Source organism: Zingiber officinale, chromosome 9B (genome assembly GCF_018446385.1).
Source record: "Zingiber officinale cultivar Zhangliang chromosome 9B, Zo_v1.1, whole genome shotgun sequence".
Taxonomy (NCBI): Eukaryota; Viridiplantae; Streptophyta; class Magnoliopsida; order Zingiberales; family Zingiberaceae; genus Zingiber; species Zingiber officinale.
The window spans coordinates 3,511,370-3,654,241 of record NC_056003.1 but is presented as its reverse complement, the minus strand read 5'-3'; the positions used below and the strand labels follow the sequence as shown (position 1 = coordinate 3,654,241).

Genomic DNA, 142,872 nt, shown 5'->3' with positions numbered 1-142,872 from the left:
AAGCTAAGTGTAGTTGTTCAATTAATTTATATTGAAGATAGCATGGTGTGTGATCTCACACAGAAGATAATGTTATCAATTCCTTATAAATTATAAACAGTAGCTCATGACTAAGATGGAAAGGAACAAACCATTGGAATAGTTGTAGTGTAGTTTGATATTAGTTTATCTTAACTATAAAATTACACTAGTACACTCTGAATGTATTGAGCAGGACCATTTAAGATAAGTTCTTTTTGTACTGACTACATAAAAGAACAAAACCTTTGTTATTATGGAAGTGTGTGCTTTTAATCCTGATATAATAACAAGCACATATATCTAGTATTTATTTCTTTGACTTATCAAATGGTGCGATTTAGTTCGATAAATCAATAGGCCCGATAAGTTGGGAAATGATATTATTTATAGTGTGTGTTGTTGATTATAGAAGGAAATTGTGTCCTAGTAATCTTGGTTGATGATGTCCCCAAGAGAAGCTCATAAGGATTATCATGTAAACCCTGCAAGTGGACTTAGTCCAACATGACGATAAGGTTGAGTGGTACTACTCTTGGAGCTAGATATTAATTAAGTGAGTTGTCAGTAACTCATTTAATTAGTGGACATTCTATATCTTAAACACAGGGAGACTAACACACTCATGAAAAGAAGGAGCCCAAAATGTAATTTGAGATTGGTACGGTAGTTCAATAATAATTATTTAGTGGTATGAATTATTATTGATGAAATTAAGTTGGGTGTTTGGGACGAACATGGGAAGCTTAATTTCATTGGGAGACCAAAACCAATTCCTCCTCTCGGTCTCTATCATAGCCTCTTATTTATAAAGTATTGATCCTGTCCGAGCGCTGAGTTGACGGACGCTGGGGACGTGACACGCTCCGCTGTCTCCGACTGGTGGTGTGGATCTCCGGCGAACCTGCAAAGAAGCCGAGCCAGGAGGGGTTTCCCGGCAACGGCCCTCCGACGCTCAAGTCAGGCAACAAGAGAGGCAGGGTAATGTGGCTACAGTAGAGATTTGCGCATACCTTCGTCGACGTCTGGGGGTCCTTATATAGGACCCCGGGGAGGTGCAGACATGCTTCTCTATGCGTGCACGCTTCCCCAAACATACCTTGACAAGCCTCTGTCAGAAAAGTACCTTTGGCGCCATTCCGCAATCGTCCGAGCATATCCCGGATGTGACGGTGGAAGTTTCCACCGTATGATCCTGTGTACGGCTCGGCCGCCAACTCTGCTGCTTGTCGGCGGCAGGTGCCTCGAGGATGATGTTATCCCCTGTCTCCTTTGTCCTCTTGCGTTCCCTGTCTGTTCTAGGGCCGAGCGGGTAAGCCGCTCGGCAGGCATATAACTTCTGCATCGGTCGTATGCTCGGATGAGACTGCTCTCGCCTGTGTTGCCTTGTGCACCGGCCGAACGGATAGCCCGCTCGGCCCTTGAAACATTTTTACCCTGAGCATCAGAAACCCGACCCCTAGTCGGGTTGTCTTTCATTCGGCTCGGGGGGATTCACAATCGGTCGGCTCAATTCATCCGGTCGGTCGGCCTCCTTCGCCCGGTCGGCCGGGTCTCAGGGTTGAATCTCTTGACCTTTGACCTCCACGTGTCGTTGACCTTCCGCCAACGAGGGTCCTCCGCCCTTACCACCAGATCACATGTCTCCCCCTCAAGTCTAGTCGAAGGAGGCGCTAAGTCCGACTGACTGGACAGCCGGTCGGCCTGAGTGATACTGCCCTGCCACTCGGGAATGTTCCTCCAAACGGCCGCTCGGCCTCTTCCGAGCGCTGGGTTTGCTGTCGTGTCGACGGTCCTCGCTGACGCCCTTCGGATCTCCTCGGGATTCGTGTAAATCTTCTCCATTAAGACCGAGCACGTGCGTTGTGCGCCGTAATGACGCTCATTAAATGCATCCCTATGACATGGTGCCACGTGGCACCTCCGTTGGCGTCATCGTACGGCTCGGTGATGGGTCCGATAGGACATCGGCAGTTTGAAATGAACGGCCCGATGGGGGCCTCGATTCCTGTGACCTGCATCTGACGGTCGAGGCCGATCGGGCCCGACCTTATAAAGTCGTCACCTTCTTCCTCCGCCGCACCTTTGCTTTCGCGTGTTCCGCAGCCTTCTTCGGTGCTTCAGCGTTCCGGCGACTCCGATTCTCCGTTTTCCGACTATCCCCCGCCGCCTTCCTTCGATCCCCAGCTTCTTTGTAAGGTTCTTCCTCTTTGTTTCCCTCGTGTTTTTTGTCAAGTTCTTGTCTTCTAGTCGCTGTTTTCTTTATCATCTTCTTCCTTCTGCCGTGTGTCTTTTTCTTGCCTTTTGCTTTCTTTCCCGGTCGGACAATGGCCAGTTCTTCCCGACTCGCAGACCTCACTTTAGGCCCCTGGTATACCACCATGGAGTCTCGCTTCGATCGGCGCGACGCAGAGGCTTTGCTTGACGGCTATGATATTCCGTCCGACTTTGAACTCATTCTACCCTCGGAATCCACTCGGCCTCATAAACCGTCGAGTTGAGCTATCTGTTTCTTTCGCGACTAATTCACAGCCGGTCTGCGGTTTCCTCTTCATCCCTTCTTCGCCGACGTTTGCAACTTCTTTGGTCTTCCGCTCGCCCAATTAGTTCCCAATACTTTTCGACTTTTGTGTGGAGTGGTGGTACTATTCAAGATACACCGCATCCCTCTCCGACCGGAAATTTTTTACTATTTTTATTATCCCAAGCAGTCCGAGCTGGGCACCTATCTATTCCAGGCTCGGCCCGGTCTAGTCTTTTTTTATAAACTCCCCTCCTCCAATAAACACTGGAATGAGTACTACTTTTATCTTCGTCTCCCCGAGCGGGCTCCCTTCCGAACCAAATGGCAGGTCGGACCACCTACTTCTCCTGAGCTGAAAAGATTTAAGACCCAACCGGACTATCTCCAGGCCGCGAACATGCTTGCCGGTCTGAAGCTCGATATCAACAAGCTTCTGCCTGAAAGCGTGCTGTATATATTCGGCCTGAGTCCGAGCCGTACTCCACTCCCGAGCAACTTCGGTAAGAATTTCACTTGCTTATGTACTTTAAGTGCTAACTGATTTTCTTCTTTTTCCTTTGCAGCAAATATCGTCATGGAGTCCGTGATGCTCGGGATTTTGAAGAGGAAAGCTGAGGCGCTTGAGGCGGCAGCCGCCAAGGAGATGGAGAAACTGGGCATCACTCCGGTCGGCTCTCACGAGGGTGAGAGCGAGACAAACGCGGAGGAGTCGGCCACTCAATGAAGGGGCCCCTCGGCGAGATGTGGGCCGATGCTCGGGCCCGTGTCGCGATGATTCCACTCGGCAAACTAACCAACAGCCATATGCAGCAGGCCACTGGGGTAAGTGTGTTTTCTTCAAGTCCTTTACGCCCTATTTCCGATCGGCTATCAATACTCCTGCTTATGTCAGAGATGGGTGGAGGAGATTGCTGTCTCCAATCGGCTGGCCATGGTGGATGAAGAGCTGAAGAGGCTAAAGAGCTCGGGTGGCCCGTCCTCCCAGGGCCCCTCATATGCTGAGTTGCATAAAGAGCTCAAGAAGACCCAAGATTTGTTGGAGGCTGAGCAAAAGAAGACGGTCGACCAGGCCCATACTCTGGCCGAACTCGAACGACAGATCAAGACATTTGATCGGAAAATAAGCCTAGCCACCGATCGGAAGAAAACTGCCATCGCCGATCTGGAGAAGAAAAACGTCGAGGCGCGGGGCCTGGAACAACGAGTTAAGGAGTTGATGGAGCAGCTGGACGGCGAGAAGGCGAGCCGCTCGGGTGAAGCGATCAAACATAAGGACGAACTGAAGAACTTGCAGGAGGCTCTTGAAGCTTCCCAAGCTACCTTCAAGGAGTATCAAGAGGTCGAGCCAGGCCGGGTCGCAGCCCTGAAGCAGCAGCACATCCGCTCGAACGAATTTTCTGAGAAGGTCTACGAGCGGATGTATACTGCCTTTGAGCTGGCCATTGCTGCCACGACGGACTATCTGAAGTCCAAGGGTCAGCTTCCCGACTCCACAACCATCCCGGCTGAAGACTACGTGGCGCTCCTTTCTTCCATCCCGAAGACCGTTTATGCTTTCCTTGAGTAGTATTTTTTGTAATCCTTCCGACCGGCTCTAAGGGCCTGAATTTTAATGAAGATATGCCTTCTTTCTGTTAGCTCATTCTCTTTCTTTTTTCGTTAAATCGCCAATACCTGTGTCTTCTGATCAGATCGCGAACTACCGCCGTTTGCATCCCCTACCTTTCCTTCTAGTTAATCGTCTCTCGTCCTGCTCTCCAAAGGAATATCTCGCGAAGTATTTTTGATAATCGGGCCGCTCGTCTGAACACACCCACTTCTTTAAATGGAATTCCCGTTAGATGTTCGCGAAGTACCTTTGGTAACTTGGCCGATCGGCCGCTCGACTCACAGGTCGACCTTTTTATTATCTTCTTCCGGCCGGGGGGTTTATAGTCGCCGGTTCGACTCTAAGGTTTAACGTCGCTGCTCGACGGTCGTCAAGCCGGGAGGTTTATAGTCGCCGGTCCGACTCTAGAGTTTAACGTCGGAGCTGGACAGTCTTCAAGCCGGGGGGTTTATAGTCGCCGATTCAACTCTATGGTTTAACGTCGGAGCTCGACGGTCTTCCGACCGGGGGGTTTATAGTCGCCAGCTCGACTCTAAGATTTAACGTCGCTGCTCGACGGACTTCAGGCCAGAGGGTTTATAGTCGTCGTTTCGACTCTAAGATTTAACGTCGCTGCTCGACGGTCTTCAGGCCGGAGGGTTTATAGTCACCGGTTCGACTCTAAGATTTAACGTTGCTGCTCGACGATCTTTAGGCCGGAGGGTTTATAGTCGCCGGTTCGACTCTAAGAATTAACGTCGCTGCTCGACGGTCTTCAAGCCGGGGGGGTTTATAGTCGCCGATTCGACTCTAGGGTTTAACGTCGGAGCTCGACGGTCTTCAAGCTGGGGGGTTTATAGTCGCCGGTTCGACTCTAGGGTTTAACGTCCGAGCTCGACGGTCTTCCAACCGGGGGGTTTATAGTCGGTGGTTCGACTCTAAGATTTAACATCGCTGCTCGACGGTCTTCAGGTCGGAGGGTTTATAGTCGCCGGTTCGACTCTAAGATTTAACGTCGCTGCTCGACGGTCTTCAGGCTGGAGGGTTTATAGTCGTCGGTTCGACTCTAAGATTTAATGTCGCTGCTCGACGATCTTCAGGCCGGAGGGTTTATAGTCACTGGTTCGACTCTAAGATTTAACGTCGGAGCTCGACGGTCTTCAAGCCGGGGGGTTTATAGTCGCCGGTTCGACTCTAGGGTTTAACGTCGGAGCTCGACGGTCTTCAAGCCGGGGGGTTTATAGTCATCGGTTCGACTCTAGGGTTTAACGTCGGAGCTCGACGATCTTCAAGCCGGGGGGTTTATAGTCATCGGTTCGACTCTAGGGTTTAACGTCGGAGCTCGACGGTGTTCCAACCGGGGGGTTTATAGTCGCTGGTTCGACTCTAAGATTTAACGTCGCTGCTCGACGGTCTTCAGGCCGGAGGGTTTATAGTCGCCGGTTCGACTCTAAGATTTAACGTCGCTGCTCAACGGTCTTCAAGCCGGGGGGTTTATAGTCGCCGGTTCGACTCTAGGGTTTAACGTCGGAGCTCGACGGTCTTCCGACCGGGGGGTTTATAGTCGTCGGTTCGACTCTAAGATTTAACGCCGTTGCTCGACGGTCTTCAATAATGAGCCTATGGCTCGGATAATCTACGCCCGGCCGAACGACACGGGGTCTTCACCATCGAGCATTTGGCTCGGATAATATACGCCCGGTCGAACGGCACGGGGTCTTTGACATGGAGCATGTGGCTCGGATATTATATGTCCGGCCGAACAGCACGGGGTCTTCGACATCGAGCATGTGGCTCGGATATTATATGCCCGGCCGAACGGCATGGGGTCTTTGACATCGAGCATGTGGCTCGGATATTATATGCCCGGCCGAACGGCACGGGGTCTTCGACATCGAGCATGTGGCTCGGATATTATATGCTCGGCCGAACGGCACGGGGTCTTTGACATCGCATCATGCTGCTACCCGTTGGGTGCACCATAATCATGCCTTTGCTTTGTTCTTATAGCTTTCATTCCTGCAACCAAATGATACATCCGAATGGAATATTCATGAAATATATTACATCAGCGCACCTTTCATCCGGCCCGATAGGGCTGGAGGTGGTTTGCACTTCATGGTCTATCTAGCCGTCGTCCATCCTCATCCTCCAAGTAGTAGGCTCCCGATCGGAGCTTCTCGATGACTTTGAAGGGTCCTGCCCAGGGCGCCTCCAGCTTGCCTACGTCCCCGACCGGCTTCACTTTCTTCCAGACCAAGTCACCCACCTGGAAGGCTCAGGGAATCACGCGGCGGTTGTAGTTCTGCTGCATCCTCTGCTTGTAGGCCATCAGCCGGAATGACGCTTTGGCTCGCTCCTCGTCGATCAAGTCCAATTCTAGCTGCCTCCGTTCGGAATTATCTTCGTCGTAGTTCTGGATGTGGACGGACTCTACGCCGACTTCAACTGGGACGACCACCTCGCCTCCATACACCAGGTGGAACGGTGTTACTCCCGTTCCCTCCTTAGGGGTCGTACGGATGGCCCATAGGACTCCCGACAGCTCGTCCACCCAGCTTCCTCCTGTTAGAGTGTATACTGAAAGCCTAAGCTTTTGTAAACATTTATTATGAATAAAGAATCACATTTGGTCAAATTATCTACATTTGTTTGTAGTTGTTCAATTAATTTATATTGTAGATAACATAGTATGTGGTGTCACATATAGAAGATGATATTATCAGTACCTTATAAATTATAAACAATAGCTCACGACCAAAATGGAAAGGAACAAACCATTAGAAGGTCGTAGTGTAATTAAGGATTAGTTTATCTTAACTATATAATTACACTAGTACACTTAGAGTGTATTGAGTAGGACCATTAGAGGTCATTTCTTTTATACTGACTTTATAAAGGAACAAAGACCTCAGTTATTATGGAATTGTGTGCTCTTAATCCTAATATAATAACAAGCACATATATTTGATATTTATTTCTTTAAATTATCAATGGGTGAGATTTAGTTCGATAAATCAATAAGCCCGATAAGTTGGGAAATGATATCACTTATAGTGTGTGTTGTTGATTATAGAAGGAAACTGTGTCCTAGTGATCTAGGTTGATAATGTCCCCAAGAAGAGCTCATAAGGATTGTCATGTTAAACCCTGTAGGTGGACTTAGTCCGACATGACAATAAGGTTGAGTGGTACTATTCTTGGACTAAGATATTAATTAAATAAGTTGTCAGTAACTCACTTAATTAGTGGACATTCGACATCTTAAACACAGGGAGACTAACACATTCATAATAAGAAGGAGCCCAAAAATGTAATTTGGGATTGGTGCGGTAGTTCAATAATAGTTCTCTAGTGGAATGAATTATTATTGATAAAATTAAGTTGTGTGTTCGGGGCGAACATGGGATGCTTAATTTTATCGGGAGACCAAAACCAATTTAGCCTCTCGGTCCCTATCGTAGCCTCTTATTTATAGAGTACTATACCCACCTATACCCACCTTCATACCCATGGTGTAGGGACCGGCCAAGCTAGCTTGTGGATCAAGCTAGGGCCGGCCAAACCATTGGTTCATGGGTGGTCGGCCCTAGCTTGAACCCAAGCTTAGGTGGCCGGCCCTATTTAATTAAAAAAGAATTTTAATTTTAAAATTTTCTTATGTGAAAGATATAATTTATTGGAGAGATTAAAAATTAAAATATCTCTTTTATAAGGTTCTACAAAAGATTAAAGAAAGAGATTAAATCTCTTTCATTATTTGTAGATTGGAAAGATATTTTATTTTTCTTCTTTATAAATTATTCACATGTTGAAAAATTAAAAAAAAATCTTTTTATCAACCATGAAGGGATTTTAAAAGGGAAATTTTATTTTTTAAAATTTCCGAAGACAAATAAGGAATTTTTAATTGTTGATTGAAAATTGTCTTGTTTGCTCTCCATGAGGTGGCTGGCCATGACATGAGGGATTAGGAAATTTTGTTTAATTTTTCTTAATTAATTCATGTCAAGGAAAGTTAAGGAAATTTTATTGTAATTAAATTTCCTTATTTGCCAAAGCTAAGGATTATAAAAGAGGGGGTTTTGGGAGCCTTGAAGGTGAACAACCTCTATTATTTTCTCCCTCTTTTCTTCTTTGGTGTGGCCGGCTCATCCCTTTCTCTTCTCTCCATCCTTGTGGCCGAAACTTCCTTTCCTCTTGGAGATCAAGTGGTGGCCGGATTCTAGCTTGGAGAAGAAGGAGAGAAAGCTTGCATCCCTTGGAGCATTGGTGGTGTTTTCTCTTCATCCTTGGAGGTGCTCTTGTTTTTGGCCGAACCTTGCAAGGAGGAGAAGAAGGTGCTTTGGTGGTTTCTCATCTCGGAAGATCGTTGCCCACACAACGTCCGAGGTTAGAAGAGGAATACGGTAGAAGACCTAGAGGTTTTTGCTTGCAAAAGAAAAGGTATACTAGTATTTAATTTCCGCATCATACTAGTTTTATTTCTTTGTAAAAATACCAAATACAAGAGGCATGCGATTCTACTATTTCGAATTTGTTTTCGATGTTGTGTTCTTTTGTTTTACTTTTCCTTGTGATTTGATTGTTCTTTTCGGTTGACCTAAAGTTATTTAAGGAAATTAAATATTAGCTTTCTTTAAAAGGCTTTGTCTGGCGGTGGTGGTTGTTCCCATATCCAAGAAGGTCATGTGCCTCGCCATGCAGTCCTGGAAGTCAATTTTGAAAATTAATATTTAATGAAATTAATAACCTAGGTGATTTGGATCGAACGTGTTAAGTTCCGCAGGAGATCCAAGTCTAAACCTAAAAGAACAAATAGATTAAACTTTGGATCAAACGTGTTAAGTTCCGCAGGCGATCCAAGTTTAATTTAAAAGAACACATGGTAGCTAGGAAAAGGTTCAGACCTTTGTACAAAATTTTTGTACAGTGGAACCATTAGGTTTTCCGAGTAGCAACCAACACCTCCCATGTGGTCGAGCCGAGCCCTAAGAATTCGGAGTATCTCCCGGTTGGCTACTTCGGCTTGACTATTGCTTTGGTGATACGCCACAGACGTGAAGTGCTGCTCAATGCCATATCCCTTGCACCATTTCTCGAGCTGCTTTCCGACGAACTGGCGCCCGTTGTCCAACACGAGCCGACGCGGGATGCCGAACCGACAGATGATGTGTTGCCAGATGAATTTCTTGACCATCTGCTCGGTTATCTTGGCCAATGGCTCAGCCTCCACCCACTTGGAGAAGTAATCGACGGCCACCAGTAGAAACTTTCGTTGTCCGGTCGCCATAGGGAAAGGTCCTACGATGTCCATGCCCCACAGGTCGAACAGGCAAGATACTGTGGACTCTTTCATTTACTCCGTCGGCTTATGCGAGAAGTTGTGGTACTTCTGACAGGAAAGACATGTTGCGACGGTTCGAACGACGTCCTCGTGGAGAGTGGGCCAGAAGTATCCGGCCAGCAGGATCTTCCTAGCCAAGGATCGGCCGCCCGGATGACCTCCGCAAGATCCTTGGTGTACCTCCTGGAGAATGTACTCGGCGTCTTCCGAACGGACACACTTCAGCAGAGGTCGGGAGAACGCCTTTTTGTAAAGTTGATCTCCGATGAGCGTGAACCGGCTGGCTCTCCTCCTTAGGAGCTGAGCTTCGTCCCGATCAGACGGCGTGGTCCCTGAGCGCAGAAACTCCATGATGGCTGTTCTCCAATCGTTCGGGAATGTGAGGCCTTTCATCCGGTCTATGTGCGCTACCAAGGATACTTGCTCGATTGGTTGCTGGATGACAACCGGCGATATCGAGCTTGCGAACTTGGCTAATTCATCTGCCGCCTGGTTCTCCGCTCAGGGTATCTTCTGGACCGTCACCTCGGTGAAGCTAGTCTTGAGTTTTTCAAAAGCCTCCGCGTACAACCTGAGTCTTGCATTGTTTATCTCGAAGGCACCCATGAGTTGTTGAGCGGCTAATTGGGAATCTGAGTGAATCATCACCCGGCTGGCTCCAACATGCCGTGCGGCCTGCAGTCCGACTATGAGGGCTTCGTACTCTGCCTCATTATTTGTTGCCCGATAGTCCAGCCGGAAGGACAAATGCATTCGCTCTCCCTGATGCGAAAGTAGCAGGATCCTAATTCTGCTTTGGAGCCGAGTGGACGATCCGTCCACATATATTTTCCATGTAGCTTTGGGCTCGGGCTTTTGTACCTCGGTTACGAAATCTGCCAAGGACTGTGCCTTGATCGCCGAGCGGGGTTGATATTGGATGTCGAATTCGCTAAGTTCCGTTGTCCACTTGATGAGCCGTCCGGATACTTCAGGGTTCAGAAGTACCCTTGCCAACGGGCTGTTCGTCATCACAATAATGGTGTGCGCCAAAAAGTAAGGGCGCAACCTCCGAGCGGCAAGGACCAAGGCGAAAGCCAACTTCTCGAGACCGGTGTAGCGAGACTCAGCATCCTTTAAGATATGGCTTAAAAAGTACACTGGTTGTTCTTCGCCGCTCGGCCTTACTAATGCTGAGCCCACAGCATGCTCAGTTGAAGATAAATAAATGCGGAGTGGATCACCTACGACCGGCTTCGCCAATACGGGCAAGGAATTCAGGTAAGTATTCAGTTCCTCGAATGTCCGATCGCACTCCTCGTCCCATTGAAACTTGGTAGCTTTACGGAGAATCTTGAAGAATGGAAGGCTCCGGTCGGCGGTCTTAGAGATAAACCTTGACAGCGCCGTTATCCGACCGATGAGACGCTATACCTCTCGAAGATTTCTGGGAGGTGGCATGTCTTGTAATGCCTTTATCTTGCTGGGGTTCGCCTCTATGCCCCGCTCAGTCACAATGTAACCTAGGAAGCGCCCGCCTTTTGCTCCGAACAGGCACTTCTGAGGATTAAGCTTGACTCCGTATCTTCTTAATGTTTGGAAGGTCTCCTCCATATCCGCATAGAGATCGGCCGTCCGGAAGGACTTGATAAGTATGTCGTCCACGTACACTTCCAAGTTGCGTCCGATCTGCTCCCTGAATACCTTGTTCATTAGACGTTGGTAGGTGGCTCCTGCATTCTTCAGCCCGAACGACATTACATTGTAGCAATAGGTGTCGTCCGCCGTGACGAAGCTGACCTTCTCCTGATCTTCTCGGACGAGCGGCACTTGATGGTAGCCTTGGTATGCATCCAGCATGCATATCAGCTCGCACCCGGCCGTGGAGTCCACCAGTTGATCGATCCGGGGCAGGGGGTAGAAGTCTTTCGGGGATGCCTTATTCAAGTCCCGGAAATCGATGCAGACTCTCCACTTGTTGCCCGACTTGGAGACCAGAACCACATTTGCAAGCCAACTCGGGAATTGTACTTCCCTTATGTGGCCGGCCTCCAGAAGCTTTTCTACCTCCGCCCGGATGATTACATTCTGCTCCGCGCTGAAGTCCCTCTTCCTTTGCTTCACCGGCCGAGCGTCCGTCCGGACGTGAAGTTCATGCCGCGTTACGCATGGCGAGACCCCTGGCAGCTCATGGGTCGACCAAGCGAAGACGTCGCAATTTCGCCGTAGGCATTTGATCAACTTCTCCTTCTACTTCTCCTCCAGATCGGATGCTATGAAGGTGGTGGCCTCCGGTCGGGAAGAGTCAATCTTCACCTCCTCTTTTTCTTCATAAACCAAAGAAGGTGGTTTTTCAGTAATAGCATTTACCTCGACTCGCGGCACTTTCCGAGCGGACTTGGATTCGGCTCGGACCATCTCCACATAGCACCTCCGAGCCGCCAGTTGGTCTCCCCGCACCTCCCCTACTTGATCTTCTACCAGAAATTTGATCTTCTGGCAGAAGGTAAAGACGACCGCCCAGAACTCGTTGAGAGCCGGTCGCCCCAAGATGACGTTGAACGCAGAAGGAGCATCAACCACGATGAAGCTGGTGGTCCTTGTCCTTCTGAGTGGCTCTTCTCCCAATGAGATAGCCAGCCGGACTTGGCGGACCGGCAAGACTTCATTCCCAGTGAACCCGTAGAGGGGGGTCGTCATTGGCAGTAGTTCAGCTCGGTCTATTTGCAGTTGGTCAAAGGCCTTCTTGAATATTATATTGACCGAGCTGCCTGTGTTAATGAAAATGCGATGAATAGTATAGTTGGCTATTACCGCTCGAATGATCAGGGCGTCATCATGTGGGACTTCAACTCCTTCGAGGTCCCTAGGCCCGAAGCTGATCTCGGGTCCGCTCACCCTTTCCTGGCTACAACCGACCGCGTGGATCCTCAGCTGCCTTGCAGTGCCTTTCTGGCTCTATTGGAATCTCCGCCGGTCGGACCTCCGGCAATGATGTTGATCTCGCCTCGAGATGCGTTGCCCCTATTTTCCTCCTCCCGAGCGGAAGGTCGAGGTCGTTCATGCGAAGCCCGATGGTGGGCTCCGGGCTGCTGAAGATTCTTCCGCTCGGGGGATCTCCTTTCTATCCTTTAAACGGGGCTTCGTTGTCGATATTGTCAGTCGGCTGAAGGTGACCGGCGGCGGTAGCTCCTTGGCGCGGGATGAGCGATGGGGGGGAGGCTCCGACAGTCGCGGGTGTTGTGAGTAGCCGACTGATGGAGTGAACAAAACATCGAGGTCCATACCTTTCCCCTGGGCTTGGGCCGATCAGCCGCGACTTACTGGACGGCGTGCAGTCGAGTATGCTGATGAGGACGGGCGTCTTCGGCTCTCGGTCCTCTGGGGGGTTGGTGGCTGACAGGCTGTTTCCGCTCGGCGGAAGCTAGTTGGTCATTCAGGGCTTCCTTTCTTCTCGCCGCCTGGCCATCCTCCACATTGATGTATTTGTTGGCCTTATGCAGCATGTGGTCGTAGTCCCGAGGCGGCTTCCGGATGAGCAAGCGGAAGAAGTCACCGTCCACGAGCCCTTGCGTGAACGCATTCATCATTGTTTCCGAGGTGACCGTTAGAATGTCCATGGCCACCTGGTTGAAGCGCTGAATGTACGCTTGGAGCGGCTCCCTCGCGCCTTGCTTGATGGCAAACAGGTTGACGCTTGTCTTCTGGTGGCGCCTGCTGCTTGCAAAATGATGGAGGAACGTCGTTCTAAATTCCCTGAAACTTATGATAGATCCGTCCGGCAGTCTCCGGAACCACCGATGCGCCGATCCCGAAAGTGTGGTGAGGAACACTCGGTATTTCACACCATCTGTGTATTGATGCAGAGTGGCAGTGCTGTCGAACTTACCCAGATGGTCGTCTGGGTCGGTTGTTCCATTGTATTCCCCAATCGCAAGGGGCGCATAATGCTTCGGCAGTGGATCACGAAGGATGGCATCTGAAAACTGCCGGTTGATCCGCTCGAGTGACGCGTCCGTTCGGGGCGCTTTTCCTTTTCTGACGTCCCGGACGGGTGCTTCGTCCGATGAAGATCCCTTGTCCTGATTAGCTTGCGCTACTTCCGAGGGCGTCTGGAACAGAGCCCGATGAAAATGTATCGGGGTGGGCGGCGCCCCTATCTGGGTGCCGGTCGGCCCCTTATTTTGCCCCCATATTGAGAGCTACTCCTGCCTGTCTTCGGGTGGCACTCGGCCCCCCCAAGGCTGATGTCGCCTGCTGCGCTGCCCGCTCGGCCTGAGCTTTCTGCTGCTGCTCCACGATTTTTGCTGCTCGCATTTGGATGAGTGCGTCGAGTTCCTCTGGGGAGAGCATCACCGTGAGTTGGCATCCAGCTTCTTCCATCGTCTCCACTCGGATTCAGGTGCGTTCCCACAGACGGCGCTAATTTGATCCTGTCCGAGCGCTGAGTCGACGGACGCTGGGGACGTGACACGCTCCGCTGTCTCCGACTGGTGGTGTGGATCTCCGGCGAACCTGCAAAGAAGTCGAGCCGGGAGGGGTTTCCCGGCGACGGCCCTCCGACGCTCAAGTCAGGCAATGAGAGAGGCAGCGTAATGTGGCTACAGTAGAGATTTGCGCATACCTTCGTCGACGTCTAGGGGTCCTTATATAGGACCCCGGGGAGGCGCGGGCACGCTTCTCTATGCGCGCACGCTTCCCCAAACATACCTTAACAAGCCTCTGTCAGAAAAGTACCTTTGGCGTCATTCTGCAATCGTCCGAGCATATCCCGGATGTGACGGTGGAAGCTTCCACCGTATGATCCTGTGTACGCTCGGCCGCCAACTCTGCTGCTTGTCGGCGGCAGGTGTCTCGAGAATGATGTTATCCCCTGTCTCCTTTGTCCTCTTGTGTTCCCTGTCTGTTCCAGGGCCGAGCGGGTAGGTCGCTCGGCAGGCATATAACTTCTACATCGGTCGTATGCTCGGATGAGACTGCTCTCACCTGTGTTGCCTTGTGCACCGGCCGAACGGACAGCCCGCTCGGCCCTTGAAACCTTTTTACCTTGAGCATCGAAAACCCGACCCCTAGTCGGGTTGTCTTTCATTCGGCTCGGGGGGATTCACAGCCGGTCGGCTCGATTCATCCGGTCGGTCGGCCTGCTTCGCCCGGTCGGTCGGGTCTCAGGGTTGAATCTTTTGACCTTTGACATCCACGTGTCGTTGACCTTCCGCCAACGAGGGTCCTCCGCCCTTACCACCGGATCAAGTATTATACCCACTCATGCCCACCTTCTTACCCATCCTTATGTGGCCGGCCAAGCCAAGCTTAGAGCGCAAGCAAGGGCCGGCCAAGACATGGCTTGAATGGGATGAAGTGTGGTCGGCCCTAGCTTGAGTCCAAGCTTAGGTGGTCGGCCACAATAAAATTAAAATGATTTTATTTTTTAAAATTTTTCTTAAGTGGATTCCATGGTTTTAAAAGAGAGTTTAAAATTTAAATCTTTCCTTATAGCTTTCTACAAAAGATTAAGTGAAAGTTTTAAAATCTTTCCTTATTTGTAGTTAAAAGGAAGATTTTAATTTTTGATAAAACTTTCCCCTTTTAACCATCCTCATGATTTAAAAGAGTGTTTTAAAATTAAATATTTCCTTTTATAGTTTCTACAAAAGATTAAGAAAAGATTTGATATTTTTCCTTATTTGTATATTGAGAGGAAGTTTTTAATTTTAAAGATAACTTTCCTTTTTGAAAATCATCCACATGTTTTAATAGAGAGATTTTAATTTATAAATTTTCCTTTTATAACCAACCATGAAGGAAAAATTAATAGAGAAATTTTTATTTTAAAAATTTCCGGAAACAAATTAGGAAGTTTTAATTTTGTGTTTAAAACTTTCCTTGCTTGGATGATTGAGAGGTGGTCGGCCACATTAAGTTTGAAAGAGAAATTTTTTATTAAACTTTCTTTTCATTGGCTAAGAGAATAAGGAAGTTTTTATAAAACTTTCCTTATTTGCCAAGACCAAGGAATATAAAAGAGAGGGTAGAGGTGCCTCACCTCACAACTTATGTTCTAGTTTTCCTCTCTTCTATTTCTTTGGTTGGTGGCCGGCCCTTCTCATCCTCTTCCTCTCCTCCTTTTCTTCTTCATTGGTGGCCGGCGGCATCAACTCTCAAGGAGCTTGTTGGTGGCCGGATTTTGCTTGGAGAATGAGAGAAAGGAGGTTTTGTTTCTAGCATCCCTTGGAGCTTGGTGGTGTGGCCGAACCTCATCTATTCTTGGAATTCTTGTGGTGGCCAAAACTCACAAGAAGAAGAAGGAAGCTTGGGTGGCTCTCGTCTCGGTAGATCGTCGCTCACACGACGTCCGAGATAAGAAGAGGAATACGGTAGAAGATCAAGAGGTTGTTGTTTACAAAAAAAGGTATAACTAGTAATTTCTATTCCGCATCATACTAGTTTTCTTTGTATAGTTTTTGAAATACCAAACACAAGAGGCATATAATTCTAGTTTTCGAATTTGTGATTCGAGTTTGTGTTTTTTTTTTTGAATTTGTGATTCAATTGTTCCTTTTGGTTAAACCTAGGGTTATATAAGGAAATTAAATATTAGATTTCATTGAAAGGCTTTGTCTAGGAAGTGGTGGATGCTCCCATACGCAAGAAGGCTTAGTGCCTCGCCATGTTTAACCTGGAAGCCGATTTCTAAAATTAATATTTAATTGAATTTGTAACATGGGTGGATTTAGATCAATAATGTTAAGTATCGTTTGTGATCCAAGTCTAAACCTCTAAGAGCAGATAAGTTAAATTTGGAATCAATAATGTTAAGTTCCGTTTGCGATTCCTAATTTAATTTCTAAAGAACACAATAGGTTGTTAGTAAAGGTTCAGAACTTGTACAAAATTTTTGTACAGGGGAACCAGTATGATATTCCGCATAGCAACTAACACGTGCTGCATCTAACAGCATGTATTTTCAGTCGTCGGGCGTGCGACTTCCGGGCCTGATTAGAATCTCTGTCAGTCGGGCCTCCCGTGATCAAATCAATGTCACCCCTAGAGGCGTTGCTTTGGTCCTCTTCTTCCCGAGCTGATGGGCATGACTGCTCGGCAGATGACCTTGCAGGCCTCTCGTATTCTCACCGCGAGGGCTACTGTCAGAGGTGCTCATCTCACAGCATGACTTCCTCTTGTTGTCTCCCCGATCGGCTATGATGGCGGCGATCGAGTGTCGGAGACCAAAGGTGAAATCTTGAAAGTGTCGGTCGGCGTGGCTTTGGTTTGAGCAGATAGAAGTTTCTGGTGTTGTGCGTTAGTGACCGATGATAAGAACAGAAGAGCGACATCCATGGTCTAGGCTTGGCAATCTTCGTCTACTCAGTCTTCACCGCATGGGTTCGAGGCTATGAATGTTACTGCGTGGTACCCGTTCGGGGCCCCTAGGGCGGCAGGTGTGTGTGAGCCACTCGGCGCTCTGGTACAATGGAAGGCTTAGGGATCACTTCCTTCTTCCGAGCCGCCCGGGTCTCTTCGACGTTGATGTACTTAGTAACCCACCCGAGTAGATGGTCGAAGTCTCTTGAAGGTTCCAGATGAGTGATCGAAAGAACTCGCCCTCTACCAGTCTTTGGGAGAAAGCACTTATTAAAATTTCTAGAGTGGGCGATGAAACTTCCATGACCACCTGGTTAAACTTTTTAATGTAGGTCTGTAATGCTTCTTTGGGCCTTTGCTTGACCATGAACAGGTTGACTTTAGTCTTCTGATAGCAGCGGCTGCTCGCGAAGTGTTGGAGGAACGTCGTTCGGAAGTTCTTGAAGTTGCGGATGGATCTGATCGGCAATCACTTGAACCACCTCTGCGCTGATCTGGAGAGTGTAATGAGGAATATCCGGCATTTGACTCCATCTGTAAACTGGTGAAGTGTGGTCATGTTGTCGAATTTGATTAGGTGATCTTCTGGGTTGGTTGCTCCCATATATTCTCCGATCGTTAATAGCCTATAGTGTCATGGCAATTGGTCATCCAGGATCTCCTGGGAGAACTATCGGTCGATATACTCGAATGAGTCGTCGAGTAGGGGCGCTTTCCCTTTCCGTCCGCCCCGGATAGGTGCATCCTCTAACGAGGAACTTTGTGGCTTGTTCGCTCGGCCTTGCTCTTCTGATGGCGTGCGGAAAACCCAGCCGTTCGCAAACTAAACAACAAGCCAACCAGCGCCTTCGAAGAAGCGCCAAATGCGTCAATTCCTTACCACTGAACGCGCCATATAACATGCTAATAATGTAACTTAAGCACATCTATTATTTTCCTTACTATATAACGTAGCTCTAAGTCGATCCCCCTAACCCTACTATACGCTCATGCCGATTCTTTCTTCTTTGCTCTCGCCGTCGCCGCTCCTCTCACCCATGCTCATCCATCCCTATCGTTGCTCCTCTCCCTTTCTCCTTCCTAACCCGCTCTCTCCATCCCACTCCTCTCAGCCACACTCACGCATCTCTATCACCGTCGTTGCTAGCCATGCACTGGCCTCCATCGCACGTCTCCACAACGATTCCTCCATAGCACTGCGCCCACTATGATTCCTTAGGCTTACGATAAACTTTTGAATCCTTAAATTAACCAAGTCATTCTCCTTATCATTGATCGACAAGAATTAGGGAATTCTGAAAATCTTAAAACCTCCTTAATTGCAGGAACAGAAGGAAGCATACGGTGGATGTTTTGGTCTAAGAAATTTGAAGCTTTAAAGGTCTTTACTGGTTACCTTGTTACCTTTTGTTTTTTTACTGTTGATTTTTCATAGGATAAATTATGAGATATCACAAATTATTGTATCTTCAAAAGCCGACATCTAGTTTTGAAGTAATTACCAAATTAGTATAAATAACTTAATTAATCTTATATTACCTAATCAAGTTTCATAAGTTTAAATTATGGTGTAAGAATTTCCATGCTCAAAACCTATATATGTGACTTGTTCTTCTTTCTTTTGGACAAAAGCATACCTTTAAATGTCCATGTCAATAGCTAAAATATTTGTCATTTAATATTTCTTTTTGTCCTATCATTTGATGGGCAGACCAAGTAGTTTTTGCTACATCTCCACAAGATCACTATTTTAATTGGCCATATCAGTTGATGAAACACCCCCTTTTTTTGTACGTGTCCAAGAATGCGGACTTCTCGAATCATAATTGTACTACCATTATACATATTCTCAATTTAACCGAACTACATATAACAATAACTACTAGTAACATTTGACACTGGTCATATGGTCCCTGAACTTATTCTACGAAAAAAAACATTTAGCTTTGCGGAAACTAGACTGGAAGATCTTCGGGTTGTACTGTCATTGTCCCGAGCTAGCTCACTGGTCATTGTCTCCTACCTCGTTCGTCTCCTTTCTTGAAAAAAAATATTATAATCTGTGAGTCAAGAAACTCAGCACATTTAGAACCATGTTATGTATTAATTAGCACCTATAGTTAGTGTACTAAGGGATGTCCAGGCTAGGTAACTTAGGACTTACCTACTGGCATATTATAGGCATGAGCATAGGCGTCAACATAGGCATACGAGCATAAACATAAGTATAGATGTGTAAATAAACTAAGCATGAAATAGACATAATCATGAGCATATACATAAACATAGGCATAAGCATAAGCATACTTGCATGACATAACATACACATAGCAATAGACTTAATCATGAGCATCAGTGTGTAAATAAGCCTAGCATGAAAATAAATATAACTACATAGGGCTAGTGGGCTCCCGGCATAAGGACACCGGTCATAACCCCCGTCCCATTCACGAATACCAAGTTACGTATTTATACGATTATCACAACCATGTTTCTAAAAGGGATCATATATTGCAAAATCTTTTTAAGGCACAGTTGGATCGTTGACAATGACTAGCTATCATCATATGGTCGATTGATCAACCTTAGCATATACAACTATGGTACCAGGCGGCATGCCATCAGCAACCACTTTTCCATTACTATGACTTGGCCTATAGTTGACGGGGTCTCCAGCAATCCTTTTGTCATTGGATCATGACCTATGGAAATCTAATGTTGGGCTCCCTATGAGGCCTTGGCCCATAAGCGGGGTCCCTCTGATGCATTTTTCCTCACAGTATTTTCACCAAATCATTATCATTTTATCACAGTCAACTTACTCGATATTGAGCTCCCTCTAGGGTCTTTTCTCGTAAACGGACTCCTTCTGGGGTAATTTCCCTCACGGTGTCCTCATTAAATCTTTATCATTATCATTATCACTTTGTTACAGTCAAGTTACCCAATATTTGGCTCCCTCTAGGGCATTTTCCCGTAAACGGACTCCCTCTAGGGCCTTCTCCCTCACGGTATCCATAAATCTTTATCATTGTCATAATTATCTTCATAGCATGTTAAATCCTAAGGATCTGCAAACTTAACATGTAACCTATAAATGTTATCATGATAAGATATAGGAAGAAACATAAACATATACCTAAACCTAGAATTCCGTAATTTACCTCTATCACCTCAATGTATTATAATTAGACATAAGAAGAACATGAACATAAACTTAAGCACAAGCATACAATATTCATAACATAAGCTTAAGCATAGATTTGTGCATCAACATAGCATGAGAATGCATAGCAACTTAGACATGGCATAATTGTAAACTCAAACGTAAGCATGCAAATTCATATCATACCTATAGCCTACTTAAACTATCATGATGTGAAGCAAGAGTAAGCACAAGCACACTAAGCAAATTCTGAAACTTACAATTTATAGAAGCCAACATGGTATCACTTTCTTAAAACATAAAAGACAATAACCCTCGTCCCTAGGGCCCCCGCCAGCCGGCCCCAAGGCCAACACAAATGAGGTAAATCATGATAACTGTTGAGGTGAGTGGATGGTGGGGCCGAATGTTTCCACCACAGGGTGTAGGGGTATTATTCCTTGCCAGCCTTGTGAATCAAACACACGACCTGGTGTTGGTACTAACAATCCATTTACCACAACATCTGAGCCCGTGGGGGCTGCTTAAAACATAAAAGAACATAAGGAGTTATTAAATCCGAAACCTACCAATTATACAATCCATCTAGAGCATCAAAGAGTGCCACCTCTAATAGAAAGCAAGTATAAGGATCCATGACTTGGAGAAATTATTTGCATGATTCATAACTCTGTTGGGTACCCAAACTTATTCAACTTTTTTACTAAATACTATCAATTCTTACTATCAATTCTGATCAATTTCTAAGATATAAACTAAACTTAAGGTTTGACATCATGAGTGGAGGGTCAAATAAAACTTTAGCTAAAGTATAAAGTAAGAAGGTTATATTAACAAGAAGAAAAACAAGCTCTTCATTTTGCTGCGCTGTGTGTAAATGTGTGAAGATGGGAATTCTGTGGTTAACAATGATGACATATGATTCCAAAAAATTTTACCTATGTTTTTCAACTTAAATTGTAGAATTTTCGTGCTTAAGGAGAAGCAATTGGTGTTCATTGTTCAATTTATATACTTTTCACTGCCAACTAAATGATTGTACATGGATGATGAAACTAAGTTTTGGTTGCTCTAAAATGGCACAAGTAGTGGAAAAGTAGGTTTGTTTCCAGAGCATTCTTGATTCTAATGCGGCATGGTTATAGTTTTAAATTTATCCAAGTTGCTTTTAGTTTACATATTTGTCCTCCCAAATTGTCTCTTCTAGTTAATATCCTACTCAACTGTGTCTACATTGATTTATGAAGTACAAAATTTGCACTTTTCAAAAATTCCACTTTTAGCTTTATATGTGGTAGCTATATTTATTTTCTCTTTCTAATATAATCGTTTGGACTAACAATCAAATGCAGCAACTTATTCAACAGGTATGTAGTTTAGAGTTGATTGAAGGATATACAATTGCATGGGATAAGATGGCCTATTGACAATATATTTGATCATGAAATAATTTCAGCTCTCTATATCTCAAAATTTCTATTAGTACAAATGAAATGATACTTTATCTGTTTCTCGCTTGATATGATATTTCATCTTTTAAATTATGTTTATTAGGTTTAGATTTTCATTATTTAATTTACTTATATAAATTTATGGATTGTATTTTTAGGTGACAGGTACTTGGATTTTACATATGATAGTTGAAGATAGTTGATAGTAAATTAGTTGAGTTTTTTTAGAAGACTTTGTTAATTCTAAAACTCAATGTTTTGTAAATATTTAGTTAGGATCGGATTCAATACTTTACATTAGTATTGAATTTATACTTTAGTGATGATGTGGTGAATAAATTGGATATTTTAGATGTAAAATTTTTTGATTCATAGTGGTGAAAATTGTGATGATGGGTAAGTTGTGATGAAGTATAATTTTTTCTATTATGTGATGAATATTTTGTATTCTGCATAAATATCAGTAACAATATTTAATGTCTTTATAAAATATTATAATTAACATTTAATAATGTCATTATAACTTAGTTAAAATGAAAGTTTATAATGCCCTTATAAATTATCATTACTGATATAATTTTATTGTCCTTATATAAAAATTTAAACATTTATAATTGTCAATATAAATTAGTTTAGGTGACATTTATATTTGTCCTTATTAAGATATAATAAGGCATACATAAATATCCATTAAATATATTTTTTTGGTATTTTTTATTGTCAGTATATTCCTATATTTAAGACACTTTTGAAGTTAACATAGATATTTTATAATGACATTATACAAATGTCAAGAATACTTGAGGGCATATACTAACATCACATTTGAATATATTTTTCTATGATATCACCATAGCTTTAGTATCACTAAAAATATACTATAAGAATGTTTATGTGTATCCTTAAATATCTTATTTCTAGTAGTGATTACATGGTAATAGATAATGATTTTATTAAACTATTATCTATGTGTTTGTTTTAACCTACTCGACCCCATCATCTATATTTCGATTTCCTTTTATTTTTGTTTTCCTCAATGTTCTTTCCCCTATGCCTCCTTATGTTGTATGTTTGACACATGGAGGAGTTGATTTCGAAAACCCTAAATTATGTTTTGATTCCTTCAATTCTATTGTAATGCATTTGGGACTCCTAATGTTTTTTCGGCTCATAAATTTTTTATTTTTTTTAATGTTTCGCATCAAAACTATGCTTGGTGTTTGATTATTAGATCCCTGGCTTGTTTTGGCGTGGATAATTTTCACTGCGAAAGGTGGAAACTTTGGCATGTTAGGTTTTGAAGAAGACGATATCATGATTGTATCTTTTCTTGTTGTTCAATGCCTAGAGGATTTAATTTTGAAACTATCTGACTTTTTCTTTGAGTTAATTGATTTTATCAATTGTTTCGTTGATGAATAATTAGTTCGAATTTCCTTTGTTGGTTGTATAACTATGTGACATATTAGATATGTTGAAGGGCCATTGCTTGTTATTTTCATAGTTATATTCTTCTTAATTTTTTTTTTGTTTAGTCAGTTTATACTTATCCGTGAGTTTTGGAATATTTGTTACATTATGAAATTGCTTCCTGCCCTCCTTACATCTTTGGAAAATGAATCCTTTCAAATGGGAGGCGTAATTAAAAGATATTGGATTTATAGGATGATCATCACGTACGCTTCTCGATTTATCTTGATGACTGATAGAAAATATCCGTGAGATCGGATCGATCATCTCTATAAATAATCAATAAAATTAACTGAGATTATCATTTTTTTTCTTTGAAAAATGAATCCAATTTAGGGTCTTCATTTTCACACATGATGATGATGTTTATAGGATAGCTCTTTGAACTATCATTGTCTATTAATTTTAATCATAAAAATATTAGACCTTAAAGATAATATCACCATCTCCTATCAATAATATCCTTGGTCTTTCTACCTAAAGAATATCAGTCATCTTTATTTTTTTTCTATGTTTTCCCAAGATAATTTAAGTTGTATGGTAAGTTGATTTATTTATTTATTGATTTTCATCTAAAGATCATCTTTTCTTTTATTAGAAAATAAAACCACTAAATACATAATAATGTGGTTGATGGATTAAATGCAGACATTTTAAAAACATTTTGACACTTGATAATGTGATGGAGAAGAATATAACTTTTAATTGCTCAATGTAATTTTTATTGACATTTAGCAATTTTGCACCACTTACTTTCTTCCATATTTATTGGTGGCTGAAAAGTTGAAGTGTTGGTCCATAGGAAATTGATGTTCAAAATCATAAGGTTTGCATTTGTTCCCTCTTCCAATATTAGTTAAAGAAAAATTTGCTCTTTGATCAAATAAAGTAATGTGACAAATGGAGGTCAACATGGAGAAGATAAATTATGAATGACTATTAGTCATTAGTACAGATAGTAAGGTATGAGGAGAGACATACTCAGACACGTCGAGTTTTGATCTTAAAATTTCATATGATAATACTACATGTCTTAATCATCGCACCGTCCCAATGAGACAGGACTCGTTGTCATGTGGTTGATATATTTACTTTATTCACCATGGCGGTTCAAGAACTTTGTTGTTGTGTTGTTTTCTTTGCCTAGATTTGTATTTCTGCCTTTGATATGTGATACAAGTAAACCTTGCAGAGAGTCGTTCGGGAATAGGCAGGCACAAAGAATCTTCTTCTGAGTCACTTTAATGAGGTAAAAACATAATATTTCTTTGGTCCAAGATTTTACAACCTGCTTCCTTTCTTATGGATTTCGAGCCCCTGACTTTCCTTATCAAGTGTAGATAGTCATAGTTGACTAACGGCTTGATGCTATTCTTATATCTGACATTCACAAGCATCTGGAAGATATATTTAGTTCTGGGGGCTAGTGCTGAAAAATATGTGCTTGACTTTAGAGGTGCTATCATTGAATGACGAGCAGTTGTTGCCGGAGAAAAACTGAGCTTGAGTCATTGCCTTGTGCTATCAATATTTATTCTACAAATGAGTTGGTGTAAGAAAAAATACGTTGCTGGATATTTACGGAATATTAATTGAATTTAAATCATACTAAATTAAATTTAATTTATAGTCGAGATGATCTAAACGGATAATCTTAGACTATCAACAAGAATTAGTTTCTGTTATATGCCGAAGAGCAGCAAAGCGAACTGAATCGCCAAGTGAGAGGATCGGCTAAATAGCAGGTCTATATTGCCAAGCGGACAGATCTACCAAGCAACAGAGCGAACTGAGTCGCCGAGCGGACAGATTAGCTTAGCAGCAGCTTTAGAAGCAGACCGAGAGAGTGGTTGGCCGAGTAGATCGATCGGGTAGTGCAGCCGTCTGATCAAATAGGCCGACCGGACAGTAAGGGCGAGAGAGTCAACCGGGCGAGAGGTTGGCCCGGGCGAGTAGGCAGACCGAGCTAGGCCGGTCAGGCGAACAGACAAGTAAGTCGAGATGGTGTCGATCGGGCGAACAGTGCAGGCCGAGTAAAGATGCTGAGCGGAGAGGCTGACCAAGCAAGTGGTCGGTCGAGCTTTGAGCAGCAGACTGAGGCATGCGATTGACACAGTTTCCTTGAAACAGATTTACCCACCCCCGGCTGTGCTTCGAGACTTATTAGGGTCGTCTGTTTCCCAGGATACAACGGTCAACTGAGTGACACCCGATTACTGTCACGGGCACTCTGCCAAGCAGGAATTGCATGACAGAGGAGGGGAACGAATGTGGAGAGCTTCTGCTTGTGTTGTTGGGTGCCCTCTACCTGATTATTCGCTAAGCAGTGAAATGCCCACCGTTTCACTCATTATCACTCGACCATTTTGATTCTGCATGCGTTACACAGCAGCAAAAGGTTTACGTGGTAAAATATTGGTTGTTCCACTTGGGTAAATTTTACCCCGACCAATCCGACATTCAGCGATCGCAAATCGTGCCTACATACGAGTCAACGAAGATGGAGAGCTTCTGCTTGTGTTGTTGGGTGCCCTCTACCTGATTATTCGCTAAGCAGTGAAATGTCCGCCGTTTCACTCATTATCACTCGACCATTTTGATTCTGCATCCGTTACACAGCAGCAAAAGATTTACGTGGTAAAATATTGGTCATTTCACTTTGGCAAATTTTATTCCGACCAATCCGACTTTCAACGATCGCAAATCATGCCTACACACGAGTCAACATAGTTCAGTACAATCCAAGCCCTATATATTTACCCCGACCAATCCGACATTCAGCGATCGCAAATCGTGCCTACATACGAGTCAACGAAGATGGAGAGCTTCTGCTTGTGTTGTTGGGTGCCCTCTACCTGATTATTCGCTAAGCAGTGAAATGTCCGCCGTTTCACTCATTATCACTCGACCATTTTGATTCTGCATCCGTTACACAGCAGCAAAAGATTTACGTGGTAAAATATTGGTCATTTCACTTTGGCAAATTTTATTCCGACCAATCCGACTTTCAACGATCGCAAATCATGCCTACACACGAGTCAACATAGTTCAGTACAATCCAAGCCCTATATATTTGCACCCCCCCTACACCCCTTGCACACCCACATATGAGAGAGAGTCTCTCCCCATGTATTTGTTTACATCCTCAATGTATGTGAATCAATATAAACCAACCAACATGTCATAAAACTCTCAATGTGGGACTAAAGTCTCATTCACAATGGAGCATCTTTCCTCTTCCACCTCTTCTCCATTCACATCACTTATATCCAACATGAGTAAGGATTAGATCAAGTTTTTTTTAATGATATGATAAGATCTCATAATTTGTATTTTACTTAAATTGTTGGTTTGTCATCTTGAACTAGGTGATTGTTTGGTGGTGACAAATTGTAATAGTCATTAGCCCATTTTATCTTGTAAGGGATTTCGGTAGCTTAAAATTTAACAGAAACTTAGTAAGATATGATAGTGGAACATGTCTTTTGTAGGGTATTCTTATAATGGGTTATGTTGTTGTTAGGAATTAGGGGCAATTTTTTCTCATGGAATCCACCTTCTATTGTTAGTATTTTTGTTATAGTGGTTGTTGAATTGGATTAAAATTACGTGATTTTTGTTTTAGGCAGGAAATGATATCTTAGAAGATGCATATGCTGAGAAATTTGATCCAATAATATAAGATATTTTGTAATTCGTATGCATGATTCTCTATCTGTTGTGGGTACTATTTTTTGTAAACTTGGCACAGAAGTTTGTGGAATATGTGGCTGCATACTTTTTTAGTTTAATTATTGGTATATTACAAGTCTATGGATGACACATCCATTGTAATTCATGCATGTAGGTTCTTGATAATGATACTTTGATGATGTTTAAGTTGATTTTATATAAGATTTATTTAAAATATAGTTGAAGTGTTGTTAGCCTAATATTTTTTAATTTAAACAATTTATCTTTAAATATAAGACAATGGTGTTATAAATGCATTATTTAAATAAGACAATAATTTTAAAATGATGCAAAACACAATAAAAAATAATAATTTTTAACCATTATCAAACTGATATCTTTGATCAAATGACAATAGTTTTTAACCGTTGTCACACTGTTATCATTAATCAAAAGATAACAATTTTTAACTGTTATCTTTGAGCGCTACTTTTAACAATAATTTTTTGAGCCTACGACAATAGTGAAAAATCGTTTTTAATAAGAGTTTTTCTTAGTGTATAAGTGAGCATACTCTCATGGCTAAATCTCATACTCTCACGTTGTTCGACCGAGTTATAAGTAAGCTTGCTCTCACAACTAAGTTCCAGAATCTCGTGTTGTTCGGCCAAGTTATAAGTGAGCTTGCTCTCACAACAAAGTCTCAAACTCTCGTGTCGTTTAGCTAAATTATAAGTAAGCTTTCTCTCACGACCAAGTCGCAAACTCTCGTGTCATTTAGTCAAGTTATAAGTAAGCTTATTCTCACAACCAAGTCTCAAACTCTCGGACCATTTGAGCGAGTTATAAGTGTGTCTGCTCACACGCCTATGTCTCGAACGCTACTACCTTAGCATCAAGTTGCAGGTGGTAAGTACACTTATGATAAAATTGTGTGCTCATCATACTAAGCATTAATGGTAAGTGATGCCCCCAATTTTCAAGTTACTAGTGTGATGTCATCTTAATACCGAGCGGTGGAACTTGGATCAAATGTTTGAGCGGCAAACAAAAAACACAAGAAACACAAGTGTCTAATTAGTTGAGTTTATAGCATCCTTCGACTATACTTGAAGAGGATGCTTGTGATACGGCAAATAATGTGAGTCCATGAGGTCGGGTCAAAGTCAAGAAAGTTAGGTAATGTAGTCATCTAAGTCAAAGAGGAATTAACACTCGGTGCAAGCTCGGTCATATATATCACGACCGAGTGGTCTAACCAATCGGGTCTTGAGTCCCTCAATACTGACGAAACCCCGAGTTGAGTCCTCAGCGTCACTTGGAATAACAAGGTCAACAATTTCGATCAGGTGATCTAGTCGATTAGACCTATGGTCCGATCGGGCAAGCTGAACACTTGGTCTGACCGAACTCTTTGAGAGATGTCGAGCGAAGACCAAGTCCCGAATAGCATTCATTAAATTTGACCTGGCTTCTATAAGCTACATCCAATCGGGTTTCAGAAGAGACTCAATCAATTTGCCAGATAAGTATGATAAGGGGCCCTCAACCCAACGACCTAATGTTTCTCTATGTTGTTTTGTGCAACAATTATCAGAGAATCAAGGGAATATTTGCTATGCCAGTTGTGCACTAGAAGTTTCTACCTTGCAAAATGCATAGATTGCGGGTTCATTTTGGAAAAGATGTCAGAACATTTTTATGGTATATACATTTTTGGCAATGCATTAAGATTCATGCATAGAGAAAATAGTAACACTATAAAAGGAGTCTCCATCTACCAGCGTAGGTACACGAACGCTACGCATATGCTACATTATGCTTCAGCTATTCATTATTTTTTACTCGATCGATCACTGATTTGAGCATCAGAGTACCTGCGTCAAGATCCTTTCATGACATGGTTGTTGACGTTCTTGTTGATACGCATGACCACTCGAAGTCATTTTTTACCAACTCAGAGTCTTCGCAAGATCAATAATAAAGTCATCTGTCCAGTATGTCATCATCACCACTTTCATACAGGAAGAGAGATATTAAAATTCCAACCCACTCATAAATGAATTTATAAATACCTATATATATATATATATATATATGCACGTGATTTATTTATTTATTTATTATTATTATTATTATTATTATTATTATCTCGATACCGAGCGGTGGAACCTGGATCGAATGTTTGAGCGGCAAACAAAAGACACAAGAAACACAAGTGTCTAATTAGTTGAGTTTATAGCATCCTTCGACTATACTTGAAGGCGATGCTTGTGATACGGCGAATAATGTGAGTCCATGAGGTCGGGTCAAAGTCAAGAAAGTTAGGTAATGTAGTCGTCTAAGTCAAAGAGGAATTAACACTCGGTGCAAGCTCGATCATTTATATCACGACCGAGTGGTCTAACCAATCGGGTCCTGAGTCCCTCAATACTGACGAAACCCCGAGTTGAGTCCTCCGTGTCACTTGGAATAACAAGGTCAACAATTTCGATCAGGTGATCTAGTCGATTATACCTATGGTCCGATCGGGCAAGCTGAACACTTGGTCTGACCGAACTCTTTGTCCAGGTAGAGATGTCGAGCGAAGACCAAGTCCCGAATAGCATTCATTAAATTTGACCTGGCTTCTATAAGCGACATCCAATCGGACTACAGAAGAGACTCAATCAATTTACCAGATAAGTATGATAAGGGGCCCTCAACCCAACGACCTAATGTTTCTCCATGTTGTTTTGTGCAACAATTGTCAGAGAATCAAGGGAATATTTGCTATGCCAGTTGTGCACTAGAAGTTTCTACCTTGCAAAATGCATAGATTGAGGGTTCATTTTGAAAAAGATGTCAGAACATTTTTAAGGTATATACTTTTTTGGCAATGCATTAAGATTCATGCATAGAGAAAATAGTAACACTATAAAAAGAGTCTCCATCTACCGGTATAGGTACGCGAACGCTACGCATATGCTACATTATGCTTACGCTATTCATTATTTTTTACTCGATCGATCACTGATTTGAGCGTCAGAGTACCTGCGTCGAAATCCTTTCATGACCTAGTTGTTGATATTCTTGTTGATACGCATGGCCGCTCGAAGTCATTTTTTACCAACTCAGAGTCTTCTCAAGTCAATAGTAAAGTCATCTATCCGGTATATCTTCATCATCACTTTCAGACAGGAAAAGAGATATTAAAATTCCAACCCGCTCATGAATGAATTTATAAATACCTATATATATATATATATATATTATTTATATATTTATTTATTTATTTATTTACATTAAGCTTCAATCCATGCAAAATATTATGTTTTTTTGTCATAAACAACAGGTTTTTGCAACAATGACAGAAAATTTTACAAAGGGGCGTTTTTGCTATTTTCCTCCACGTTACATTGTGGGTTGTAATAATTATCAAGCCAACACGATTATTTATAAAGTTTGCATTAAATTTTTTTATGTAAAAACTTAATTTAACATGTTATAAGATTTATTTATTTTTTTTTAAAATGCAACTTGAAAAAAAATACCAATGAATTTTTAATTAAAGCGACAAAGTAAAATTTTCAAACGACATCATTTCTCGTTTACATCTCATTACATTGTGAAATGATCAAATATAACATATACTGTCATTTTAATCAGTTTAAAGACATAAAAAGTATATATTATAAACGCTTGAGAATAAGCGAGGGAGCAGCAGAAGTCGAGCTGCTGGAAAAACCATCGGATTGCTGGAACAACTCAACTCTGAAAAGCTCCGACCATCCTAAGAAACTCAAACAGCATTGTGAGGATCAGGGGCAATCCCTGCAACAATCTAACATTTCTTTCACATCCCTTTGAAAGGCAGGGAAGGCAAACGAAATGAAGATCTGGCCAAAGGCAGATCCCAGAATCATCGACAAGTTACAAACAGTGCAGAAAAGAAATTATCTAATCACAACCTTTAGAACTAAGAATTGAATATGCATCCATACATATACACCACTTGGGTCACAAAATCAAATGCTGATTATTCCTGGCAATTTGCAAGCAATGATGAAAGAGTTCATGGAAAATTTTATAGAAAACAGAATAAAATTGTCAGATATCAAATCCCAAGAGTAAAGACCTGCGATCCTTAAATGCTAGAGGCAGGAGTAGCCATTCAATATCGAAGGACCATGTCTCAGATTACAGATTTTCAGTAGCCTGAATGATAAATTAAGCCTTCACTTTGCCATAGAATTTTTGCTTCTCTTGAGTTGTCTGGAAACGCCCATGGCCAAACTTTGACGATGTATCTACGAACTTCAGCTTGATCTCCTCAAGGGCCACACGAGAAGTCTGCTTCAAAAGGGATTGGCGAAGAGTAACCACTCTCTTCTTTGGCCCAACACAACAACCCTTGATCATAATATAGTCATCTTTTACAATACCGTAGTGAGGAAAACCACCCATTGGTGTAATGTCCTTCTCAGTTCTGTGCAATAAACCAAAGTTAGATTTGTTGAGAATGTTCACGGTAGTGTTTTTATAGTTAGTCTTGGCTCCAAGTGCCTTGTGTTTGATCAGGAAACAACTAAGAAATTCATGATTGTTAACTTCAAAAGATAGGTCTAATTCAACATTAAGAAAGAAAACCCAAAAAAAAATTGAAAGACAATAAATGGAATTGAGAAAATACCTGTCAAACTCGGTCATGGCATTATGTGTCTCATCTCCAGATTTACCAATCTTGTATATCTTCTTGTTCATTTCAGTACGATGATGGTAGCCATTCTGTCCAGCCCGTGCAACAGTATAAGATACTCTTGCAGGATGCCAGGCACCAATACAGGCAACCTTGCGCAATCCCCTGTGTGTCTTGCGTGGAAGGCGAGTGACACCCCAACGAGTGACCACACCTTCATAACCTTTACCTTTTGTCACACCAATAATATCAATCATCTCATCCTTCTGGAAGACAGCATCAAGCGGGATTTGCTTTTCAAAAAAGTTATAAGCAAAATCCACCTTCTGTGCTACAGTTCCTCCATTAACCTGGATCTCCATCAGGTGAGCTTTCTTTTGTTTCAGACCTTTCATCTTCCTAATCTGTAGTATAAGAAAGACAAGCATAAGTTGATTCTGGTAAAAGAATAACATAGTACTGTTAGTGACCTTGGAAAAGGATGAGTAGTTATAATTTCCAATTGTTAATTTTAAAAGATCCAAGAGAAAGGGATCAACTAATTGACTCAGGTTGCACAGGTTTTGCAAGTTTTCATTGGTTCTGAAACGTTCTCAACTCTTTTGGCCTAACCAAGGCTAGTGTGGGATCTGGTTTCTGGTTGAACTGGTCGGCCAATTTACAAAATATCGAGTGATCTCAAGTTTGCATTTTGTATAACAAACTTCTGTCAACATCATTTCTAACCACAATACAAAGTAAATGATAATAGGTGAAAATTTTCCAATCATCTACAGCAAACCATTATAAGTTGGCAAGGACTACTTGATTAACTGTTAAGAGAACCATTATCTTCCAGAAGTACCTGAGTATGAGCCAGGACACGAATAACAGATGCATATTTTTTCATCTTTTCTAGTTGTCCATTAATTTCTTTCTTTCCTTCCTCACTGTCATACTTCTTAGAGTACTTTGTGAAAGCAGTCTTCTTGCTCTTGTACCAGTTCTTGTAGAATCTCCTCCTGACTTCCTCACTTAAATGCTGAGCCCACACAGTATTGAGTGAACGAAGACCATGTGGTGTCTTCACGTAAGCAACCAGTCCAACTACAACCATAGGTGGAGTCTCTATGATAGTCACTGCCTCACATGTTTCCTTCTTGTGAAGTTCTACAAGTGATAAAGAGAAAAAATCATGTTTAGCAGATGAATTTCATATTAAAAACCATAAGATTACAGTTGAAAGTTAACAACGCTTTCTAAAAAGCAAATAAGCCATTATTAGAAGAAACTAGGGCTCCAAGAAACACACATGATGAACACTTACTTGATCCTGGTTTCTCAACCTCACGTACAATATGGGTCATTCCTGCCTTGTAGCCAAGGAATGCAGTCAACTTGCAGGGCTTCTTTGGATCATCCTTTGGGAAAGACTTCACTACATTGACAAATGACCCACAAAAACTGAGTGGAAAATGAACCACATGGAAAACCATTTAACCATAAACAAATGCCAAGCATCACTATTTCAACTATTCTAATAAAAGGCCAAAACACTATTAATCATACAGTCTAGCAAGTGAGTTGCAACTACCAACTTGCCAAAAAAACAAAAAGAAAGAAATGATCAAAGCAATTAGCAGAAGAATATTTTATAGCTGTACACGATAAAAATATAGTCTCGTGGAACAAATACTACTACACAACCAAAATACAGGAATATCAGACAAACAATGTCATTTCTCAAATTACCACAGGATCTCTGCCTCGTGAGAACCCCTAATTTAACATACTTTACAACTGGATAGGAGTGTGAGTTAAGTTACACCAATATAAAAAGTCTAGCATCCATTCAAAATTGTTCTGGTGCTAGATTTATCAAAACTGGAGACAGATGTCTGTTGTTTTCTAGGTGAATCCAACTAAATGAACTTCTCTTCTGATTGTTTGAAACTCATCTGACGAGAAATATTGTAAAGAGATTTGAGGTGATATACTGGAAGACATGCTAGATTTTCAGAAGTTTTAGCAAAAAAAAAAGAAGTATTAGAAATGTGATCAGCTTAAGTTGAAACATACGGGCATTAATTAAAATAATTAAACACGAGTAATAAAAAAAACTGACAGATAAATTGCATAGCGTATAGAATCTAATTAAAATGGGTGACAACATCAGTCAAGATGGTAGTTTCGATGGAAGACTTCTCTTCTGATTGTTTGAAACTCATCTCACGAGAAATATTGTAAAGAGATTTGAGGTGATATACTGGAAGACATACTAGATTTTCAGAAGTTTTAGCAAAAAAAAAAAGAAGTATTAGAAATGTGATCAACTTAAGTTGAAACATACGGACATTAATCAAAATAATTAAACACGAGCAATAAGAAGAAAAAAAACTGACAGATAAATTGCATAGCGTATAGAATCTAATTAAAACGGGTGACAACATATCAGTCAAGATGGTAGTTTCCCCTTGCTACCTTTTCCACGGTGACGAGACGCACGCTTCCGAGGAAGAAATCCAAGAGATCCATGCCTTGGGTGCTCAAATTTCCGGTGAGACATCTTACCTACCGTCGTCATAAGCCAAATTAAGACTCGAATGTAAAGGAAGAAAATATGACGATATCAAGCACGACATCATCAAAAGAAGAAAAATAACAGTACAAAACTTGACGCTTTATCAAAAATTTAGCTAGTTAAAATGAAATTGTTTATCCCTGTCACAGATCTAATTGGTACAGAAAAAAAAAACGAAAATGAAATTTGATTCGGGGAAAAAAACATCAAAATGCTTGGAAAATTTAAAACGAGAACGAATAAACCCACTTACATCTACCTTATTGTAACCAGAGAAGACAAACACAAGTGCAGATCAAGAACGAAGACGGGCACGATGGCAAAAGCAAAACTTTTGAGCAGGGTGGTTTCTCACCTCTGACTACGAGAGAGCGGCTGAAGAGACCCCGGCCAGATTTTGGCTCCAAACCCTAACAGGCGCTTATAAAGAGTGGCGGACGTAGTCTTTTGACGAAAATGCCCTCCTGCTTCCTGGACGCGTTTGCGGATCAGGTCGGAGTCTAGCTGGATCCAACAGAGACCCGAATCCGAGTTGAGCTGTTGCTTGCTAACGAATATGTATATTATCAATTTCAGTCTAAAGCATTATTCAAGATACAATTTGAGTGAGTTTGGCTTAATTTTATTTAACTGGAACTTGAACATATGGTAAAAGGTGATTTGTTCATCTTAGTATTTTCGTCAATTCATTTTTAGATTAATACAGAAAAGATAAATCATAGATATTACTGTTCATTAGTATAAAATGACAAAGACATGAGAAAAGGTATATTCGGATGCACCGAATTTTAACTTCAAAACCTCATGTGACAATGCTCCATATCTCAACTATCACATCGCCCCAAGAGGACAATTGGAACTTGAACCTAGAAGCTTGTTGAAACTCTCATTTAGCGAAAATCAACTTGAGATCAAAGAATTTGCATATCGACAAGCTGAAAATCAAACACAGGGACTCACATAGATGATCTCGTTACGATAAACAGATATCATCCAACAAGAAGCTCAACATAAATGTTATTGACAGAATGACTTCAGTTCTATTCATCTCTATTTGGTTTAAAGAAATTGTTAGTGATTAGTGATTGTTATGGCCTTATGGGTGGCAACTAGGCAATGTGAAATATACACGACCAATGTGAGACTTTTATTTGCACGAGAAAAAAAAAACCATACAAGAAGTTAGAAACTTTAAGTAATGATAAAATTATTATCGTGGGACCTCATGATCATGAGTTCAAATCACATAAATAGTCTATTATAATGCAGGATAAAACTCTTATGTACCAACCGGAAAAAGGTCAGGTAGTGTAGTCCAGTCCATTCCATTTGTACAGTATAACTATGATTTGCAATGCCAGAAATTGGAACGAAATACAGTTTGGCCCTACTTGTTTCCGTCTGAATAGAAAATGGATCGGCTAATCTGACAAACTCCAATGCAAAGTTCATTGGTATCTGAACTATGGATTTCTTAGTTTCCAATTTGAATGTATTTCCTATCTATAGATATTTATGATCTTATAATCCTTGGTACCTAATGTTCTCCTAATAAAGCTGCTATAACTTTCAGAGTTTCGAAGCTATTTGAGCATTGTCACCGACAGCTGGGAAACTAAACCAGCGGGATAAAGCAGAAACGAGCCTTTTGACATCGTCGAAAGAATGGGAAGCACTGAGTGTAATCCGCAACCTGTCGGCAATCAAATCACGAGATTAACAATGAAACTGTGACCAACCACTTAGACTCAATATACTTAGAACTCTACCTGCAAGAATTTGGAGGAACTGTAGGCGGCCTGATAGCGGTTATATGAAAACCAGATTGAAGCATATGCCTGGACAGGAGTTGACACATCAGGCACAAGAACTAATACTATCATATGGAATAACTTCACTGAGGCAAGAAAGAATGTCACCTGCTAGCACTGAGTGCCGCCTTTTCGCTACCAATAACCAGAGAAATTATTGGACTTGTGATGTTCATTTGGGTCAGAACATTGAATTCATGCACCCTGTTCCAAATTGCAATTTGCCTCCACTTCTCCTTTCTTGCCACAAAAAGAGCAGCTGCAAGGACATATCATCTTGGTGTGAAGAAATTTCCAAGTTCAATATTTTTACATGAAGGGTTTTGTAAACCATAAGGCAAAGAAAGAAAGACTCAAAAGCAGTGTTTTAAAACTGAACCAGTGAATGAACTGGCAGCCTACTGGTTCCTAATTTTGAAGTTTAACCAAGCCCGAACCTAGAGTGCTACTGGACTTGTCCTACTAATCCAACCAGAGCAGGTTGACTCCCAGTTCTCAAGTTAACGGCTTTAAAACGCCGCCCAAGAGTTAAAATGTGGAAACAATGTCTCTTTTCCTCTTAACTGATAATGCACACAACAGTGTCTATTCGAATTTTCAGTATAACAACTTTTATAGTTTTTTTAGAAAAATGATCTCAGTAACAGTAATTGTTAGTAAGAACAATTTAGAGGCAAATACAATGAATTCACATGATTGGTGATATGGAGCTGCTAAATATGGTGTTTGTTTTCTTCTAATGCACTGAAATATGGACCTCAAGAACCAACACAGAACCCACAAAAAAAGCATATGCTTACAACAACAAAGGCCTCAGATAAGTTCAGAAAAGTTGTTTTATGGAAAGATATGCATGTGAGACAACTCCAGAAACTAAATACCATGACAAGCTGCAACAACAGGCACTGGAAGTGAAGTTGAGAATATGAAGGAGCGACCCCTTGACTGCACTAGTTGTTTCCATTTATTGCTGTACAATAAGTGTTAACTGTTAGATATTTCTTTTATAGGAAATCACTCATGTAACAAATTTGTTAAGTTCACCATGCATGCCCTTAACAAGGGTAAGTTCCACCTAGATATAGCTCAACTGTGCTGAAAGAGATGAATCTAGATAATATCCACAATTATCAATCTAACAAAAATCCTACATTATAAGCACTAAACTTGCGTAGGAACAAAAAGGATCAAAGTTAAAAGAATGTGTCATATATTCATAATACAACAATAACAACCAAGCCTTATCCCACTAGATGGGGTCGGCTATATGGATCCTTTTATGCCATTGAGCTCTAGCTCCTACGATATCATCATCTATACTTAAATAAATTTTATCTTATTTTATTGTTGCTAACCAAGTCTTCTTTGGTCTTCCTCTTTCTCATTTGATATATGTGTCTGTCATAGTTTCACATCACCTAACTAGAGTATTTATTGGTCGCCTAAGTACATATCTATATCATCTTAAACGTATCTCTCGGAGTTTTTCCTTAATAGATGGCAACTCCGACTTTCTGTCTAATGTTCTCATTTCTTATTCTATCCATCCTCATATGTCCACACATCCACATTAACATTAACATCTTTATCTTTGCAACTCTCATTTTCTGCTCATGTGCTCGAGTCATAGCTCAATATTCAACTTCATATAACATAGCAGGTCTAACTGCAATTTTGTAGAACTTTTCTTTAAGTTTTAGAGGTATTTTACGGTCACATAAAACACCCAACGCTCCTCTATTTCAACCATCCTGCTTGTATTCTATATAAGACATCTCTCTCAATCCCTCTATCGTTTTGCAAAAATGATCCTAAATATTTAAAACTCTCAGTTCTGGGCAACTCATCGTCTCCTATCTTAATAATTGTCTCATTAAGTCTAATATTGCTAAACTTAAATTCCATATATTCTGTCTTTATTCTACTAAGCCTAAAATTTTTCCCTTCTAGTGTTTCCTACCAAGATTCTAATTTAGCATTTACTCATTCACGTGGTTCATCTATCAAAACAATATCATCTGCAAGTAACATACACCACGGTATTGTGTCTGGAATGTGTGTAGTGAGTTCATCCATAATTAGTGTTCTTGATGTAACCCTATTTTTATTGGAAATACTTAAGTTATTCTGCCTGAAGTTTTTACTCTGGTTGTTACATTCTCGTACATATCCTTAATTAGTTCAATATATGTTATACTAACACCTCTTTTTTTTTAGAATTCTCCATAAAATTTCTCTTGCGACTCTATCATAAGTTTTTTTCTAAGTCAATGAATATCATGTGTGAATCTTATTTTTGCTCCCGATATTTTTCAATTAATTGTCTAAGAAGATGTATATTTTCTATTGTTGACCTTCCAGACATGAACCCAAATTAATTTTCAGTCTGTCTCCTTTCTTAATCTTTTTTCTATTATTTTTTCTAAAAATTTCATGATATGACTCATTAGTTTAATACCCCTTGCACAATTTTATACGTCTCCCTTACTCTTATATATGAGAACTAGAGTACTTACCCTCCATTGATTAGACATTTTTTTCGTTTTCAATATCATGTTAAATAATTTTGTAAGTCATTCAATATCTTATTTCCCTAAGCACTTCCATACCTCTATCAGAATATCATCTGGTCCAACAGTTTTTCCGTTGTGCATCCCATTTAAAGTTTGTTCTACTTCTGAAGTTTGAATTCTACGATAAAAATTTAAATTTTTAAACTAATTTTCCTTACTTAAATTACCTAAGTTAAGTTAGTCACCTAAACCTTTATTAAAAAGTTGATGAAAATATCTCTTCCATCGCTCTTTTATTTCTCTATTGTTTACTAGTACTCTATTACATTCATCTTTAATATATTTTATTTGGATAAGATCTCTTGTCTTCCTTTCTCTCACTTTAGCTATTCTATAAATATCTTTTTCCCTTTCTTTTGTGCCCAATTTTTGATATAATCGTTCAAAAGTTTCATTTTTTTGCTTCATTCACTACTTTCTTAGCCTCTTTCTTGGCTATTGTATATTTTTTTAAATTTCCCTCGTTCTTACAAATATATAATTTCTATAAGCTGTTCGTTTTTCCTTCACTTTTTCTTATATTTTCTCATTCCACCACCAAGATTCCTTATTTAGTGGTGCATGTTCCTTTGACTCATCGAGTACACTCTTAACTACTATTTTCAATTTTGATATTATCTTATCCCATGTCGTATTAAAGTCACCATATATTTCACCCAATACTTGTACTCCTACCTTCTCTTTAATTTTTTTCTCATCCTTTAATTTCCACCACTTAATTTTAGGAGTTGTATATATTTTCTTTTTATTGATATTATGCTTGAGACGTATATCCAACACTACTAACCTATATTGATAGTTAAGTTTTCTCCAGGAATGACCTTGCAATCTTTACAGATCTTTTTATCCTTCTTCCTAACCATAAGAAAGTTAATTTGCAATTTATTATTCCTACTTTTGAACATGACTAAGTGTTCTTCTCTTTTCTTAAAAAATATATTAGTTAATATAAGGCCATATGCTATCGCAAAATCAAATATAGTGTTCCCTTCTTCATTTCTCGTTCCAAACCCATAACCTCCATGTATCCTCTTATATTCCTCATTTTTCACTCTGACATGCTTATTTAGATCACCTCCTATTAAAATCATTTCATTTGGCAAAATGTTTTGTAATACTTCATCTAAATCGTCCCAAAACCTTAATTTAGCTTTATCTAATCCTACTTGCAATGCATGTACGCTAATTATGTTCATAATTTCCTTCGCCACTATTATCTTAAGGGTTATAATTCGATCCTCTTTTCTAACTACTCCTACAACTTCATTCTTTAACGAACTACAACAATACCCACTCCATTTCTTGCTTTATTCTTTCCTGTGTACCATAACTTAAAACCTAAGTTCTCTATCATTTTTGTCATCTCACCTACCTATTTTGTCTCCTATACACACAAAATACGAATTCTTCTCCTACTCATTATATCTACTACCTCCATTGATTTACCCGTGAGGATTTCGATATTCCATGTTCCAAATTTTAGACTATTAGTTTTCCTATCACATTTATTCTTATCCAACCTATGGTGTGAGAACTCTTGCCTATTTAACACTATACCCAAATTCTCAACGTGAACTCTTACATATTTAGCACTACACTCGAGTTCTGGAGATGTAGAAGTCTTTGCCGAGACGTTATAATCGGACCCTGCAACGCATTCCTTCCAGGGAACAACCTAACATTATCATAATAATTTAATGGATCTATTCATTGAACATTTGTCATAGTTTTAACGGCAATGTAATGCAACCCTCCTCCTTTATCCAGGCTTGGGATCGGTCATGACTGGTTCGTCATGGACGGAGTTCGTCAAAGATTCATAATGATCCAAAAAAAAAAATTATGGTCAATGATTCATAATGATCCAAAAAAAAATTATGATATCTTGGATAAGTGGGAAAGGAGAATAAACTCCATTAATGGGTATACCACAATCATAGGTACTTGTAGTCAACTAGCTATTGCAAGATTAAGATTGTCCATCATGTCACTGACACAGGGACATGCCTTCATGTTCAGGCTGCCAAATCAGCATATCAGGGGTCAATGAAATCTAAAGGATATTAGTTTATTTAGTGTTATGTGATTTTGGGTATTCCTTTTGTGTTCTAAGAAACTCTATTTAGTAGCTAGAAGCCTAGAACTTATGGAGATCAAAATGTCCAAAGTTGCATATGGAAGAGTGGAGAAAAAAGATTCTCCTAAGGTTAATCGTTTTAAAACTTCATGAAAAATTTGTTTTAAAAAATCTCAAATAACATTGTTATAATTAAAAGAAAATTTTCTTTATTAGAAATGTGATATATCCCAACAATTTTGTCCTCTCACTTAATAGTGTCACAATTTATACAGTGACTTGCTTATACATATAATATACATATTATATAAGGACTTGCATCTTAAAGCAGGTCTTTTTTGGTCATTTGAGAACTATTTGCCATGGCTTTACTATATTTTGTGATCATAGAATTCATTTTTCAATAATAACTTTACAAGCGCTTGAAGCTTTCATGCTGCTGCAAATTTGTACAAAATTAATCCTAAATAATCAACAAAGTTCAAAGGAATTAGAGATTTTGGTTATTATCACTCCTTATTGTTAAAATGTAAAATTTTGAATGATTACATTACAAAAAGGTGGGAGATGATACGGAATGAAGATAGATATAATTTGAATAAATCAAAGACTCTTAGAATAGAGCAGTTGATTTGACTTATACAAAGGACTGGAATTAGGATAGATCCAATCAAAATTTAAAAAAGAATGTGCAGAAATGATAAGAGGAACACAGAATTATCCTTGAGAAATGGAGGATGTTAATCATCATTTGAAGTTTAGCGGAAGGTGAATGTCCTACTTATCTATGACAAGAACTGCACATTGCAAAGCTGCTTTTTCTTGACAAGTAATTTCCAGGTAAGATATATTCATACAAGGCATGATATAGAAAGAATACTGCAGGTACCAACTCTAGGTAAAAGCATGCAGAGTACAAGTTTAGGTGAAAGGGTACCACCGTACCATTTAATTTTAATTTTGGAATCAAAGCAAATGTTGATAGTCTATCAAAATATAACACCACAAATAGGTAAAATAAACAGTTGTGGACCAGTAAGAACACTCCCAACAAATGAAACTAATAATTCTTAGGTAACATAAATGCTGAAACTATTATTACAACAACCTGCATTGCCATGACTGTTACTGATATGTTTAATGAATTTCATATTTGAATGACAAGCATAAACGATATAACAAGAGGGCTACCTGCATGCAATGAAACCACCTTGGCAACCAACTGCTTTACTGAGAGTGCCAATGCATATGTCAACATCACTTTCACACCCATATTCTTCTAGTATACCTCCACCATTCTTCCCACACACAAGCATGGAATGAGCCTGTGACCAATTTCATTAAAATTACTTAGCCAGACACAAAGAAAACAAAAGCAACATCTTAGAACAGATATATCATCCATACTCACATCATCAACAGCTAATAAAAAGTTGTGCTTCTTGCGAAGATTTACAAGATCAGCTATTGGAGCAAAATCTCCATCCATACTAAATAGACTGCATTATAAGAACAGCTAAAGTTAAGTAACCTGAAGTCATGAAGGATAGACAGTTAATTGTTCCCACTCTTCCAAAAGCCATATTCCAAAACATTTGCATCCATGGATTGAAAACTTATAGAACACTACCCTTCCTTCCAGCACACATGACCCAATATGTTTGGTTGGGCACCAAGGTTCCTTAAACCCCATTTTCCTCTTGAATGTGATGTGTTTGATAGAAAAATCCATACTTGTTCCCTACACTAGTACCAGAGTTCTGGAGTGTAGCCTAGAAAGGCTAACAAAATTCCTATAGAATCCAAGATTTCTAGAACAGAACCAAGATGAAACCAAAAAAATCATAGGGCAACACCATTTGAACTCAGCAGATGCAACTTACGTATCAGTGATGACAACTTTTTTTTCAATCTTGCAGCCTGACCTGTTGAAAACAATTTCCATGAGATTAGACAAATATTTTTGTGGGCAGAGAAAAGATTAAGTTTGACTATTACATACAACAAAGTATTGAGATGAACCATGTCACCATGCTTATACACAAAGACTTTAGCTTCTTGCAGCCTCTCAACAAGACGAATCCCATCAATTATAGATGCATGATTCAAGGCATCTGAAAAAATGGCAATTCTCGCATCCTGTGATGGTTTGCCATTAATGGACAACAGAGAACTGATGCTTCCAAGAGCTGACATAAAAGCCAAGTTGGCAGCAAATCCAGTAGGGCAAAGAAGGCAATCCTATATAGCATTTTCACCAAAAGAGACACATACTAAATAAATATGAGAATGAAAGAAAAATTACATAGTAAAAGCAGTGTTAATCTAAACTACAAAAATGGAGCAGGACAAAGAAGTAAAAAACAACAGCAAAGTTGCATAGAATTGAAGCAACTAACAATTTTTTAGGGAGCAAGACACCAAAAGTTTCCCTTCTAAACCACTACAAGATTAATGCTAGTCCTTAACAGAATTCAGATCACAAAAATATGAAAGCGTAAATGTCCATTTTATCCAATGGCATATTTAGTCAGTTCTGTCCAGTCCCAGTTAGCCTTCAGTTTTTAGTAACAAATTACATACATCCAAATGAACCTAAGAACAACAAAAACATTTGAAGAACAAGGTGCATGGAAAAAAAAGTAACACTCTATCTACATGTTGATCTGAACATGTTGTAAGAGCATCCACATCAGTTACCCTATCCAAAGATTTTACCTTAAATTTTGGATAGGATAGCTAAAAAACCTTTACATCAACTACCCTATCCATTCCTTAAATTTTACATTTATGAATAGTGTTTCTCTAAATTTAGGGAATGGATTCCATTCCCTAAACATTATAGAGGAGAGAGAAAACATAAGGAAGTTGATATATGGTATAGTGAAAAGTGGATATCCAAATTTAATAAAGTAATTTTTTTACCCTAAATTATGCATTTGGATAGGGTAGCTGATATGAATGCTCTAACTTCCAAACATCTAAAGAATGATATTTTAAAGCGCTTATTCATACAGATTAGAGAAAGGTCTGGAGATTGTAGAGTAGAGGCAACTAATTTTCCATTGTGACGTTTTAAAATAATTTTCCATGATCACTATTATATTTTATTTAGTTTATAATCTGGTAATATTAAATCTATATGCAACAAATAGCATAAAAAAAATTCTTGCAGAGGATGAGATTCCAAATTCAAAAGAAATAGGAAGCTCATGATACGGAACAAACAAGTGTGATCTTAAGAGAATCTAATCTTAAAATGTCTATTACAGAGCTTTCCTTTGGCAAAAAGGGATAGGGAAACAAAGAAGGGTAGGGAAAGCACCAATTGGGAAAATTGACCTTCCATTTCTTTTATGAAGAAATTGGTGGGAGAGAAAGAGTTCTCTCTCTTTCATTCATTTCTCTTCCGCCCAAATCAGGTGAACCCGATTGAAATAAAAAATAAATTATTGCTATTTATTTGGTAATTATTATTTTTCAAAAGTTTTCAAAAAAAAAAAAATAATGATTCTTACCATCTCACTTTCCTCTAAAGAAACAATGAGAAAAAAGTATGCATATGTTTTTATCTTGGGGAAACAATACAAGAAAATCACAGTACCATTTTTCTTTAACCCCATTTCTAACCCTTTTGACATCTGTTTCTTTCCCATTTCCTATCCATCTCAAGAAACACGACATTAATAATTCTCACCAGGATGCATGAAAGAAAAAATACTGAAATTTGTTAAAAAGAAATTTAAAAGAAACTATAATTTCATTTAAGATAAATAATCAATTTACTAACTGTAAAACCAATTTCATGAGCAGTTTTCTTAGCTTTACTATATATATGAAAACAATTTAAGGAAGTAAGACTTGGATAGGCTCAGATGAAATTTCAGCACCATTAAATATAATTAAGACATGAAAGCAATCTTTGTTTTAGGCTAAACAAAGGATATATCTAGTTCAAAATTCATTCTTAACCAGTTGACTATGCATCATTACTTGTTATCTAGTGTAAATCCAACAAAAATAAACCAAGAAGGACATTTTTTTTGCAGAAATGAATACCTCTTTCATCTTCAGTTCCGCCAAAGATTTTTCAAGTAGTTGGTGATAATTAGTATAGCCACAGACCAAAGCAGAACCCCTTGGACCCATACCATGTTCTTGAGCTGCCTAATAGAGGACCAAAATCTTAATAAACAAGAGACACAAAGAATCTCGTACCATAAATTTGGTAATATATTGCAAGTAGCGCCTACATGCTATATTTTGTCTCACCTTTGCAGCAGCCTTCCTCAGGGACGGATGGAAGCTCAAACCCATATAGTCATTCCCTGAAAAAAGCAGCAGCTTCCTGCTGACATTCTTATCCTTACCTCTGGTCTCACCTCCTGCTGTCAATATGAATAATTGAATTACAATAAACCCCAGATCCGGTTAACATCCTAACAGTCTTTCCTTCTTTTACGAAAAAACAGTAACAGTGATTAAACGCGATCTTCGCCAAAAAAGCATTTAAATATTAAAAACGCAAATAAATAATACAAAGGGAGTCAAAGAAAAACCCTAGTAGAAGTCAAAACGTATTTTGTTTTCTACCGAATTTCGGAGAAAGATCGCTGCTATAAAACTTTTGCAGAGAATTACCGAGGTTGGGGAGTTCCGAAAGCCACTGGCTGAAGGTGCATTCGTCCATGTCCACCTCGACCGAAGACCTGTCGAAATGCCGCGGCCCGTCGAACGTCTCGAGCCCGTCGATCGACGGAGTGGGCGAGAGGGAGATGGGGCGAGTGGAACGCAACAGGCTCCTGGAAGCCAACTTCGAGAGAGCCGCCTCCACCCACTGGTCCCAAAGCGCCATGAGTCGCCGTAGAGAGGATACGAAGGAGAGGGATGGAAGGGAGGCTGCGCCGCTCGCTTCGGGGGGCTGTATTCGAGCCAAGCCGAGCAAGCGTCGTGGTGTTCGAAGCTCGTTTGATGACGTAATAAAGCCGACTTATGAATTTATTGAGATTTGAGTGTGATTCATAAACACTCTAGTCGTATACGAATAATTTATAATTTTAAAATATCAATAATATAGGTGTTCTCGCGCGCCCCAATCAAAACTCACGGAGATAGTAAAGAGAAGCTCGTGAGAAGTGGATTCACTGGAAGTTAAAATGGAACTTGTTTGTCGACCTTCCTTATAATAGAAAATAAAGTATTGAATTTTTTAAACTACTCTATATTTAGGTTTCAATGATAAATATTTATTAAGTAGTTTAATAACATTATTAATTATCAAACGAACTACACGCAGCTAATAATGATATTTTGACTACGTGCTTCACACTTGGCATATGTTATTCACGTGTTATATGTTCCGTGGTCGGGTCAATGCGTAGAGTCGTCAATTCGGATCAATTCATCGGATGTCCAATTGATCATCCTATCAAATAAGTTAAACATATTAGATTAAAATGTTATCAATCAATTTCAAATGGATTTAGATAGATCTACTCATCAGGCCCACGATCCGCTTGGGTCAACCCATTGGGGCCCGCAACTCGCATGAGTCATTCCATATTAGATTTGGGTTAATTTGTGGGTTGAGAAAATATTGAAATAGTCATTCAAGCACCTTGAGGAATTGTTGAGGTTCCTTGTCACTTCTCTCATGTTCAGGAGAGCTGAGAGCTCACTTGTCGCTCTTTTTATAGTATGATCTTACCTGAGAACGTCGATGGTCAATTTATCAGTGAGATATCACTGATGTTGACTTTCTGAGAGATCCTCATACCACGTGGTCTTGCAAAGCCTTTTCAAAGTGCTTGAGATGAAGAACACACCTAAAGGAGCAAGTTAGAATGAAGGTCAGGGGTTTTCCGGTGCAATCACTCTGATGTTCAAGTAAGGCTTTTGAGAATGAGAAGTTGATCACAAAAATTAGAGTTTGATACATTATATGTGCGTACCTTAGTTTATAAGGGTCGACTACCTTATATAAGATCATATCTCTCCGCCACGTTCTCCCAATGCCCCCTGTCTCTCACAATCGTGGTCATGTTTCCCGAAATAAATGTCCATTATAGCCCATTTATGTTGGAGCAAATATCTACATTTTCTATCTTTCTAACGATAATGGTAGTGTTATCCATGTCCTCCAAGAATAACAGTTAATTGCTTTAATTTTTTATAGTTGAGGTTGTTGGAGCAATCTGGATACCCTAGGTTTTGATATTTGAGCAAAGGTTTAAATTAGGTGTATTGTTGTATTTGATATGCATTGTGGGTGTGCAGGATACAAGTACAACAAGGAAAACCCAAATGTGATCTTGGCAAAAGAGGAAAGTCCAAGAATGAGTCTTGGCGGTGTAAGTCCAGACATGCAGTCTTGACAACGTAAGTCCAAGTGTGACTTGACAATGAATAAAGTCTCGGAGGTGCAACCTCTTGGTAAAGAAAGACCCGACAATAATGACAAGACTGATAGAAGCTCCAGAAGGCAAGACGTGAAGGATGGAAAGGCATCTGAGGGACGCAAGACTGATGGAGGAGGCTAGAAGGTTAGGTCTAGGTTGGTCGGGTGAGGACGAGCGCTGAGTGAATGTACTCGGGGGATAAATCCCAGAATTAGGATTTTACCGTAGTATTACTGTAGCGATATTATAGCGTTATGGTAGCAGTACTGTAGCAGACGACTGATGCTTTCATCAATCGACTAGTGCAGTCGACGGGGTAATCGACTGGGAGCGAACAGAATGATTCTGTTCGTTCGGTTAGTGTGGAGCAGTCGACTAATGGAAGTATCAGTCGACTGGTATCGAGCCGTTGAATTGTAACGGTCGAATCTCCACAGAGGACAGTCGACTAATAGTTTTGGCAGTCGACTGGTAGGCGGGATTTTTCAAGTCGTGGTTTATATAACCAAGCATTGGAAGTCTAGTTAAGATTGACGAAATAGACTTGGTTAAAGCCTATTAGAGTCTCACAAGCCTTCGTGTGATCAGTGTGCTTGTATTCAAGTGTTTGTGGCGAGGTTTCTCCACCGACAAGGAGCTTGAGCTAGCCGGAGGTTTTTCGGGAAGTCATCCACCAACGGATCATGATCGTCCACCTTATGGACAGCCGTGGAGTAGGAGTAAGTGATCTCCGAACCACATTATATAAACGTGTTCGAGGTTTGATTGCCTTGGTTATTACCTCTAGGTTTAACATTCTATTTGTTAGATTTATTTTTGTGTTTTCGCTGTGCACTAACATTATAGGAAGCAGTCGATATGGGTGAGATGCTATTCACCCCCTCTAGCGGACGTCAAGGTCCCAACAGAGGTCGTTTTAGTTTAGTTTGGAGCCGGGAGTCGGGAGTCAGGAGTCAGAAGGCGAGAGTCAGGAGCGTGGAGCCAGGAGTTAGGAGTTAGGAATCGAGAGTCGGAAGCCGGGAGCTAGGAGCCGAGAGCTGGGAGTCGGGAGTCGGTAACTTTGAGCCGAGAGTAGGGAGTCAGGAGTCAAGAGCCTGAAGCCGGGAGTCGAGAGTCAGGAGCCTAGAGCCGAAAGTTAGGAGCCTCAAGCCCAGAGTTTAGAGTCGAGAGTCGGGAGTCTAAAGCCGAGAGTCGGGAGCCTAGAGCCGAAAGTTAGGAGCCTCAAGCCGAGAGTTTAGAGTCGAGAGTCAATAACCTAGAGCCTAGATTTGACTACTATCATGGTAAGACTTTTGGTTTTTTAGCCACGCGACCTTCGTTGATTACCCTTTTATCAGAGTGCATTGATGCAATTGGGATTTGGGGCTACTAGATTAATTTATAATCATCCTTATGGTAAACTTTCTTAACTTGTTTTGACAGGTTTTCCTAAACAATAGGTGTTAAATTCATTTTACTTCATGAATTGAACATTGTCTGTTCACTAGATGAGCAACTCACGGGCAAACCCCAGTTCACTATGTGATTTTTTATTTTATTCTATTTTTTGTTAGGTCTATGGTTTAACTTACTTAATCCGTAATTCATCTTGAATTAGATTGAATTAGGAATTTCCCAATCTATCTAGATGACAAATTAGTCTGTCTCATCCCATCATGGGGCAGTAATCCGAAAGCTCCAGTTGCAAGCCACATATCTCTTTTAGGAAATCGGATCCGTTGTTCTAAGATTTCCGTGTCCCCGTATTCCTTTATCGATCGGACGATTATGACATCTTCATGATATACACTGCATCTTTAAGATATGATATAGTTAGTCTGATCGATGAAGAGATACGAGGATACGAGAATCTTAGGATAGAGGATCTCATCTCCTCTTTTAGCCAGACAAGTAGGTATACATACAAATGGCTATGTGAAGTTGATGACTTCAATGACACGGTGGTATTTTTTTTCCCAACATAAACATTAGCGAATTAAAAGTATTGATTAGAAATAATATAAACTTATAATTGTTATTATTACATGTTTTATAATCATGATTTATTTTATTATTACCAGGGCGGACATAAAAAAAAATTATTTAGGGGTAAATTCATATAAAATCATTAAAATATAATTTATAACTAATTAAAAGACAAGGAAAAAAAATTAACATATCATCATCAATTACTTCCAATTGACTTTAGGGCCTCTCATAATACGATCATTTAATAAATTATTAAATATATTTTTAAAAATTATATGTCATCTAAAAATCATTTAATTATTGATCACTCCTACTGATAAGTTTATCAAAATACTCTTTAGACTTTTTCAACGCACAAGTTTCATAACTCTTTTGTTTAACAAATTGATCAGTACCTTTTATCAGAAGATAGTGATACTGAACATTTGATTTTCTTAAAAAATATCTTAATATATTACATATATTTCTATGAAAAAATCAAGACATATGTCAATAAATAAGAATATTAAGAATTAATCTTAAATAATAAAACTAACAAATATTCAATAATCAACCCTCCAAAATAATAATAATAATAATAATAAAAAGATTACTGCTATCATTAAGCTAACTGCTCTCTTCCTTTTCAGTATTATCCTCGTGGACTTTGTCATTTTTAACCCTTATGCAGGTCTTCAAATTCCCTTATCAGAGAGGATTTGTTTTATATATTAATTATAAAAGGACATTTCATTTTATATTTTTATTTTGAAATTATTTTAGTTTAACATTATTATAATAATCATTAGCAAAAATTTTACATTTATAATAGTTATGCTGTGATATGATTACGCTAACATAGTAATCTATAATTATACCAATAAATGACAAGTATGTAATAAACGATAATAAGAGTAAGGTTGTATCTCACTCCAAGACGAACGTCGCACTCGGACTCAACCTCAGAACTTGGAAAGAAGAAGAAAGCAGAGGAATGTTTTGCTTTTTTCGGAGTGTGATTACGCTAACACAGTAATCTATAATTGCACCAATAAATGACAAGCATGCAATAAACGGTAATAAGAGTACGCCGCACTCGGACTCAACCTCAGAACTTGGAAAGAAGAAGAAAGCATAGGAATGCTTTGCTTTTTTCGGAGTGTGTTTCGCATCCTCACGCGACGCGGACCCCCCTGCGCACAAGCGCAAGGCCCACGAGCTGGCGATTTGCACCCCCCTTGCGCGCGATGATCGCGTGCGTCGCGCCCGGTTTATGGATTTCCGGCTCGAACCCCCCGAACCACCTGATTTGGACTCAGCCCGCGCATGCGTGTAAGTCCCCTTAACATTGCTAAGCATGGATAGAAGGACTGTTGGATATTGGGGCCTTAAATGAACCAAAACGATTTAGAGGAAGGAAGCCATCAATTGTTGAAAGTCGTAATTGACTTCAAAATTGAAATCTACGATTCGCGTAGATAGATTTAGACTATTAATTTGCTCAAAACCGATTAAGGGTGAATGAGAAATTAATGTTTAAAGTCAACCCAAAATAACATTTGTTATTCATTAATAAAGTGCATAGGAGAATAGTCCCACATCGAAAATTTTCGATGTGTATTCTCTACTTATTAATGAAGATGTGTTAATGGAGTTAACACAAAAAAATAAAAGGACAGGTGACCCCTTAGCCCAGGGCGAGCAGGTGCTCGCACCTGTGAGCCCGCCACCCGCCACGTGCGCACGTGCGCAATGGGCGCAATGGGCGCTTTGTAGGCGCACTTTGCACTTCGCGAGGAGCATTGAGGAGCTTAAATTTATGCTCCAGGTGACATTGCAGTGCCTGCGTGGCACTCGGGTGACGTGTCAGGCTCTTACCTGACGTGGCAGTGCTTATGTGGCATCCTCGTGGGCAAAGGGAGATGACTGGACAGTTGACTTAGGGAATGGATGGCTACCGTTGATCAACGTTGATCAAATAGATATGATGGATCGCTTGTGATGCGATCTAGAGCGTTGGATCGCAAAGAGTAACGATCTGACGGCCTGGGATGAGGCTTGATCTGAAGCATCGAATCAATGGATCCAGATCCGATGGCTGATGACAATAGGCGGGATCTGAGGGTCACAACTCCTCAGATCTGATGGATGAGATTGAAGTGGGCTTGGTGAAGGGTTACAACCCTTCAGCATAGATGATCTAGATCAATCCAGCCCAAGGAACACATCCACTCACCCAAAGGACACTCAACCTCTTCGTTCAGTATAAATAGAACCCTCCAGATGATGGAATACTCACTCAATCTTCTCTTCTCTTCCTCAAGCATTCATCACATCTTGTGCATTCAAGAGTCCAAGAAGTCTACTAAAGGTTCGCTGGTCTCGGAAGTCGGAGTGCTACGATTCCGAGACGTTCGTCGTCGTTGTATCTTGGGAACGAATTGCAACAATCCGTTAAGCACCGTAGCGGAGCAATATCGTTTACGGAGATAGTGTCGAACACTAGCCTCGACGATCAGTTTGCATACTCCAGAAGCTACCCGGAGAAAATAGTCGTAAACGATATTACTGCAAACTGATATGGATACCAACGACATTCCGACGGCCGTTCCGACCGCCATTCCGACAACCATTCCGCACGGAGAAAAGCCGGAGAAATTCACCGGAACCGACTTCAAAAGATGGCAACAGAAGATGTTGTTTTATCTAACAACGCTAAACCTTGTACGGTTTTTGCACGAAGACACGTCAGCCGCTACGGAAGGAAGTAAGGCTGCTAGCGATGCGTGGTCTCATGGAGATTTTCTGTGCCGCAATTATATACTCAACACCTTGGACAACACGTTATATAACGTATATTGTTTTCTGGAGACGGCAAAATCTTTGTGGGAATCCCTTGAGAAGAAATACAAGACCGAAAATGCTGGATTGAAGAAATTCATCGTCGGTCGATTTCTGGATTTCAAGATAGTGGACTCAAAAAGCGTCTCATCTCAAGTCCAAGATATGCAATTAATACTGCATGATCTGGACGCCGAAGGCATGAAGCTGAACGAGACATTCGCAGTTGCTGCGGTAATTGAGAAGCTCCCTCCGTCATGGAAGGATTTCAAGAATTACCTAAAGCATAAGCAAAAGGAAATAGGGCTGCAAGACCTGATCCTGAGGCTACGAATAGAAGAGGATAATCGAAAGTTATCCGACTCCAGAGGAACCAAACGGACTATAGACGAAATGTCCAACCTGGTCGAGCCGAACGCCAAAAAGCCGAAGCAGTTCAAAAGGAAGGCTCAAGCAAAGAAGTTCAAAGGCTCCTGCTACAACTGTGGTAAGGCAGGACACCTATCCAAAGACTGCAGACGCCCAAAGAAGCCAACCAAGGGGCCAAAGGATGTTGCGAATCATGTCGCAACCTCTCTTGAGGACTTGGATCTCACTGCGGTTGTATTTGAAGCCAACTTGGTGGATACCAACCCGAAGCAGTGGTTCATTGATACTGGAGCAACTCGTCATATCTGTTCTGATAAAGCGATGTTCTCCAAGTATACTCCGATAAATGGCAGGAAGCTCTATATGGGTAATTCCACGACGTCGCCAATTGTTGGACTCGGGAAAGTTGTTCTGAAGATGACATCCGGAAAGGAGCTAACACTCATTGATGTACTCCATGTTCCCGACATCAGTAAGAACCTAGTTTCTGGAGCGGCATTGGTAAAGGCCGGATTTAGGCTAGTGTTCCAGTCAGACAACTTTGTACTTACGAAGAATGGTGTCTTCGTAGGAAAGAGGTACCTAGAAAAGGGTCTATTCAAAATGGTTGTAATGCCTGTACTCCGAAATTTTGATGGTAATAAAATAAATGCTTCCAGCTATGTTGTTGAGTGTTTTAATTTATGGCATGATCGACTCGGACATGTGAATAATAATACTCTCAAACGTCTCGTCAAATTAAATTTATTACCAAACGTCAATGTTGACGGAACACTCAAATGTGAAGTGTGCGTGGAAGCGAAAATGACGAAACTACCTTTTCATACGGTGGAAAGGACGACAACTCCTCTAGAGTTAATACATAGTGATCTATGTGACTTGAAATTTGTGCAAACTAGAGGAGGTAAAAAATATTTTATTACTTTTATCGATGACTGCACAAAGTTCTGTTATGTCTTTCTTTTAAGAAGTAAAGACGAAGCCCTAGAGACGTTCAGAACCTATAAAACAGAAGTTGAAAACCAACTTGACAAACGAATTAAAATAATTCGAAGCGATAGAGGTGGAGAATATGGTGCACCGTTTGATGAATTTTGTACAGAATCTGGCATTATTCATCAAATAACGGCACCTTACTCACCTCAATCAAACGGTGTTGCCGAACGTAAAAATCGGACACTAAAAGAAATGATGAATGCCTTGTTGATAAATTCAGGCTTACCTCAAAACTTGTGGGGGGAAGCAATATTATCGGCAAATCACATTCTCAACAGAATCCCTCATAAGAAAAATGATAAAACTCCATATGAACTATGGAAAGGCCGCGAGCCATCGTACAAATACCTGAAAGTGTGGGGGTGCTTGGCAAAGGTCGAAGTACCTAAACCAAAGCAAGTAAAGATCGGACCTAAAACGTTCGATGCGATATTTGTCGGATATGCCCATAATAGTAGTGCATATCGTTTCCTAGTTCACAAATCAGATATTCCTGATATACATGTGGGAACAACCATAGAATCTCGGAATGCGATATTCTTTGAAAACGTATTCCCAAATAAAAAGGGAAACGTTGAAAGTGATAACAACGGAAGTTCAAACAAAAATGACGTTACCGAACTTAGCTATTATAAAAGGACTATTGACGATCAAAGTGAAGAGCCACGTCGTAGCAAACGGGCTAGAGTTGAGAAATCGTTCGGGCCAGATTTCATGACTTTCATGTCAGAAATGGAACCAAGAACATTAAGTGAAGCTCTCTAGACCCGATGCTCCAATGTGGAAAGAAGCTGTCAATAGTGAAATTGAGTCTATCATGAATAATCATACTTGGGAATTAGTAGACCTTCCTTCTGGTAATAAACCATTAGGTTGTAAGTGGATACTAAAACGTAAGTATAAAGCTGATGGATCAATTGACAAGTATAAGGCCAGACTTGTAGCCAAGGGGTACAAGCAAGAGGAAGGCCTTAATTACTTCGATACATACTCACCGGTGACAAGGATTACGTTCATACGAGTGCTAATAGCCATTGCAGCACTGTATGACCTTGAAATACATCAAATGGATGTTAAGACTGCATTCTTAAATGGTGAGTTGGAAGAAGAAATTTATATGGAGCAACCCGAAGGGTTCATGGCTCCTGGAAATGAGAAAAAGGTGTGTCGATTTGTTAAGTCATTGTACGGACTTAAGCAAGCGCCTAAACAATGGCACGAAAAATTTGACAAGGTAATGCTGTCAAACGAATTCAGAATAAATGAATGTGACAAATGCATTTATGTCAAAAACACACCTGAAGGCTATGTAATTGTCTGTCTATACGTAGACGACATGCTAATAATGGGCAGTAATCATGATGTAATCATGACTACAAAGAAAATGTTGACCAGAAATTTTGATATGAAAGATATGGGTCAAGCAGATGTTATATTGGAAATTAAAATTCTCAGGACATCAGAAGGGATAGTTTTAACACAATCCCATTATGTAGAATCTGTATTGAAAAAATTCAATGCGTACGATCTCTCTACAGTGAAAACACCTATGGATCTAAGTCAACACTTAGCGAAAAACCATGGTGAGACCATATCGCAGTTGGAATATTCTCGGATAATAGGCAGTTTGATGTATCTCACAAACTGCACACGTCCGGATATTGCCTGTACGGTCAACAAACTGAGTCGTTTTACGAGTAATCCAAACGACACCCATTGGAAAGCATTGATGCGAGTTCTCAGATATTTGAAATATACTATGAACTATGGATTACATTATGGAAAATATCCCGCTGTGTTGGAAGGATATTGTGATGCTAATTGGATATCAGATACAAAAGACTCCAAATCCACTAGTGGATATGTATTCATGATCGGTGGGGGAGCAGTATCTTGGAAATCCACTAAGCAGACTTGCATTGCTCGGTCAACTATGGAATCCGAGTTTATAGCACTAGACAAAGCAGTTGAGGAAGCTGAATGGCTGCGGAATTTCTTGGAAGATATTCCTAGTTGGGTGAAACCTGTGCCTAATCCACTGTGATAGTCAATCGGCGATTGGAAGGGCACAGAGTAATATGTATAATGGGAAGTCACGACATATACGTCGTAGACATAATATCATTAGGCAATTGATCTCGAATGGAGTGATTGCAATCGACTATGTTAAGTCCAAAGATAATTTGGCAGATCCTCTAACGAAGGGGTTGAGTCGAGATCAAGTATACTGCTCATCAAGAGGAATGGGATTAAAAATCTACAACTAAAAACGACTGTAGCGGTAACCCAACCTTGTTGACTGGAGATCCCAAGATCTTGGTTCAATGGGACAACGAAGTTACAGAAGTTGTGGTCCAACACATTAGATAGTTTATCTCTATCCCAATCCTAGGATGAATTTGTGCTGTCCTACCTCATGTAGTGAGGTTAAGCTTATGCTTTTAGTGACTTCTATACCTGATAAGGTGGAGTATGGTAGGATACTCTTGATAGAAGTGTCACCTATGTGAGTGTGAAGACAGGTCGCTTCAATGAAACACTCATGAATCCAAGATGGTATCCATGGCCGAAACGGAACCAACCATGAGAACCTAAAGTAGGTGAGATAGATCTCTGTGTGGGTGTTATTGTCTAAGTATACACCAACAGCTGAGCAGTTCAAGACATCACGTTCACTGCGCAGCCTAGTATACTCGATAGCATTTCACTACGGAAGGTTCAAAGCCACAAGCTACCTCTCCCGATGCAGTGACTTATCGATTGGACTCTTGAAAAATGTCAGCATGCATACACGCATTGCATTAATTTCCATTCATGTGGGGGATTGTTGGATATTGGGGCCTTAAATGGACCAAAACGATTTAGAGGAAGGAAGCCATCAATTGTTGAAAGTCGTAATTGACTTCAAAATTGAAATCTACGATTCGCGTAGATAGATTTAGACTATTAATTTGCTCAAAACCGATTAAGGGTGAATGAGAAATTAATGTTTAAAGTCAACCCAAAATAACATTTGTTATTCATTAATAAAGTGCATAGGAGAATAGTCCCACATCGGAAATTTTCGATGTGTATTCTCTACTTATTAATGAAGATGTGTTAATGGAGTTAACACAAAAAATAAAAGACAGGTGACCCCTTAGCCCAGGGCGAGCAGGTGCTCGCACCTGTGAGCCCGCCACCCGCCACCCGCCACGTGCGCACGTGCGCAATGGGCGCTTTGTAGGCGCACTTCGCATCGTCGCGAGGAGCTTAAATTTATGCTCCAGGTGACATTGCCGCAACCCGCACGTGCGCGGGCACTTGTGGCGCCTTTGCCTTATGGCATCCTCGTGGGCAAAGGGAGATGACTGGACAGTTGACTTAGGGAATGGATGGCTACCGTTGATCAACGTTGATCAAATAGATATGATGGATCGCTTGTGATGCGATCTAGAGCGTTGGATCGCAAAGAGTAACGATCTGACGGCCTGGGATGAGGCTTGATCTGAAGCATCGAATCAATGGATCCAGATCCGATGGCTGATGACAATAGGCGGGATCTGAGGGTCACAACTCCTCAGATCTGATGGATGAGATTGAAGTGGGCTTGGTGAAGGGTTACAACCCTTCAGAATAGATGATCTAGATCGATCCAGCCCAAGGAACACATCCACTCACCCAAAGGACACTCAACCTCTTCGTTCAGTATAAATAGAACCCTCCAGATGATGGAATACGCACTCAATCTTCTCTTCTCTTCCTCAAGCATTCATCACATCTTGTGCATTCAAGAGTCCAAGAAGTCTACTAAAGGTTCGCTGGTCTCGGAAGTCGGAGTGCTACGATTCCGAGACGTTCGTCGTCGTTGTATCTTGGGAACGAATTGCAACAATCCGTTAAGTACCGTAGCGGAGCAATATCGTTTACGGAGATAGTGTCGAACACTAGCCTCGACGATCAGTTTGCATACTCCAGAAGCTACCCGGAGAAAACAAGGACTCCATATATAAAGCCTTCCAACCTTCTTGACTTAGTAATATGGGACTAAAAGCATAAGGAATAATGTGAATCAAAACACAACAAATTATGCCCCATGACTTCTACACTATATAATAGTTATGCCTAGTAGCTTCGTATATTATCAATTTTAATTAAATTATCTTTGGTCAATAAAATAATTTTATATTAATAAATTTGTTATCAATTTAATTAAAGTAGTTATGTCCTATAATTATTAAAATAAAATTATAGAATGGAATGTCTTTATGATCAATAAAAGAAGATGTTCTTTTGAATCCAGTGGGTTCTAATTTTTGCCCCCGAAACCTTTTCATTTCTCTTCAAGATATTCTGATTTTTTCCTCTTCTCATTATCCAAAGCCGGAAGTTTTTTTTCTTTCCTTCTTTTGTAAGACAAGGGTGGGTAAAGAGTCATATATCTGACCTAAATAAAATTAAATCACGAAAGAACTAATTTTTTTTAAAAAAAAAATTGAATTGATTTTTAAGTATTCAAGTTTTTTTTTTTTTATCAAACTACAATACATTTCTTATTTCCATATAGAGTTTATGAAAATTAACTTTTACATATTTTATTGGGAAAATTTAAAATCTGATAAATTTAGAGGATCATTTATATATACTTAAAAATCGATTTCTACAATTTAACCTTTTATTGTAATTAGTATTTTTCATATTATATTATATTATATTATAAAATTAATATATGATAGATTTAATTGACGTTATCTGAGCTACTTAATTATTTTTTAAAATTTAAATAAAAGTTGTTTTGGGATTATGGTAACAGAAAGATATTCAATTGTTACTTAAATATTCATGATTTAATTTTTCACTATTATATGTTTATAGAGATTTTTATTTTCAATAAAACGCGCAACCTAATTTTTGGACCGCCTATTAATTTATTTTGATAGTATGTAAAAAAAAATTTATAGGACCGCTCGTACTAGGTTCGGATTAATTTGAACAAAAAAAAGTAAGTTCCCTCCGAGGCATCTTAAATCCATTTACTTGATTTAATATTTAATTTGAATAGAAAGTTGTCATATATTTTTCTTTTATATTTTAAGATTTAAAATTAAGGGTTTAGTCTATACGATTTAGATTACAATATTAAATATTAAAACTAAGATTTTTTTTAAAAAAAATTAAATATGGTACTTACCAACACCAAATATAAGTAACATATCAAGAGTTATATATTATGTGCTAGGTTAATAATCGTTCATGATTTATTTTTTTGATATTGATCCTTGACCTAAACATGCAAGTGTCGTATTATTTTTGGATGCCCCATACATCCAATCAAATACAGGAGTCGAGCATCCTATTATAATTTGTTTAACAAGGTAATTAGTTATAATATAATCAAAATTATATTATAAAATTAATTATTTTATTTAATTTTAAACATGTAACGTAATTTGAATTACAAAAGATAATAAATTTGTACTCAGGATTATAAGACTAATAGTATGTAATCTGGATTATATTATAATCCTAAAATTTAATATATCAAATATATCCTTATTCAATTTCCTATACTAATTGATCATTATAGTTGCTGGTTATCGTCGCCTGTCGCCCGTCGCCCGTCGCCCGTCGCCCGTCGCCCGCCTATCATCATCGTCTGTCGGTTGCTGCCGCTTGCCGATTGCCACGACCCGTAGGTAGTCATCGTCGTCGCTCGCTCATCACCGTAGCTTGTCGATAGCCATCGCTGTCGCCCGCCAGTCAAAGTAGTATGACGGTTGTCGTCGCCTATTGTCGCTGACTGTTGTCAGTAAAAATCGTTCGATATTTTTATCATTCTATAATAATTTAAATTACATTTCTTATAAAATATAAGCAGAGAATATAATCATCGTTATAACATATAGTATACAACTAGAGAATGTAATCAACTTGTACATAACTCCTTCATTAAACGTAATAATATAATACTAATTATATTACATTATCCCTAATCAAGCTAACCTTCGGTTAGGGTTCGATTATAAAATTGCAGACAATTATATATATAGACTGGGGTTCTAATTCGTTGTGATATTTGGCCGTCTGAATAGTGATTTGAAGATCAGTATACATAATTAGAAAAAAAAAATGAACAGAAAGTTCTGCTTGAAATACTCTAGGGCAATTATTAAAAATCGTAAATGTTTCGGGCAAACTTGAAAGGCTAAGCTTGAAACAGAGCAATGCGAGTATAAAACTTGGAAAAGGCGAACTGCAATTAGTGTGTAACCGGAAAGGAGAGTTCTCTCCGTCTCCTTGTCCGTCTCCGGTCGTCGGGCTACCCCCTTCAATTTTGTCGTCTCCCCTCCAGATCCCCGTCGGCAGCGATCTGGTCTCGAGATCCAGTTCTTAAATTTCAGGTCGGAAGAAGCTTCTGTAGATCCGGCTTCGGATTCGAGCCCTAGATCCGTTTTCCAGTGTGCACCCCCTCTTCCTCCGTTCTGATTTGCGTGTCTGGTATGTTTTTGATCTGGCAGATATGCTGACCAAATTCGAGACGAAGAGCAACCGGGTGAAGGGTGTGAGCTTCCACAGCAAACGTCCCTGGGTCCTTGCCAGCCTTCACAGCGGCGTTATCCAGCTATGGGATTACCGCATGGGCACTCTCATCGACCGCTTCGACGAGCACGACGGACCCGTGCGCGGCGTCCACTTCCACAAGTCCCAGCCCCTTTTCGTATCCGGAGGTGATTGCTGCCTTGTCCTGATAATGCTCAGACTGCTTCTGATCTTATTTCCCTAGCGTTGCATTCCTTTTTGTTCGTCAAGTACGAGTTCAGATCTTGCTCAGCCTTCTTTGATCTAGTTACCCTGGCGTTGCATTCTATTTTGCTCGTTAAGTCTGAGATCAGATTAGCCCTTCGCAAATTGTGGCTGGTTTGCTTTCGTAGTCCTGAGATTAGATGAAATTGCTAACGATGCACGTTTTTTGAATTAAAGGAAGATATTGGAATATGCTTTATTTGCTTTTCTTTGACGTTTTAAAGTATGTTAGCTTCAGATCTGCTGCAATAATCTCAAGGGTCCAATTCGGTTATACTTATTTCTGAGATGTTGTATTTGCAGGAGATGACTATAAGATTAAGGTCTGGAATTATAAGACACACCGGTGCTTGTTTACCCTCCTTGGTCATCTTGATTACATTCGCACTGTGCAGTTCCATGATGAGCATCCATGGATTGTTAGCGCAAGTGACGACCAAACTATTAGGATATGGAATTGGCAATCTCGGACCTGCATTTCTGTATTGACAGGGCACAACCACTATGTGATGTGTGCCTCATTTCATCCAAAGGAAGACCTGGTTGTTTCTGCATCTCTGGATCAGACAATCCGTGTTTGGGATATTAGCTCACTGAGGAAAAAAGTTGCGCCAGCTGATGATCTCCTACGTTTGGGTCAGATAAACTCAGATTTATTTGGCGGTGTTGATGCTGTTGTCAAATATGTCTTGGAAGGTCATGACCGTGGAGTCAATTGGGCATCGTTCCATCCAAGTTTGCCTCTTATAGTGTCTGGAGCAGATGATCGACAAGTAAAATTATGGAGAATGAATGGTAATTCTGAAAATATCTGTCTGTTGAGTCTTTCATTTGCATCCTATCATATAGTATCTAAACTCCTTTATTCATCTTCAGAAAAATTAAATCCTAAAAAATCTAATTACATGGAATATCATCTAATAGAGTTGTGCAAATTCCTTTTTTTCACATTATACTATGTACTTAAAATGTGAAGAATATATGGATGTTTAACTATTCATTTCTTGAGGAAGCTAAATTAAATTCTAAAAGCGAGACCTGCTCCATTAAATATCAATTGTATTGCAGATACAAAAGCTTGGGAGGTGGACACATTGAGAGGTCACATGAATAACGTCTCTTGTGTGATGTTCCATGCGAAGCAAGATATCATTGTATCTAACTCAGAAGACAAAAGTATTCGCATTTGGGATGCTACAAAACGAACTGGTATTCAGACATTTCGCAGGGAACATGATCGTTTCTGGATTCTTGCTACACACCCTGAAACTAACCTTCTGGCTGCTGGCCATGATAGTGGCATGATTGTTTTCAAATTGGAGAGAGAACGCCCTGCTTTCTCTGTCAGTGGAGATACTTTACACTATGTGAAAGATCGTTTCTTGCGAGTCTACGAATTCTCAACTCAGAAGGACAATCAGGTTGTTCCCATAAGACGACCTGGTTCAGTTAGTTTGAACCAAGGACCTAGAACATTGTCTTTTAGCCCCACAGAGAATGCTGTCTTGATCTGTTCTGATGTGGATGGTGGATCTTATGAGCTGTATATTGTTCCTAAAGATGCTGCTGGAAGAGGTGATTATATGCAAGATGCAAGGAAGGGAGTAGGAGCATCAGCTGTTTTTGTAGCTCGTAATAGATTTGCTGTTCTTGATAGGAGCAGCAATCAAGCCATAGTGAAGAATCTTAAAAATGAGATTATAAAAAAGAGCCCTCTGCCAATTGGTACTGATGCTATATATTATGCCGGCACTGGTAATTTGTTGTGCAGGGCTGAGGACCGGGTGCTTATTTTTGATCTTCAACAGAGGATTGTACTTGGAGAGCTTCAAACTCCATCTGTTAAATACATTGTCTGGTCAAGTGACATGGAGTCAGTTGCCTTGCTAGGTAAACATACTATAATAATTGCTAATAAGAAACTTGTGCACCGTTGCACAATGCATGAAACTATCCGTGTGAAAAGTGGTGCATGGGATGACAAAGGTGTGTTTATCTATACAACATTAAATCATATCAAGTATTGCCTTCCTAATGGAGATGGTGGAATAATAAAAACACTCGATGTAACTATTTACATCACCAAGGTTTTTGGAAACAATATCTATTGCTTGGATCGTGATGGAAAGAACCATGTGGTATCAATCGATTCGACAGAGTACATCTTCAAGCTCTCCCTGTTCCATAAACGTTATGATCATGTGATGAATATGATCAGGAACTCACAGCTTTGTGGTCAAGCTGTCATTTCATATCTACAGCAGAAAGGTTTTCCTGAAGTGGCTCTCCATTTTGTGAAAGATGAAAAGACTAGATTCAACCTAGCTCTTGAGAGTGGTAACATCCAAATTGCCGTTGCTTCAGCAAAAGAGATAGATGATAAGGACCACTGGTACAGGTTGGGTATTGAGGCTCTTAGACAAGGAAATACTAGCATTGTGGAGTATGCATATCAAAGGACAAAGAACTTTGAGAGGTTATCTTTTCTTTATCTCATAACTGGTAACAGGGAGAAGCTGTCCAAAATGCTGAGAATTGCGGAAATCAAGAATGATATTATGGGTCAATTCCATAATGCCATGTATCTTGGTGATATTCATGAGCGTATAAAGATATTAGAGAATGCTGGTCATTTGCCTCTAGCATATGCGACAGCTGTGAGCCATGGGCTTGAAGAAATTGCTAGCAGGCTGGCTACTGAGTTGGGTGAAAATGTTCCCATTTTACCTGAAGATAAAAAGCGTTCTCTTCTCTTACCACCTTCATCTCTGATGTGCTGTGGTGATTGGCCATTGCTAAGAGTAATGAGAGGTATTTTTGACAATGCACTGGACACTGGTAGGGCAGGGAATGAGGAAGAGGAAGATGCTAACAATGCGGACTGGGGTGATGAGGAATTGGACATTGTTGATGTGGATGACATGATACAGAATGCTGATATATCTGCAGAGCTTGAGGATGGAATAGAAAATAAAGATAATGAGGAAGGAGGATGGGACCTTGAGGATTTGGAACTACCACCAGATGCAGATACACCAAAAGCTTCTGCAAATGCTAGTTCACTATTTGTTGCTCCTACTCCTGGTATGCCTGTTAGCCAAATCTGGATTCAGAAGTCATCTCTTGCAGGTGAGCATGCAGCTGCTGGAAATTTTGATACAGCCATGCGCTTGCTTACCCGGCAATTGGGTATAAAAAATTTTGCTCCTCTAAAGCCATTGTTCATGGATCTTCTTTTGGGAAGTCACACCTACATGAATGCCTTTGCTTCTGTTCCAGCTATGTCAATTGCTGTTGAGAAAAATTGGACCGAATCAGCAAGTCCTAATGTTAGAGGACCACCAACACTTGTATTTAAGTTTTTCCAGATGGATGAGAAGCTGAAGGCAGCTTATAAAGCCACAACAGATGGAAAGTTTCCTGAGGCTCTACGCTTATTTTTGAATATTTTGCATGCTATTCCGCTTATCATAGTGGACTCAAGAAGGGAAGTCGACGAAGTGAAGGAGCTGATTGAGATTGCCAGAGAGTATGTTCTGGGCTTAAAAATTGAGGTCAAAAGAAAAGAACTCAAGGACAATTCAGTTCGGCAGCAAGAACTTGCGGCCTATTTCACCAATTGTAAACTTCAGAAGATGCATTCCAGGCTAGTCCTCACTAATGCTATGACTGTCTGCTATAAGGGAGGAAATTATGCTACAGCGGCAAATTTTGCCCGGATGCTTCTGGAGAACAGCCCAACTGAAATCCAAGCAAAAAAGGCGAGGCAGGTGCTTCAACATGCTAGTGATAAAAAGGATGCTAGCCAACTTAATTATGATTACAGAAATCCTTTTGTAGTGTGTGGGGAAACTTATGTTCCTATATATCGGGGGCAGAGAGATGTTTCTTGTTCGTACTGTGGGGCTCGGTTTGTACCATCTGTTGAGGGGCATCTTTGCTCTGTCTGCGAGCTTGCAGTAGTGGGAGCAGATGCCTCAGGTCTACTTTGCTCTCCTACACAGATGAGATAAATGAAAACAGGTAATTTTCTATGTGAAGGGATAGTTCTTTTCTTCTAGCTACCTTGGGCGTAACTTGTTATATATTTTGCCTTGTCAAACTGAATTTTTAATGCTAAGTTCAAGAAAACATTTGGCCAGTTGATTTTGGGCATCTATCTTGGTTTTAGTGATTAATATTTCAATTAGCTCGTGCAGATTTTTTATTTTAAATGTAAGAGACAATTCTTTTATTTCAAGTATGGGAACTTTCATTTTGAGTTTAGGATGTTTATGTTTAATTTTTCATATGCAGGAAACCTTGTTATTCTTTGAGCTCACAATTTATTGTCATTTTTATATAGTTATTCGTGCCCTTGGATCTTCTATTGCTGTTTTCAGTGTATTTTACCTTTTTTATTTCTCATAATCTTTGTTTTTTAATTTTATCCACCTAGTTATTATAAGATCCTAGTCCTTAACTTTATGAATCACATCAATTTATTACAACTTGAACTGATTAAAACTTTTATATGAATTTTAGTAGCTATTTTCACTACATATTAATTCTTTTGTGGGTTTATTATCACATTGTTTACTAACTTTTGTTTCTAGAAGACCCAATTCAAACTTAACCTCTAGTACATTACTGATTCTTTGGCCTATAATACCATTATGTTTGTCTTGCCCATTGCCTAACATTAAATATCAGTCCAAGTACAAAAGTGGCATCTACTTGACTCAAGCTTATCTCTGAACATTAAAATTAGAATGCCAATATGAATATTTATCCTTTAAATAGTAAAAATTTAAGGATAATGTTTGATTGAATTTCACAAGGCTAAATAAATGAGATTGATATATGTAAAGAAAGATCTATTTGTTGAAATTAGAATTGCTGGAAAAACGATCATGTCATTCACTGCACCCTTATGATAACCTAAAATAGTACTTACCAGAAGATTTTTGAACAAATAGTGAAACAGTTTGTAGTGTTTTTCAGCTTATTGCTCAACGGCATTCTTGTGCAAAGAATCCATATGATTAGTTGGGAATGGAAAAGTTAACTTTATCTTATGAAGCTATTCTGAGTAACTGTCATAACACGTGTTTATTAAGCCCTCTTTCTCATGATGCTACCTCTTTTAATTAAATTGAAATATAGTTCTTGCATCTAGGCTAATTAGGCTGAATCAATTAAATCAAATAATCATGAATGTTATCTTTATATTATGTATGTGTTGTACTGCTTGATTTGTGTTTTGTGGCACAAAAAAGTTTTTTACTTTAGTGGGTTTTCTTAGATTTGTAAGATGAATAATAGCATTGCTTCTAAAGACTTAATAATCTTAGAAATCTTTATGACCCATTCAAAAACATCAAGAAAAGATCACATGTATTTTTTGTTTCACAGAAATTAAGTTTGTTAAAGGCTGGTGTGCCTAGTTATCCTGTCGTGTGTCTTTTTTCTTCTGGTTTCTGGTTTTTTCTACTTATCTTGTCTCCTGCACTAAGAATCCCTTAAAATGTAGAAACCTCATACATACATTTACTAAGTAGCAGAAAAGTCCTCTCATATAAGTGTTAGGATTCTCTGCTTGCATCAACTGAGTACTAGAAGTCAAAGTTGAGATTTTGGTAAACCATTTTGTCAACTCAAGGTTGAGATTTTCTCTAGTGAGTTAGGATTCTCTCTTTTTCATTAGTAGTGTGTGCGACATCTCTGAAACAAGAATTTCCTTCAGACCCTCACTGGCAACCCTACCAAAGTTGAGGTTTTGGTAAATAGGCTATTAAGGTATACCATTTTGTCAGATTCCTTACTTGCAGGAGCACAAGCAGATACACAATCTTGACATGCCTATTTAATTGCTCTACAGGTCTTCTCACAATTGTCCTGGGTGTCATTTTACCATGTCTCGTTGAACAAACATAAATTTCCAAAACTCTGAAAATTTTGTCCAATAACTCTTTTTTTTTGTCCTTTTCTGCTCTTGATACATATTTCATCTACAACTGAACTAGATTTGACTTTTCCCATCCTGGTTCTGCCTAATTTCCTTTTTGTGCTTCAGGTATTCCTACAAGCTGCCCCTCCACTTTCAAACCATACATTGCTCAGAGGCCTTCTTTGTCATCCAATGTTTCTCTAGCTGTAGTAAGTCTTAGTTTCTGGGGTTTCAGTGGCACACTTGCCTCTGTTTTTATTGGACTATAGTACAAGGTGCATGTTCTTCATCTATGCTCAGTGGCTAAATTTTTCCCGAGGATAAAACTTAGCTCGAAAAGTCTTCCAAACATTCAGTTCTCAGACATTTTTTTTTTATAACTAGACATCATAAGTTGGCTCCTAGCTACTGATTTGTATTCTCCTTTTTGTTTCTTTTTTTTTTTAAAGCATATCGATCTTTGTAAGTTTTCTATGAAACTAAGAATTGGTTGATGCATTGTTATGCCAAACTTGATGTTATTTTTTATTCTTTTCCGGAAAGTTATTTAGATCGCGAGACAAATTTTCCAATTGACAAATTTTTTAGCCTTGTTGCTGCTGGAATTTAAATTAACTGCGCTGCACTGAATTCACGTTGGTTTGAAATCCATCTATATCTATTTTGCACCTCATTTTCCTAGTTATTGTATTATTAACTTTAATTAAGTGATATCGTTCATCTTAAGTGGCTCATTATCCTTAGTCTCACAGTAAGATATAGATAGGTAAATTACAGCGATATTTTATTTTAGCGCAGCAGCTCTTTATATGGGGAAGGGTAGACACTTAACGAAGTATTTTGTACTAGTTGAGATTGATTCTAAGATCTATAGAGTAAATATTCATGTAGGTAGTAACTGTGCCAATCTATGTAATTAGATTTGGATGCTTTTGGATGACTGCTGTGTAAAAATAGACGGAGCTTGGTTGTAATGTTCATGCAAATGCCAGGTAATTTTATGAATTGAAGTCGAACCCCTTTGGCTAAACAGAGTTCACCATGGCGAGAATTTGTGGTTTAGCAAGGATTGGGTTATGGGTTTGATTTCACTGGAGCATAGTGATGGGTTTGATTTGTCTGGATGTGGATCTAAATCAAGTCAGAATGTGTTAGAACCATACCATTGACTGTATGGCGAAACAAACTAATGGGAATAAATAGATCAAATTTGTTGGTTCCGCGAGTTTGATCGTGCAATCAAATATTATACAAAAGGGAATTCATTTTAATGTAATTTTACAAAATTTATAATTTTTTTTTTATTTTTCCATTTTTTTGAATTTATTATTGGAAAAGTGAAAAAAGAAAAAACTTAGCACGTTTGAAAATCTTGATTACCGTGCAGTGTTAGAGCATCCGCATTGTTCATTAACGGGGTGTATATAACACCAATATGAAGGAGTGTTATAATACCCTTTTGCATTAACACGTTCATGACTTTGAACGTGTTAATGTTGTATGGGATCGGCCACCCTGGCCCACCCCGTTAAGTGTATTTTTTTAAAATTTTTTATTAAAAAATTATAAATTTTAAAATTAAAAATCAAATAAAATAGATAAATAATAAATAATGAGTGTATTTTTAGTAATAATATTATTTTTTTTAAATGATAATAATTTTTTTGACTTATTTTTTTCGGCTTGTATTTTATATTATTTTATTTATTTATAATTTATTTTTTAATTTAATTTAAATTAAATTAAAAAAATTATAACGGCTAGTTAACTGTTGTTATTATTATTATTAATAATAATTTTAATATTTTAAAATTTATTTCTTTAATATGATATAATTTTAAGATAATTGAGTGGACTCATGAATAATGAATATTAACGTTAAAAGTAATGTGAATGAAAGAAATATGTTGTTATAACGAATATGTGATAATAGATTCTATATTTATTTATGAGAGGATGAATATTATAATATAGATTTATTATGGACGCACTTACTACAAACTATAAATAAAATATGTCCTCGAGCTATGAATCACTAAGTCTCACATTAAGTCATCCCGTTTTCTTTGAGAGCATATTATTATAATGGATCTCACCTGCTAAATTGAGGATCTTGCCTATTTTTTTTTTTTTTTCCGTTTATTTTATTAGTATTATTATTATTATTTTAAAATTATTATTATTATTATTATCTTAGAAAACAGAGCATCAACAAATTACAAGGTCCAAAGAGAGTTTACAGTTGGATTCAAAGTAGGGCGCCAGAAAGAAAGTAGAAGGAATAAGTTAGGTGCGTGGGAGTAGATTGCGCGGGTATGATTGTTCTGGGTAACAGAAGTTTGTTTCATTGGAGGAGATCCATGGATATCCCTTAACTCAACTCCACACCACTATTATATGTTTTTAGTGATTGTTTATTATCATCTACAGGAACCACTCCGTAGTCCGCTCCGCTGAGAGAGAGAGAGAGAGAATGGTCCTTTGGGATCGGATCGCGAGGAGAGCGGCAACCTCGATCCCCGGAAGCCAGGCACGCTCCGTCATCGGCATCCACGTCTTCCGCTGTCCGGTGAGCCTCTCCTCAGTCGATCGCATTGCCGCCCTCGACGGCACCCTTCATCGATTTCGTTTATGGTGGGCAGGATGTGGTGGGGATCGTCGCCAAACTCTCCGAGTGTATCGCTTCCAGGGGCGGCAACATACAGAGCGTGGATGTCTTTGTTCCCGAGAATAAGCAGGTCTTTTACTCCAGGAGGTTGGGGTTTGCATTCGCTCCTGATTCATTCGCTTCCTACTTTGTTGGATCGAGATTTGATGATGGAATAGTTTGTCTGGTTGGATGTGATTGAAGTGAGTAGGAGACTATGTTTGATAAAGATTAATATTCGAACTGTAGATTAGTCAAAATAGTGACGAGATGTAGGATCATATAATGCATACCCTAAACTAAAATCCTCCTTCTTGACTAATTTTCTCAGTAATGAAAGAAGGCGGCGGAATGCTAACCTCAGTGCTATCCAGGCTTTCTACTAAATAGTTTTAGGATGCAGTCAATTGAACGCGTCCTAAGCGGTGGAAGTACTGATGTGGTAGAGTGCTTTAAAGTCATTATCAGCCTAGACTTGCAACTATTTTGAACAGATCGTCACTAACCATGGTTGGTCACATTTAGGCATTGGCGATTGCAAGATAGGATTTTTCTTTACTGAAATTGACCAAGTTATTTGATCTCGAGCTAATTATGAGGATCATATGCCTTTCCTAATATTTAGTAATAATGTACTTGAGACTTTAATAGCCCAAGTCCAATTATCCACAATCATTCGTTTACATTAATTTGAGACTAGGCATTCTCAACTAGCATGGTCTTAGATACCGGTATCATCAGTAACGTATGGGATCAGTAATTCAGTGTCATACCTACCTATACTGCTTGGTATTCTGAAGCAAATGAATACCAATACCTTGAAAATAATGATTGGCAGATACCAATCTGACATGCTTCTTAGACCTCTTAGTAAACTCCTATTTGATTACTGTTGAAAATTCCTTCCAGTACATGATAATTTGAAATCTCCACCCTCCTATGCTTTTCTTATTATAACCCTGCCATGAAAAAAATAGATGCCAGAAGCTGTTAACTTATACTCTATTTTGTATTTGCTTACTTTATTATTAGCAATGTGCTTATAGACAACTTGGTGTAAAATAAGTTGCTTCTTGGTAACTACTACTGTTAAGAACCATAGGTTCCCTTTGATTAGTGTATTCAATATCAAATCTTTTCTTCTAGTTGAGAGATTAGATGCATCATATGCATTATCCTTGAATTTTTATTTATAAGATCATCTGATCATTTTTTCTGATACTGTCATGAATCTAGAAACTCTTCTAGTTTTCCATTTTTGGTTGATATTTCTGCTACTGTTATCTGTTTTACATTAGCACAATTTACATCAATCAAGCTGACTATTAAGAATTTTAATTTTTGAACTCATAGGTAAGCATGTTTATTATCTCCATTAATATGAGTAATATGCAAACTACAAGCAACTGAACTCATTTGCAAATAACTTCCAGTTTATATGATTCTAATAATAGATACATGTGGCAGTGAATTTGTCTTTAATCCCACTTGTTGGCCTCGGGAGGTGATGGATGATGACTTCCTCAAATTATCAAAGTTGTTCAAGGCAGAAAGATCCATTGTGCGGGTCCCTTACCTAGACCCTAAATATAAGATTGCAATTCTTGTTTCAAAGCAGGTGTGATATGCCTAACTATTGCCACTTTCAGCTGAAGAATGATTACTTGTTAAATATCTAGACCTTCAAATATCTAGCTCAAATATGTCACACCAAAGGCAAAAAACTTTACATTCTTGATGCAAAGATATGTAGTTAATAAATACAATGTCTTTTGATTCACAATTCATCCCCTGCACTCTTAAATAGCCAATTTCTATTTTCCATGTATCGGTTTGTTTTTAAAGAATTATTCTTATATACAGGAACATTGTTTGGTAGATTTGTTATATAGATGGCAAGATGGTAAGCTTCCTGTTGATATCAGTTGTGTAATAAGGTGTGCCACATTGCTCGTCTTCTCTTTTCAACAAATTTAGTATGTGAACTAAAATTTCTCTAAATTGACACAGTAATCATGAAAGGGCTCTGAATACACACGTTATTCGATTTCTTGAAAGACATGGGATTCCATATCATTATTTGCCAATGAGTGAGGAAAATAAAAGAGAACCAGAGATCCTGAAGTTGATTAAAGATACTGATTTTATAATACTTGCAAGATATATGCAGGTTTGTCCTTTGATTGTTTGTTGTTTTTTACTTCCAACCCTTTCCTGATCTCTATTCTCTTATAATGCTAACTGTATCTTTCAATATTGAAGTTTTGGAACTGAATTTTAAGATGTTCAATCAATTATGCAAACCTTGACTAAAGTAATTCATATGTTATTTGAAATACTATTTTCTTATCCCCTTAAAAAGCGATTGTAGATACTATCAGGAATTTTTTTGGAGAGCTATGGTAAAGATGTAATTAATATTCATCATGGCCTTCTTCCATCATTTAGGGGTGGACGTCCTTCCCAGCAGGTCTCACTTTTAAGTACTTTATTAATTTTTTAAACTCTCTTAATTTCTTAGATATCACGTGGCTGTGAGTTATAACTTGTAAATGTGTTATGTCAATCCAGGCTTTTGACGCTGGGGTGAAACTTATTGGTGCAACAACTCATTTTGTTACTGAAGAACTGGATGCTGGTCCAATTATTGAACAGATGGTGATATTCTTTTGCTAAATACTTAATCAGAATTTGTTTCTCATGCCTTATTTCTTGGATATATCCAGACTATCTAACATATTTCCTTTCACTTTATCATTAAAACTAATTGTTCCCTAATAAAGGTTATTTTATTTTATTTTAGTAATTCTTCGTTCATTTTAGAATTCTTTCTTTACTACTTACAGCGTTAGATCCTAATCATATTGACACCCTAGATCCTAATAATATTAATACCCTAGACTCATAAATCATTATTTTGCACCATAAAACTATAAAAAAAATTTCCCTAAGAGAGACACTACAATCACACAAGACTTTAGAAACCTCTTTCCATTTTAATCACCAACTCTTATAATTGTAGCTTTATCAATATATGCTACTTTAACAAAAAAAAATATTAAAAATCAGGTTTCTAATTTAACTGTTAAATTAGTTATGCGTATATTAATATGCATATAATTGGCTCTTCCTCTTAGAACGATTATATCGAGTTCAAGTTCCATGTTATTATATTGGGATCAACACATGCAGCAGGGTGAACTATAAAAACCTAAAGAATGTTTATTTTGTTTCCTAGGCATAGACAAACGTGTCATTGTTGAGAGTTGATACGCAACATTCATGCAAGTTATTGAATGGAAACACTTTTTATTATGCTGATTTTTTACATGATATCGTTTTGTCTATTAAAACCCAACAAAATTTCTATTCTTCTGGCATCTTTAGATGCTTGAAGATAATGCAACTTTAGTGGATTTTACAATGCTCAGTATCCTTTGAGGTCAGCTGCAGAATATAATGTCAATGGATATATTGGCAGCTAACAAACCCAACCAGGTGAATCCAAGAATCAAGGGGCTTTAATCCCTAGTTTTGTGTCATTGATAAGTATTAACACAATTATAGAATGAGAATATTTTTTTAGCATTATTATACATAATTCCTTATTGAATTGGATCCCACAAAAAAAAATATAGATCCGTTACATTAACGGCCCCTCTAGTGCCGGCCCTACGGATATGGAGGGAGAGTTGGATCCCACAAAAGCAACTATAGGAGGTGGCATCACCCTGACTAGTATGCTACTAAAACTACAAGTTCTACCATTTAGCTAATATTGACTTAGGCTCCGGCACAATTAGTTTAAGCATGCATCCAACTTTACATTTAGTTCATGAAATAAAAAATTGGTCAGAAATAGAATTACTATTTCTTGAATAAAAAATTGATGAGTGAAATTGGAAAATATATTTCTTGTTTAGTTCATACTTTATAATATAAAATAGATGGATCATTTGATCGTGTATGGTTATAGGAACCTTATAAGCATGGGGTAAGGAATACGTCTTTAAGATGATAAACTATGCCCCAACCAATAGACAATGGTTCATTCACCTATCCTAGCCAGCCCTGATTTGGCTGACCAATTCCACCTACTTAGCGTGGAACAATTTGTCAGTCATCCCTGCCTGTCCAGTTCTTCTAATTTGGTCGGTTCATCCAACTCTCTCGGTCCAGCCTACTTGACCTCCTTGGTTTGCTTTGCTTGCCTTGTCCATCCAATCCATTCGTTTGTCCACCCAGTCCATCCTATCCATCCCTCCTGGTTCGCTTCGTCTCTGTGGTATGCTAGGTCTGTCCGGTCCGTTTAGTTTGCCTAACCCACTCAATCATTGTCTGACCTGATTTGCCTAGCCTGACTTATCTTATTTTCTTGCTATCCGGCCTCCTTGGACAGCCTGACCCACTTTGCTATTCAATATATATTTTCACTATTGCTGACTAACATGAGTAGGTCAATAAACAACAATTGGATCAATTAGCTCCCTCTACATGCCTCTTGTCTCTGGCTAGAATCCTAGATGGCTAGATGAGTCAACTAGTCCTCAGGAATGCTTGTAGTTTTGTATGCATGCTATCCAAAATGCTTTTATCATCACCATTATCTAGCCATGTTTTTGTCCCTAGTGAATCTTTTCTCCATTGAGTTCTATTATAAGGCTATATTACTAAATAATATAAATCAATTATGGTTTATTATATTGATTATAAATATTTTACACCTAACCCTCTGAAATGCTTTGCGCTTTGTTTTGCTTAAATGGTGCAGGTAGAGAGAGTCTCTCACAGGGATACCTTACAAAGCTTCGTGCAGAAATCTGAGAACCTCGAGAAGCAGTGCCTTGCACAAGCAGTAAAATCATATTGTGAACTTCGAGTGCTACCTTACGAAGTAAACAAGACGATCGTATTCTGATAAGAAATCCCTTGCAAGCCTTCTCACATGCTATTATCTTATCTGTTGAATAATATCTTGATTACTGGAAAATTATCTTATATGTTGAATAATATCTTGATTACTTTCCAGTCCCCCGTTGTTCTGATCATACTTTCCAAAGCATGAACAGAATCTAAAGAATAAATTGATTTAATCAGAAGTTTTTGTTTGATTTTAGTTTGAAATTTATTTGAAGAAATGGTTGTGGTTTGGTTTGGTTTTGAAATACTAAAATTGAAATGCCACGTCAATTTTTGTTAGTTGGCACCATATATCTATTCAGCTTAACTAATCTTAGGGTGACCTGGTGGGAGATTTTTTTTCCCGAGGAATTCACCTATCGGAAATCCTTTAGTCAACTGGATGGATAATTTCATGTATCAATGTGACAAAAGGTGAGTTGTTCGTTTTAGTATTTCTATCAATTTGTTCTTAGGTCAATATGAAAAAAATAAATCACGGATGACTACTAATTATTAGTATAAATAATCAAGATATAGGGATAGATATATTTGAACGTGTTGAGTTTTAATTCAAAGATATTATGTGGTAGTATCTCACGTCTCAAACATCATACTGTCCCGAGAGACAGATAATGATTAATTTCTGACAAATTGTTGAAGTTTATTCGTAATATAGGCTAAGATCGTTCTATGTTAGTAAATTTAAATCCAATTTAACTCATGACACTCACTTATAAAAATATTAAATTATAGAAAATATAATATATATATATATTATTTTAAATTTTTTTACATAATGCATTTTTAAAAATAATAGTATTAAATTAATCAAGTTTGTTATATATTATTGTCCGCCAAGTTTGTTATATATTATTGTCAGTCTTTATTAATTATATTTTAGTCTAAATGAAATTGTATGGTGTTAGTGTGTCATCTATACAAATATTAAATCATATAAAATAGCAAAATTTATTACATATTTTTTAAAATAATTTTACATAATATATAATTTTTAAAAATATTATGGAACATAAAAGTTATAATGTTGTTGAAGTCAATTCCGTTTGTTATTATTCTGTTGTTTTCGAAATACTTTGAAAATTTGTTTTGTTTTAAGCACTGTTAGTTGTAATCAAATACAATTAAAGTAGCAAGAAGAGCATGAAATGTAACAATAAATTGCATTAAAATATATAAAAGAACGAAACCATACATAATAATCTATATACATCGATTAGGAGAAAGCAGACAACAAAAAAAGCGGTCGAATTTAAACTGAACAAAATTGAATAATTTACAGTCGTCAGAACTCACAAGAAAAGACGCTAACCTACACATCGCTTTGATGCAGTAGACAGCTACTGAAGGCGCAACAATTGCCTACCATCATGGGTTGGTTACAATATCATTAATTCTAAAATGACTCATTCATCCACTCGACTAATAGCTTGCGCATGGACAAGTATTTTGCCAGCATTACCCAAAAAAAATAGTTTCATACTCTCTAGCACTGGTTCAGCCAGGAGGAGGATGCCATCGACAAGAAACACGATGGCTACTGGAACTGTCAATTCATGGGATGAGAATATGGGGATACTTGATGTGGTTTAAGATTCCCTGATGTTTGGCTCCACTTTTATCCACATCAAGCACTGTTGTTTTTCGCAAAGTTTTGTTGATTCCAGGTTTCTCTCGGAACCCAGCTAGTTCGAGCTTATCAGGTTTCTGACAAATACATGAAGTTGGAAACTCATGGAAGTCGCCGCGTCCTGGCCTCATCTCGTCTGGCTCCCCCATGAATCCTCTCTGGGCTAACTTCACCTTCTTGGAGAACAACTCCCACCCCATCTCATTCCGTGCTTTAAATAAGGAGCTTAATTTCTTGGTATTTGGCCGTATGGTTCTCTTGTGTCCTACATACCTCCTGTAAATACGGAGTACAAGTGCTAATTCAGCATTCGTAGTGCCTCACTCACAGTAAAATTAGAGGATACCACATACGATGGTAAAGAAAAGCTTGAACATAGAAGAGAGGTATTTAAGGTAAAGCATAAGAACGCAACCAATTCGGGAGGAAATAGCAAAACTGAGAATTTTAATTAAAGTCAGAATAAGCAGAACGTTTATTTATATTTTAACAGGGAAAACAATGGTAATAGAGAGATAAATAAGATGCCTAAAGCATTGCAGTTTCTATTTGTTACTGGTGAACAAATACTAGACAACTGATATTTCAATTTTGTCTAACAAAGATGAACAGATATCCACAAGGAGCAGAATTGTTTTGGTAAACTTAAATCACAAGGAACAGAAAGGTACCATGCTAAAATATCAACTTGACATAGAAGTGGCATTAGCTACCAAGAATACAGGTGAAAATGAGTTCAACTAACATTGTCAGGTTTATATCAAAAGCAAGTCTTAAGCAAGAAATTAGAGAAGCAAATGACAAGGGAGAACACAATTGTTCAGCATGTAACTAGGCTTACCGGTGACCAGCGAGGATTTTAGCCATATTTCCATTGTTATTTGTGGCAAGCACATCACTTTCATCGCAAACAATATAGTCAATAGCAGCAAGACGAGAAGAAAATGGAAGGAAGGGCTGCAAATCTTCTCCCGCAAGCATTTCCTTTGTATAAAAATGGGGAAATAAGTCTTTAAGAGGTTGCAATGTCTCTTCTCCACCATATATTTCTCCTGAAGCTACATAAAGATAGGTGTCATTTGCAAAGCCAAGAGCCCTTAACATTAAACCTACTTCATGTGGAGTCAGGGGACATTTTCCTCTGCTTGGCTCACCATCCATGGTCAAATCCTGCAGAAGTCTCAGTTTAGACTATGGAATTAGTAAATATAGACAGCCCTATCATTGACGAAGTATATAGATCAACAGAGGCAAATACATTCACAGTTTATTAGGATAAAATATTAAAAAATAACAAGACATGAACATTCTACCTTTTCTCTAAAAAAACAAAGAGCATATAGTCGGGTAGTTCACAATGTTCAAAGGAAAACTATTAAAGTAGACTGAGATTTCTGTTTCAACTTAAGAATAAATACAACGCCTAAATGATCACACCAGTGTTGCATCTTTGATATCCTCATGGTGAAGCATGGTCATATTCTCCTTGTCAGGAGTAAAAGGGCAGCCTGGTGCACGAAGCTCCCGCCATGCGGGGTCCCGTGAAATGATCCATTGTACGCAGCCTTACCCTACTTTTTGCAAGAGGCTGTTTTTAGGATTCGAACCCGTGACCTTTTGGTCACATGGTAACAGTAATGAGGAAATTTTAGGAACTTTCTTAATTGAGGTAGGGTGGAAACTCTCACAAGTTAGCGCTCATGTGACTATGGAATAGACAGAATGAGCTTGCAGCTATAGAACAAGAGCTAGGGCTAGTGTCACCAACTTAGCAAAGGAAAAACTCACAACAAAGATGAGCTCGCAACAAATGGAGTAACAGTGAGTTCATTGCTCATTCACAAATGAAGGATGAGCTGGCAGCTCACTCTCAGAAGAAGGATGAGCTCACAAATGAACTAGTGACAAAGAATCCACTTGTGTGCTAGTGGTCTTAGACATGGGGCCAGCCGATGATCAGAATAAAAAATTTCATTCTTGTTGAATGACATAGAGCAAAATTTAAAATCCATTTGATGAACTCAAACCCAGCACAGGAATTAATGAGATTTTTTTTTCTTAAAGCAGGTAGAATTTGAACCCAAAACTTGTGCTGTTAGGAAATCCAATTCATACATTATATTTTTATCAAAGACAATAGATTATCTTTAAAATTTCCTAAATATATTTTGAAGTGGATAGAAAGAAATAAGATACTAGGGCTGTCTATGACACTGCATTTGCATTTCAAAAGTGGACTTAGAAAATGCACTCTGTAATAAAGCACATGGTGCAAAAGTAATTTCAATATTGATAACCTACACTTAAATTTGCTTCTTAAACCATAATATTTGCAAAAGTGGACTTAAACAACACCTTTAACTTCGAGGAATAGTATAATGATGCAATAATTAATTAAAATAAAGATATTATTAATTGAAATGTACAATAAATTATATAATTGCATCTCATGATTTTTATTTTATCATGAATATGCAAACATAAATAGCTTAGTAAGTAAATTATTATTATATTGCTATTTTAATTGTAAAATATATTATTATATAATTTTTATTTGTACTTAAATAATAGAGATTGTTAATTTATTAGCTAGTAATAGAATTTACTTTATACGTTATAATGTTTAGTACAATCATTTATTTTAAAAAATCAACAATTAATACAATACTTAAAGTTTTATAACATATATTAAAAAAACAATAGTTTTAATGTACTTTTATATGTGTTGTGCTAGTTGCCTATTTAATATATTTTAATGATTAAACAAATCAAATGACTTTATTTAATTATTTACATATTATTCCAATAATTTATTCTTATGATATTAAATAAAGAATATTTTTTTTAATTCATTGAATAGTTCATTAATAACTTTTGAAACTCTTTTAAAACTTCTCTGAGATAGCAGCTTCTCAAATGCATTCTTCCACCTGCAATGGAAAATTGTTTTGGGAATTCAATGTCTTAAGTAAAAGAATTTTGGATATACACGAGCAAAACTCCAAATTTCAACCCTCAAAACGTAGTTTCCAAAGCATTCTTACACATAGCTTAAGTGTGTTTCAGGTTGGTTATACTTGTATTGGATTGGTCAACCCAATCCTCAATAGAAGACTCAAGGTCTGAGTTGTACTAAGTTGAAATTTCCTAACATTGACAACGTTATTCCTTTTTTTTGTTGTTTTGTAATAAGTTGTGAAATCCTCCTCAGGGAGTTAAATTCCATTATCGTTGAAAATGAAAAGGAATAAGGAAATAAAACAGAGATTCTCACAGGTAAGGTTTCCCATCGCTTCCTAATTTCACCTAGTTCATTGCGTTCTTTTTCTCCGCCGCCATAGTAACAGCCAGAAAATGCAAGCATATCAGCTTCAAATCTGCAGTTTTAACCAATATAACGATTTCAAGAAATAAACAACCAAAAAGTGAATTTCAAAAGGTTTCTTTACTAAACATCGTTAAAGGACTTTTTTTTTTGGTCAAAACCAGAGTTCAGAATGCCAACTAGTTTCTTGTTCTTTTTATGAGTACGCCAGGATAACTAATAATCAACATTTTAAGTGAAATGAGAAAATGAAACTTTACATGGAATACAAAAAAAGCTGTAAGCTGAAGCATGAAGTGAAATAAATCTCCAAGTGAATACAATTAAAGATGTTCCTGCATTCTAAAATTAAGTCAAAAGTTATTAACTAATGCATACAGTTCATCTAAAGTGGAGATTCATTTATGATGATTGGTCGATTAATTTCAATTGAGTTCATTGGTTGTGAATTATTTTTATTTAAAATAACATCAAAATATGTCAACATGGAAAACAAAATGTGCAGATAAGTCAGATTTTTTCATCAGATTTGACACCAAGATAAAACATGAAACAGCAATAAAATAGAAATTTATTTCTCGCAAGAAAGTTGTCAATTATAAAATTATATCAACCCTAAATGAGGAGTGATATTTCAACTTAACTTTTCATATTAACTCCAAAATGTAAATTTTGACAATGGGACAAAAATATAACCAACGTGATGTTAGCGTTCTAAAAATACAAAAGAAATTCAAGAAAACAGTCATGGAACCAAAGCCAAATCTGGACACCAAATAGTTTGCTATGCATAAGATACCTCAAATGGACAGCAATATAATGAGAGCTCATTGCTTGCATTTTCTTGACCAGCTTCTGACCAAGTAGTACAATAGGCTTTGTATATCTCAGCGCATGATAGTTTACACGACAGCGTAACTTTTGGAGTTCCTCATCAAGTGTGTTTGTTAGCCTGTAATCAAACTTCGTCAACTGCACAGCCTGCAATTTCTCAACTAATTAAAAATAATGGAAAAGTAAATTAGTCCATCTAATCATAAATACATTGAAAAAAAATGTGGGTAAACTTCCTAGATATTCCACAACTTTTCAAGTCCCCATTATTTCATATAAATACCTGACCTATACATCAATAAAAATGATAAGACAATAAATATTGTTACTATCATAATGTTCTTAAATTTGTGACCAGATTAAACCTTCCAACCATTTCCATAGGTACTAAAATGAATTACTATAGAATGAGAAAAAGTAAACTGAACAAATATGAAGAATAGATTGCATGATGTGCAATAGATATGCATGAAATGGCATTGCACAGAAAGCATGTGCCTAGGCTGTATGGTGAACATCCTTGTGTAACTACCCAGTAATATTATTCACCGCAGGCAAATTAATAAGAGTTGATGAACAAATTTCATAAAATGTGAAAATTATGCCACATCTACATTAACTCACGCTGTGGACTTATGGAGTGAACGATAGGATTCCAAACTGTAGTTAACAAACTAGTGTAATGGAAACTCCTTTCTGGCTCTAGTAATCAGATATAGGTTCAATTATGTGTCATGCGAGTGCATAGTGCTTCATATTTCTTCAGAAAAAAATTGTATACAAAAATATATCATCTCATGTGGCAAAATCATGAGTTTACACCTGCCATATAATATATCAAATTGAGAAATCAAAATATATATAATCTTACATCTATCACATAACAATAAAATCAATTATCCTAAATAATTCATAATTTCATATATAATATTTCACACATGATTATAAGTAATGCATATAATGCAGAGTACATAAGATATAACAATGCTGGCTAACCCAATGATGCAATTCAGATAAATGAAGTTACATGTTGCCCTAAGAAATATAATGTGACAACTCGAGTCGACAACATTCACAAATATATCCTCAAAATATCATATAACTACTACAAATATCTCATGAATATAGGTACAGAATAGTAAATATATAACAACCTGAAAGCCAAAAAATATTGTGTAAACTCTAAATCCCAATAGTAGTGATGTCCCGTAGCAATAATAGAAACTCTCTGGTATGAATCTCTCTGTCAACTCGTATGCATAGATGCATTGATGTACCATCAGAAATAACCTCCCACAATTTCATAGAGGGAAAAAATTATATAATCAAATAATAAATTAAACAAAGTGATCTAAACCCCTTCTATAAACCCAAAAATAAAGACCAATTCTCCTTAATAATTTTTTTTAAACTTACCTTAATAAATATAACAAACTTTTTAAAAATTCAAACAACAAGAACAACCAAGTTTTATCCCACTAGATGGGGTCAACTATATGGATCCTTCTACGCCATTGGACTCTATCCCCTTCTATATTATCATTTATATTTAAATAAATTTTATCTTATTTTATTATTGTTAACCAAGACTTGTTTGGTCGTCCTTTTTCTTGTTTGATATGGACATTTGTTATAGTTTCACATCGCCCACCTGGAGCATCTATTGGTGGTCAGATATATGTCCATATCATCTTAAATATGTCACCTGGAGTTTTCACTCAATAGGTGCACCCTCAACTTTTTCTCTAATATTTTTATTTCTTATTATGTCCATCCTTGTATGTCCGCACATCCACTTTAACATCCTCATCTATGTAACTCTCATCTTCTGCTCATATGCTTGCGTCATAGTTCAATATTCAGCTTCATATAACATTGCGGGTCTAACCGTCATTTTGTAAAACTTTCCTCCGGTAAAAAATTCAAACAATTTTTAAAAATTTAAGACCCGTGAATTTTAAAAATAAGTCCTAAATTGTATCCCCAATTTTAAATCGCATCATTGATGGTCTACGGATAAAGTTGGGTGGATCACCAGATCGACCAAAAGTGCTACTTTAGCATAAAGTTGGAACTTTGTAATCTCCCCTTAAAGATAGCATGCCTAGTAATCAAGGACCTACAATATCTCTCATTTGATCTCTAGTTAGATAGCGCCTAATCATCATAAATCCACATGTCAAGGACATGCAATGATGCAATTGAATTGGCAATTGTTACTACTCAGTCTTGAATTGCAAGGGGATAGATCCTTGTTACTGAAGGTGTTATATGCCAAAATAACTAAACTCTTAACACTAAATGAATTTTTAATTCAAAGCTTCTATAATTTTTTATAAGGATTCTCACTACACAAAATCTCCATTTGATTTATTTTTATTTTTTGCTATAATTGGTCATTTTTCCTGTTCTATTGATCTTCGTTCTCTATTTTGTTTCTGAGTGCAGGATGGCTTTAGGGATGATTCTGAAAGACTTAGGAAAGAGATTCAAAGGAGTAGTGGTGGTTGCCAGGTTTGGCTTCTGTTGTACATTCACCAATAGTTCTGCTAGGGTTTATTTTAACTCCTATAATACATAAATTTTTTGAAAAGAAAAATCCAAAATTTATAAGGTATTCAAGTTTTATTATCATTAATTATATTTTTAAAAAATTGATTAGGCAATATTGCGTTGAGGTTTCTTGTTCATAACATACCTCTCGTTCAAGTTCTCATTACTTAATTGAATATTAACATATAAATAACAATAAGTAAATTTACAACTGCTGGATCAAATATAATGAATATAATTAAATGACCCTATAGAATATAATTTCATATAATTTTTTCGATTTTAGTTAAAATTAATTGATAGATATAAAAAATTTAGAATAGGCATGGAACCAAGACGAATATGTTTTTCTAATTTTTTTAATTATATTTATGTTCTCAAACTTAAACGCATATTATATTGAGAGCTAATATTTTTTTAATACAAATCAATTTTTTAATCATTTACTAATCAGATTTTAAAATCATTTAAAAAATAATCGACTTCTCTAGGATCGATTCAGCGTGTTTATGGGACCATGTACAACAATAATTTTAATTGATAATTACACAATAATAATCAATTAATTTTTTAAATAATTAAAAATTTTAAATAAGTTTAAAAAAAATCATGACTCTCAATATAATATATCAAATTAATATTTAAAAATATAAATATAAATATAAAAATTAGACGAGCACATAATATTTGTTCAATATCATTTTAAATTGACTAGATCTATCAATTAATTTTGACCGATATTATGTTCAATATCATTTTAAATTGACTAGATCTATTAATTAATTATTGATAGATCTAGTTAATATAGAATAATATAAAATTAAATTTTATATGTTCATTTAGTTCTTCAAATTACATTTATATCTTTAAATATTAATTTAATATATTATATGAAGAACAACATATTTTTTTTTAATTAGAAGGTTTTTTAATAAAATAGATATCGAGCATATAATTTGATAATTTAGAAGCTAATATAATTTAAATATTTCAAACATTTTCCTAAGCGATTCCGTAATCTACCGTATTCAAAATTTACTAAACAAGATATCTATTTTTATTTTTTTTAAAAAATTATTTCTACATCTAACTTCACCTTTGACTAGAGATGTAAATAAACCAAACGGTTCGTGAGCTATTCGGAGCTCGATTCGGTAAAAAGCTCATTCGAGTTCGTTCGTTTATCTTATCGAGCCGAGCTCGAACTCGATTTCAAACTCGACAGTTTTATCGAGCCAAGCTCGAGCCTAAGGATATTCGGCTCGTGAGCTCGTGAACATATTCGTTTATAGGTCTGCGAGTCAAAAAAATGAACCTTAAAATAAGTCTTAAACCGAGCAAAAAAATGTGCTCTAAAACGAGCAAAAAAAACAAGCTCTAAAACGAACCTTAAAATGAGCTTTAAAATGAACCAAAAAACGAGCTCTAAAACGAACGAAAAACGAGCTCTAAAACGAACCCGAACTCGCTTAACGAGTTAGGCTCGTTAACTTTGATAATCGAGCTAATAACGAGCTGAGCTCGAACGGTTCGCGAGCTTGATAATTCCAAAACAAGCCGAGCTCGAGCCTTATGATAAAAGTTCGAGCCGAGCTCGAGCCTAATACTGTTCGGCTCTTTACATCCCTACCTTTGACCATTATGGTTCTTTTCTTTTTAACACGCCCTCGGACTATGATGCAGTGATAGGACATCCAAATTATCATCCAGATACTCACAATTCGAGCTCCAGTTATGTCGAATTTGTAGGAATTTTTCCTTCAAATGAGGCATGCAACTAAAAGTTGTTGGGCTTCTGGATTGTCCGCTGCGAGAGCTTCCCGATTTACCCTGATGGACGATGAAAAACTTCCGTAGGATCGGACCGATCACCCCAGGTTCAACGCTACCCAACCTGATTAATTATTTTTTTTAATTTACACCTTTGAGTCCCCTTAAGATGATACAATAGTTGAGAATGTTATCATGTGAAGCCTTAAAGTCTAAATTCAATATATCCAATATACATTCTCTTACATTTTAGCCACTTGTATTAATAGTTAATAGTCAGAATGACTAATAATCACTCGTCATTTATCTCCTCCGTGTTAACCTAAAAACAAAATATCGTCATTTATCTCCTCCATGTTAACTTAGAAACAAAATGACAAAGACAAGCAAATCACCTTATGCCACGTAATTAACACCTTTGTACTTTTAGAATTCCTCTAATTATATTTGTATAAATTTATTAATTTTTTAACTTTGAGTGTTATACCAAATTAAAAAAAAAATCATTTGTCAATTCTGACTTTTAGTTGAGAAACTGAAATATTCATGTTAACAATAAGCAAGCAGCAAAGACAATGAAGAAACATGGTATGTGAAGCATCGTATCGTATGATAGTAAACATCTCAGTTGCAACAGTTGAGAATCCTCAACTAGAAATGATTCATAAGGCAAGCAGTATCGTGCTAAACTAATCGAACTTTACTACAAGTAATGGAAGTTGGAAAGAAATCCTCAAATATACAGTCTCAGATCGTAGCAGCTAAACGATCAGTGCGATTCCATGAGTATATATAAATTTTTACCATTTAACCTCTCGCGACCCTGCACAACAAGTTGCAAATTCTAGTTATGAGGTATGATGACTCAATGATATGTTTAAAACTTTACAGTAAGATTTGTGGTGTAGATAACTCGTTTAAATTGAAAAATATTGTGTATCACAAACCTTGAGCTCTGGAAGTTCAATCACACAGGCACATTCAACCACCTCTGCCCCAGCGCGCTCTGCGGGAAGAATGAATTGAACAGATTGAAGATTGGTGCATTGGATAAAAACAGGGAAAACTTGATGCTTGAACTTGACAAAGAAATATTATACAGTAGATGTGTGCTGACAATAAGAATACTCTGTTGTGTTTCATCCAACAAATAGAATTCTATGCACCTATTTGAGTCCTTTTAAGGACTAAAGAACAAGTTTAGAGGACATAAACATCATTCAATTGACAACAATATTCATGCTTCAGAAGGTGTAGAATCTGAATAGATTCCACAAAGTATCAGTTGGGAATAACATCGGCTTCAACAAAGTATCCATTATGTCACCAAACTTTAGTCTCAAATTAATCTTCTTTTACCAAATTAGTTTTGATTTGATTACAACGGATCAATTTGCAGTCTAGTCATATGTCAATGTTCAAGCTCAATGACTTTTTCTCTTTTTAGTGATGAAACTGGATAATGCTAATGTATTCTCGTCTGACATATTTTGACAGTAAAACTAGCAGTTGTCGACAATAAGTAGGAACTTTAGTTTTAGGGGGAATATTAAGAACTAGTAACACATCCTGATGATAACTCAATTAGTTAGTCAATGTGTGCTTTAAACTTTGTTTTAGTTCAGAATATCTCTTAGTCAGATTCTTTGTCCTTCGAAACTAAGCATGCAATCTAGCCCTTTAGAATTTTCCACACATACCAAGTAAGCTTATGGCAGCACAAAGAGTTCCACCAGTAGCAACCAAATCATCAACAACTAGAGCACGTTCACCCGGTTGGACTGCCCCGACATGCATTTCAAGGCAATCAGTCCCATACTCAAGTACATAGTTCTCGGAAATCACTTCACCTACACATTTGTACAAGGACTAGAGCAGTTCAGTAAAAGAAGATATAAACTATAAAATACCAATCTGTGTTAAAATTAGAAAATAATGCATATTTTAGCAATTTTAACACAAGGATACTATTCACTTGAATGCTATCTTAATGATAATAAACGATACCAAGGCATTTGTTGAACAAATGCTTAAAATATCTAATGTATCAATGCTAAGTTAATTATAATGGTAAAATTTCTTAATCTGTCCAAACTTTCTTCCAAGAACTACTACTCACTACAATTTTATGAATTTCATCATCTCCTGGTGTCAAATCCTTGAAATGGAGATCGTGCATCTTAACATTACATCATTTACAGAAAGACCATCGTTTATAGCAAGAACCATCAGAGTCCTATTCTATTGCATGTGGGCCATCAAGTTACCAAAGTGCATTTATGCATCAGCCCACTAACATAATAGCATTTATATTTTCTTGTAGCCAGACAGTGTAGTTGCATTACCATTACTAGAATCATCAGTGAACTCAATAATAGCTCCAAATACATCCTCTATGAGTCTAACAAATGATTTTCTTTCTTATGTAATTGGTTCTTCCCGAACAGTACCTTTTTGGGAATTGATACCCTTGAAAATTTGAGATTGGATGACAATTGGTAGGAGCTCCATAGATACTCAATTAAGCTTTAACGCACAAGAACCATCCGCGTGTAGTAAAAGGAATGTGAGGGTTGAGCTATATTCTAAGAGAGATTCTTACTATCATATATTAGATAGCAAATTGAGTTAAGAAGGAGCTAACAGTGAGATATTCATGATGTGCTTTGTGCTAGGAGTGACTTTAGTACAGAGGCAAATTCTAATCACATTTTCCTTTGACTGTGCCCTTGCTAGGATTGGATGGGATATCGTGTATGCTTGCTTTAATCATGGTCAACCTCCTTAGATTTAGTCGGCTGGGGGTTACAAAGAGTGGTTTTTTTTGGAGAGGAGACACTCAAGTGGTGTTCAACACTTCTATTCAAGCTTGGCTGCAAATTATTTGGAGGTTTCAAAATGATCCCCTAAATTTCACCTCCAGAGGGAGCTTGGCCTTTTGTATTGCCGAATTGGATGTATCAAAGCATCATTCTAGTTCAATGCTAAGGCCAAAGCAACAATTAGATGGATCCTCTCTCAAAATTGCAGCTGTTATTCCTTGAGCTGCACCTGTCTCTCTCTCTTGCTTTCCTACTCGCTGAATATTTTCCTTCCTGCTGCATCTTCTTTCATCCTTGCTTGTTGTTTGTGTTTCAGCATCTGTAGATTTTTGGTGACAACGTCCTATAACTATTATTATCTATGCATACGAATGAAAAAAAAGGATCAGGCCACTTTAAAACAAATTGACATCAAACTGATTTTGGTGCAGGTAACACAAGCATTAAGGGATTGAAAGAAGGAAGATGACTGATGCTGAGAGCAACTAGTGTCCATCCATGTACTTATCGAACCATACAAAGTGCATATACTGTAGTATGCTAGTTGTAATACCTTCATTTCCATAATTTGAATAAAACATAGTGATAGAATTAAGTGAGAATAAAAGTCAGTATATACAGGAAAAAATATCCATAAACATGTATCCATCTTTAGTTCAAGAATGCCTTTTTACTTTCAAAATGTTTGAACTTGAAAGTACCTGGCAATTTTTTTGGCTTTCTAAGTGGAACAAACTTTGCACCTATAGCTAAAGCAATCGGAGGGCCAAATATGAAACCTCTAGCCTCAACTCCTGTCATGTTAGGGAAAAAGGCATATTAAATTCACTTCAAAACTACATAGATTGATGATACTATATGGCTTTAGAAAATAAAACATCTAAAACAAAGACTTTCAGATCTAGAATAACTGGAAAATATTCAAACAAACCAAATATGTTATAAAATGAGTAAGATGAAGATTCACAAAACTTTTGCTCAACAAGAAAATTTGCAAAATTCCATTCAAAATATTATTCATGGCCATAATTGACATGTCTTTCCTTTGAATCATGGAATCATTGGAGCAAGAATCTTGTTAACCGTAAAATATCTAGACACCATTAAAATTCCTGATTCAGACTGGCTCACAATTTTTTTTTTTGCCAAGGGATAGAGAACAAAATATACACAAATGTATCAGATGAGCTATAATCGGCCTAATGCTCTATAATTAACATAAGATGACTAGAAAAAGGAACAAAAATACAGTTTCCAGCACTTCATTCACAAGAGATGTAACTCCAGCCTAACATTTAAATGAAATCATGATCAAGCGACCAAAATATTTACAGCCTTACCCCTCAGAAGAAACATTTTGTAAATGTCTACAGAACACAGATGCTTTTTTTTTTCAAAACAAACCAAAGAGTTGGAGAAATGCAGGTGCAAAATATATTGTTGGTCAAATATTCTAAGAAAAAAGGATAATATCTTAAATTGTCATGGCCATATCATCCATTGTCCTTTAGTTAAATATCCAAATTTTGTTAAACGACTTGAAAATTGGAGGATGAACACTGTAGAGTCGTTATGTTGCCTCTTAGTGTTTTTTTTTTTTCAATATAAAGAATATGGAAGACTTGATCTCGTGATCAATTCTCTAAGGTCCAATTTTGCATGTCCATAAATAGATTACAGATGTTTGGCTATCTAATCAGTATAATTATCATTTCCTATGGATGCTGCTCCTTGAATGAGCTAAAATATACACAAGAATGCACGTTTAGCATAAGAGCCTGGTCAGCAACAGAAATGAATATTATTTTGTCCTAACACTATACAATATATTCAAGGCAATACCACAGCAGTGATATACTAATAGTTTTGTTGTTGCTGTTGAAGTACTTTATCATGGTTACCCTAAAAGAAACCTCTAACTACACCGAGAAGTAGTAATAATAAAGAGAAATATGAAATTTTTGAAAACATATACTAGTGAAAAAGAAATTACACTAATTGCTTTAATATAAATTTGAGATCACTTGCCATTAGACACAGAGAACACTATAATACAACTTTAAGATGAATATTTAAAGAAGAGTTGGAGACTAAGGAGAGAAATAAAACCATCAAATCTAGATGAACTAAATTTGATGTACTCAGCTAACCACAGTAACACTTCTTCTAAATTTCATTTGGTAAAACTTCATGATGGAAATTTATTTTTTCAGCTAAGCAAGAAACCTCAACGCAAATGCAAGACACCAACCTAATACATGACCACAGAATCCGTCACTAAAGATTTTAGTACTGGTTTTGCTCCCTGTCATATTAGATCCTGTTTCACAATCTAGGAACAATATCCAGTGGAAGATCACCAATGCTTTACCATCTGAGGACAGCGAACGGGAAAGACAACTATATTCCCACATCCAAGGGCTGCAATTTCAAGCTCAGTACTCTATCCCAAATGCTGTTGGATCGCAATCATACCTACCAAATCTAAACAGCTAAGGAAAGGAACAGGCAACAGAAAAATAGAATTAGGAGGACCATCAAACAGTGGGAAAAGCTTTCACCCGTTTACATCGGAGTGGGGACCAAGGAGCAAGGTCAGCGTCAGCGGAGGCAGGTCTGACTCCACCTCCACAAACCAGCACAGATTCGGCAAACAGAAAGAAACCATGAGCGCGGCAGGGCGTCATCCGCTGCCCGCCGCTGGTCCACTGTAACATGGCCAGTTTCAGGCACGTCGAAGTCAAATACAGGCGCCTTACCACTGCCCAAAAATGAACCCTTTTTTTTTTTCTGCTCCATGGAAAGTGATGACCGATTTTTGAGGAGGAAGAAGGGAGAAAAGTCTAAAGAGAAAGAAAAAAGGAGGCCCCACAACCGACATTTCTCACGATATTGATGGGCAACGAGCATTAATGCGGAGGGAAGAAACGAACAAAAGACTAATGCGTCAGAAAAGAGAGGAAGAAAACAACATTGTGTATTTGTGCTGTGGCGGAGGCATTGAGACGGAAGAACTCACCGGCGACGACGGAGATGTCCCTCCCGGTGTACCGCTCCACGAACAAATCGACCGTGTCCTTGAACGCTTTCGGATCGAGCAGCAGCGTGGTGATGTCTTGGAACATAATCCCTAGTCACATACATTATTATATTGTAGATGAATGAAGCGGACAAATTTTTAACCACCTAAGCCTCAAAAACTACGAGCAACAAGAACGGAGTGGTAAAAAAAATCACATTTTTTTTTATTTGGGTCGAATTTGACATTGAAGAAGCAAAAAGAGCGAGGATGCTTTCCGCTCCAGAAAGCGGAGAAATAAAAATTCAATCTTTTAGGATGAAAAACCCGAAACTTCAACCGCGAAAACTAAAACGGATGCTCAAAGATGCGTCAGACTTCAACCGCGAAAACTAAAACGGATGCTCAAAGATGCGTCAGACTACAAAAACGCAGGGAACGCCGCGACCTTTCTTAGGGAAGTCAGGAACCACGCGGATGGAGGAGGCGATGCGCGGAATGCGGGGGTCCTGCTCCTTTCCCTCTCGAACCGCCATCTCTCCCACGCAGAGCAGCCACTCAACCTCAAGTATCCCTTCTCTCTCTCTCTCTCTCTCTCTCTCTCTCTCAAAGGGAGAGCCCCGACCGCACCGGCATAGAAGAGCCGCAGGTTGGGAGGAGAGAACCAAGAGAAACGAAGACAGAGAGACCAGAAGCAGAAGAAGAAAAATAAAAAGCTTCTCCACAGTTTGTTGAATAAATATAGCACAAAATAAATTGTAAATTCAATAAAAGAAATTGGTCCTCCACAGTTTATTTCACTCAACCTCACCTTTTTTTATTTATTTTTCAAAAAAAATATATAAATAAAAAAGTTAAAGAAAAAGGGGAAAATGAACTACAACTGTCTCTTTTCATGTTTCCCTCTAAATAATTCTAAAAAAAATCCAATTAATTTCTTCATAAAAGTATTTAATATATTTATTTTATTTTATTTATTTATTTATTTATATACCAATTAATTTTGAGATGATGAACTCGGTTTTATAAAAAAAATTATATATATATTTGAGTGACTGGTATACATCACCTGGATCTCATTAATTCAATGGTGCAAAGTAAATGCCATGTCTACCTTTCTTGTTCACTTCTTGGATTCCTAGAGCCAAGAGATTGTGTAGATATGGAGTTATGAGGTTGAGGCTCTTGGAGCTTCATTAATCTCTATTAATGCCATGTCTACTCAATGCATTTCCTCTACTTGCAGCTCGGCTCGACTTGGTATGGCCTAAGCTATATGTCTATTTCTCAACGAGTCGAGCTGAGTCGGACTATGAGATAGAGAATAGAAAGTTTTTGGTTATGTTAGTCATTTTGAGGTTACTTGATTGTAACATGGCATCTACAACCTAGTTATGGCTAGCTAGACAAGAGACGCACCAAAAGGAAGAAGATAAGAGTTGGGCTTTGGAAGTGAAATGTGACTCATTCGACTTCGAGTGCCTTTTCCCTATCTAGTCTCGTGCTTTGTCGAATACAACTCGAGATCATCACTCCTTGTGCTGAAGGATACCAAAATATTTCATCTCGTCCTTTAGCCCTTTGTCTCGTATGCACCTACCAGCTAAGTTATCCCCTCCTTGTCCTGATTAGCCGAATGACCAATCTCATTGTCGATCAATCGTTATCGATACTATATTTGCATATGAGAAATTGAAAGGGTGTTTACAGGACCAATGGAGTGAGATCTAAACTTATGTGCGACTCATTATCATATTTGATATGCATGTAAATATCCTCTCAGGACGATTTAATGGTTAGCGCATGAAATATTATTATAATGAGATATGAGATTCAAATCTTGGCATAGCTTCAATTCACCTAATAATTTCCTATCACTGTGAGCAATAATTCACCCTGAAAAACAAAATTATCTATTTGGTAAACTAATAAATAAATTGTGCCTTTGGTGGATACTGATAAGGGAGGAACAAGGCATGCACACAAATCTGATAAATGTAAAGTCAATGTAACAATTATTTTGGGTGCACATGGTTTTGCTTCTATTCGTGCTTGGTTTTATTTGTCAGTTTGTCTTGTTAGGCTAGTTAATCTTTTTATTGCCACCTAACTTTCTCCACCTTAATCATGCATGATCATAATCAGACATGTCACTTCATTTCACTTCTCTACAAATTGATAAACAAGAATGAGTTTCAATCCTCAGGCTTTAAAGGTTATAATGATATGATTAAGCATAAGCCTATAATTAATATGTCGTGGTGTTGTTGCCTCTTGTCGCGTTACAACCAGAGCAGTAATGCTTGTTTGATTAACAAATACAACTACGGACAATAAATTCCTACAGTAGAATAACGATAGAATCTTAGATGTCTCCAGGTAAAGAAGATACAGCTGTGCTTGAAGACAAGGACCAAATTTAATTAATGGAAATCAATCATTATGAGTATGTCTATTTAATCTTAAGTGGTTGGTGGATCTTAATTATATTGCATTGGCTCCTAATTAATATGATGTATCCTAGTTATCGAAGTTCATTATTCGATTTTTACTACATCTACTTGAATTATGGGTTGGTTATGAAAGTAGTTTTCCTCTGTTGTAAATTATGTGAATCGAATTAAGTATTGGGAAATCCAAATATTTGGGACTTGATATAACATTCGTTTTGTACACCAATGCTCTATAAGAGAGAACTAAATAATAGAAGAAAAGGGAATGCCAAGAATGAAAACAAATTAGAACAATTCTATTGTTAAAATCTAATGGTGGTTTCTTGGTCTGGAGCTACGTATCGTCACGCCGTGCAAAAATTTGGTGAACCCAAGGAAGCTGAGTTTGCCATCAGCAGGTCGAATCCAGTCGCGCATCATAGAGTAAGCAGCAGGGGCAAGGTTCATCTCCTACAAAGTCGCATGTAAAGTTGTTTCCGAACCGAAAGAGAACTTCATCTTGTACGAGATCGGTCTATTGATGGAATGTACCTGTGCTAGTTCTTCGATAGAGATGAAGTGATTGCCTTCTTCCTCGAAGTACTGGAATGCCCTGGTGGCGATTTGTTCCCATTCTTTCAAAGCCTCGAGTTGACAAGGGCTGATTGTTGCCACACAAAACTCTTCAAAGTTCATCCTTCTGTATGATAGTGGCTCCAACTGAGATGTCCATGACACCAGGAATTACCAGTTTAAGTTTGACACACATCAATTTAGCTCCCAAAGTAAAGTTTTATTAGAGAAAAAGAGCTCGAACATGAGGATAAGATTCATGTAACTTGTCAAACAATCAAAGCCCATGACTTGCTCATGTTCGTGATGGTATTACAGTCTCAATTGGAGCAGAACCAAACTGTGGCATTCGGATTAAACTGAAACGTTTTCAAGGACTAAATGTATTTGGCAACTATGTTAGTATAAAACTAGAGTTAACATAATATAACAATATTTCAAGTTTTAGGATATGACAGGAGGGAAGTTATAATTTACCAAAAAAGAGACTACAAAAGTTTAGAAATATTATTATGTAATATAAAATTTGCATTACTATTACGGATACTAGATTCTTTCGATGAACAAAACATGTATGTTTAGCAAATTATCGCACCAATTTACATCTGTAGATTTGAAGGTAATGATACAAGTTTACTCATCTAGCTCTTCATGGTGTCATGAAGACAATATTATTTTGTTAAACATAACTCACTGTCAAACGGGGCTGCTAGGAGGAATCAAGATTTCAATAGAGTCAATAAGCTTTACACTTTCCAGCTATAGCTTACTTCGCCATTTTCCACTCTCAAGAACATTGATGATTGCAACCGTTGTTTGTCATTAAGTGCAAGAAAACAATACAAAGAATGAACTGGCTCCTGAACTTTAAATAATTAAATGGAGTGGTGAATGCCTTGAGTGTTCTTATTTCCTAAAATTTAAATTTTGTTTTCATTTTCTCCAAATACTAATACTATACTGCTATCCATATTTCAACCTTAGTTGATACTTAGTGTTCACCTTGACACATTTGCCAAACAAGTATGTTAACTGGTTCAGGAGATGCTTTAAAATCTAAAAAAGGAAAATGTAAAAGGTAAGAAGCAATGAAAGGGTTGTAAACAAGCCGAGTTGAGCCAAACAGTAAGAGGCTCGAGCTCGGCTCAAGTTTGATTCAAGCTTTAGTTCTTAAGCTCAAGCTCGGCTCGTAATAAAATTAAATAGCTAAGTTCGGCTCGAAAAAAGTTCGTTTAAAAATTAAACGAGCTTAGTTCAAGTTCGTTTAAGATAATTAACTATAATAATTAATAATATATTATTATATTTATTATTTATGAGAATATATATATAACGAACATGTTCACGAGTCTCTTAATAAACACGTTTGCGAGCTTCTAAACGAACGTGTTCGCGAGCTCACGAACCAAATATTGTTAAGCTTGAGCTCAGCTCGATAATGTTTTCGAGCTCGAAATCAGGCTCGAGCTCGGCTCATTAACTTAATCGAACGACTTTTTTTTCGAGTCAAGACCCGAATAGCTCACGAGCAGCTTGACAATCCAAAAGTAAATATCCATTTGACAAAATATTTACAAAAAGAAGTAAGCTTTACATGATAAATCATGAGGATTGAAGGCAGGTTAAGTGAATAAAGAAGCATTCTAAGATAAGAACAGAAAAATAAAGTTTCACATAGCAAGAACATCTCTAAAATAAATGGCTTACTGCATTTAATATATCAGGAACCTTGGACACCTTCATAGCATCGGTAGCATTCTGCCAGAGTGCCTGGATGAATTGATGAAATAGTTGGGAAAAAAAATCAATTTGCATGGTCTAAGCAAAGCCAGAAAACCCAGATATCCGTGAGGAGTTCACATCATGTTGAGCACAAGAAGGTGGATTAGATTAAAGATAGCAATTACACTAAATTCATTTGGATGATTTTAAACCTCTTGACGTGTTAATTTAACCAAATTCTTACAATTTTCATTACAATGTTGCAAGAAATGAAGAAGATGCATTAGGAATTACCACAAGAATGTATAAAAGGGCAGCCCGGTGCAAGAAACTCCCGCTATGCGGGGTCCCAGGGAAGGGTCCATTGTACACAGCCTTACCCTGCTTTTTGCAAGAGGTTGTTTCCAAGATTCGAACCCGTGACCTTTTGGTCATAAAGCAACAAATTTACCGTTGCGCCAAGGCTCCCCTTCTACCACAAGAATGTATAAGCAAGGAATTTTAAAGATTTCTTAAGGATAGAAATTTCCTACAATTCTGTATAGCTTCTCAAAATCCTATCCATCAGGATACAATGCCTATCTTAAAATTACTCAAGATTGTGCTACTCAACAATTCTCAAAACTCACAGAAGTAGAAACTCCGAGTGCAGCAAAGAGGAGAAGAATATTTGCATTGTTTTTCTATATCTTTGGGTTGTAGCTATTGCAGTCTTTCTATAGACTGTGAGAAGAAGATACGTATGGTTTAGACTGATGGGTAGTGGTTTGTAACAGTTGTGTATATTCCGGACCACCCCATCCGAAGTATTTTAGTAATTTGTAGGTATCTGTTGGATTGCAACTTTGTTGACAAATGCGTGTATATGTATGTACGTATTGTGACATGCAAGCAGGACGTTGGCTATTTGGAGGTCAAGGAACCAACAATGCATTCCTAACCAAGAAAGGATGTTTGGCTCAATTCCTAATAAAAATCAAGGAATTTTTAAATAATGTGAATAAAAAAACTCACCATTCTAAAATTCTCAATAGAAACACAACCATCATTATTTGGCTGCAATAAATTAAATTGGGATCTTATGTAGATGAGCTCATCCTCTGTTAGAGCATTTGACAAAGCCTGTAGGAGAAGAAATCAGTGAGGCATTTAAGTGAGATATTACTACTCAAAAACTGTGGTTAAACAATATTTGAGTTGGATGTTTATACAGACGTCTTTTTTTTAATATTTCAGAGATTGATATGGTACAAGACTCATCTTCAGTCTGTGGTTAAGCATGGTTAATCAAACAGGGAACGATGAAAGCATGTCCGATACCATCAAGAAAAAGTAAAATGGTCAATGAGCCAGGCAACCACAATCATAGCACTAGGACACAACAGTCTCATTTTCAAATGCCAACAAAACTTTGAAATTATCCTATAAGTTATTTCCACTTGTAGAGGTGGTAATCACTAAGAAAATATTGACAGTAAAGTTGATTAAAATTGAATTTGAATGTCTTCTTTGACTACTTGAACAGCAATATTAGAGATAGAAACTCATAATGAAACTTGGTATTAAATATATAATCACATTAACCAATATGCTGAGACCATCAGAGTGACTGGTTTCTACGTAAAATTATTTATGAAGCCTGAAGGTAGAAACTAGGTAACAATGTGCGACAGTATGGTTATCACAATGCTTCGACAAGAAAGCTTAATAATATGTGCTTTGTAGATCAAGTAGAAAGATAATATATTCTTGTCAGATATTAAGGATTCTAGGACAGTGTTCAACTTAGATCATAGTGTTTCAACCATCCATGCATAGTTTATTAGCTGTTTTGTGAATATTAGATGTGTCTGCATGACAATTACTAGTTGGTAGATTGATTGTGGGGCGCAACAACATATGCTTTTAAAAACCTTAGAAAGTAGAAAGAGTTTGGTGTAATTACTACCTTGAAAAACAGATCAAAATAGGATTATTTAAAAAAAAAAAAAAAACTCTGCTCGTGAATACTCCCCTACAAATATATGGACAGCTAACCAGGAACCAATGAAAGGCTAGTTTATTCATTGCTTGAATTGAATTATATGTTGTTCTCAACATAACCCTTCAACTCGTCAACCCTTGATCTACTTTGAAGAAATAATCATAATAATAATAAAATCATCTTTCACAAATATACTGTTAATATGTAATATAAAGAATGTTATATCGACACTGATAAAGCACAAGTTGTTAGCCAATTCAGCATAAAAACTAATAACATTTATGCAATGCAAGATAGTTTCTCAAAGATTAAGATTTGAAGGATAATATATGACTGATGCAGATAACTAACAAGCACAAATCCAAATAATGAAACTAGACACAAAGAAAGCCAAACCTTCATGGCAGCACGTCTAAAAGTTGTTGTGCGGAGATGGGACTTGACTGACTTGTAGATTTGTATGTCCAAAGGTGTCTGACGATGCTCATTTCGCAACCAAGGATGAGCTGCTATCACATAATTGATTATTAAATTTTATAACGAACAGGGTTTGAGGATGTCATAGAATATATCTCAACTAAAAACTTCTCACATATAGAACTTAATATAAGTACATATAACTCCTAATAGGTAACCAAATGTCCTTGATAAAGCTAAACAAATCAGATTGCAATTATTTGGTGAGATAAACTAACCCATAGAAAATGGAACACATACATAGAGCTTTTGCAGCAGACATTCTTTTCCTATAATCCTTATTTAGCAACCTTCTAACAAAATCTTTGGCTTCCAGAGATACTGCAGGCCAAGGTAATTCTTCAAAATTAGGATCAGCTCTCAGTACAGCACGGAAAATTCCAGATTCAGTCTGTGCCCAGAAGGGTCTACTGCCACACAATAGTATATATGTTATGACACCAATGCTCCACATGTCTGCTTCTGTGCTGTATGATCTATGTAGAACTTCAGGTGCAACATAGTATGCACTACCTACAATATCATTTAGTCTTTCATCTGAAAAAACACCACAGTTAATAACACTCTAACCAGAAAAACCAACAAGAAGCAAAAAATAAGAAGTACAAGCAATATCTGGTCCAAAACATGCAGACTTATATTGAGCATAATAGATGCATGCTAAAATTGACAAGTGAGTTTAGTCACATACAATATGCAGGACATTGACATGAGAAAATTGTTGACATCGACTTATTTTTGTTATAAATATGCATGAAATGTCAATGGCATATGATATGCATGTGATTTGTTTTACATATCTATAAAGGAAAGACAATCAAGTGACCAAATAGTCAAATGTTAAACAAAAGTAAATGAAGATAGAAAAAATAACAATTTATTATATGAATATTCAAAATGTCATGCTATTTCCATCTCTCAAGAACCGTATTTATCACATTTGGAAAGTAACATAAGAATTTAGAAAAACACGCCACACAAATCAACTAACTATGAACTGAAAGTCAAAAAAAGTTAAATAAAAAAAGGATCAATTAATTACCATCAATGTGACATTTGTTCAGAACAGTAGATGCACTAGGATAAAAAAAATGAACACAGTACTGAAAAACTTAGACATGCTATGAGTTAGAAGTATCAGCGCATGGTCTCGATTAAAACATTTAAATACTGAAATTCAACCAATAAAGCACCTGGTCTGATGAAATCAGAAAGACCAAAATCAATTATCTTCATAGGTGCATTTTCATCCTTTGTAGTAAACAGAAAATTCTGCAAAATAAAATCATGTTAGCAATCTAACAACATTTTAAAATTCAGAACCACACAGAGCAACTTCATTAGATAGCACTATCCAATGGATACAAAATAGGCCATGAAGCATACCTCTGGCTTAAGATCACGATGCACAACTCCTTGAAGATGACAAAAGGCAATTACACTTAAAATTTGTATGACAATTACTTTTGCATCTTTCTCCTTGTACCTTCCACCTCTGTAACAAAATACAATATATATATACATAAATAAACTTCATATTCCATATATGGGCATCTGATGTAAAAAACTCACTTGGACAGGATTCTATCCAACAATTCTCCTCCTCCACACAATCTAGCAGAAGGCAATAACAACAATGAGATGAGATTTTCATGTTGAAACAAAAAACTAGTATTCTACCAAATCTTTCACAAAATAAATCTCCATATATGTTGACAGTCAAATAATTCTTGTACAGATAGTTCCCAACCCTATGAAATGTCAGAAGTACAAAAATTTTATTCTACTTAAACCATTTACCATTCAGAACCTTGATGCTCACGTTAGAAAAAAACTATAAATCCAAAAATGCAGAGACAACCTACCAACTATTTTTTCTCAAAAGGAAAAAAATACGTACTCCATGATTATATAGACATTAAGGTCATCCTCATATGCTTCGTAAAACTTGACCAGATTAGCATGCCCAGATAGAAATTTCAAGATTTTCACTTCCCTACGAACATCTTCAATTGCTATTGCTGTTGTCATCTGCAAAAGATAATTGATTAGGAAGCTCAGCTTCTATCTTCAACAAATGCTTAAAGACTAGAGGTTGTAGACCAAAGATAAAGTGGTACAGAAGCATTGAAGAATAATAACACAATGACAAGGTATAGCTATTTTACATTTATAAATACAGGCCAAGCCGACATGTAGATGGTATGACGCAAGAAGAGGTCATATTAACATTCAGATTATTTCTTTGACAATTCTAGAGCCATCGAAAATTAATAACACAAGGATAAAAGACAACTAATTAATGAACTTTTGGAGCAAGGATAGAGATTTAAAAGGAATAAAGGAAGATAAATAAGGAAAAACTAAAATAAATAGAAACCACAAAAGAGGGCTCTAAGGTATCAATGAGGAACAAAAAAAGTCAAACATATAAGATAAAAGAAAGAAAGGGGGATCCACACTGTCAGTAGCCTGTCTGTCTAAAGCTGCGATAGAAAGGATTTAGGAATCCACAATAAATAGGATCTTGTAGCTAGGAGAAAATTGCTACTGGTTGTTGCTTCTCCAGCTAAATAACATCAAGCTAATTAATAACTCGTGCCTAATTTTTCATCCTGAAGCCAGAAGAGATGCCAAATGAAACCAAATAATCAACTAATTTGAGGTTATTGATTTTGCAATTCAGTTGTATTCTCATTGATCAAGCTTCAATATTGGTAGCAAATAACCATGTTTGGTCAATTATATGAACAATGCGACAGTGTGTTAATTCTTGGGTTCTGAAACAGACCAGTTCACACAAATCTAAATTGCATGACTTGTTAACAACATCTGTAGTTAGTGCATGATTTATGATTCTAGTAAGCCAAAACATAGCATATCTGTCATATTTATTGCACTAACTAATACTGAAATAAGCAAACGAATAATGGACCATAAGTACATACTGCATGTGCTTACAATAAGGAGGAAAATGTTAGATTTGTATAGGCTGGGGGTATATCCCTTTTTCTTGTGATATCTAAAATTTAAGAATGGCCAGTTGTTTACTGTCTACAAGGATCTAAGATCGACAAGACAATATAAGGCTCCATAGTAAAGAGGACAGTATATCATTCCAAACTAATCTTGAGACAACTTTACACCATTAAGGTTTGCTAATACTGACACCGATCATGGAAAGTTGCATAGGACATACCCGCACAGCTACACCGAGAAAGCCACAATTTTAATACCGATTGACAATCGAAAAAAGCTAATTCATGTAGTCAGATCAGGCGTTCGATTGAAGGAACGGAAATGAATTCTTTAGGACAATATTGAGAAATGAAGCAAAGTCTACGAATACGGGAAATTATGGAGCTAAAAAATTCTTTCTTTGACATACCACCGCACCTTAACTTTAGAGATGATCTTGATGGCGACAAGCTGACCCTTGAGCTCTCCCTTCTTTGCCCTCGCCAAGCATGTATTCCCAAAATGCCCCTTGCCCACCTCCTTCCCGATCTCGTACTTCGCCTCCAAATTTTTCTCGTACCCGAAGCTCTTGTCCAGCTGCCGCTCCGCTTCCGCTTCTCCTCCTGCGGCTCCGTCGCCGGCGCCGTCCTCGGGGATTGAAGCGTCGCTGGGCTTCTTCCGGCCGAATCTCTTAGCTAGGGACGCCTTAATGTGCTTCGCGGGCGACGGCGGGCGGCGGAAGAACCTCCGCGGAGTGGACCGCGCCGGGGACGGCGCGATCCCGGACGGGAGAGGGCTACCGGCAGCGCTCCGTGGGTAAGGACTCGGCCAGGGGCTACCCGAGGAAGATCCGGCAGGAGTCACGGCGTTGGTGACTGGGGCCGGGGACGAGGCGGCGGCGACGGTGGCGGCGGTTGCCGGTATAGGGGGCGGGGAGCGATAGGCATCGCATCCGCCGTCGGCATCCCCCTCCACGGCAACGGCGATGTTCTTGGCATAGCACTGGCCCATTCCGGCGTCGATGCCAAGCGCGCCCTGATTCGTATTCTTTTCTTCCTCGTCTCTTCCTCCGATCACCACTTTCTGAGTTTTTAAAGAGATCTTACATAATAAAAATAATATTTTTAAAAATAATTTTTAAAATCAGCTTTAGATTTTTTTTCTATATATATAAACGGATCGTATGCGAATAAATCAGGATAAATTGTAAAAATATGCTGTCAATTCTGAGAAAATTGGAAAGTAATTAATGCTAATTAATTACTGGTCGGAGAATGTGAATGCATTTATTCAAATTAAATTGAATCTAAAATGAACTAAGTTTATTTCTGACATTGATTCAAGATTTACTTTGTTTATATATTATTTAACTTTTAATTCAAATGATTTATTTTTTTATATTTTAAAACTTATTTATTTGTTTTAAAAAAATCTTTATTATAGATAGGAGAAAGTGCATCATTTTTTTTATGTACATAAACAAATTAAACACGAGTAGTTCGAATTTATACATTTAATTTAATAAATTATTCAAGATTAATATTAAATTTACAATTATCCCGAGTAGGGCTGTAAGTGAACCAAGCATTCATAAACAAACTTGATGTTCGGCTTGGTAAGAGCTTGTTTATGTTCGTTTAATATACATAAGATTAGTTAAATAAACAAGTTTGAACAGCTCGTTAAGCTAAACAAACAAGTTTGAACACATATGTATTCAGCTCATTAATGTTCGTGAACAACGTTCGTGAACAATATTCGTGAACAATGTTCACGAAGCATATTCATTAATAAAACTCTTTTTAATATGCTAAATAAACAACAAAATAAATAAATAAATAAATTTAAATTATCAAACTCAATAATCAATCAAACAACTAAAAGTTCCAAACAATCAAATAAGTTTAAATTGAGAGCTTAATAACATCTAAACGAACCAAACTCAAACCAAGCTCAAGCTAGCCCAGCTCGAACCAAGTTCAAGCCAAGTTTGAATTGAGAACTTGATAATATCTAAATGAACCAAGCTCAAGCCAAGCTTAAAAAAAGCTCAAGCTCATAAAAATTAGATCAAGCCAAGCTTGAACACTCATTTCAAAAGCTTTGTTCATTTTAAGCTCGGTTCGGTTCGGCTCGACTCGATTACCTTATCAAATAAACTTGAATATCTCAAAACTCAGCTCGGTTTGATTTATTTATCGCTCTAATCCCGAGTAGATCATGTAGATGTATTATGGTCAATCAAAGCTCGTGTCAGAAACAATAAGTTTATTAGAAAGGATCTAACTCGACTCCGTAAGTCATGTACAGTCAATATAACAAAGTCATAGATTTAGTTGTTATGTTACTTTCGAAGTGGTTCAAGATAGACTTCAGTATTTAAAACTGAATTAGTGATCAACAGTGAGAGCACATGCTCTTAGTCAACAGGGTTGACATCTCTATTAATTATTTCTGCGATCTGTTTAGGTCCTATTATACACCACAATATATATATATTTTTTAAATTATCTTTTTTCAAAAAATAAATCTATTTTTTAGAAAAAGTAACACTTGAAAGTATTGTAATCTAATTTTTTTGTGTTGAAAAGAAGGCATGAATAACTACTGTGGTCCTTAATTATGGAGGAAGCATAATTAGTACGTCATTCTGAGCATATTTTTCAAAGGACATTGTACTAGATTATGAAAATGAAAGACATTAATCAAAGTCTTTCAAATTAACCAAAAGCTGATCTTGTCTATTTATCTTTAAAAAATTTAATTAATTATTCAATTCGTTCAACACGTTCAGAATTTGAACCAACCCCACGTAGGACTTCCTTGCCCTGATCGATGTTTAGTTGGCCCAGATTTGCAAATTTTCATTGATGATTAGGAAAAATTGAAAAGCATTTGATTCGGTTGAAATCAGATAAGATGGCATGTTAGTTAGGTGCCTTTAAGATTGACCGTGGGAAGGCTCGAACAAGAGGAACATGGTGCACGAGCCAGCATACGTGTCAAAGAAGAATGAAATGTTAGTGATCAGGCCAGGGAGGGTCTTCGACGCAAATACTTCGGTACTTAAGTTAGACAGGGAGCTATAAAAAAGAATAAAGAACAATGACAATGAACAGTAAATTCTAATAGCGGAGTTTACTTGCGTCTTGGGGATGAGTATTGTTTTTCATCTCTACACAAATATCAATGTATTACCAAAAAGTAATGATACGCATAAGGAAAAAACTTAAAGAAATGTTCAAGAATAGACACATAAATTTATAGTTCACCATTTCACTTTTTGTAGGTCTTATCATTTTATGTGTATATCTTTGAATATTTTTTTTCCTGAGTATATCCTTTTTCATTACTAAAATAAAATCAATCATTATGACATTCTATCGTCTTTCTTAAATTTGGCCCATCATCTTGGTGTGTTGCATGGTGAAAATTTTCACCGTATGGATAACACATAGAATATTCTTTTGATTCTCTAACAGTGATTACGCAAAGTACCAAAAAGGCACATTGAGTCCTTAGGTTGAGGGGCTATTAATTGTAACACTTCAATGATGCGTTAGACGTCTATCTGTTGTCCGATCAGATATTGCTCTTGAATGAGGTTGATCGGCTACCGAATGTTAGGTACTTTGAGAATTCAGCACTTAATCAGACAAAGAGACCGGTCAAGCAGTATGTCTAGAAGGTCTGATTATACCAAGAAGACTCAGGTTCCAATCTAACTGAGGGACTCGGGATTCAATCAAATCAAGAGGATTCCGAATATGATCGGACAAAAGGTACAATCAACCGAAGTGCTCGACCAGACTACTTAGTTGGGCTCTGCAGCCATACTTACCCTGATTGTTGACCCTTTTTTAATTTTGACCACATCAACTAGTCTTTTTAACTTGGGCCTCAACTTCAAAGATCTTATTCATTATATCCGTGTCCAAATAGCCAGGCTCGCTTCTCACTTGATTGAAATTTATTTAAACAAATTAAGTAGATCGTTGACCTTTTAACTATATATCATTGTATTAAATGCAAATTGGGTAGAGGAAGCACGCCATGCATTCAAATCACGCAGGTCAAACAAGAAATATATCAAACTCATTAAATTAATCGTTTCAATTCTTATCATTTTCTTAATGCAACCAAACAACAACATGATTTTCTCTCCAACTAAACATATTCATCAATCATTTGATTATAATTGATGACACCGCTTGCGTGTAATTACTCAGCAGTTATGAAATTGTGATTCTTCGTGGATCATCATCGATCTCTTCTCTCTTTTGTTTCTTCAAAACTGGACCCTGCAGCTCAGGGGCTGCGGAGATGCGCAGAGCACTAGATTCAGGGGCTGTTTGCATAGATATCGCAGCTTTGGGGCTGTGCAGAAAGATGTTCACGTCAGTCGTCGTCGTCGTCTCTAGATCTCGCATCATTCGTTGGCATTCTGCTACCTCATTGACCTGCCGGCCGACCTTCGTGTCGGCTTCAATGGAGAGGAGGAGGGCAAGAGCAGCAGCTCCGCCTCCTTCCACAGCTTTCAGCGCCGACACTGCCACGCTGGACGCATTAAATCCGATAAATCTGGCATCTGTTTAATTTTTAGATTTCAATCACTTTGCTCAGATTAATTATTCAGTTAATCGGGTGGCACGAGCGGTTATTGCGGTTACCTAATAAAGCGGCGACGAGGAGCTCGACGGCGCACGCACGGTGCAACTGCGAGTCCCACGCTACCGCCTCCAAGTACGTGTAGGGCGTGACGCACGCCAGCCGCCAGTCCAGTCGCTTGAGAACCGTCAGTTCCATCTGTTGGATTGTGGTCGGCTCAAACGAACGGGCCAGATCGTCCATCTGTTCTTCTCCATCATCCCGACATTCAACACCACGACGTCAGAAAAAAGCCACAAAATTTCTCTAAGAATTCAAGTGCTTAGCTTCATGAACACAGACGGACCTGGAGATCATGCAGTGGAGGAACAGAGACCTCGTCCATCTTGGAAGCAATGGACAAACAAGCAATCGATAGCAGTTCCGTCATCCATTCCTCCCATTTCTACACAGAAACTCTTGATAATTACTCTAATTTTCGATGCTGATTAACTGAAGGAAATTAAGTCATCCTAGCTACTTACCACACTGGAGTTCATGGAGATGAACCTGTCGAGATAATTCACAGCATTGAATGCCGTCCCAACACCTAAATTTAGCCGCCTGCAAACCTGTCAGAATCAGGGAGTGTTAGTTCCTCATCAAGGTATTCAGAGAAGTTAATTACCTTACCGACATGACATATCTTATCGCTCTGGTTCTCGCCAATGGCAGATCGGAAGTTTGATGCAGTCGCTCACGGTAGCCACGGCATGGCGCATAGATATGCTCTCTTTCCAAAAGATCAAGAAAGAAACTCTCTGTTTCTGCGCGGCTAACGATCGGCGGGGACGGAGACTTGGATAGGGCAGAAGAGGCGAGCTGAGGGCTGGTTTGTGGCGAGGCAATGGGGGTTCCAAAGAATGGCTCTTCATCACACAAAAGGCAGAGGATGCTGTCCCCCATCAGATACATACAGAAGAAAGGAACACCTATGGCGTGGGAGAGCTTCCTGCAGGTTGAAGCTTTGAATCGACAAGTACAACTCTGCTTCGTCCTTGGCTTCATACATCTTAAGAGTCTAGAGAGAAGGGACGTGGGAGGTGTATTGTTCCTGCAAAGAAATGGAGTGGGAGTACGTGCGTGTATGCGTGCGTGCATGGGTTATGGAGAGGTGGGTGGGTGCTTCAATAAATGGGAGGGCTACCCTCATGAAGAAGGGTAAATGCAAAGGAAGGAAGAATTCGAGAATTCTAAATAGTTCAATTTAGAATTGAGGCATTAATAGATGCTGGTTAACTCCCATGTAGCTCAATCCGTTTTTTGAATCGAGCATTAATGCTGGTTAACTCCCTTGTAGCTGATAACCGTCGTCTCTCGTCAAGCATGCGATCTTGGCTATAAATACACTACTTCGCCTTCCTTAGCCTGCCATGGCGACTCTCATCGGTGCCTTGTCTCTCGTTGCCCTCCTCTTCTTCTCCTCCTTCCCCCCTGCGGCGGAGTCCCGGGGTTCCCGCGTCCGCAAGTTGGAAGAAGAAAGCAACTTCTTCCTCACCCAGAAGGAGCACTGGTTCAATCAAACCCTCGACCACTTCTCCATTACGGTTTGCACCTCTTTCTCCAATATCTTCATCCTCCTTACGATTCTCTTTCTTTTGTTATTAACATTTTTTTAACGGAAAAGGAAAGTAATCCTTAATTTTGCATGTGATATGCAGGGACGTCATAAATTCCAGCAGCGTTATTATGAATTTCTTGATCACTACCAAGCTCCTAAAGGCCCAGTATTTCTTGTAGTTTGTGGTGAAGAGTCTTGTGACGGCATTTTTAGGAATTATATAGTTGTAAGTGCCGTGCTTCTTACTAATTAAACTACGTTTAGCTTCCTTTTCATATGTACGTACCTAAATCCTCTGATACATGTACGACTTATCGTTTACAAGGGTATTAACATGTTTAAAGTTTTACTGAGATTTCCATTTATTTGAATATATACATACATATTTAACTATATTTGGTGTATATTATAACCTCCTTTTGCAGTATGTTATCTTGAATGATTGATCCTCTTGACAAGAATTTGGTGGGATGTGTAGGCACTAGCAAAAAAATTCGGTGCGGCTTTGGTTTCTCTGGAGCATAGATACTATGGAAAAAGTTACCCTTTCAGTAACTTAACAGCCAGAAACCTACAATTTCTTTCCTCAAAGCAAGCATTGTTTGACATGGCTGTTTTCCGCCAGTATTACCAGGTTAGCACTCTCAACTAATTGAGATTTATGGAACTCTGTATCTTGATCTTGTTGAATTATGTTTCTCCACTCTCCGATCAGTACTGTCATCTAAATTTCTTCATTGGTATATACTTTATGCTGTTTTTCCTGCAGGAGCATTTGAATGCAAAATATGGTGTAGGGGAAAGTCCCTGGTTTGTCATTGGTCTTTCATATGCTGGAGCACTCAGCGCCTGGTTCCGTCTGAAATTTCCTCATCTCACTTGTGGGAGTCTTGCGAGTTCGGCAGCTATTCATATGGTTTATAACTTTGCAGATTATGATCTACAGGTTCGTTGCCATCTATTCCCTCCCTCTTTCAGATGACATAGAACTGAAAGACAATAGTAGTTTCCTTTCTTTTTTCTTTCCTCACCATGTATCTGTAATGCACAGAAGAGACTTTACTATTTTTTTGTAGCTAGAAATATGTTTAAATTGCAAAGTTTTTTAAAGAAGGAACTTCCTAAATCTCTGCATTGTTGTCATCACTTTTGCAGATTGGAAGGTCAGTTGGCACTGAATGTAAAACTGTTCTTCAAGAAATAACTAATCTTGCTGAGAAGCAACTTCAGAATGATGGAAACTCTGTGAAGAACTTGTTTGGTGCATCCAAGGTTATGTTCTGAGCTAAGTAATAACATTACATTGTTATTGTACATATCGGTAGATCTTAAAGCCATTTAAAGGGTTAGTTTCAGTAAAATTGAGTCTAAATACTAGATACTTATTGCTATTCTATGCCTTCAGATTAAGGATGACTACTTCTTGTACCTGCTGGCTGATGTTGCTGGTTCAGCTGTAAGTAGATTAAATAGCAGACTGAGCAGTTTTTTCCCCCTAATTTCTCTAGCTAAGCTAACGATATTGCATTTTTCAGATTCAGAATGGTACTCCCGATGAACTATGTTCTCCTCTTATTGATGCCAAAAGAAATGGGACAAACTTATTGGTACCCTCTTATCTATCTCTTACCATAATTCTAGATCTAGATTTATCGGTATCTTGTTGACATCTTGTGCACACATTTCTTTATATTCTCTTTGAAATGAAAATGTATTTGTCTTTGAATTCAGTTATACCGGGTATACCGCAAACTCCAGTCTTGCATTAAGATTCTTGAGATTTCTTTAGCAAAACAATTCTATCAGAATTCTATCCTCAATGGACTTTTGTATGCAGGAAGTATATAGCACCTATATCAAAAATAATTTTCTTGGGAATTATTCATCACTTGACCTTTATGATCCAGAATATTATAAGAACACGACGCCCGGGAGGGACAGTGGTAAGATGCTATACTAAACTTCTAACTTTGCATACCTCTTTAGATATGCAAAAACACAGTCATTTTCATATTCTCATTTGTGTACAATCTGACAGCTGGTCGACTATGGTGGTTCCAACTTTGTACTGAGTTTGGTAATTTTCAAGTAGCACCAAAGTCTGATGCTATTCGTTCATCAAGGATTGACTTGAGGTATTATTTCCTTGTAAAAATTTGTGAAAGTAATATACTTGAATGCTCTAAAATTTTCAATGTTTGCATAAGTTGGCACACAGGAGTTTCCCTGAACCTATTGAAACTTGAATTTGTAAGTACATACATTTTTTTTTACATGTATATGTGGAAGCATTGCAAGCTCTAACAAATCAAAGTGCTGGAGCAGAAAGTTCTTGGAGATTACTTAATTAAACACTTCAAAGAATCACCTAATGACACTCTTTTTTTTTTTTTTTTCATTTTATGTTACATATATTATTCAGTATTGTGTTTAAATTCTCTGTTGACTTATAAGATTGACTATAAAATAAGGTGGAACGAGTATCAAACAGGGCATTTACTGATTTACATGACTCGATAAAATGGGCTTGAAGCTAATTGGATCGCTTCAGTTTCAGCTTTCCCTAAGGATCTATTTCATCGTATACATTGTTTGTCAATTGCAGGTGGCATTTGAACTTCTGTAAGAATATGTTCGGAAGTGTGTACCACAAAATTAACATGACCAATGTGTATTATGGAGGCAAAAATATTAGTGGTATGATTCCTAATGATGTTTAACTAGCCCTTTTCTTGTGTTCACTTGTTTTAACCTTTTTCTTTACATGAGATTTCTGATAATTCAACTGCATATTAGCTAGTTTCCACCATTGTTGATACATTGAATGAACAGATTCTGAGCATCATAGAACTCACAGTAATTTCAGTAATGAGTAAGGTTGCATCATCTCATTTGAACATACAGGTACAAAAATTATTTTCACCAATGGTTCACAGGATCCTTGGCTTGGTGCATCTAAACAAACATCATCGAAAGATTGTAAGATCTACTGTCATTTTAGATCCATGCATGTGCTTTGGATACTGATAAGAACTGCTTTCTTGAACTTTTTAGTGCCTTCCTACTTGCTCAAGTGCCACAACTGTGCACATGGTTTCGATCTCGCTGGATGTCCTTCATCAGCTTCTGATGTAAAAGGTTAGCTTACATTTCTCTCCTTGTATATAGTCAGTTTGATGATTTCAGACGAGTCATTTTTTTCGGGTGATGCAGAAAAGTGCGAAAACGCAGTGCATGCAGTGAGGCAGAAGATCATAGAACACATGGAATTGTGGCTCTCACAATGTTCAGCTTAGCAGGAATCAACTCTGACTTTTCCCAAGTGAATAATGAACGCAAATGTATTTGTAGTGCATTTCTTGTCGATTACGCGAATAAAATCGAACAAAATGCATGCAATTACGCATCAACTTTGCCATTAGTGAAATTCCAAAGAAACCTACCACTGTTTTTCATTGTTCCTTCAATGAAATAAAATTTTTTCTGAGAATCTCCCTGTTTCTCTCTGAAAATGTGCTGACTTTATAAGTTCAAATTTCAATTCCTTCTTGACTTGTGGAGACAACTCAGAGCCCATCCTTGTGCTCGTAGACACCATGCTCCATAGTCATAGCTCAGCAGCCTTGGAATATAATCTGGTCATTGAACTGAAAACGTGGAGTAATCTTCTATTGTGTCCTAAGATTGATCCACTTTTTGAATTGCCGTGTGGTTGGTGGCTTCTAGTGAGAGTCAACTCAATAAAGAGAATCATTTTGCAAGTGATGGGACAGAATAATGCATGCTAGTGCTCGTCCCCCTCTCTGACGGTGGAGCTTCATCATGGCATTCAGGCATCAGGAAAAGGACCACCACCACACTCCAAAGATCCTTCTTTTGAGTTCAGGAAGAGCAAACTTTGGGTTCTTCCACACCGTTCCTTTTTGCCCCCTTTCTTTCATGTGATTGGTGTAAATGGTACAAGGCATGATGCTCTCTCTGCCTCCCTTTTCCCCTTGTTCATTGACCGTAGTGGGAGCACAGTCCACCAACTAAGGAAGGTGCTTGAGAGTGAGGTTTGGGCTAATAGCAATGCAAAAACGCACTAGGAAAATGATGGCCCATCTGCCCTTCGAGAGTGACACACTAAATGATCAATCGTATTTGTAGTGTTGAATCTCACAAGGTGTTCGGAGATTTGCTTAACATTAGAAAGATGGAATAAACCTGAAAGAAATGAAAGTGAAAATTACTGCATCTGTTTTTATGAAGAACAATATATAAAATACTGCACCACTCAATTGATTTTTGCAGACAGAGCCAAGTGCCATTAGGCGGTATTGATTTGCTTTTGACTAAGATAAGCAAAGAATCTAATTAACTAGCAATCAGTGACATGATTAACCGAGCTAAGCATGTTCTCGCTTCATGATTAGGAAGCACTAATTAGAACGAGGTAAGAAAAGAATAAGTGCTTAGCATTGTGGTTACTTAGCTTTGAACTGCACATGATTAATTACTTTGTTAAGACTAAGCAAAAATTACGAAGAAACTAATATGAAAAACCTCTGTCTCTCTCTGTTTATTTTTTAAATTCACGTAATTATTTATCAGATGCTGTGAGTGACATTGTCTGTGAGCTGTCACTGAGCCATTGACCTTCCTACACTCCTCCCAATATATTCACCATCACTTCCCCTTCCAATGCCTGCTACATCTGCCATCTCTCTCATCTCCTCTGCAGTCATGAGCTCATCTCGGGCGCCCTTCCATTTCTAGAATTCTGTTCTTGATCAGCTTCGAGATTTCTCCTCACTCCTCCGGCCCCCTCCTCCTCCTCCGTCCCAAACTAGTCATTCTACGATTCTCTTTTAAGCTGGCCTGCTTTCTTCTCCTTCTTCCTTAGTCATACATTCATAAAAGCCTTCAGATCATGTAACTCAGTCTCTTCCAGTCCACAGCCACACACAAAAAGTAAAAAAAAAAAAAAATTAAAAAATCAAAAACAAAAAACAAAGGAGGGAAGAGAAGTGTGCTTGAGAATGGCGGAGCTGGCGGAGACGCCGAACGGATCGGCGCCGGCGACGCCGGGGACGCCGGGGGCGCCGCTGTTCAACTCGCTCCGGGACCGAGTCGACTCGCTGTCGTTCGATCGTAAGCCGGCGCCGCGGGGCAACAAGTGCCTGCCGATGGACGCGTGGGCCACCTCGCCCGGCACGTGCTTCACCGACCTCCCCAAGCCCGACGTCTCCCTCACCCGCAAGGTACGCACACGCACTCAATTTACGTTAATTTCTGTATATTTCATTATTAATTATTTAGATCGGTTACTCCTATGGAAGCGTGCCTTCCTTCCCATAGATTTAAATTTACCAATTAAATAAATAAATAAATAAATAAATGCGTCGTTTGGGAAATGCATGCATGCATATAAGTTTTTTATCGTATTTTTCCATATATAATATCTTTTGTTTCTTTTAATCTAATCTAACGTGACTGGCAAAAGATGACTGGAACAATCACTTCCTTCACCTCCGCTGGCAACTTTTGAGGCATGCATGCCCTTCGTGGAGGTTCTAAGACAAATTAAAGTGATGACAGTTTCCTTTATTGTGGAGTTTTGAGTTGATTTTCATTTAAAACTTATTAATTTTCCATTTTATTTATTGAATTATTGAGTTGATCGAAGAGACATAAAGTAGGGGGGAAAAGATCAATTATATATTATGCGTGCATTGTGATTGATTCTAATCTCGCTTTATGTGGGGACATGGAAGGCTCGCTGTAGGTTGGACTAATTTCAAATACTGATTGAGACAAACCAAGCGACAGAATATATAAATCAAACACCAGTAGTGCTTTTCCCAAATCAAAGTTGACTTGTTTGCTTTTAGTACTGTGAACAATAGTTGAAATTATATAGCCCTGTCGGGCGGTGCAGTCGAATTGGTATTTAGATATAATTTATTATTAGTGAAGTATTGTTTGATTTTTGATTGGTATAAATACTATTTTAGATTATCTTTAGGTCTCTCATCTAGGAAAGCACTCAGCTAAGGATAATAAGTCTAATGATTTATTTACCCTTTCAAGTGTGTGGAGTCGTCCCCTAGCTAGGTCACTCGCTAAGATTGAATAAGTCCGATTTATTCTTTTCAAATATGTACATGGGGGGTTGTTCTAAGAGCATCTGTAATGCTCGTTATTACATATGGTAATAACACCGCATGATTTTAATGTACGTTGTAAAGGGGTGTTATAACATCCCTCCGCTTGAAGGCGTTTAATTCTTTGAACATGTTCAAGCAACGTGGGGTGGGCACCCCACGTGTTTTTTTTTTTTAAAATTTTTTATTAAAAAATTAAAATTTTAAAATTAATAATTGAATAAAACGATTAATTTTTAACGGGTATTTTTTAACGGCTAATTCGAAATTTCATTTATAAATATCCATTAATGTGTATACATATTTTCATTCCAACTCGCTACATTCTCCAATTCTACTTTCTAAATATTCATTCCATCTATTTTTTAAGTTCAAATTTTATAATTACATGGTAATTTTAAATAAATTTTATTTTCCTAATTTTATAATTTTAACTGTTTAGTTGTAATTTCATTTTTCCAACTTTGTAATTTCGTTTTCTCATAAACATCTATTTTATTTAATAAATATATTTAAAAAATTAATATTTTTTTTTGAAAAATAGTAAAATTATTTTTTAAAAGTCAGATTATTATTAAAAAATAATAATAATTTAAATATTTTAAAATATATTTAAAATATATTTATTTAATATGATATAATTTTAAGATGATTGAGTGGACCGTGGGACCAATGAATAATGAGTATTAATATTAAAATAATACATCAAAATTCTCAATAATATATTGTGTCTCAAACTCTAGATCCTTAATTAATTAATGAGAAAAATTTCAGTTGAGTTTTGAATTCTAGCTCTATGATTGATTAATGAGAAATATTTCTAATAATACAACTGAGTCTTGAATTCAGATCACAAAAAATTTTCAAATAATAGACTGATTGAGTATATATATATATATAAACCTTGAAATTTAAAAAAAAATATTAACATAATATAATTTCAAGCTTGCCAAAGTGAATTGAGAGTTAGTTCCTAAAAGTTCCTATTCTTAATCAAATAATAAATTATATAAATTTCATTTTCTTTTCTCAAAATTATAGTTTTTTTTGTTAATCGAAATCTATGGATGGATGGCAGCTGGGAGCAGAGTTTGTTGGGACGTTCATCCTCATATTCGGGGCGACGGCGGCGCCGATCGTGAACCAGAAGTACAGCGGCGCTGAGACGTTGATCGGCAACGCAGCTTGCTCCGGCCTGGCCGTCATGGTCGTGATCCTGTCGACCGGCCACATCTCCGGCGCCCACCTGAACCCGTCGCTCACCGTCGCCTTCGCCATGCTGCGCCACTTCCCCTGGTCCCACGTCCCCGCCTACGTGACTGCCCAGGTGTCGGCCTCTATCTGCGCCTCCTTCGCCCTCAAGGCCATCTACCACCCCTTCCTCTCCGGCGGCGTCACCGTCCCCTCCGTCCCCGCCGCCCAGGCCTTCTTCCTCGAGTTCGTCATCACCTTCAATCTCCTCTTCGTCGTCACCGCCGTCGCCACCGATACTCGCGCTGTGCGTATGATTCTCTTCCTAAGAAAATCTCATTCCATCCTTCATCTACTTAATTTTTAATACATAATTAATTATATATGTTCCGTGAAGGTGGGAGAACTCGCCGGCATTGCCGTTGGCGCCACGGTTATGCTCAACATTCTCATCGCAGGGTTACTAAATTTCCTATGCCTACCGTCCCAATTAATTGAATCATCTATATATGCGTATTGATCAAAATCATCAATGATTGTTATTAATTATTTTAGTCCTTCGAGTGGGGCATCGATGAACCCGGTTAGGACGCTCGGACCGGCGGTGGCAGCGGGCAACTACAAGCAGCTGTGGATCTATCTCGTGGCGCCGACGGCCGGAGCCATCGCCGGAGCTGCTGTCTACACTGCCGTGAAGCTGAAGGGGGAGGACGGCGAGATGCCCCGCCAAGTCCGGAGCTTCCGTCGTTGAGACAATGCTCTATCGGCCGCCGACGATCGGTGAATATATATATAGCTGAATAATGTGCCTTACTACTTTGGCCAATAGATTACGAGAAGATCGTCGGAGAGAGTACAAGTATGGTGTGATGTTGTGTGTAGTTAAACTACTATGGTGTTTGGCTTGTGTAAACTTTATGCTTGTGTGTATTTGGTGCTTGAATATATATGGTGCATTATCTATAGTTATTATTAAGTTTGATTGGCTAATCCTTTGCTCTACCAGTACATATTAAGTATATTGATGCGATGAAATTCTACAACATCATGTGTACTGTGGGGTCTAAAGTCTCGCTGAGTTGTCAATTAAAGTCAAGATGAGTCCAATGAAATTTAAAGAAAATCAGATCTAGTCTAAATGAGATTAGAGTCTAATCGAACCTGTTCAAAATACTTGTCCTCAAAAATAGAATTCTCCAAGAAGATAAGTTTGAGTCTTAGTCCTGGATTCAGGCACCTAGTCTTAGTCCCAGTACATAGTGTTGGGGCAATATCCCTTAAGTCAAGGTTGACCTGATTGACCAAGCTTGAGTCTTGGTCATGATTTCGATGTTTGACAATACATATAGACAACACATGGTGATTGCAGATGCGATTGTTCATGTGGGGAGATGGTTGAAGAAGAAATCAAGTAGGTCAAGGTTGACCAGATATTTGACTGTGAAAGACCTAGTGAGTGAAGCTAGACAGATGGAAAGTCCTAGTGAGTGAAGCTAGGCAGTATGAAAATCCTGGTGAGTGAAGCCAGGTGAAAGACCTAGTGAGTGAAGCTAGGCAGTTGGAAGTCCTAGTGAGTGAAGCTAGGCAGTGAGAGAAGTCCTAGTGAGTGAAGCTAGGCAGTTGGAAGTCCTGGTGAGTGAAGCCAGGCAGAAGAGAAATCCTGGTGAGTGAAGCCAGGTAAAAGTCCTAGTGAGTGAAGCTAAGTAGTTGGAAGTCCTGGTGAGTGAAGTCAGACAGAAGAGAAGTCCTGGTGAGTGAAGCCAAGCACGGGGAAAATTCAGATGGGTCAAGGTTGACCAGACATCTGGTGAAAGTCCAAGTAGGTTAAGGGATTGATCGGATACTTGGCAAGAGGAGAAAAGTCCAAGTGGGTCAAAGGGATTGATCGGACACTTGGTGAGCGAGTTCTAGCAGGTTAAGGGTGACCGGATGCTAGGCACGATGAACCAACAGGTCATGGTTGACCAGATGTTGGTTTAGGAGGCTTTAGACTTGATTTTAGGGAGAAATCATGAGCTGGATCGATCAACCGATCGATTGGCTCATGCCCAATCGATCGGCCGATCGATTGGGCGAATCTTCGCGACAACCTCCTCCCAATCGATCAGTGGATCGATTGGGACAAGTGCGCGATCGCACCGAACAGCTCTGGATCGATTGGTCGATCGATCCAGATACCCCAATCGATCAGTGGATCGATTGGGAGCTGCGATTTCGCACGATAAGCCCTGGATCGATCAGTCGATCGATCCAGGCAATTTACCGAGAGCACAGAGGCGCTCGGATCGATCAGCCGATTAATCCAAAGCCTCCCCGATCGATTGGGAGCAATCCAATCGATCGGGATCCGACCGTTAGCGTCGATAAAAGTCGCATGCGTTCGATTCCTTCGGAAGCGACTTTTACGATTCATCTCCAATCCTCTCCAGCAGCTTTCCACACTTCTTCTCCACTCCACCGCCAGTTCTTGAAGGGTTCTTGGGGCAAGGTTGCTAGTGATCCAAGATCAAGAGGTGGGCAACAACAAGAAGTTAGGGTTAGGGTTTTTGCTGCATAACTTGTAAGCTTTTGCTTGTATTTTGTTTCCCTTTCCTTCTTCTTGTATTGAGGGTGTTGTAGGGCTTCTCCTGTTAGGATGTATACTAAAAGCCTAGCTTTTGGTATAAACATTTATCTAGAAATAAGAATCACATTGGTCAAATGTCTACATTTATGATAAATGTAGTTGTTCAATTAATTTATATTGTAGATAACATGGTGTGTGGTATCACACACAGAGGATCATGTTATCAGTACCTTATAAATTATAAACAGTAGCTCACGACCAAGATGGAAAGGAACAAACCATTGAAAGGTCGTAGTGTAATTAGGTATTAGTTTATCTTAACTATATAATTACACTAGTACACTTAAAGTGTATTGAGTAGGACCATTAGAGGTCGTTTCTTTTATACTGACTTTATAAAGGAACAAAGACCTCAGTTATTATGGAAGTGTGTGCTCTTAATCCTAATATAATAACAAACACATATATTTGATATTTATTTCTTTAATTTATCAATGGGTGAGATTTAGTTCAATAAATCAATAAGCCCAATAAGTTGGGAAATGATATCACTTATAGTGTGTGTTGTTGATTATAGAAGGAAACTGTGTCCTAGTGATCTAGGTTGATAATGTCCCTAAGAGGAGCTCATAAGGATTGTCATGTTAAACCCTGCAGGTGGACTTAGTCCGACATGACGATAAGGTTGAGTGATACTACTCTTGAACTAAGATATTAATTAAATGAGTTATCAGTAACTCATTTAATTAGTGGACATTCGACATCTTAAACACAGGGAGATTAACACACTCATAATAAGAAGGAGCCCAAAATATAATTTGGGATTGATGCGGTAGTTCAATAATAGTTCTTTAGTGGAATGAATTATTATTGATGAAATTAAGTTGTGTGTTCGGGGCGAACACGGGAAGCTTAATTTCATCGGGAGACCAAAATCAATTCCTCCTCTCGGTCTCTATCGTAGCCTCTTGTATATAGAGATTTATACCCACCACATACCCACCTTCTTACCCATCCAATGGGGCCGGCCAAGCTAGCTTGGAACCCAAGCTAGGGCTGGCCAAGACCAAGTGGATGAGCCAAGTTGGTGGTCGGCCAAAGCTTGGGTCCCAAGCTTAGGTGGCCGACCACTAAAATATTAAAAAGGATTTTTATTAAAATTATTTCTTATGTGGATATCATTGTTTTAAAAGAGAGTTTAAAAATTAAAAATTTCCTTTTATAACTTTCTACAAAAGATTAAGAGAAGAGATTAATCTCTTTCTTTATTTGTAGATTAAAAGGATGATTTTAATTTTTGTCAAAAACTTTCCTTATTTGTAAACCATCTACATGTTTAAAAGAGAGTTTAAAATTTGAAATCTTTCCTTATTTGTTGATTAAAAGGTGGATTTTAAATTTTAAGAAAACTTTCCTTTTTAACCATGTTCATGATTTAAAAGAGAGTTTAAAAATTAAATATTCTCTTTTATAAGTTTCTACAAGAGATAAAAGATTTGATATCTTTCCTTATTTGTAGATTAAAAGAGATTTTAATTTTTAGAGATAACTTTCTTTTTATCCACATGTTTAAAAGAAAGATTTTAATTTATAAAATTTCCTTTTTATTAACCAATCATGAAGGGATTAAAATTATTGGAGAAATTTTTATAAATTTTCGGAAACAAAGAAGTTTTAATTCTTGTTTTAATTAAAACTTTCCTTGATTTGAGGCTTGAGGTGGCCGGCCATTGTTATTAAGAAAAGAAAATTATTTTTAATTAAATATTTTTTCTTTTTCATGGCAAAAGAATTAAGGAAGTTTTTTTATTAAATTTCCTTATTTCCCAAGACCAAGGATTATAAAAGAGGGGGTAGAGGAGGCTTCATTGCGAACGACTCTATTCTATTTTCTCCCTCTTTTCTTCCTTGGTGTGGCCGACCCTTCTCCTTTTCTCTCTTCCTCTTGTGTGGCCGAAATCCTTTATCTCTTGGAGCTTGGAGGAGGTGGCCGGATCTAGCTTGAGGAAGAAGGAGAGAAAGCTTGCATCCCTTGGAGCTTGGTTGGTGGAAAAAAGTTCTTCATCCTTTAGAAGATATGCTTGGCCGAAACTTGAAGGAAGGAAGAAGAAGGTACCTTGGTGGTTCTCGTCTCGGAAGATCGTTGCCCACACAACGTCCGGGATTAGAAGAGGAATACGGTAGAAGACCTAGAGATTTTTGTTTGCAAAAGAAAAGGTATACTAGTATTTAATTTCCGCATCATACTAGTTTTATTTCTTTGTAAAAATACCAAATACAAGAGGCATGCGATTCTAGTATTTCGAATTAGTTTTCGATGTTGTGTTCTTTTATTTTTTTCTTTTCCTTGTGATTTGATTGTTCTTTTTGGTTGACCTAAAGTTATTTAAGGAAATTAAATATTAGCTTTCCTTAAAAGGCTTTGTTTAGGTGGTGGTGGTTGTTCCCATATCCAAGAAGGCCATGTGCCTCGCCATGCAGTCCTGGAAGCCAATTTTGGAAATTAATATTTAATGGAATTAATAACCTAGGTGATTTGGATCGAACGTGTTAAGTTCCGCAGGAGATCCAAGTCTAAACCTAAAAGAACAAATAAATTAAACTTAGGATCAAACGTGTAAAGTTCCGCAGGTGATCCAAGTTTAATTTAAAAGAACACATGGTAGCTAGGAAAAGGTTCAGACCTTTGTACAAAATTTTTGTACAGTGGAACCGTTAGGTTTTCCGAGTAGCAACCAACATCTCCGCCTTTGGTAGTTACCATAAAGGAGTGTTATTCATAGTGGAGGGTGTGTGCGTGCGTGGATCCTTGGACTAGTCACCTCTTGTGAGGTGGATACCAAGTAAAATCCATTTGTTAGCGTTGTATGCTTTTGTTTCTTTGTATTTTCGCTGCACATCCTTGAAGAAACAAGCAACGAAGCACACGAGCACGCGACGAGCTATTCACCCCCCCTTTAACTACTCTTCGGTCCCAACACGTAGCTGACATTCGCTTGGTCTCGATCTAAGCAGTCGACATCCTCTTAGTCTCGGTCTTAGCAGTCGACATTCATTTAGTCTCGAATTTTAGCATCTTGTCTCGACCTCAGCTACCGACATTCTCCATGCCTCCATTTTAGTATCAGATCCCAACATTTTGTCTCAGCCTCAGTTGCCAACTCAGTCTCAATCTCGACCTCAATTGATACCATCGGTTCCATTTCAGTTTCAAATCTCAACACCAAATCTAGGTCTCAACAGTCAACATCCGCTCAACCTCATTCTCGGATCTCAGCATCCTGTCTCAACTTCAGTTGTTGACTTCACCTATCTATATGACCACTCCGCATAGACCCCATCTCTTTATCCTTGTATCAGGCTCACACCCTATGTTGGCCTACAATCACCTCATCAATAATATTGTCTCCCTACAAATATCTTAGGACATGTGCACCAGATGAATGGAGAGATAATTATTAGGTTGGCATATCTGGTCCTCTAAATGCTCTACTACAAACACGTGGCATTTGCTAAATGCGAAGAGAACTAACGATAATCATATTTTTTCCTCTCATGAACACCTATGAGGATGATGGAAGAGCAGGCGACCTCATCAACATCTTGAAAGAAGAATAGGAAGAGGACAATGAAGAATAGGAGAACAATAATAAATTTTATTATTCATTAATATTTGCCCCTAAGGACAGTATAATATATAATGTGATATAGCGTGATGTGAGTGGGCCCAAAGGTAAGGTGGAGGTGACAATTAAGGGGAGGTGGTAGACAAAGTTAAGGTGAGGTGATAGTTAAAGTCAAGGTGTATGTGTCGACCACTATCACCGAGGCGAGGCTCCTAGCATATATCTGCCTAGTCTCAAAGTCGGTTGGACCTTCATAACTCAGTTCCTTATCTCCAAGGCGGGGCTTCCAACATACATATGCCCGACCCTAAAGCCGGTTGGACATCAAGGGTTCAGTTCTTTGCTCCTTAGGGGCACAACGCCTAGTTATATCCGCCTGGCATAGAACGGGCATACCTCCAAAGATCAGTCCTTCATCTCTCCTAGGCATGACTCCCAGCATATATCCGTCCGACCCAGAGCCGATCAAACCTTCAGAGCTCAATTCCTCACTTCTCTGGGGTGGAGCTCTTAGCACATATTCGCCCGGCCCCTAAAGATTCTCGTAAGTGCCTTCTCCGAAGGGCTCACTAAGGGGGACTTCTTCCGGTCTTTAATTAAGAAGCCCCCCAGAGACTTCGACCATCTACTAGGGAGGGCAACCAAGTACATCAATGTAGAAGAGGCACAGTCTGCTCGGAATAAGGAGGTTATCGTGCTTGCTCCTGTCTCTGCCCTCGAGCGTTGAGCCCCTCCACCTCCTCTCCCACACAAAGGATCTTGAGTAGGACATCAGCTGCACCATCCTGGGCCAAGGCCCCACGCGGTGTAGCATGTGGAAGCCAATCAGATATCATTCTCTGAGCCCCACAAATGGACCCCATCGTTATGTACTTACCACTGGTTGGGGACCCACAATACTAAAGATTGTTATCAGTATAGCAGGGAGAAGTTCCGAGCGCCCAATTAAGGGCCTTGTCAGCAGTCACCGTCTCTTAATCATTAGAGATATCGCCGACAGGACGGACCCCCAGGGATGGGCCCCGAAAACACTGATTGAAACCAACATCCATCCCATCAACGAAATGACCGAGCTCTGGTTCAAGCTCCTACCGAGCCACCACGATAATCGACCTGGGAAGAAGAAAACTGTGGTAATACCGCTCGAGGAGATATTGGTATGATAGCAATGTTGGTTGCTACTCGGAATATCATATCGGTTCCCCTGTACAAAAATTTTGTACAAGTCCTGAACCTTTCCTAACAACCTATTGTGTTCTTTAGAAATTAAATTTAGAATCACAAACAGAACTTAACATTATTGATTCCAAATTCAACTTATCTGTTCTTAGAAGTTTAGACTTGGATCGCAAACGATGCTTAACATTATTAATTCAAATCCACCTATGTTACAAATTTGATTAAATATTTATTTCAGAGATCGGCTTCTAGGTTAAACATGGCGAGGCACTAGGCCTTCTTGGGTATGAGATCATCCACCACTTCCTAGACAAAACCTTTCAACGAAATTTAATATTTAATCTCCTTATAGTAACCCTAGGTTTAACCATTAAGAACAATCGAATCACAAGATCGAAAAACAAAAGAAACACAAAATCGAAACATAAATTCGATAGTCTAGAATCGTTAGCCTCTTGTGTTTGGTATTTCAAGATCTAAACAAAAGAATAAACTAGTTATGATGCGGAAACTAATAACTAGTTATACCTTTTGTAGCTTATAGACCTCACGATCTTCTGTCATATTCCTCTTCTTATCTCGGACGTTGTGTGAGCAACGATCTACCGAGATGAGAATCCACCCAAGCCTCCTTCTTCTCCTTGCAAGTTTCGGCCACCAACTCTTCTTCAATGGAAGCTTTCTTTCTCTTCTTCTTCTCCACAAGCAACAGGCCACCAAGATGAAGTAAGACCTCCAAGTGTCGCCGGCCTCAACAAAAGGAGAAGAGAGAAAGAAGAGAGGAGAGGGCCGGCCACCACCAAGGAAAGGAGAGGAGAGAAATAATAGATGTGTTGTTAGGTGAGACACCTTTACCCTCTCTTTTATATTCCTTGATCTTGGCAAATAAGGAAAGTTTTAGACATAACTTCCTTATTTTCCTTGCTAATAAAAGGAAAATTTTAAAAAATTCCTTTTATTCTTTTAATGGTTGGCCCCTACATGTCGTCCAAACAAGGAAAGTTTTAAACATAAAATTAAAACTTCCTAATTTGTTTCCGAAAATTTTTAAAATAAAAATTTCTCTTTAAAAAATTCCCTTCATGGTTGGTTACAAAAGGGAACTTCTATAAATTAAAATCTCTCTATTAAAACATGTGGATGATTACAAAAAGGAAAGTTTTCTCTAAAAATTAAAATCTTCCTTTTAACTACAAAGAAGGAAAGATATCAAACTTTTCTCTTAATCCTTTGTAGAAACTTATAAAAGGAAAAATTTAATTTTAAAACTCTCTTTTAAATCATGGCTTCCACATAAGGAAAGATTTTAAAATTAAAATTCCTTTTATTTTAATTGTGGCGACCACCTTAGCTTGGGTTCCAAGCTAGGGCCGACCACCACTTGATCCCATCTAACCTTAGTTTGGCCGGCCCTAGCTTGGGCTCCAAGCTAGGCTTGGCCGACCACCTTAAGGTGGGTAAGAAATTAGGTTTGGGTGGGTATAAGACTTTATAAATAAGAGGCTACGACAGGGACTGAGAGGAGGAATTGGTTTTTGTCTTCCAATGAACTTGAGCTTCTCGTGTTCGCCCCGAACACCCAACTCGAGTTCATCAATAATAACTTATACCACTAAAGAGTTATTATTGAACTACCGCACTAATCCCATATTACTATATGAGCTTCCTCTTATCATGAGTGTGTTAATCTCCCTGTGTTTAAGATATCGAATGCCCACTAATTAAATGAGTTACTGACAACTCACTTAATTAATATCTAGTTCCAAGAGTAGTACCACTCAACCTTATCGTCATGTCGGACTAAGTCCACCTGCAGAATTTACATGACAATCCTTATGAGCTTCTCTTGGGGACATCATCAACCTAGATTGTAGGACACAGCTTCTTTCTATAATCAACAACACACACTATAAATAATATTATCTCCCAACTTATCAAACCTACTGATTTATCGAACTAAATCTCACCCACTGATAAATTAAAGAAATAAATACTAAATATATGCACTTGTTATTATATCAGGATTAAGAGCACACACTTCCATAATAACAAAGGTCTTGTTCTTTTATGCAATCAGTATAAAAAAAACTACCTTAAATGGTCCTGCTCAATACACTCAGAGTGTACTAGTGTAATTTTATAGTCAAGATAAACTAATACTAAGGGGGTGTTTGATTCTTTCCTAGGAATAGGAATCAGAATGAGAATCATTGTATTGTGGAATGGGAATGGGTATGAGCATGGATATCACTCTTAAAAGCAATGTTTGGTTAGTTGTATATCTTCTATCGGAATAAATCAAAGTTTCCTTTTTTACCCTTAAAGGAAAATAAGAGAAAAAATTAGATGTGAGAGAAAAATATGATGAAAGAGAATGATGAGAGAGAAAGTATTATGAGAGAGAAAGTGTGATAAGAAAGAATGAAGAGAGAGAAAGTGTGATGAGAGAAAATAAAAAAAGAGAGTGTGATTGGAGAGAGCATGATGATGAAGAGAGAGAAAATATAGTGAGAAAAAAATGAGGAGAGAGAGAGTCATGAGAGAGATTGAGGAGAGAGAAAGTATGGTGAGAGAAAAAGAGAACAGTGAATATGATGGGAGAGATTGAGGAGAGAGAAAGTATGATGAGAGAGAAAGTGTATTAAGGAAAAAAGTAGTAAGTGTGATAAGAGAGATTGAGGAGAGAGAAAGTATGATGAGAGAGAAAGTGTGTTGAGGAAAAAAGGAGGAAGTGTGATAAGAGAGATTGAGGAGAGAGAAAGTATGATGAGAGAGAAAGTATGATGAGAAAAAAGAGAGTGTGATGGGAGAGATTGAGGAGAGAGAAAGTGTGATGAGAGAGAAAGTGTAATGAGAAAAAAAGAGGAAAGAGAGTGTGATATGAGAGATTAAGGAGAGAGAAAGTGTGTGATAAAATGATGAGAGAGAATAAGGAAAGATAAGTGATATGAAAGAAAAAATAAATAAATATATTTTGATATTTGATATTAATGGAGAAAATTTTAGTTTTAAGTCAAGGGTATTTTTGGAATAAGGGAATATTTTGATTGATGAAAATAGGGTAATGACTCATTGAAGGGGAGGTACATGAGAATGAGTTATTATCCAATTTCAAGGATTCATTTTCTTATTTGTATTCCTATTCCTATAATCCAAACATTAACAATGGGAATCAATGATTCCCATTCCCATTCCCCACTCCTATTACCTTAAACCAAACACCCCCTAAATTACACTACGACTATTTCAATGGTTTGTTCCTATCTATCTTAGTCGTGAGCTACTATTTATAATTTATAAAGAACTGATAACATAATCTTCTGCGCGTGACACCACACACCATGTTATCTTCAATATAAATTAATTGAACAACTACACTTAGCATATAAATGTAGACATTTGACGAATGCGATTCTTTATTTCAAAATAAATGTTTACAAAAAGCTAGACTTTTAGTATACACTCTAACAAGCAAGTGGGCCAATCGATGAAGACTCCAATCGGGCCCGAAAGTCACACACTTGCTGACTGAAAATCCACGCGGTCGGATATAGTCAGGAGCAAGAACAAGAGCCTGAAATTAGCTTCGGTCCCAAAGACTTAAAGGGGGTGGAAGTATCCCATGACGATGCTTTAATCATTAAAGTTGTTATAGCTAATTACAACATACATCGTACTTTTGTTGACATAAACAACTTAGTCAATATTATTTTCAAGAAGGTGTTGGAGCAGTTGTAAATAGAGAAGAGTGAACTTCAACCCATGATAACACCCCTTGTATAGATTCACGGGCAATGAAGTTCAGCCGCTCGGATAGATTAAGCTAGCCACATTGTTGGGAGAGGAGTCCCTGATGAGGACGCGCTGATCGACCTTCATCGTGCTGGATACACCCTCGATATACAATGTGATCTAAGGCTGATCGACCTTAAATGAGTTTCAAGTGGTTGTCTCGACCTTTTGCTAGAAAATCAAGTTCCCTATGGACGATCAGGTTGGGGAAGTAAAAGAAACCAGCTAGTAGCACGTAAGTGCTATGTTAATGTAGTTAAGACGGAAGCCCGAGTGACACCGAAGATCTAATGGACGGGGGTGAATGCCATAAATGAAGCACCCCGACCCTAATCTACATAGAAAAAGAAGGAGTTCAGATTCATCCCAACCGACCAGAAGCCATGACTTATATAACAGCTGACTTGAAACCCGAGCTGAAGGTCGACTTAGTGAAGTGCTTAATGCTCAACAATGATGTGTTTGCTTGGACACCTAAAGAAATCACGGGTGTTTTACTCGAAGTTATGGAACATGTGTTACATGTCTTCCCAGATGCTTGGTTGGTCAAATAGAGAAAGTGAGATTTTGGAGATGATCAGAATAAAATCAAATGAGTGAAGGTGGACAAATTGCTTAAGGTAGGGCATATTCAGGAAGTTCAATTTCTGAGCTGGTTAGCCAACGTGATGTTTGTTAGATTTTGAGGGATGTCCTAAAGCAATTGCCTTATGGTTTTTACTAAATATAGATTCACTAATTGAGTGTATATTATATATTTGATTATCTTAAACTCATTTACTGAATGTCCGCAATACAATTCATAGCATGAGATAAATTATGATTGGATCACAACTAGTGATTATCTCTACATATGCAATTATGAACGTATTAAAATTTTCATAGTCGTCGAATTGATGCATTTGGACATCATAAATTCTATAAGACTAGCACGGGTTATACTCTTTAGTTCGCCAAGCAGTTGCTTTCTCACTGGTCGGAGACATTGGGACGTCGAGAGTTAAACGTGAATGCTAGTTATGATAACTAATTTATTAGAGTGACTCATTGTAAGACTTCAAATGATTATATATACAAGTCATTTTAGTCATGAAGACTTATAGTTTGACATCTTAAGTAAGTGTTGGACCCCATGGTAGTTTTGATGTGATCAACCAAGTTAGTTAGGTCCTGTTGTGTTTGATCCCTGTGTCTGAGTGTGCAGGAGCTTAGGAGCACAGGAAGTCGAGCGGAAGACGCAGCTAGCGAGAAGGACGACACGGGAAGGGAGCCGACGGGCTCGGTGCGTTCGAAGGACGAGAGAGCTGCGGAAGAGTACTCCGGTGGGCGTGAAGAGCGTGCGCGGCGTTCGAGGGACGTTAAGCCGGGACGGAAGGCTACTCGAGGAGAAGGCCGGAAATTGGGTTCGGGTGAGCCCTATTTCGGTTGGCCACAATCACCCAAAAGATCGGAGCATCGGAAGTCGCAACAAGCTGGAAACGAAGTCAAAAGAGCTGAGCTGCCAGCTTGGAGGCGCCTCCAACCTGACTGGAGGCGCCTCCAGCTTGAAGGCGCCTTCAGCCTGATTGGAGGCGCCTTCAACAGGTCAAAATGACCGTTTGTGTTCGGATAGAGTTCTATCCGCTGACCGAGCTGTGGAGGCGCCTTGAACCTTGTTGGAGGTGCCTTGGACCCTCGGGATAGAATTTCCAGAGGCTATTTAAAGGCCCTTGAAGCTAGGAATTGTACAACAACTCAAGCAATCAATCTGTTAGCAATTCCTAAGCAACTAGTGAGCTTCAAAAGTGTAAAAGGCTTCTCCGCCTTCAGAGAAGGAGATTTTTCTTACTACGCTTTTCTACTGTCCTGGATTAACAACCTCCTTGGTTGTAACCAGGTTAAATCTCTGAGTCTTTTCTATTCGTGTTTCTTTTTCTGTTTCATTAATTTAGTTGCTGATTTAAATTCTGAGTTGAAATCCGAGGAGGGTATAGTTTGTTTTTGTTTTCAGCAATTCACCCCCCTCTTGTCGGTCTCCACTGCACCAACAAGTGGTATCAGAGCCTGATCGCCTCAGAAGGACTAACCGCCAACTGAAGCACTACGATCAAGACGATGGCCGGAGCGAACATCCATCCCCCGAAGTTCGACGGAGACTTCACCACTTGGAAGCGCAAAATGGAGGTATTTTTTAAAACGGATTTTGATATTCTTAGTACAATGAAATATGGTTTTGCAGCGCCGAAAGACAAAGAAGAAAACACATGGAGCAAGAAGGAGCAAGCCGATTTCGTCGCCAACGGAAAGACAGAGTTCCACCTGCTCAGTGTGCTACCGCCGCAGGAGGTAAATCGGATCGGAAGCTACGACTCAGCGAAAGATCTCTGGGAGAAATTCCTGGAGCTTCACGAAGGTACTTCCGAAGCGAAGCGCGACATCCTCCGGAACCAGTTAACGAACCTCCGGATGAACCAAGGCGAGAAGGTAGCGCAACTCCAGGCGAGAATCAAGGAACTGATAACACAACTAACGAACCTTGGAGAAGAGGTAACCAACCGGGATTCTATCCGATACGCGCCCAATGCCTTCCCGAGAACTCCAGAGTGGGCCTCCTTAGTAGATGCGTACTACATCTCTAAGGACCTAGAGGTAAGTACGTTAGAACAATTATTTTCAACTTTTGAACTTCACGAATCTCGAGTTTCAGAACCCAACGGAGCAGAGAAGACAAGTCAGAACATTGCCTTAAAGGCAAAGATGAACAGTTCTGACTCTGAAGCCTCAGTCGACGAATCCGAAGCGGCACTACTGGTAAGGCGCTTCAATAAGTTTTTTAGTACTAATAAATTTAAATCGCAGAGGCATCATCGAAAAAAGAGGACGGTTCGCTGCTACAACTGCAACGAAGAGGGACACATCAAAGATGACTGCCCAAAGCTAAAGAGAAAGGAGAAAGAAAGGGCAAAGCCAAAATACAAGAAACCAGAACCCTCCAAGCACAAGAATCTGAAGGCTACTTGGTCAGATTCGTCAACCTCTGAGTCGAACATCGAAGAATTCTCAGGGTTAGCACTATTGGCGAACCATCAACCGGAAGAAGACTCAAGCTCAGAGATGAGCATCGATGAAGGGGGAGGAACATCAGAAGAAGAAAGCAGCAGTGAAGGGGGAGCGTCACCAGACCAGGTAAGTAAGGTACGCAATCTAACCCCAACTCAATCTTTCACATTTATCAAGTCTCTTTCTAAAGAGTTAGATCAATTAGAAAAAGAGAATGCTGAACTAAAGTTGAACCTAGCAAGAGCATGCCCGTTAGAAATGTATGATCATCTAAAATCAGAAAATGAAAATTTAAAATTAGAAATTGAAAAATTGAAAAATGATGCATGCTTAAAGAAATTTCCAAAGTCAAAAATTAGAATTTATGGTAAATTAAATTGGTATATAAGGAAGCATCAAGGTCAACTTAGAAAAATACCAAGAAACTATGTACCCCCTAGATTTTTGAATAATCCTGTAGGAAGGAACCTCTATTGGGTTCCAAAATCTGTGCTTAATTAATTTTTCAAAAATTAAAAGCTTAAAGTGAGAAAATTAAACATTGAAATTCTCTATGGAAGCTTTGTCTAAGGAAGTGGTTGTTGCTCCAATAACCAAGAAGGCCTAGTGCCTCGCCACGACCTGGAAGCTAAAATATTGAAAGAAAATGTTTAATTAACTTTCTGAAAAAGCATTAAACAAGAATTAAATAATTCTTTGAAAGTTTATCAAATATTTGTTAAATTAAACAAAAATTCCTTAGAATTTTTTTTTTAAAAAATTCTAACTAAATTTTTTTTTTTGGAACATTTACTTAAGATTTTTTTTTCACTTAGAAATTTTTTTGGAAAATTTATTTTAACTTAGCATTTTTAACTTAGAAAATTTTCAAAAACTTCAATCTTACTTGAAAATTCTTAAGACCCCATTTTTGCTGTGATCAAAGGGGGAGAGAAAAGTACAAGTTTAGGGGGAGTTAGATAAATTTAAAATTTCTTTTATTATAAATGTTTAGGGGGAGTTAGAAAATTTTAAAATTTCCTTTATTTTTATAAAAAGTGTTGCAATTTTACTAATTGCAAAAATTATGTTTAACTTGTTAGTTTAGTAATTTTTCTTTAAAATTACTTTTTATGTCTATTTTAACCCTAACTTGAACTTGGGTTGATGCACATCAAAAAGGGGGAGATTGTTGGACCCTATGGTAGTTTTGATGTGATCAACCAAGTTAGTTAGGTCCTGTTGTGTTTGATCCCTGTGTCTGAGTGTGCAGGAGCTTAGGAGCACAGGAAGTCGAGCGAAAGACGCAGCTAGCGAGAAGGACGGCACGGGAAGGGAGCCGATGGGCTCGGTGCGTCCGAAGGACGAGAGAGCTGCGGAAGAGTACTCCGGTAGGCGTGAAGAGCGTGCGCGGCGTTCGAGGGACGTTAAGCCGGGACGGAAGGCTGCTCGAGGAGAAGGCCGGAAATTAGGTTCGGGTGAGTCCTATTTCGGTTGGCCACAATCACCCAAAAGATTGGAGCATCGGAAGTCCCAACAAGCTGGAAACGAAGTCAAAAGAGCTGAGCTGCCAGCTTGGAGGCGCCTCCAGCTTGAAGGCGCCTTCAGCCTGATTGGAGGCGCCTTCAACAGGTCAAAATGACCGTTTACGTTCGGATAGAGTTCTATCCGCTGACCGAGCTGTGGAGGCACCTTGAACCTTGTTGGAGACCTTGTTGGAGGCGCCTTGGACCCTCGGGATAGAATTTCCAGAGGCTATTTAAAGGCCCCTGGAGCTAGGAATTGTACAACAACTCAAGTAATCAATCTGTTAGCAATTCCTAAGCAACTAGTGAGCTTCAAAAGTGTAAAAGGCTTCTCCGCCTTCAGAGAAGGAGATTTTTCTTACTACGCTTTTCTACTGTCCTGGATTAACAACCTCCTCGGTTGTAACCAGGTTAAATCTCTGAGTCTTTTCTATTTGTGTTTCTTTTTCTGTTTCATTAATTTAGTTGCTGATTTAAATTCTGAGTTGAAATCCGAGGAGGGTATAGTTTGTTTTTGTTTTTAGCAATTCACCCCCCTCTTGTCGGTCTCCGCTGCACCAACAGTAAGCACCTCATTCAGGTATGGATCCGGGATGATTGGGTATAACTCGAAATACCTAAAGATGTTTGGATAGCTCCTAGAGGATTCACCACTCCTTGGGAGGAGACGTATACCTTATGGCCACTCGTTAGTGTTGGATCGTAAGCGTTCGATAGAGGGGGGGGTGAATATCGATTAAAAAAAATATCGAGAATACGCAGCGGAAAGAGTAAAGCAAAGAGAAGTGACACAAGTAATTTTTTACTTGGTTCGGAGCCTGTGTCGACTCCTACTACAAGGCCCGCACACAAGGGTGCTTTCGGTGGGCAATCACTAATAATTCGAAATGAGAATTACAAAGAAAGTACAGGAATTATTAGAAAATGAAAAGACCAACAATAAAAAGAATACAAAGCAAACTAGCAATTTGTTGGAGAGCTTTTCGCAGCGTCGCAGGAGCATAGAAGATTAGATCGTGAGTTATTGTTGAAGCTTCAGCTTTAACCCTCCTTATATAGGAGGTTCGGGGTGCCTGGAACCTTCAGGGCGCCCTGAACATGACGTAGCCGAGCCAACCAGGGCGCTCCACGTGGCAAGGTGACGCTGAGGATAAATTTTCACCTCCGGGCGCCCGGATCCATCCCGGGCGCTCGAACCCCAGTTTTCCAACAGCTTCCTTCCTGCAAGAAAACGTTAGTCCGAAGGCAAATATATAATACATATATCCTGCAAAACAAAGTGTTAGCACAATTCAAGTAGAGTATTAATTAGATTCCGTCTCTCCGAGACCGGAATCTAATCAAGATCTCGACTTAGAGTTCCGAAATGGTTCTAAGTCGGATCAGCGCCTAAGTTCCCTTCCCGGGAATGCGTCCTAACAGTCACTCCTCTCCAGTGACTTACCTTTACTTACTTGCCAGACGTCCAGTCAGCCCTTCAACCCATCTGAGTTTCGTGACAGCTATCCAATCAGCCCGTCGACCTAGCTGGACTTCGCGCCAAATGCCCGGTCAGCCCGTCGACCCGTTTGGACTTCGTGCCAGCTATCCGGTCGGCCCGTCGACCTAGCTGGGCTTCGTGCCAGACATAAGGTCAGCCCGTCGACCTGTCTGGACTTTTCCTGCACACTCGATCAGAGTGTTAGATAACAACGAAACTAACTTAACCTATTTTGTCATTCATCAAAACTTGAGTTGGACCGTTAGTGCTAACCGCACCAATAATCTTTCCCTTTTTGATACAATGACAACCTGGTTAAGTTAGTGATAAATATGCATATAAGAAACAAGCATAAGTTGTTAAATTAGCTTTTAGATAGTTGCTAAGTTAGATTTTAGATTTTGTTCTGTTTCAGTTTGTTCAACTAACTTAACCACCTAACCCTCCCCCTTTGGTATTTATAAAAAAAATAACATAAAATAGCAAGGTAACTTAACAAAATGCATGGTAAACAAAATTTAGAAATGTAAGTCAGATTATTTTGGGGGACTATAACATAGAAAAATGACTTAAGTTTTTAACATATACAAAAAGCTATGTTTAATTTTTCAAGAAGATAATTGTAATTGTAACTTTAATCTTTCAAAAATAGTTTTGCAATTTGGAAAGATGATTTGCAAGGATAGTACAAAAATATTAAGGTTAAGTTCAATTTATAAGTTAAGTTTTTAAACTAAGTAAAATACGTTTGAATTTGTAAAAACTTAACTAAGTAAAATAAGTTTAAGTTTGTAAAACTTAACTAAGTAAAATATAAAATTTGATTTTGTAATATTTTAGATAAATTTTCAAAAATATGTTTTGAAATCCAAATATTAGTTTCAAAAATTGAAGAATCCAATTTTCAAAATCAACTTTTTAAAACTAAGTTTGGACGCTTTAAATCAGAAACTAAGTTTAGAAGGTGTCATTTTCAAGATTAAATTTGAAAAGTTTAAAATTTGAAAAGTTTAAAATTTGAAAAATAAAGCACATTTTCAAAAAATAATTATAACTTTCAAAACTAATTTTGAAAACTAATTTTAAAATGTCTAAACACTTAGTTTTGCCTTGTTTTAAAAAGAGGTATTATGTAAAAAGTAATTTAAATTAAGTAGAAAAATAATTAACCTTCCCCTGAACTTGACATTACAAAATCTGTCTAACCAGTTAGCTACTTACTAACTATTCAGAGGAAAGTAATTTTCACTTGGTCAGTCAAGTTAAGTCTAAGCATCAGTTAGTGTTTGACTAAACTGAATGACTTAACTTGATTTCTATCTGTTTGGTATTTAACGCTTAGACTTATATCGATACACTGACATAAACATCTTAAGTCCAAGCAATCTGCCTATGCATCTCACCCGTTTCTATGTTTGACAATCACAAACAAGGGAATCCTAAGGTGTTGGTGAGATGCTCAAGTACTAGCCCTAGGGGAACATGCTTTCTAAGGGATTATTCTAGTCTAAGGCTAAAACTGATTTTGAAATTCTAAAAATAAGAAATTTTAAAGACATAACATCATTTTACCTTAGAATTTTGGAAATAATCATTTTTGAAAATAATTTTAAAATTCCTAGTCTATTAAACAAATCAGAATCAATCATTTTCAAAGTTGAGATATACCTAAGTAGGTGTAGCTCAAAATATCATAAGTCAATGTCAAAGTCAAGGTACAATAAAATATACATAGTGATCAGGAAGTCTATCAAGATGAGGAGGGGGGGTGGTCCGGGTGGTTCGGAACCCAAGGAACGAAACATCTCGATCAGCTCAGTATGACGGGTCTGGACATCCTCTCGGGAACTGGACAAATTGCGTCGAAGGTCAGAAATATCCTGTCTCACGTCTCGTCTCAAATCGGAGACCTCCTGACGAAGGCTCGTCATGGATAGCTCGAGTCCAGCAACTCGATCGCCTAGAGTGCGAGGAGCGGGACGAGGTGCTCGGCCTGGATGTGGAGGTGGTACAGGGGTCAGAGCGCCCTCGCCGAATAACAAGAGTCTCAAATAGAAGACCTTCTGACGAAGGCCCATCATGGATAGCTCGAGTCCAGCAACTCGATCACCTAGAGTGCGAGGAGCGGAACAAGGTGCTTGGCCTGGATGTGGAGGTGGTACAGGGGTCGGATCGCCCTCGCCGAATAACAAGACCATAAACTCATCATGCTCTGCCTCCTCCTGGGCATTTGGGTTTGGTTGGTGCTGTGCCTGTAATGACCCGCCTTCTACTGGCTAGGCTGTAAGGCCGGACCGTCACATAATGCTGTGCTAAGCTATCTCCATGACCATCACTAAGTCTAGGTGCGGAAAACTGGATTAATTTAAAACTTTGCTAAACTAATACCATTTCTTTATTCTACATGTGCTAAGGGATGCAATCTAAGGTATACATGACATATCCTGCATCCCCTACGGTCAAGGAGCTGAACTACAAGGTCTCTTGGTCGAAACCCAGCTTCCCAATCGATCCAGACTGAACTCAATCGATTGCAAGCTGTTGAATCTATCCGTGGATCGATTCCGATGGCTACTGTGCTCGGGTTAATATTCTGGATCGATCGGCTAATCGATCCAGACTGGCCAATCGATCCATTAATTGATTCCAGAGCTCTCTGTTCGCAGGAGCGATTTCCCCGATCGATCGGCTGATCAATCCAGGACCTTACTGTTCGCGACAGAATGCGACTGGATCGATCGGCTGATCGATCACTGTTCGCGGAACCAGGCTCCCAATCGATCCACTGATCGATTGAGAGCCCCCAATCGATCCACTGATCGATTGAGAGCCCCCAATCGATCCACTGATCGATTGGGGTTTCTGATTTCGTATCAGAAGTCTGATTTCAGCACTGTTTAGTGTCAAACTCACATACAAAAGTTCTATATTAGTTGGAAACATACTAATAACACATAACTAAAATCCTAAACATGATCACTAACAATCTAAGCAGATTTTCCATAATTCCATGCACTTAGATAACTAAATAGCAAAGAGTAACATGATAAGAAACACAAAGTTCTTAAATATTCTAGTTCTTCCAGGGTCTTTATTCCAGGTTCCATCCACACACATCTTCATCGCATTGCCCTCCAGCCTCCGCTAGTCCATCTTTCCTTTACCTTTATCTGCAGTATAAGGAAAGAGTATCTGTAAGCTTTCGCTTAGTAAGAAACCATCTACCTCACAAAACATGCATACGATGCAATTTATGATTTGAAAACATGCTATTTGAAAGATACGCTGAACAGGTGAGAGCATGGCATGGTATCATACAACATGGAAATCAAAAACTGATCATGGAACTATCACATGTATCAATGATGAACTAAGCTGAAGCATGAACTAAGCTAAAACTAAGACTAAGCTAGAACTGAGTTTAAATTGTATACACAACTGATTTGTGAGTTTTGAAAACTATTTATCATAGATAGGTGAAAATACATAATCATGCTGCTGATGGGCCCGGCAACTGTACTTGCTATCTGCGCATCCCTAACTAGACCTGTGTTTGCAAGTCCCGAATTTAGTAGGGTTTACTAGGTTATCTAAACCTAGGGACGACTGTGGGAGCCCAACCCAATGGATATCTAATCCAGTACAGTGCCACTGCTAAAATAAAATACTGATTATAACTGAGTTCTTCTCATATTGCTATTTCTAGGTTATCTGAACCTAGAGGCGACTGTGGGAGCCCACCCATTGGACCGTAGTCCCATAAAAACTATAATAAAACTGGACATGCTATAAAAATACTTCTATTGCATTTACTGAGCTATTGCAATGCCTAAGTTGCATTTTAAATGAGCTGCACCTACTATCGAGCACTTGGTGTGCGCTATTGCTCACCCTATGTGCCCAAAAATCCATATACTACTAAACTAAAACATGAAATCATACGAAAGCTACTTATACTGTAGGTGAGGGGTTTCTTACTTCCTGCGCTAGATTGCCTTATGATCTAATCGCTAGATTTCTGGTGGAGAAGATCCCTTCGTCGATCTCCTCGCGTCTACGTGTTCCTCTTGTAGTGGACAGCGTCCTCATATCCAAGATGTCACCGGAAGAAGCCCTTGCGACCCTAGGGATGGAACCCTAGGCGTGCTTGTGGTTGGCGCCGAGAAGAGAAGAGTAGGGAGAGGGGCGGCGTGGGTAAGGGTTTTGAGGGAGAGGAGAGTTACGTTAAAAATAACTCTTCACTTAATTCTTCCCTATTTATATTAAGTGGGTAATTCAGCCCAACTCAAATATAAATATAATTGTTCCCCTTTCCTTTCAGCACGGCCCTGCTGGGTTCACTTGGTTACTAGAGTCCACTATAAGTCGTAGGACCCAGTAGGTCTCGGGTTCAATTCCCGCTTAAGCTATTTTACGTTTCTATTTATTTTTGCTACTTCAGCTACTCTAAAAATTCTGTAAAAATATCCTAAAATTCCAGAAAAATACTAGGATATTTTTAATAATTATTTTGAGAATTTTCGGGCGTTACAATCCCCCATACCTTATAAAAAGTTCATCCTCGAACTTAGAATAATTCTGGGTACTTCTGTCTCATACTAGCTTCTGTCTCCCACGTTGCCTCTTCTGTGGTGTGATTTTGCCAAATAACTTTTACTAATGGTACCTCCTTGTTCCGCAATTTCTTAACTGCTCGGTCTATTATCTGAATAGGCCGACTATCATAGCTGAGGTCTTCGCGGACTGGTACCGACTGGGGCTCAATCACCTGGGTGGCATAGAGACATGAAATACATTATGGATGGCTGACATCTCCTGTGGTAGCTCTAGCTCATATGCTACCTTGCCAACTCTTCTAGTGATCAGGTATGGTCCCACATATCTGGGACTTAGTTTGCCCTTCTTCCCAAAACACATTACTTCTTTCATGGGAGCTACTCTGAGGAACACTGAATCCCCAACTGAAAACTCTAATGGTCTGCGCCGTGTATCAGCATAGCTTTTCGGCTCTGTCTCTATCCGATCTGCTGTATAGCTGCTGTGGTATCTGCTACTAGATCTGTCTGAAGTTCTAGTTCTTTCTGTTCACCACTCTCATACCAGCAGATTGGAGATCTACACCTCCGCCCATAGAGAGCCTCATAAGGTGCCATACCGATAGTGGCCTGATAGCTATTGTTGTATGCAAATTCTGCTAAACTCAGATATTTGCACCAACTTCCCTTGAAGTCTAGGGCACATGCGCGGAGCATATCTTCGAGTACTTGATTTACTCGCTCCGTCTGACCATTTGTCTGAGGATGGAATGCTGTGCTAAATTTCAACTTAGTGCCCAATGCTGACTGTACACACTCCCAGAAGTGTGATGTGAATCTACTGTCCCTGTCTGAAATAATGGTCCATGGGACTCCATGTAGTCTGACGATCTCCTTGAGATACAACTGAGCTAGCTGTTCCATGGAGTAGGATATCCTGATAGCTAAGAAGTGGGTCTTTAGTCAATCATCGACTATTACCCGGATGGTATCAAAACCATTCGTGGTTGGGTAGTCCCACTATAAAATCCATAGAAATGTCTTCCACTTCCATTACGGGATCTGGATAGGGCGAGAACTCTTCACGGTCTCGGTGTTGCCTTGACCCTCGACAGTCGACGGTGCTAACATATCTAGCGATGTCTCTTTTCATCCGGGCCACCAAAAACGTTTCTTCAAGTCCTGGTACATCTTGGTGGAACCGGATGCATCGCATAAGGAGTCTGTGAGCCTCATCTAAAATCTACCTCTTTAGTTTCTCCCGATCCGGAACAGTGCATCCTTTGAAGTATAATACCCGCCATTATCGGACACTCAATCCTCTACTTTCGATTACGCTAACCCTTGCTTGGTTTTTGAATTTCGGGATCTTGTTCCTGAGCTGTCACCAAGCAGGTTAGATGCTAATGTCATAGTAGAGAGCTGTCCCACTATAAGTTCAAGACCAAAATCTGTAATCTCTTTCTGTAGGGGCGGTGACATGGCTGCTAGGGATAGTAAGGTAGCATCGGACTTTCTGCTAAGTGCGTCTGCCACCTTATTGGCTTTTCCTGGATGGTAGAGGATATCTATGTCATAATCTTTGACCAGCTCAAGCCATCTACGCTGTCGCATATTCAGATCCTTCTGAGTGAAGAAGTACTTTAGACTCTGATGATCTGTATACACTCTGCACTGAGCTCCATACAAGTAATGTCTCCAAATTTTGAGAGCGAACACTACTGCTGCAAGCTCAAGGTCATGAGTAGGGTAATTCTTCTCATATTCCTTGAGTTGTCTGGAGGCATAGGCTATCACCTTACCTTCTTGCATCAGTACTGCTCCTAGTCCCAATTTAGAGGCGTCACTGTAAATGTCAAAGCTATCTGTGTTTATCCGTCAGCTACTCTGAACTCGACATAACTAATAACATATCTCCATCACTGTCCTTTGAAATTTTCTTTTCCTATGTTTACAAACGTTGCTGAACTACCTAAGTTCTCTGCAAAATTTCGTTATCCCTAGACAAGCTCTCTCATCTCACCTTTGCGTTCTTGGGTCTTTTCCAGTTACTCACAGCTTCTATTTTACTGGGGTCTACCATGATACCATCCTTTGAGATGATGTGACCCAGGAAGGACACCTGATCTTACCAAAATTCACATTTCGTGAACTTGGCGTACAGCTGGTTCTGCTGAAGGGTCTGCAATACTATTCTCAGGTGCTCTGCGTGTTCTTCCTGAGTTCCTGAATAGATAAGAATGTCATCGATAAACACGATCACAAATCTATCTAGGTAGTCCCTGAATACTCTGTTCATGAGGTCCATGAAAGTAGCTGGAGCATTTGTCACGCCAAAGGGCATGACTACGAACTCGTAGTGTCCGTATCTAGTCCTGAATGCTGTCTTGGGTATATCCTGTTGGTGCGGGAAGCATCCGACGATCGAACCTAAGTTTTGATAATGGCAAAGGATTCAAAGTTAAGGTGCTTTGTTATCTGACAGCTGTTGCTGAGTGTTTCAGGAAAGTCCTAACTGCGGTTAGGCAAGGTAAAACCCTAGGGGGTGGTAACCCTAGGTCATAGGGGGTGGTAACCCTATGCGAAAAGTCTTGGTAGGTCGATGGCTTGCAAAGTCCTAGGGGTGGTAACCCTAGGTGGAAAGTCCAGTGTCGAACCGGTGAAAGTCCGAATCGGTGAAGCGGATGTTCACAGAAGTCGGAAGCATCGAGTCGAGCAAAGTCCATCGATCGGAGGATCGTCTGGCAGTAAATCTCCGAGTGGAGTAGGTGAGGACGCGTTCCCGTAGAGAGGAGGCGTCGGGTCGACCTAGGGTTTCCGGTTGGAAACCAGAAGTCAGACTGCTGTCAAAACTTTTATTATTATCATTCACTATGTTTCTGTGCTAACTTTGTTTTGAGGTATGTGTTTGGGACTAACACATTTGCAGAAACAAAGGAGCAAGTTACAACTTGGATGAGCAGTGTCGAGGCGCCTCCATGGAGCTTGGGGCGCCCTGGAGGCTGGATTGGAGGCATCTTGAATGGAGTTCAAGGCGCCTTGACCGGAGGTTGAAGGCGCCTTGGATAGGATGAAGGCGCCTTGAACCAGATAGAGTTCGACCAGGTCCGTGCTGATCCACGCGGGTGACTCGGCTCGTTCAAGGCGCCTTGGAACAGTATAAGGCGCCTTGAACCCCTTTATAAGGGGTCTCGACCAGCTTCAAGACACAACTTCCAAGCTTCCATTCTGCGTGTTCTGCTCATGCTTCCAAAGTGTTGTTGCAACATTCCGACGACCAAGCTCATTTCTTTTCTAAGTTGTCGGTATAATTTTAATTACGATTACATTTCGTAATTAATCTGTAATATTCATACGAAATTATAGTTGTTGCACGGAAGCGATCAAGGATCGCGGGCCTTCGAGTAGAGTCGACCCGGGCTCCGAACAAGTAAACCATTGTGTTCCTGTGTTTGTTTCCTTTATTCCGCTTTAATTACTCGACGTTTACGATTCCGATAATCGAACAAAGAGCCACGAGCGCTTCCCCCCCTCTAGCGTCTCGATCCAACAATTGGTATCGAGGTCGTTTGAATTGGTGTAACCACCTTTCAAAACAAATTTTTATTTCGTTTTCGAGTCGAATTAGAATTTAGCCTTATAGCTATATTCTAATTTACATTTCCCTCGAATCGACTTTTGCTCAAGTAGGTGCAACACCACTCGAGCTCGCTTTTATTATTCTTTAATCCCGCACTACTAATCCAAGACTTAGTCTTGGAACACATTCTGTTGTTTTCTTTTGTTACATATTATAAATGGTCCAACAAGAGGGTTTCAGCCCCCCGCTATTCTCCGGAGAGGATTGTATCTAAAGATACAATTCAAACGTGGATGATCATAAAGACGGGACTGAAACGCCAATCGATGACGACGGCAAAACTACACCCTACAGAAGTGGGACGCCTCTCTAATAAAAAGGAAGCCGACGCCAAAGCTACCTGCACCCTCCGGTGTGGTCTTACCAAGGAAGAACTCAAGTTGGCCGTTCTCCTCTGCAAAGGAGCTCTGGGAAAAGCTAATCGAACTCCACGAAGGCACTGACGACACCAAGGTAAGTAAAAGAGATCTTTTACTTAATAAATTATATAATCTAAAAATGCAGGATGGCGAAACGGCGAGTTCTCTTCACGCGAGAATACAAGACTGTTGGTGCAACATCCCTCAGGTCAAGGTTGACCTGGTTGACCAAGCTGAGTCTTGGTTTGGGTTTAGATGTTTGACAATAAGATATTGATTGAAGAAGAGTCAAGTAGGTCAAGGATGACCGGATACTTGATGGGAAGTCCTAAGCGGGATGTTAGGCGGAGGAAAATCGTGAGTGAAGCGGTGAAAGACCTAGTGGTGAAGCTAGGCAATTGGGAAGTCCTAGTGAGTGAAGCTAGGCAGAAAAAAATCCTGGTGAGTGAAGCCGGTGAAAGACCTAGTGAGTGAATCTAGGCAATTGGGAAAGTCCCGGTGAGTGAAGCCGGGCAAGAGAAATCCAGATGGGTCAAGGTTGACCGGACATCAGTGAGAGTCAAGTAGGTCAAAGGGATTGAATACTTTGCACGAGGAAGAAAAGTCCAAGTAGGTCTTAGGGAGTGACGGATACTTGGCAAGAAGAAAAGTCCAAGTGGGTCAAAGGATTGACGGACACTTGGTGAGAGAGTCCTAGCTGGCCAGGGTGCCGGATGCTAGGTCTTATGTACCAACAAGTCATGGTTGACTAGATGTTGGTTTAGGGGCTTTGGACTTGGTTTGGGCAAAATCAAGGTTTGGATTGATCCGTGGATTGATCCGGCAGGTTTGGATTGATCCGTGGATTGATCCGGAGATCTGGATCGATCCGCCGATCGATCCGGTGAGTCCGCGAGAACCCCTGGATCGATCCGTGGATCGATCGAGGTCCCAATCGATCGATGGATCGATTGGGGATTTACAGCTAATAGCTGGATCGATCCGTGGATCGATCCGGGTTTCTGAGCACGGCGCTCCGGATCGATCCGTGGATCGATCCAAAGCCTCCGATCGATTGGGAGCAATCAATCGATTGGGATTCGACCGTTAGCGTCGTTTAAGCCGCTGGCGCGAAATGAACTTCACCGATTCATTCCAGATTCAACACTCCCCCGGACTCTCTAAGCTCCTCACCGGTTCTTGAAGGTTCTTGGAGGTTCATCCAAGTCAAGAGGCGACGAGAAGAAGAAGAAGCTAGGGTTTTCGCATTTCTTGTAAGCTTTTGCTTATTCTTTACTACCCTTTCTTCTTCTTGTCTGAGAGTCTTGTAGGGCTTCTCCTCGGTAGTTACCGAAAAGGAGTGTTTTCATAGTGGAGGGTGCGTGCGTGGTGTGGATCCTTGGATTAGTCATCTCCGTTGGAGGTGGATACCAAGTAAACTCCTAGTGTTTGCGTGTTTATGTTTGTTTATGTATTTTCCGCTGCGCATTCTTGAAGAAACAAGCAACACCGAGCAACGAGCACGCGACGAGCTATTCACCCCCCCTCTAGCTACTTTTGGTCCTAACAAGTGGTATCAGAGCGAGGCCGCTCTTCACCGGAATCATCGCCGGAAGGGTCAAGCATATCAAGAAAAGCTAGAGGGTGAAGAAGTTGGAGCAAATTCTTCAAGTTCAAGACTTTATCAAGCTCAACTTCAAGATGCAATTCCAAGATGGGCTTGGATTTGACACAAGGGTGGCTCCACCATACACTTCTACGAGTTTCGATTCTTGGAAATCAAGAATCGAAAATTTTCTTATGATGGAGATAGAGCAATGGTTTGCTCTAATGGAAGGCTTCAAGGCTCCAAGAAATTCAAAGGGCAAAGTTCTAAAGAAAAGCAAATGGAGCCCGGAGCAAGTCCAAAGGTGCGAGGCAAATGACAAAGTGACCAAGCTTTTGATCAATTTATTGCCAAGCACCATCCTTTGCAAAATTGGAGAGTTTGAAGATGCAAAGGAGCTATGGAGCAAATTGGCCAAGCTTCATGAAGAGATCCCCTCCACTGTACAAGATCATGAAGAATCCAGAGAGGGTGACTCTTTGGAGCAAGACCAAGAGGAGGATTCCGAGGTTGAGAGATGCTCAACCTCCGAAGAAGAGGAAATCCAAGAAGCTTCATCCTCAAGGGAATGCAACGAAGGGAACAAGGAGGGAGCATACTCCTTGTTTCATGTTCAAGATGATGAAGCCTCCACCTCTAGGATTGAGGGGGAGCAATCCTTGGTGACGCCGGATCAAGAAGAAGGAGAAGCTTCTACATCCGGGTCAAGTGAAGAAGAAGAAGATGGTGTCACCTCCGAAATTCAAGAAATAGCAAATGGAGGAGCAAGTGCCATCCCTACACAAGAAGGTATAAATGTTTCAATTAAAAATAAAAATCATATAATATGTTTTGAGTGTAGGGAAAGTGGGCACTACAAGAGCAAGTGTCCCAACTTGGCCAAGAAGAAGGGTCAAGTGACGCAAAAGGGCAAGGAGAAGCCCGAGGAGACCATTCCCGGAAGAAAGAAGAGCAAGGAGCATATCATATGCTTCTCTTGCAATCAAAAGGGGCATTACCAAGTCAATGCCTCAAGGGGAAGAAGATGGTCAAGGCTCAAGGAGGCATTAGTCAAGGGGGAGCCTCCAAGGTAAAGAAGAAGGTAACATTTATTGAGCCTACTCCTTTACATTATAGTAAAAAGCATGATAGTTCTAATTTTTATCATTTTAATGCGATTTACCATAAGAATAGGAAGCATGAGGGCTTTAAGGAAAAGCATGTGGCCCTACATGCCAAAACTACTACACCTAAGACTAGGAATGTAGGTAAAAGTCTAGGCAAGAACTCTAAGGATTGTAGCTACAAGCCTAGAAACAAAAATGCTCATGGACTTAATGGAAAACCAAAAACTAAGGACTTAGTGATGGAAAATCAAGTCTTGAGGTCAAGACTTGATAAAATGGAAAAGACCCTAAGAAGGATGGAAAATATCTTATTAGGCCAAAATGAGCATAGCCTAGGTCTAGTAGCACAAAGGTCATCCAATGGTCATAGAGGTTTGGGATACAAACCCAAAGCTAAAAGGGATGTGCCTAGTTATCATAGGGTTCCATATAGCTATGGAACAAACCCTAAGTCTAGAGGTCAAGTCCAAGATACAAGGGAAGATATCCCTAGAAGTATCTTTGCAACCAAAGTGACTAAGACTTCTAAGAAAGTCACTAACAAGATCACAAGAGAGGCTATCCCTAGAGTTGACCTAGAAAATGTGACCAAGGCTTCTAAGAAGCTCAACAAGGTTACTAGGAAGGTATCTAGGGAAGTTATCCCTAGTGAGTACCTAGAGCATCCAAGGAGCACCAATAGGTGTTGGGTTCCTAGGAGCATCTTCTCTACCCCATAGATGGGTTAGAGAGTGTCAACTCCGATTAGAAGGGTAGTTAACCCAACTTTGAGGAAATTGACACTCAAGGAGCATTTTCAAGGTTTTTGTTAACCTTTGAAAATGAAATGGAATTATTATTTACTCCTTGAAAGAGTAAAATGTGCCTAATGGTGGAAAATTGATTTTATCTTAAAAAGGCATAAATTGGGAAAACCTAGAGAAATACCAAGTTGGGATTTTGGTATTCTCTTATAAATTTTAAGGCACTCCGTGCCTTGATTTATGTGATTACTCTTGAGGAAAATGGAATATGCCAACATTTGAGGATAAGCTTAATTTCAATTGGCATAAATTAATCAAGAGAATTAGAAATGCCCATTTAGGTTTTGGCACTCTCTTGAAGCACTTTGGGCAATCTAGGGTTTAAGTTTTAGGATTAGCTAAGATTAACGATACTTAGATAGGTAATCTAGGTATATTTTATTTATGCTAAACCTTGCCATGATTGTTTGCTCATAATATGCCATGACATCATATTTTATCTTATTTGTATTTTGCATTCATGACTTATCATGAAAAATACAAAAATATCATGTCATGCCATACATACATCATGTAGTTATAGGAATCTTTCTTTTGAAAGCTATTTTATTTTGATGTATGCCATAACATTATCATGCATTATGTTTATTTCCTTAAAATTAAGGACATATGGCATTAGTTAAACAAGTGGCATTTGTTTACAACAAGTGGAATAAACAAGTGACATTTGTTTAACAAGTAAATCAACAAGTAACATCCTTTGTGGATGTCTACCTCTCAAAATGCCTAAATAGATATGCATGATCCCTAGAATAGGGCAAAACCAAAATCTTACATCTCACAAAGACCTATAAGATGACTTGTATGTGTTTCAGTGCACATTAGATACAAGTGAGATGTTAGGATGATGAACAAAACTCAAGATGTTGATTTAGTGCATTCTTTTGAGTTTTAAGTTCATCAAAAC

General features: G+C 38.7%; 10 protein-coding genes across 14 annotated transcripts; 4 read left to right on the top strand and 6 right to left on the bottom strand.

Moving 5' to 3' along the window:
* Positions 1–30,619: 30,619 nt before the first annotated feature.
* LOC122023485 (60S ribosomal protein L3-like) lies at positions 30,620–34,322 on the bottom strand. The gene is made up of 6 exons (XM_042581609.1): positions 34,171–34,322; positions 33,716–33,805; positions 32,562–32,672; positions 32,100–32,404; positions 31,250–31,659; positions 30,620–31,045 (listed from the first exon to the last, which is right to left on the bottom strand). The coding sequence occupies exons 2-6, from the start codon at positions 33,798–33,800 to the stop codon at positions 30,787–30,789; spliced, it is 1,170 nt and encodes a 389-aa protein (XP_042437543.1). The 5' UTR covers positions 33,801–33,805; positions 34,171–34,322; the 3' UTR covers positions 30,620–30,786.
* Positions 34,323–35,076: 754 nt separating this feature from the next.
* Positions 35,077–45,258, bottom strand: LOC122023484 (8-amino-7-oxononanoate synthase-like). Of its 2 annotated transcripts, none has more exons than XM_042581606.1 (11): positions 44,918–45,258; positions 44,549–44,664; positions 44,336–44,443; positions 42,279–42,517; positions 42,160–42,201; positions 41,688–41,775; positions 41,468–41,601; positions 36,508–36,596; positions 35,735–35,885; positions 35,585–35,653; positions 35,077–35,508 (listed from the first exon to the last, which is right to left on the bottom strand). In XM_042581606.1, exons 1-11 carry the CDS (start codon positions 45,129–45,131, stop codon positions 35,385–35,387), a joined length of 1,374 nt encoding a protein of 457 aa, XP_042437540.1. In that variant the 5' UTR covers positions 45,132–45,258; the 3' UTR covers positions 35,077–35,384. The 2 variants fall into 2 exon arrangements, with proteins under 2 accessions (XP_042437540.1, XP_042437541.1); XM_042581607.1 differs by having other exon boundaries at positions 44,549–44,661; positions 44,918–45,257.
* Positions 45,259–59,049: 13,791 nt separating this feature from the next.
* Positions 59,050–65,943, top strand: LOC122025596 (coatomer subunit alpha-1-like). Its single transcript, XM_042584430.1, has 5 exons — positions 59,050–59,207; positions 59,325–59,534; positions 59,914–60,405; positions 60,679–63,633; positions 65,666–65,943. The coding sequence occupies exons 2-4, from the start codon at positions 59,327–59,329 to the stop codon at positions 63,621–63,623; spliced, it is 3,645 nt and encodes a 1,214-aa protein (XP_042440364.1). The 5' UTR covers positions 59,050–59,207; positions 59,325–59,326; the 3' UTR covers positions 63,624–63,633; positions 65,666–65,943.
* A 1,989-nt stretch (positions 65,944–67,932) lies between these two features.
* LOC122025041 (formyltetrahydrofolate deformylase 1, mitochondrial-like) lies at positions 67,933–73,302 on the top strand. Of its 2 annotated transcripts, none has more exons than XM_042583796.1 (8): positions 67,933–68,108; positions 68,182–68,294; positions 69,654–69,804; positions 70,050–70,123; positions 70,197–70,356; positions 70,558–70,656; positions 70,758–70,844; positions 72,958–73,302. In XM_042583796.1, the coding sequence occupies exons 1-8, from the start codon at positions 68,013–68,015 to the stop codon at positions 73,102–73,104; spliced, it is 927 nt and encodes a 308-aa protein (XP_042439730.1). In that variant the 5' UTR covers positions 67,933–68,012; the 3' UTR covers positions 73,105–73,302. The 2 variants fall into 2 exon arrangements, with proteins under 2 accessions (XP_042439730.1, XP_042439731.1); XM_042583797.1 differs by having other exon boundaries at positions 67,967–68,108; positions 68,182–68,277.
* A 1,055-nt stretch (positions 73,303–74,357) lies between these two features.
* On the bottom strand, positions 74,358–79,060 carry LOC122025152 (O-fucosyltransferase 29-like; the record flags this gene model as incomplete). The annotated part of the gene is made up of 4 exons (XM_042583919.1): positions 74,358–75,012; positions 75,578–75,906; positions 78,011–78,113; positions 78,861–79,060. Coding segments are annotated over 4 exons (984 nt in total), but the record flags the coding sequence as incomplete, so codon positions are not given.
* Positions 79,061–83,794: 4,734 nt separating this feature from the next.
* LOC122025658 (adenine phosphoribosyltransferase 3-like) lies at positions 83,795–89,776 on the bottom strand. Its single transcript, XM_042584496.1, has 6 exons — positions 89,508–89,776; positions 89,060–89,170; positions 86,742–86,834; positions 84,919–85,068; positions 84,166–84,224; positions 83,795–84,041 (listed from the first exon to the last, which is right to left on the bottom strand). The coding sequence occupies exons 1-6, from the start codon at positions 89,593–89,595 to the stop codon at positions 83,988–83,990; spliced, it is 555 nt and encodes a 184-aa protein (XP_042440430.1). The 5' UTR covers positions 89,596–89,776; the 3' UTR covers positions 83,795–83,987.
* A 1,908-nt stretch (positions 89,777–91,684) lies between these two features.
* Positions 91,685–100,284, bottom strand: LOC122025657 (CDPK-related kinase 3-like). 3 transcript variants are annotated; one of them, XM_042584492.1, is made up of 11 exons: positions 99,644–100,284; positions 98,148–98,278; positions 97,820–97,861; positions 97,634–97,742; positions 97,441–97,519; positions 96,488–96,784; positions 96,167–96,276; positions 94,801–94,908; positions 93,772–93,834; positions 92,044–92,211; positions 91,685–91,962 (listed from the first exon to the last, which is right to left on the bottom strand). In XM_042584492.1, the coding sequence occupies exons 1-11, from the start codon at positions 100,214–100,216 to the stop codon at positions 91,822–91,824; spliced, it is 1,821 nt and encodes a 606-aa protein (XP_042440426.1). In that variant the 5' UTR covers positions 100,217–100,284; the 3' UTR covers positions 91,685–91,821. The 3 variants fall into 3 exon arrangements, with proteins under 3 accessions (XP_042440426.1, XP_042440427.1, XP_042440428.1); XM_042584493.1 differs by having other exon boundaries at positions 99,636–99,772; XM_042584494.1 differs by lacking the exon at positions 99,644–100,284 and adding an exon at positions 99,447–99,591.
* Positions 100,285–103,437: 3,153 nt separating this feature from the next.
* LOC122025150 (putative cyclin-D7-1) lies at positions 103,438–104,758 on the bottom strand. Its single transcript, XM_042583916.1, has 5 exons — positions 104,486–104,758; positions 104,338–104,424; positions 104,160–104,258; positions 103,876–104,056; positions 103,438–103,793 (listed from the first exon to the last, which is right to left on the bottom strand). The coding sequence occupies exons 1-5, from the start codon at positions 104,756–104,758 to the stop codon at positions 103,438–103,440; spliced, it is 996 nt and encodes a 331-aa protein (XP_042439850.1).
* A 734-nt stretch (positions 104,759–105,492) lies between these two features.
* LOC122024466 (probable serine protease EDA2) lies at positions 105,493–108,897 on the top strand. Its single transcript, XM_042583103.1, has 12 exons — positions 105,493–105,639; positions 105,892–106,047; positions 106,183–106,359; positions 106,569–106,685; positions 106,819–106,869; positions 106,949–107,020; positions 107,251–107,356; positions 107,452–107,548; positions 108,019–108,110; positions 108,318–108,392; positions 108,468–108,551; positions 108,627–108,897. The coding sequence occupies exons 1-12, from the start codon at positions 105,508–105,510 to the stop codon at positions 108,707–108,709; spliced, it is 1,242 nt and encodes a 413-aa protein (XP_042439037.1). The 5' UTR covers positions 105,493–105,507; the 3' UTR covers positions 108,710–108,897.
* A 1,143-nt stretch (positions 108,898–110,040) lies between these two features.
* Positions 110,041–113,719, top strand: LOC122025178 (probable aquaporin NIP5-1). The gene is made up of 4 exons (XM_042583951.1): positions 110,041–110,656; positions 112,638–113,057; positions 113,148–113,209; positions 113,306–113,719. Exons 1-4 carry the CDS (start codon positions 110,435–110,437, stop codon positions 113,499–113,501), a joined length of 900 nt encoding a protein of 299 aa, XP_042439885.1. The 5' UTR covers positions 110,041–110,434; the 3' UTR covers positions 113,502–113,719.
* Positions 113,720–142,872: the final 29,153 nt, after the last annotated feature.

What these genes read in the sequence shown, in the direction of transcription:
- LOC122023484 (XM_042581606.1), bottom strand. Translation starts at nt 45,131, where the DNA reads ATGGCGCTTTGGGACCAGTGGGTGGAGGCGGCTCTCTCGAAGTTGGCT. An exon ending in CGGAACTGAAGATGAAAGAG is followed by an intron (nt 42,518 to 44,335) that starts GTATTCATTTCT and finishes AATGCTATATAG; the next exon opens with GATTGCCTTCTTTGCCCTAC. An exon ending in GGTGGTTTCATTGCATGCAG is followed by an intron (nt 36,597 to 41,467) that starts GTAGCCCTCTTG and finishes CTTATTGTACAG; the next exon opens with CAATAAATGGAAACAACTAG.
- LOC122024466 (XM_042583103.1), top strand. Translation starts at nt 105,508, where the DNA reads ATGCAGGGACGTCATAAATTCCAGCAGCGTTATTATGAATTTCTTGAT. An exon ending in TTTTTAGGAATTATATAGTT is followed by an intron (nt 105,640 to 105,891) that starts GTAAGTGCCGTG and finishes TGGGATGTGTAG; the next exon opens with GCACTAGCAAAAAAATTCGG. An exon ending in TTGCAGATTATGATCTACAG is followed by an intron (nt 106,360 to 106,568) that starts GTTCGTTGCCAT and finishes TCACTTTTGCAG; the next exon opens with ATTGGAAGGTCAGTTGGCAC.
- LOC122025041 (XM_042583796.1), top strand. Translation starts at nt 68,013, where the DNA reads ATGGTCCTTTGGGATCGGATCGCGAGGAGAGCGGCAACCTCGATCCCC. An exon ending in CAATTCTTGTTTCAAAGCAG is followed by an intron (nt 69,805 to 70,049) that starts GTGTGATATGCC and finishes TCTTATATACAG; the next exon opens with GAACATTGTTTGGTAGATTT. An exon ending in TACTTGCAAGATATATGCAG is followed by an intron (nt 70,357 to 70,557) that starts GTTTGTCCTTTG and finishes AAGCGATTGTAG; the next exon opens with ATACTATCAGGAATTTTTTT.
- LOC122023485 (XM_042581609.1), bottom strand. Translation starts at nt 33,800, where the DNA reads ATGTCTCACCGGAAATTTGAGCACCCAAGGCATGGATCTCTTGGATTT. An exon ending in GTGTCCTGGCTCATACTCAG is followed by an intron (nt 31,660 to 32,099) that starts GTACTTCTGGAA and finishes CTTATACTACAG; the next exon opens with ATTAGGAAGATGAAAGGTCT. An exon ending in GCCATGACCGAGTTTGACAG is followed by an intron (nt 31,046 to 31,249) that starts GTATTTTCTCAA and finishes TTTATTGCACAG; the next exon opens with AACTGAGAAGGACATTACAC.
- LOC122025658 (XM_042584496.1), bottom strand. Translation starts at nt 89,595, where the DNA reads ATGGCGGTTCGAGAGGGAAAGGAGCAGGACCCCCGCATTCCGCGCATC. An exon ending in AAAGCCAAAAAAATTGCCAG is followed by an intron (nt 85,069 to 86,741) that starts GTACTTTCAAGT and finishes ACAAATGTGTAG; the next exon opens with GTGAAGTGATTTCCGAGAAC. An exon ending in TTGAACTTCCAGAGCTCAAG is followed by an intron (nt 84,042 to 84,165) that starts GTTTGTGATACA and finishes CTTGTTGTGCAG; the next exon opens with GGTCGCGAGAGGTTAAATGG.
- LOC122025596 (XM_042584430.1), top strand. Translation starts at nt 59,327, where the DNA reads ATGCTGACCAAATTCGAGACGAAGAGCAACCGGGTGAAGGGTGTGAGC. An exon ending in GCCCCTTTTCGTATCCGGAG is followed by an intron (nt 59,535 to 59,913) that starts GTGATTGCTGCC and finishes TTGTATTTGCAG; the next exon opens with GAGATGACTATAAGATTAAG. An exon ending in AAAATTATGGAGAATGAATG is followed by an intron (nt 60,406 to 60,678) that starts GTAATTCTGAAA and finishes ATTGTATTGCAG; the next exon opens with ATACAAAAGCTTGGGAGGTG.
- LOC122025657 (XM_042584492.1), bottom strand. Translation starts at nt 100,216, where the DNA reads ATGGGCCAGTGCTATGCCAAGAACATCGCCGTTGCCGTGGAGGGGGAT. An exon ending in AGATCATCTCTAAAGTTAAG is followed by an intron (nt 98,279 to 99,643) that starts GTGCGGTGGTAT and finishes TATCTTTTGCAG; the next exon opens with ATGACAACAGCAATAGCAAT. An exon ending in AATGTCTATATAATCATGGA is followed by an intron (nt 97,862 to 98,147) that starts GTACGTATTTTT and finishes GCCTTCTGCTAG; the next exon opens with ATTGTGTGGAGGAGGAGAAT.
- LOC122025178 (XM_042583951.1), top strand. Translation starts at nt 110,435, where the DNA reads ATGGCGGAGCTGGCGGAGACGCCGAACGGATCGGCGCCGGCGACGCCG. An exon ending in ACGTCTCCCTCACCCGCAAG is followed by an intron (nt 110,657 to 112,637) that starts GTACGCACACGC and finishes GATGGATGGCAG; the next exon opens with CTGGGAGCAGAGTTTGTTGG. An exon ending in CTCAACATTCTCATCGCAGG is followed by an intron (nt 113,210 to 113,305) that starts GTTACTAAATTT and finishes TAATTATTTTAG; the next exon opens with TCCTTCGAGTGGGGCATCGA.
- LOC122025150 (XM_042583916.1), bottom strand. Translation starts at nt 104,758, where the DNA reads ATGGGGGACAGCATCCTCTGCCTTTTGTGTGATGAAGAGCCATTCTTT. An exon ending in TCTCCATGAACTCCAGTGTG is followed by an intron (nt 104,259 to 104,337) that starts GTAAGTAGCTAG and finishes GTTTCTGTGTAG; the next exon opens with AAATGGGAGGAATGGATGAC. An exon ending in CCTCGTCGCCGCTTTATTAG is followed by an intron (nt 103,794 to 103,875) that starts GTAACCGCAATA and finishes AAAATTAAACAG; the next exon opens with ATGCCAGATTTATCGGATTT.